Raw genomic sequence first — 144,179 nt, 5'->3', positions numbered from 1 at the left:
AATCTCTGAGTCTACAGTGCTTGCACCTTGACTGTGGTAACGCACACAGTAAGACTGAAGACAGAATTAACATTTTTAGAGCAGTGGAACTGTTCTAGAAGCATCCTCCTTGTGTTCAATTCAAATGTACCTATTCTTCTCCAAGGTCGAGCTCTGAGAAAACTGGTTCTGCAACCCTGAAGCAGAAACCAGGCCTGCATAGTGCCAATTGGCTGGCACCTGTGATGTTACAGAAAAATAAACACCTTTCCTCACACCCTGAAACAGTTTTGCACTGTTATTAAAAAGAAGTTTACTTAAATAAATAAATAAATAAATAAATACATACATACATACATACATCATAAGGTGATGATTGAATTGATAAATGCATGATTGTTTGTATGGCATTAAACAAATATTAAAAGGCAAATTACCTGCCTGAAGCAAGGTGGGAGGGCTGAGCCAGGGTTTGGAAAGCTGGAAGGAAGCTGTGCTCCGTCACACTGTGGTTGAGGGATGTGCTATGAGCTGTTTTTATATTATGTCTGTCTTTACTCAAAGGCTTCACCTACTTTTCCGTAATATTTTGTATTACATCTGAATGTACTCAAAGGCATCACCCAGTGCCCAGGTTCTCACACTGTGGTCCATGGGCTGGTTGTGGAGCAATGCCGAATATCTGTGCTTGGCCCTGCACTTGATTTTTTTCCCTTTCTGATGATGAAAGGACTTTGTCCTTGTTGTAGGGACAAAGTTGTAGGACTTTTTTTCTGTCTAAACATGTACAGGATTGCACCCTTAGTGGTCCATTGAGATCCCCAGCAATTTTCAAGCGCTGTGCAGGAAAGAAAGAAAGAAAAAGTTTGAGAACCGCTGACCTGGTGCACACACTTCAGCTGGGAGGGCTCATTTCCAATGGTACAGAGATAAACCCATTATAAGACAATTGGTGACTGTCCCCATGCTGTGGATTAGCTGATCTTTTCTTGGCTAGCTAAACGCTAAAGGCTAATATCATGCTAATAAGAAGGCACGGTCTGAAGGCACATGAGGCAGACACCTTGCTGAAGCCAAGCAGGTCTGGGTCTGGTCAGTGGTTGGAGGGGAGACCACCTGGGAACCACATGTAGCCACTATGGATGGTGCAGGTGCCGGTCGGATTCTGTCCGGGAAATTGGCGGAAACCCTGCTGCCCGCACCCCTGAGCCCCACTCGCTGAGCCCCTGCCCTTGCTCGCCCCCACCCACAAACAACCCACACTTCAACAGCCCACGCTCAACTACGGACTGTGGGTTAGTGTGCTGTGTGAACAGCCCCATAGCCATACTCATGATGACCCATGCACTTCAAAATGTACCCCTACACCACTGAACCTGACTGTGGAAAACCTCCCCATTATATTCTTTTCAGCACCAGATCCAAACCTCTTTGTTTATCCAGGCATTTTAAGCTGGGTTATTAAGTTGCTTGATGTGAGCTTCCATTTTATGTATTTCCTGCTTTTTTGTTGCTGTGGTCAATTCCGCTGTTCTGTTTTTTAAATTTTATATCGTGTTAGGATTGTTCATTAGACGGTGAAGGGAGGTATACAAATATCGCTAATAAATGAAATAAATCAATAATACATATAGAGTTGAGGGGGCAGGGGGGTGTACTCAGGCAGTGAATATGAGAGCAAGGGTGTCCTTATTTTCACCAGAAAAACACGGAGGGGGGGGGGGTCAGAGTTTGCACAGGTGCACCCATGTGCCTTTATGTATGATACATTTTACTCTGAGTATTTTAAGGAACACTTTTTCTTCTGTGTTCCTTTTTGTGTGTGCTTTAAGAACTTGGGGGGGGTCTGCTTCAGATAGCTCCCCCCCTCCGAGGTTTTGGGGACCATTAAATAAACCATTATTTACTTTCTGGCCATGCCATAGAGCTGCCAGAAAAAGTACTCCACACCCACTCTGTGGTATGAATTCCTGGCAATTTTAAAAATACGCCGTACGTCTGCACGCACACCATCTAATTAAAGTGATTGTTTTATTACTTTAATCAATGCAAGCTGCCTCTAGCACATGGAGAGCTGGGGTGCAACATTTTTAAATAAGCATATTAATCATCATTTGTTTGCTCTATAACTGGTCCAGGGGAGGCTGGTGGCTCCATTTCAGTCAGAACCAGTCAGAACTCCAAAGGTGCTATCCAAGGTGCTCTGTCTTTCTAAAAAAATTCCATCAGCCTGTACAAACACCCAATAAGATACGGGTATTGTCCTTTATGATGCCCCAGAGCCAATATTCTCCAGTCACCTCCAGGACACTGCAGCGATCTCAGCATAATGTAATACAGTAATTCCAACTTACAGCAGCATCACCTTGTTCTTGTTATGCAATAAATTCCTGCTTCCTCCTCTATGCAGACAGCTTTTGTCAAAAATAAATACAGTATGGCCTGCGAAGGCAACAAGGCAACTCATTCTGGCTTTAATTATGGGATTGGTTTTAATTAAGTTGTTTATTAATCGCTGCACTTTCTTTAGCTCCCTCGTGCTGCCTGGTCGGGCAGCAACCAGATAGCCTCAGGTCTGCCTCAGTCCTATCTGCTGACTATGACTGGCTAATAACAGGCTGGGGCCAGTGTGTTTTGGCTCACTCTCCTTTGACCTTATTTACAGCCCTTTGACTTCACATTAAAGAAAAGCTGTTCTCTCTTGGCTACCAACGGATGAGACCGGCAGGACAACCAGACCTGATTTCACAGACTATGTGGCAAGGGGCATCCGTCTTACACACAAGGTGCTGAATTTGACTTGTAGCAGGATAGACCTTGAGCGGAAAAAGACACGCTGCTTCCCACGAAGTCTTGTGGATGGACATTACAGAGTTTTGCAAACCACGATGATGACGATGATGGTTTTACTTTCGTAAAACATGTCTATCCCACCTCTTCAGATGTTCCATGTGGCTTCTGTTGTTTTAAAAAACCAACAGTTAAAAGTTTTACAGAATCCAAGAGAAGCTAGCCATGTGTCAGGATTCTTGAAGAGTCCCTTCCCTGCCACTGCTGTTGGTAGCCCTTCAAGATAATCCACCAAAATATTGCCAGACAGATGGTTAAACAGATGGTCTTTACAGAGGTTGCTAAAGACCCAGCATGAGCTACATAACTGAATGTCCTCAGGGAGATTGTTCTATAACCTCAGGGCAACCATTGTAAAATTGGTGGAGACAGATGTCTTTCCTTTTTGTACTGAACAGCAGTGCCAGCTCCAGGTTTTGGAGGGCCCTTGGGCAAGTCACCCTCCATGGGTCCTCTCCCTCAGTGAGTCTACCATCTCGCCACCATTGTCACCAGCTGCTCTTTCTCCTCATCCTCTTTCTCGTCATTGCTACCTCTTGCCTGACTGGCAGGCAGAGAGCCACTGAGCAAGTCGCCCATGGCATCTACTGCCAGGACCAGCCCTACCATTAGGCAAAGTGAGGCAGTTGCCTCAGGTGGCGAATGCTGAGAGGCAGCAGCTGCAAGACATTTGAGGAGAGAAGTGTGTGCCACACGGACTTCCCGACACCCCTTAAGCTAGCCTGCTGCCTTCAGGTGTGGTGTCCCATCGCTGGTGTTGAAGAAAGACATTCAGCCTTGAAGAAAGGCTTTTGTACATGAAATGGGACTGGGTGTCATCTTGTTCTTCACCTCAGGTGGCAAAATGTCTTGGGCCTGCCTTGGATACTGTTCCTCCTTTTCACCATCACTGCTGTTCAGGCCAGAGCAAGAACCAGGTGAAGAAGCAGGTTGTAATGGTGAAGAGGAGGAGTAAGTCCAAGGGACTCTTGTCGGAGGGCCTCTGCTGGGGTGTAAGCCCTTGGCAGATGCCTGACCATGCCTATTCATGATGCTGGCCCCACTGAAGGGGCAAGCACCAGGGCCTTTGAAGGTCTTAGCACTGGGAGAGGAGGTTCTCTGTCAGGGCTGCAGCCAGAGTGGAGCCAATGGGTGCACTCTCAACGAGTGTGCTACCCCACTTGGAACCCTAATTTGCACACACACACACACACACACACACCCTTCCCTATAGACTTTTTACTCAAATTCATCCATGTCTGCCTAGAAGCATCTCCCACTGACTTACTCCCAGGTATAGGGAGTATAGGATCGTGTGTAGTATTTCAGCCTCAATTTGTGATAGGACAACTCCCATTTAAAGAACAAGAGCTTCTTTCTAGTATAAGAAAATATCTGGTTTAAAATGCCCAAAGTAGTGGGGCTCCCCAAAGTCATACAGCCCTCAAAGTCCACCGGTCTGACCCTCCCAGGTCTACTCAACCCAGGGTAGCCAAAAAAGAGGACAAAAGAGGACACCAGGATGCAGATGTTAATGTATATGTATAGATGAAAACTTACAAATGCTTATTATACTTTAAAGAAAAATACAGTCCATCTCACCATAGCGTGGAAGACTGTGCCCAGATAACCAGGTGTGCCTGCCTGTTCAGTCTGTTGTCCAGGTGCTACTAACTGTGGAAGGCCAACAGGTCAGATGGTTCTTGATCTTTAAACTAGAATTGGACAGGACAGCCCTTCAGAGGATGCCTCCAGACAGAGGTTGGCCCTGTGTCAAAGAGCACACGTGGCCACGCTAAGCCCCAATGCTCCCTGCCAGGGCAGATTGTTCAAGATCACTATCACCCTTATGCTGAAGTGACCCTGAAACTGATCTCCCATTAGCAACGGTGACCCTAAGCCCTGCTTCAAGAGGGCAACTAAAGGAAGTTATTATTTATTTAAGGAATGTGCTTATTATAAGCAGATTAAAACTTCTGAACTTTCAAGTAGCTGTTCTTATCTAATGTTCTAATCCAATGCTAACAATTCATGGGCACTAAAATGCACATTCACATTTGGGCTGGGGGACAGGGTTCTAGGCGGTTTTCTGTTCCTGTGAGGAATGTACAGATTCTCCATTTATTTCTTTGGAGCCCCACCTGGAAACTTTGCAGTCCGAGGTAGTCAGGAAGACGGGCATATTGGATTTGGTTTTGGAAGAATGGCGAGAAGTCAGGTGTGAACTTACACAGAGTCATATGCAGTGTGAAACAGCATATGTATACTTACTTGGTCGAGCAGTTGGCAACTATTATGAAGTGAGAGTTGGTTTTTGCAGCTGTATAGTGAAGGTCAGCGCATTTTGCTACTAACACAAATTAGACAATGCACAGTAGGTACTTTTCTTGCTGATAAGAATGTTCCTTTCTCTTCTGTGAGAAACTCTTTCGTACCAAAAAGGAAAGACACCCCCCATTCCCCCCTTAGTAAAGGGAGGTGTGTGTGTGTGTGTCTGTGTGTGTGTGTGTGTGTGTGTATTTTGTGACAGTCTTCAACTTAGTGCGACAAGCCCTAGACATTCCTGGGCAGATGAGCCTGTCACTCGTTCTCACTTTGGGAGGAGGGGGGTGTCTGCCTGCCCAGAGACTCAGACTCTTGGGATGACACCCAGGGAACCAGTGCAACACCAACTGAGGCAATTGTGATCTACCAATTTTATTATCTGCATCCATTTTCTATCAATAAACTATATCATTCTTTCACACAAGTGGAGTTGAGAGTCATATTGGTACCTTCAAATCTGTTTAGCGTGGGTCCTGGCTACATCAGGCCCCAGGCTGAAGACAATGGACTACAGCACTGCCCACTGTAAGGCATCTTTCTCCAGCCTGGTGCTGTCCAGATGTGTTGGACTACAACTCCCGGTGTGCTCAGTCAGCATTGGGTAAATGTAAGGTCCCTGACCCATGGATCTTACACATCCTTAGGTTTCTTCTTAGTTGGAAAAACAGGTTGGGCTGAAGGTGGTATGATGCTCAAGGTGTGTTCGCATTTATTCTTTCTATCTCATGATCCTTTCTGGTTGAACAGTTTTTCTGTCTGGCTTTTTTGAGTACTACTTAACCCCCCCTCCCAAACCCGTCTGATTGCAGACAGTAGTGGGACAACAACAAAGAATGTATACAACATCACTGTATCATACTACCTTCAACTCTCTTTAAGAGTGCAATCCTATGCATGTTTAGACAGGAAAACGTCCTACAACTCCCAGCATTCCCTAGCCAGCATGGCTAGCTGGGGAATGCTGGGAGTTGTAGGACTTTTTTTCCTGTCTAAACATGCATAGGATTGTGCCCTAAAACATGAACACACACACACACGCACACATTTTAAAAGGCTAAATGGAAAAGATGCATTTAACACCCTTTCTAAAGGCCAAGAGAGTGCGTTGCAATCATAGTTCTTGAGGGAGCGCATTCCATAGTCCGGGGGCAACACAGGAGAAAGCCTGTTTACATGTGCCCAACAAATGGGCCTCTGCAGGTAATAGTGCCCTCAAAGGGGCTTCTCCTCTTAAGAACAAAGGATTTGGCCTTACTTCAGGTCAGCTTATGTTCCTATGTGCTTAAGCTATTTGGCCGTCCAGCCTGGGGTCTCCAATGTGCCCTGCAGACACCTCTCTTGCCGCCTGCCAGGCTCCCTGCTCCTCCTGATTCTTATTTATTTCTTAAGAATGTTTAATGACTTTTTAAAAAAAAAATGGGAGACTGGCATGTGCAAAGTGCAGCCCTCCAGCGCCATCTTTCTTTGGGTTCAAAAGTGTGGTTTTGTATTTCAGAGTTCAGGCCCCACCTCTGCCTTGTGCTTAGGTTCTTCACCAAGTCAGTTTTCTTTCAGTGTCTCCAATTTACCTTCTGGGAAATGAGTGTTCTATGACCAGCCACGTCCACCATGGCAGCCATTTTATGAATGGGCAAGCCCCCGCCCCATGGCAGCCATTTTGTGAGAGTGACACCCCAAATTCCAAATATGCCCACCAACCCAAACATGTTGGGGATGGTGCCTATGTTTTAAAACTGTATTTTTTGTATTGTATTAAGACATATTTGTAAGTATTCTTGATGTGGGCCGCTCTGAGTACCATTGTAGAAAAGCGGGATATAAATTTCTTTCATAGAATCATAGAAATTAAGGTTGGAAGGGGCCTACAAGACCATTGAGTCCAACCCCCTGCTCAATGCAGGAATCCAAGTCAGAGCATCCCCAACAGATGGCTGTCCAGCCTCATCTTGAATGCCTCCGGTGTGGGAGAGCTGTGGTAAAAGTCCAAACTGGACTTGGAGCTGCCCTCCAATTAAGCTCTGGACACACGGGTAAGATTCAACTCGAGTTTATTCGTGTACAACGAAGGCAGCTCTGTCAACCCAGAGGCAGCTCAGATCAACACTCACCGGTTACTTTTATAATCATAATGTGACTAAATAAGTGACATCAGCCAAGCCTAGCGTGCATGTCTGCTCATTATCAACTGAGCTTTTACTGAACCCCACCCCCCTGCAGCTTCTTCTCTCAGATCTCTGCAACTTTTTGCAAGGACGATGATTCTTAGGTCTGGGGTGAGTTGCTGTGGAGACAAGATAACTGATCTCTACTGTCCTAACAGTTTCTTCTTTTGTACGAAAGAAACAAAGACAACAGTTATAGGCTTTTGAGAAATCTGCCACATAGGCACAAAAAAGCCAAGACAACATGGCCTTGCCGTAGTTATTTTCCACAGAGCCCACCACCTCCCTAGCGAATGGGTTCCATTGTCGTATTGCTCTAACAGTCGGGAAGTTTCTCCTGATGTTCAGCCGGAATCTGGCTTCCTGTAACTTGAGCCCATTATTCCATGTCCTGCATTCTGGAATGATCGAGAAGAGATCCTGGCCTTCCTCTCTGTGACAACCTTTCAAGTACTTTCCTTCGTCCTTCCTTTATAAAGTACTTACTCTGACTGGCAGAGGTTCTCTAAGGCAAGGGTGGGCAACTTGGGCCCTCCAGATGTTTTTGTCCTACAGCTCCCATCAGCCGTCAGCATTGGCAATCCTAGCTAGGGCTAATGGGAGTTGTAGGCCAAAATATCTGGAAGGCCACAAGCTGTCCACTGCTAACCCTTTCAACTGGTGATGCCAGACATCAAAGCTGGGGCCTTCCCCATGCCAAGCACATGTTTCTACCCATGTTGACCTTCCAACATTGCCTCAGCGGTGCTGAGCCTGCTACAGCATGACTCCCTCACCCGCATCTGAGAAGGCGCCCCTACTGGATTCCTTGTCACCCAACACTTGGCTTGCAACATCAGCCATCGCCATACCTGAGGTGGTGTTAGTGACGAAGGTTAAATCCTGTCAGAATCCACTCAGGCGGTTGAGCAACAGCTGGGCACGGGTGAAGCATTCTTTTGTGTGCCTGTAGGCTGCCAGTACATGCCCCATGGCAGGAGCTTACGTTGCCTACTTTAGTTCTTAACCTAGCCTTTGATCTCTTATACAAGTGTTGTTTTGCGGTTGTAAAAATTTTCCAGCCCATTTTGTAAAACTTGAGACATGTTTCTTGTTTCTCTCTCTCTCTGTCTCTCTCTCTCTCTTTGTGGTGACTCTCCTGCGGCTGTGAATTCCACAGGTTGACACGGATGAACTCCACATGTGCCAATGTTCTTTATCTCCCCCACCCCCCATGCCCCGCTCTGTAACCCCCTTCCTTCGGGTCTCTTTCAGGCACTATTGTGCAAAAAAGCCAACAATCCCTCATGTTCTTGTGTGATGCTGGTGGCAGATAATGGATATTTCTTGCATCCTTACAAAACAAGGTCCCCATTTAGAAATTTGATAGGGGAAAGGGTGATCCTAAGAAAGTTGTGGCCTGTTGTTGCATTTTCCAGTTCAGAGAACCTTAGACGAAAGAATGACTTGGTTCACACAACACAATAGCCTACACTCAGTGGTTGAGTGTGGGTTGTTGTTGAACCATGGGTTATTGTTGAACCGTGGGTTATCATGTTGTCGGAATGCAGCGTGTTTTCTGCAGTGTGGCTTGTTAACCACCCTGAACAACCCAACAAGAAACCATGGGTTCTCAAGGTGGCTTGTTCGAGAAAAATTAGCCACACTACATGGTTAACAAGACACCCTGTGGAAAACACGCTGCGTTCAGACAACACGATAACCTATGGTACAACAGCAACCCACAGTTCCACAACAACCTACACTCAACCACTGAGTGTGGGTTAGTGTGCTGTATGAATTCAGGCTATAAATTTCACCACCAAGAAGTCTCTCTCCTTTGTTGCCATTCTCTGAGCCTTGCTCAGAGGTGGGCCTGAGATGGTAAACATAGTGTACAGGTAGGTTTGTATTAGGAGAGGCTAGGGATGTCGTGGGTGCCCGACTGGGTCCGGGAATTTGTCGGGGTCCCTCCACCCGTGACCCCTAGACTGCGCCCACTGAGACACTGTCCTTGCTCTCCCCCCACTCACGCCCGCTCGTGCCCACTCGCGCTCTCCAGGACTCACCGCGATCCCATTTGGTGAGTGCCCACCATTTTCGTGCCTTTGATTTCTACGTAAAACGGGAAGTTAAAAAAAATGCAGATATTTAAATATGCACAGTTTGGAGCTGGGAAAGCTAAATAAGTGTAATATTAGAGGGATTACACCTCTAATATTGCGCTTATTTAGCTTTCCCAGCTCCAAACTGTGCATATTTAAATATCTGCATTTTTTTTAACTTCCTGTTTTACGTAGAAATCAAAGATGTGAAAATGGCGGGCACTCACCAAACAGGACTGTGGTGAGCCCGGGGAACTCACTGAGCGCGTGGGCGGCCCGAGCATGGGTCCGGGGGGTTGCGAGTGGGGGCGCCGCTTCGGCGAGTGCCCGGAGAAACTGAGCTAGGGTGAGTTTTTACATCCCTAGGGGAGGCACTCCATTAAGTATTGCATGATGGAGGTGCATAAAGGTTTGTAGGTCAAAACCCAGCCCCTTGACCTGGGCTCGGAAATGTACAGGCTGCCAGTGCAAGCAAGCCCGAATAGGTGTTATATACGCAGACCTTCTAATTCCCACTACCAATCTGGCTGCTGCATTTTTCATATGCTGCAGCTTCCAAACCTCCATATATTAGTCAGGATTGCATACAAAAAATGCATGTAATGCGCACAAAAATGCATACGAATGTTCATGCAAACTCTAAAAACAAAATTCTCAAAGTTCCGAACGAATCAAATTCAGGATTGAAAAAATGAGAAATTGAGAGAAACCACAACTGATAGATTCGTCTGTCCCTATACTAGAATAGCCAAGACCAAGTCAGGCATGGCCTCACTCGCTTCAAGGCAAACTCTTGCCACTGCTATAGTCCAGAGGTGGGCAGACATCGGGTTTGTGAGATCTGCTCTGTTTTTTTACCAGAAGCCAGAGAATCGCCAAACAGAACCAGCAGTCCCACAATGGCTGGAAGGAGAGGCCAGGTGCAAAATGGTGGTTTGGGGGTGGAGGTAAATACCTAATGGACCCCATGAGGTTTCAACTGAGATAACTTGTAAATAAAATAACTGATCAGGGATTCTAACATAATCGGCCAGCAGACCTAGTTAAAGGCAACTAATTAATGCTCTTATTTTACAGGTCAAAGATAAACGATTAGTACAAGGCCACCCGATTTGTTGTTGTTGTTGTTGTTGTTGTTCTCCTCCTCCTCCTCCATCATCATTGTCAGCAGCAGCAGCAGTAGCCATTGATCAAATACTGAGAGTCAGAAACCCTTGCCAACCTACTGCAAATCATCCAGACATCAGCCAGTAGATCCAGATCACCTTCTTCCCACCTCCACCTAGGGACGTCGGAGAAATCTGCAATGGATTCAAATGTTCGGATTTCTGTGAATCCGACCTGCGGTTTCTGCAGCAGACCAGCTTTTTCCGAGTTGTGCAAATGCCACAGATGCGCGGACCATTTTTTAAACTTTTGCAGGGGATTTATGCAATTTTGTTCATTTTGAAATGCACACTTGTGCTAATGCACATTAGCACAAGTGTGCATTAGCCCAAATGCACATTTGCAGATGAATGAAATTCTCATCCAAAAAATCCAGTTCTGTCAATGAGTAGATGACAGAACGAAAGATGCCTGACAATCTGCAAAACACAGACAGAACAGGTTAAACAAAACCTGTAACCGCCTGCCTCTACATATGTGATTTATATGGGTCCCACATCAAGGAATGATCCCATCCTTTCCCACAATGCATTCATACCTCCCCAAGAACAAAAAGTCCTAAAGGAAGAATGGAGGACATGATGCTGTTTGTTGGGGTGACAAGAAAGGCAGAAAGCAATAGGCAAAGGACACCTATACCACAGTTAGTGGTTGGGTGAGACTGGGCCAGCCCTACCATTAGGCAAAGTGGGGCAGCCTCCTCATAAAGCAGATTCTGGGCGCGGGGGGGGGGTGCGTGCAAAGAGAGTGACTGAGAGGTGTTGGAGGACAGAACTGTGTACCCTGCATCCCCTAAGCAGAGTGGCCAGCTACACATCACCAAATATGAGGAAATGCATCATCAAAAAAGAGGACAAGAGATACAATTTTGCATAAAATTGTACATGCTAATTTCTAGCTATAGATGCAAATTTGCAATCATTTCAATTAAAATAAAATACATCTCACCCTAGTGGTGATACCTGTGTGCCTTGCTTGGTCTGCTGTCCAGGTGCTTTCGATGAGCAGCTTCAAAGGCCCCTGATCTGCTCTCCCTCCTTACGGGTCTGTACCTTTCAGCCAGACTTGGACTGGACAACCCTTCAAACAGAGGACTGTTCTCTGTAAAGTAGGTCACATGGCCACCCTACCCCTAAGCAAGCTTGATGCCTTCAGGTGCAATGGAGGATGCTATCCTGTTGGTAAGATTCAACTGCCAGTCCAGTTGGCTTCTCCGCATGGAACTGGGGGGACAGGGCCTGTCCTTCACCTCAGGGAGCAAAACATCTTGGGATGGCCCTGTCGACTGGGTCCAGTAAAATGGAGCAGCTGTTTGCAATGGGAGGGGGATGTGTCCTACTTTAAAGAGTCCTCTATTTGAAGGGCTATTAGAGGACAGTCTTCAGTTTGAAGGCATCCTGTATTTGAAGTCCAAATCCAGTATAAACCAAGTCTGGTTTAAAGATAAGGAACCATGAAAGAGGGAAACAGGGCTTGTGAAGTTCCCCATCCAGAGTGAGCGCCTAGACTGCTGATGAACACACACACAGGTTACCTGGTCACAGTCTTCCAAACTATGGCGAGATATATTGTATGGTATTTCTATGTAAATTATAGCCATTATTTCTAAATCTGAACCTATACCGTGCAAATTTCATGCAAATCTGTGTTCTCTTTTCTCCTCAACATCAGGCCTTAGTGGCGGAGACCATGGACATTTCTGGAGCACAGAGGGCAGGCTTGCAGGGCAGAGGCTGAAGCTCCCGGTCATTTTTGCAGTCCCTGGCTAAGGTGGCCACTTCCGCATCACCAAAAAAGAAGAAATGCATCACCCAAAAAGAGGACAAAGGAGGACGCTAATTTATATGTGTAGATGCAAACGTAGAAATAATGATTATCATTTAAACAGAAATAAAATATCTCTTGCCATAATGGGGATGACTGTGACCAGGTGACTTGGGTGTCTCTGCTCAGTTTACTGCTATCCAGGTGTTCACTACTTCTGAGCAACGTCAAGGCCCCTGCCTCTCTCCCTTCTTAGGGTTCTGTATCTTTAGAGAAGGATACAGCCTTCCAAACAGAGCAGGGCTGGGCAACTTGTGACCCATCCAGATGCCATTGGACTACAACTCCCATCAACCCTCACAATTGGCTATGCTGGCTAGGCTGATGGGAGCTGCAATCCAGCCACTTCTGGAGGGCTACACGTTCCTCACCCCTGAAATAGAGCTGGCCGGCATCAAACCCAGAATGTTTTTGCAGAGTCCCTGGTGGACTGGATTTGGCTGAATAACACAAGTTGTACATAGGGATGTTGGAGAAATCCATTTGGGGAGTGGAGTTTGATGAGTTTTCTTAGGTTTCCCACCGCCCGGACTTTGTTTCAGTTCTCAGTGTGGTGCCTGATGTGGCCCCTAACATTTTTTTTTTATTTTTTTTTACTAACTTTTTTTCATTTATTTGTCTTGTAACACACACTTCCACACCAGTGGGACTCTGCTTTTAACCTCTACTGAGGAGAGGAGCAGGCACAGGCTAGTCTAGAACAATCACAAAGCTAGACACAAAAAGGGAAAAGAGGCTATGGAAGGACAAGACTCTCCAGTGATGGTGACCTGCAAGGTGTGTGCAATGTTTGTTTTCTTGCCTGAGAACAACATGGCCTACACCTGCAACAAGTGCAAGTTGATCACGCTGCTGGAGGAAAAAGTAAGTGGACTGGAGCGGCGACTGTCAACCCTCCGGGGAATAAGAGAACACGAAGAGTTCTTGGACAGAATGGGGGAACTACAGCAGCAAAGGGCAGACCAGAAGCTTGAAGAGCAACAGCAAGATGAGGCAATGGGAAATGCTGAGGTGAAGAAAAATGGAGTAGAGGATACTCCTTGGAAAACGGTGACAGTTAGGAGAAGAAGAACTAGACGCCACTCTGCACCAGTGGAAGCGGTGGAGCTGTGGAACCGATTCCAGGTACTTGCAGATGAGACTGGAGGACAGCCTGCAGAGGAAGAATCACGGGGGAACCTGCATGAGAGTGAGCAAGAGGCTAAAGGTCAGTCAAACAGAGGCGATGAAACCCAGGCCTACAAGAAGAAGAAGAGAAGAGTGGTAGTAGTGGGAGACTCCTTGCTGCGTGGGATCGAGACCCAAGTATGTCGCAAAGACCCGTGGACTCGCCAGGTATGTTGTCTCCCGGGAGGACAGATTAGAGACGTGACTGAAAGGTTGCCTGCACTCATAAAGCCCACTGACAGGTATCCCTTTCTTCTCATCCATGTGGGAACAAATGATACCGCCAAGCGGAGCTACGAAGAGATCACATCAGACTTTGAAGCTTTGGGAAGGAAACTCAAGAACTTTGGGGCCCAGATAGTTTTCTCATCCATCCTTCCAGTAGTTAGAAGAGGGATAGAAAGGGAACGAAAAATACTCCGGGTGAATGACTGGCTACGAAGGTGGTGCCGACGAGAGAGATTTGGATTCTGGGACCACGGGCTATACTTCCTGGAAGATGGGCTGTTGGCTAGGGATGGGTTGCACCTCACAAAGGCTGGGAAGAATGTGTTTGGCCACAGCATGAAGAACTTCATCAGGAGGGCTTTAAACTGAATCCTACGGGGAAGGGAGATGTAATGTTGGGGGTAACAATGGACGTAGGCGCATGCACTGCAATGGAGAGAACAGCTCTGATAGCGCCCAATAATAGTCTTCAGACACATGTAGGAAGAAAGCCAGACTATGAAGCACATGGTCTTCGATGTCTATATACTAATGCCCAGAGTATGGGAAACAAACAGAACGAACTTGAACTCTTAATACAGGAGGGAAATTATGACTTGATAGGTATAACTGAGACTTGGTGGGATGACTCTCATGACTGGAATACAGCAGTTGAAGGATATAACTTGTTCAAAAAGAACAGGAGGAACAGAAAGGGAGGCGGGGTTGCACTGTATGTGAAAAATACATATCTCTGCACAGAAATACAGGAGGAGGAGTTTGGTAGCCCCATCGAGAGCATCTGGGTTGAAATAAATGGAGCAAAGAATAAAAGGAACCTGGTGGTCGGAGTCTACTACCGGTCACCCAATCAAGGAGAAGACAAGGATGAAACTTTTGAAAAGCAAATAGCCAATGTTTTAAGGAAGCATGATGTAGTAGTAATGGGGGACTTCAATTTCCCCGATATTTGTTGGGAGACAAATTCTGCAAAACATGGCCCCTCCAGGAAATTCCTGACTTGTGTGGCGGATAACTTCCTCCTACAGAAAGTAGAGGAAGGAACTAGAGGATCGGCTATCCTTGACTTGATCCTAACCAACAGAGATGACTTAGTGGATAAAGTAGCAGTTACAGGAACTCTGGGGGAAAGCGACCATGTTGTACTTGAGTTCTTGGTTCTAAGGGAAGCAAAAGCCGAGTGTACTCAAACGCGTACCCTGGATTTTAGGAAAGCTGATTTTAATAAACTCAGAACAATGATCAGTAAGGTCCCATGGCAAGCAATGCTAGCGAGAAAAGGAGTCCAAGATGGGTGGGAACTTTTAAAAAAGGAAATTCTCAAGGCACAATCACAAACAATTCCAACAAGAAGAAAAGGTGGAAGACAACAGAAGAAGCCAATGTGGCTTCACAAAAAGCTTAGGGATGACCTGAAAACAAAAAAGGACACATATAGGAAGTGGAAAGAAGGCCAAGTAACAAAGGAAGAGTACAGGCAGGTAGCACAGAATTGCAGGGATGGCGTCAGGAAGGCTAAAGCGGAGAATGAGGTGAGGTTAGCGAGGGATGCTAAAAACAACAAAAAGGCTTTCTTCAGCTACGTGCATTGTAAAAGGCAGAGGAAAGAAATGGTTGTTCAGCTATTAAATAAGGATGGCAAAATGATAACAGAGGACAAAGAAAAGGCAGAGGTGCTCAATTCCTACTTTGGCTCAGTCTTCTCCCAAAAGAGGGTCTATGACCCCCCTGGCAAAGGCGAAGTACAGGCTGAAGGGGCAGGATTGCAGCTTGAGATCGACAGGCATATGGTCAAGGAACACCTCATTACTTTGAATGAGTTCAGATCTCCAGGGCCAGATGAACTGCATCCTAGAGTCATAAAGGAACTGGCAGAAGAACTCTCAGAACCGCTGTCTATTCTCTTTGAGAAATCATGGAGGACCGGGGAAGTGCCAGATGACTGGAGGAGGGCTAACGTTGTCCCTATCTTCAAAAAGGGTAAAAAGGAGGAACCTGGGAACTACAGACCAGTCAGTCTGACATCAATCCCTGGGAAAATTCTGGAGCAGATCATAAAGCAATCCATCTGGAAGCACCTTGACAACAATGCCGTGATTACTCGAAGCCAACATGGATTTGTCAAAAACAAGTCCTGCCAGACAAATCTGATCTCATTTTTTGATCAAGTCACCTCCCTTGTAGACCGTGGGAATGCTGTAGACATCATATACCTCGACTTCAGCAAAGCTTTCGACAAAGTGCCCCATGATATCCTGATGAGCAAACTAGCTCGAAGTGGGCTAGATGAAACAACGATCCGGTGGATCCACAGTTGGCTACAGAATCGGACTCAAAGAGTGCTTATCAATGGGACCTTCTCAAGCTGGGGAGAGGTAACGAGTGGGGTACCGCAGGGCTCAGTCCTGGGCCCAGTGCTCTTCAATATTTTTATTAATGACTTGGAGGAGGAGGTGCAGGGAATGCTGATCAAATTTGCAGATGACACAAAATTGGGAGGGATAGCTAATACTTTGGAAGACAGAAACAAAATTCAAAGTGATCTGGATAGACTGGAGTGCTGGGCAGAAAACAACAGAATGGCATTTAATAGGGACAAATGCCAAGTTCTGCACCTAGGAAAAAGAAACCAAATGCACAGTTACAAGATGGGGGATACGTGGCTCAACCACACTACGAGCGAGAAGGATCTTGGAATTGTCGTCGATCACAAGCTGAATATGAGCCAACAATGTGATGTGGCTGCAAAAAAGGCAAATGCTATTTTGGGCTGCATTCATAGAAGCATCGCTTCCAAATCCCGGGAAGTACTAGTTCCCCTCTACTCAGCACTGGTTAGGCCTCATCTGGAGTACTGTGTCCAGTTCTGGGCACCACACTTTAAGAAGGATGCAGACAAGCTGGAGAGGGTTCAAAGGAGGGCAACAAAGATGATCAGGGGACTGGAAACAAAGCCCTATGAAGAGAGACTGAAAGAACTGGGCATGTTTAGCCTTGAGAAGAGAAGACTGAGGGGAGATATGATAGCGCTCTTCAAGTACTTGAAAGGTTGTCACAGAGAAGAAGGCCAGGATCTCTTCTTGATCATCCCAGAGTGCAGGACACGGAATAATGGGCTCAAGTTACAGGAAGCCAGATTCCGACTGAACATCAGGAAAAACTTCCTGAGTGTCAGAGCAATACGGCAATGGAACCAATTACCTGGGGAGGTGGTGGGCTCTCCCACACTGGAGGCCTTCAAGACGAGGCTGGACAGCCATTTGTCAGGGATGCTCTGACTTGGATTCCTGCATTGAGCAGGGGGTTGGACTCGATGGCCTTGTAGGCCCCTTCCAACCCTACTATTCTATGATTCTATGATTCTATCTGCAGTGAGTCTGGCCAGTCCGCAGACTTTCCAGGGACTTTGTGGGGGAGTTTTCCCGTGCAGGTTCCATAATTTGTGCAAATTTCTGGGCAATTTGTGGAGATTTCTGGGCAATTTGTGGAGATTTCTGGGCAATTTGTGCAAATTTGCCATAATGTGTGCAAATTCACCTGTAATTTATGCAGATTGCTCAGAAATGTGCACAGATTGCAGAACCTGCGAAATAAAACATGCAAAAAAAGTTCCTGGAGTTTGGGGAAAAGCCCACACCTTGGCTCACAAACACAGATCCAGTCATACATGCCACTCAACCCTGTCGAATTAAAAAAGAACCAGGTTTCTCAGCAACTGACATCCCTAGTTGTGCAGGCCTTAATGAAGCAGCAGTGGTGGCAGGTAAGCCAAGGAAGGAAAGGCTAGATGTAGTGTGTGTGTGTGTGTGTATGTGTGTGTGTGTGTGTGGCGGGGGGTGTTTCTTAGTGAGGCATTGCTGACCAAGGACATTTAAAGTGTTTATAGGACTACCAACTTTTTTCTATTTTATTCATTTATAGCATTTAAACCTGGACTTTGGCTGCAAACGCCTCAAGGCAGCTTACAACAATTAAAAGCAATCAAATACAATAAAACACAGTCCTAAAACGTCGAAGCCACAGAAATGAAAAGCCGCAAAATCAGCAGATAAGAACGTTATTGGGCTGTCTTGGTGCTGCGGTGCCTTTAGCAGCTCTAGGTGATCTCGCTTATCTTGCTGTCGTGAAAAGCTTTACCTGCTGACTTCTGCAGATCAAGCTGCTGCTAAAGGCACAGGAACAAACCACGCCAAGCATTTTTCCTGGTCAGCTGGCAATCCTCAAGTACTTCACATCTGGTGATCAGAAGCAGAATTTATTTATTTATTTATTTATTGCATTTATATCCCGCCTTTTTTCCTCTTGCAAGGAACCCAAGGCGGCTTACATGATCCTCCTCCTCTCCCTTTTATCCTTAATTACTTACCCACTCTGTTCCTGTGCTTTGAACAGCAGCCCGAGATGCTTAAATTTAGGTGGTTAAACATTTCCCCCCCTGGCATAATGATGAAGTGATGGCAAAACCATTTTTCTCTGAATGTCAGGCTGCTGCTGCTCTTAATGGCACAGGAGAAGGCCCCGTGAAAAGTTGGCGACCATGTGGCTAAATAAATAAGGCCTCTAAACTCACAGAACAGTACTTCATGTGAACCTCACTCAAACCAATCCGTTTCAACACTGTATGTTATTATTCTGGTGGAGTTCCTCAGTCATCACATTTCCTGTAGAAGCTACCAGGGCCTTTGAACCTAGGGTGAACCTTTTACAGAGGACCATCCTCGCTTTGAAGGCATCCTTGATTTGAAGGGCTGTCCTGTACAAAGATAAAGAACCATCAGAAGGAAGAGCTGGGCCTTGGAGTTGCCCATCAACAGCACCTGGACAGCACACTGAGCAAGGCGCATAGCTCACCTGGTCACAGTCTTCCACACTATGGCAAGATGTACTGTATATCTATTTAAATTATAATAATAATGTCTACATTTGCATCTATACATATGCATCAGGATATGCACTTTTAATGCAAATACATATCCTCTTTTGTCCTCTTTTTGATGATGCTTGTCCTTTTGGGGGGGTGATTCACAAGTGGCCACCCTACATGGCAGCTTGCACAAGAAATCCTGTTTATATCCGTTCTTCTTTACAGTGCACATTACCCTGTTGTTTCATGAAGCCTGATCCTGGCTGCCTGTGCAGCATTCAGCAATCTGCTCCTTGTTGTTGTTGTTCAGTCGTTCAGTCGTGTCCGACTCTTCGGGACCCCATGGACCACAGCACGCCAGGCCTTCCTGTCCTCCGCTCTCTCCCAGAGTGTGCTTTTTAGCCTTGTGATACGTTCCATGGGGTTTTCTTGGCAAGAATACTGGAGTGGGTTGCCATTTCCTTCTCCAGTGGACCACATTTTGTCAGAACTCTCCGCCATGACCTGTCCGTCTTGGGTGGCCCTGCACGGCATAGCTTATGGCTTCACTGAGTTACGCAAGCCCCTTCGCCACGACAAGGCAGTGATCCATGAAGGGGGATCTGCTCCTAGTGTGTTGGAATTAACTTTGTTAGGCTCTGTTGGCCTTAATTGGTCTCAGTCTGACATGACACAACATTTGCACAGTTTTGAAAAGTGAGGCAGAAGCAGCCCCACCCAGAACAAGCACCGGCCTGCCCAGCTACCTGCGCCTGCGGAAGTCCACCTGTCGTTGATCACAGCAGGTACTATGATGTGTCATGTTTTGGCCCAAGTTTCAGGACTGGTCACAGTTCATGAGGCAGGCAAGGGAAGGTCATTTAAAAGAGTAAAATTTCTTCTGGAACCAGATTCATTTGTACACACCCCTTATGTTTCTTTGATCGTATCGGCTGATCTTTTCCCATTTGCCTCCTGCTCTTAGAACCATAGGAAAACAGTTCCTATATTTTTAAGAGACTAGGGGTGATGCCTCCACTCCAGAGGTCAGGATATTTTCTTAACTTCCACATTTCATTAGTAGTTGATTTCTTTAAAAAATAAAAGCCGAGGCACTGGAAACCCTGACCTCCAAGTCCCAGATGTATGGAGAATGTTGTGATTTTACACATTCTGGAGAAAATACATTCTGGATACACTCAGGAGTACTCTCTTCAATATGACTTCAAATATCCCAGGAATTTAGCACTGAGGTAAGTTCTGGATGAAAACCAGCGGCAATAAAAAAGTGCTCTGCAAAAGGAGGAAATGAAGTGGCAATAGCCTTCAGTGGTTTGATGTTCAAGGGGACATACTGATATTATTTATTATGTATTTATTTAAAGTATTTCTATCCTGCTCCTCAGCCCAAAAGAAGTTTCCTGGAGCAGCTTACATGCAATCAGTAAAAAAAGACCATCTCTGCCGGCAGGCTTACAGTCTTAAAAGACACGACACACAAGACGACAAGGATGGGGAGGGAAGAGGAAAAAAATAAGAAGTCTTTCAGCAAAGCTGATGGAATGGCCCTGCTTCCGCTCTAATTTCCTTCAGTACAACCTGTTGGAATGGCTGTTGGTTGTGACAGTTGAGGGAGGAGGAGCTTTCATGGGGGAGGTCTTTCAGAAGGGCTGAAAATAACCCTATTATATAATCATATAACATTGGCCCTGAACAAGTTCCTGTATCTCTAGGCCATGGCAGCCTGGAAGCTGCCTGATATACTCAAATTCTGTATGATTATTGATTGCATTTTTACCCCACCATAAGTCCCATGAGCTCACGGTGGCATGCAAGGTGTTCCTCCATTTTATCTCACAACAACCCTGCAAGGTAGGTTAGGCTGAGAGTTAGTGAGAGGCCTAAGGTCACCCTGTGGGGAGTTGAGCTTGATCTCCCTGCCTTAAATCCAACACTCTATCCAATATGCCACACAGGCTCTCACTATGTGAACTCTGACATGTCCTGAGATTTCTTTGTGTTCTGCCACCTTTTAGCCACCTTGATGATTATGATAAAAAGTTGGGATATTAATGCTTGAAATAAATTGTTGTTGTTATAAAATAAATACAATATATATACATATACAAATCATTATATTCAAGGTAACAAGGTATAGAACGCAACCGGCCTGTTTGCATGTCACAACAGCCCACTGTGGCTTAATTTACCCACAGGGCCTGTTGTGTTGCGCCTAAAAACAAGCCATGGGTTATTTGAGGGTTGCCTAACCCTCAAACAATCCTGCCGCCTGGGTTCGCATGACATGGCAAGGCGGGCACCCATGGGGACCATGCAAAAATAGTACCCTCAGGCACCCAGCACAACGGAACAGCCCCATGGGTACATGAAGCCACAGTGGGCTGCTGTGTCATGCGAACCAGGTCAATATATCAAATGATTTGCTGCAAACTGCCCACAAGGGCCTGTAATAGGCTTTGTAAAGTATTTGTGGTGGCTCTTCACTCCTCTGGATTGACCGTGAACTATAGAACAACACCCTAAACACACACCCACTTTCTCTAAAAAAAAATTCACAGGATTTTGCACAAACGTGCCTCCATGTATGTGTCATTTTGGGAGAGAAAGGACAGAACTTCGCATTACATACGCATAAATCCATCCTGTCTCACTCTCGGAGGTTTGTAATATTTGCAGTCTTTATTTCCATGAAGAGATGGGGGAAGGGAGGCCATTGGTAGCAGAGAAGGGCGTCGCCAGCTGCCCTACATACAGCCTCCGTGATCAACAGATTCATGCAGGTGCCTGAGGCAATAGAGGAGAATTTTTCATCTCAGAAAGCCACAAGGATGTGGTTCGCGATAAATAAGGGCTGGTGTTTATTGCCCCCTCTTACTCCATTCTCCTGGGAACTATAGATGATGGGGAAAGATGATCAAAGATACACAACATGCTTTAGGCACCTGCCTACAAGCCATGAAGGGAGAGAATGCAGAAGCTGATCTCTAATTTTCGTGCCTTTGAAAAAATCCCATTTCTTATATGTTGATCATGTCTCTTGTCATCACAGCCTACACCCACCACACAAGCCGAAAAAACATGTTACATACAAAGACCAGCGGTGTGAGGGAGTTACTATGCAATTTTTTCCCCTTCTTGTTAGCGACATGACTAGTTGCAGAGCAATTAGCTTTGCTTTCACAAGGTGTGTGTGTTATAGTTCCTGGGTTTATTAAGCACTATTGGTTGTAACTTTACATATAAATGTAACCAGGGCCGTGCTGGATCAGACCCAAAGGTCTATCAAGTCCAGCACTGTGTTCACACAGTGGCCAACCGGATGCTCCAATGGGAAGCCCACAAGTACGGCATGAGCGCAAAAGAAACCCCCCCCCACACACACACTCATGTTCCCCAACTATTGGTATTCAGATTAAAAAAAAAAAAGGTGTCCCCAGCCAGTCGTGTCCGAATCTAGGGTGCGGTGCTCATCCCCGTTTCTAAGCCGAAGAGCCAGCGCTGTCCGAAGACGCTTCCGTGGCCATGTGGCCGGCATGACTGAACACCGAGGTGCACGGAACGCTGTTACCTTTCCCGCCGAAGTGGTACCTATTTATCTACTTGCAATTTCTTGCTTTTGAACTGCTAGGTTGGCAGGAGCTGGGACTGAAGACAGGAGCTCACTCCGTCACGCAGCACTCGGGTCTCGAACTGCTGTCCTGCCAATACCAGAGTTAATATATAGCCACCATGATTAGTAGCCACTGATAACCTTCTCCTCCATGAATTTGTCTAATCCCCTTTTAAGGCCATCCAAGTTGGTGGCCATCACTACATCTTGTGGTAGTGAATTCCATAGTTTAAGTGCTGTGTGAAGAGAAGTACTTCCTTTTGTGTATCCTGAATCTCCCACCAATCAGCTTTGTTGGACAATGCCACGTTCTAGTATTATCTCATATTACTAATTTTTAGAGCTCAAGTGAATTCAACTATTTGCATTGTGCCAAAAATTCAATTTTGCCATTCACGTTTTGAAGCGGGGAACCGAATTTTCATTTTGAATGTGAAATTTTACCTGACAATGTGAGTGAAATGGGAATTTTTGAAACTCAGGGTTCATGTGCACAAAACCCAGGTCAATTCTTTTAAAACACTTGCGTTGCAGGATTTTTTTTATTGGGGACACAAGACTGATTTTTAACACATCCAAATATATTCATTTCAGCTATAGGCTGGAGTCATGACGCATGAGGAAATGCTGAAGGGTATATGTAAGGATGGAGAGAAGATTAATGTATGTGGGTTGGGGGTGAGGGGGGAAGGTGACAGCTGTTTGACATATCTAAGAGGCTAAGTACTGCTGTTTACCAGAACCATAGAGGGAAGGGCCAAAGGTAATTGGGTTCATGTTGCAACAACTTTCTTGGCAATTAGGAAATGCTTTGTAACACACCAAGGATGGTTGAAACGGAGTCATAGGGAAAGAGTTGTCCAGGGGAACGGTGGAATTACCTCCTCCGGGTCTTCCTAAGGGGCCAGTTCACATGCGCCTTGTCAGGGCCCTAAGTATGGTAGAGCAACAAGTGTAGCTGCCCTAGGCAGGGGGCCTCCTTCAGGGATCGGGGTGTGTGAGCGGACATTAGGGGGAGAGGAACTAAAGTTGCTGATGCTTTTGATTGAGAAACATGTTTACATATTGATCAGAATCGAGCTGTAAAGTGTTTCCTGGACTGAATGACTTCTGGCTGCAGTAGAGGAGAAGGAGAACGAAAGAAACCCTCTCTGCACATTAAGAATCCAGCATGTCAAGGAGAAGGATCCAGTGTGGCCATCTCTCTGAAGCTGGGGTCTCCAATGTGGTGCCCATGGGCATGCATGTGCCACAGACCCCTCTGCTGGCATCCGCCAGGCTCCCTGCCCCTCCTGATCTTTATTTTATTTCTTAAGTTTTTTTGTATTTAGAAATTTATTTTGTATTTAGAAATAAATTAACTGGGAGGCTGGCATGCTGCAAAGCAAAGTGCTGCCCTCCAGCGCCATCTTTCTTTGGGTTCAAAAGTGTGGTTGTCGTGTTTTGGAGCTCAGACGGTATCTTTTCCTTTTACCAAGGTTCTTGGGCAGGTTGCTTACTTTTCTTTCAGTCTCAACAATTTGCCTTCTGGGAAGTGAGTGTTCTGTTGACTGGCTGTACCCATCATGGCAGCCATTTTATGAATGCGCACAGGAAGAGCAAAACAAGCAGTGAGGCAGCAGGTCCTTTTTTCTGGTGGATGGATGGAGCCTGGTCAGTCTCCCCCTAGCCATGATGTTCCTCCTGGGAGACAGGGGGTGCAGCCTCCTTGGTCCCCTGGCTGATGGCACTCTGGGCCTGAGTCCTCTTCCCTTCTGCTCTCCAGTCCCAGGGCAACATGATGTGGCAAACTTGCTGAGGTTACGCAGGCCTAGGTCTGATCACTGTATGATGGGGAACTGCTGGGGCCATGTACGCCTTCTTACTTTCTCTCTGAAAGAAAGGAAGGATTTCAATGTAATAAATAAATGTGTGTGAGTGTGTGTGTGTGTGCGCGCGTGTGTGTGTACATCAGTGGAGGCTGGTGGCTCTGATGTCAGTAGGACAGTGAATCTGCTCCAGGTTTCAGTCAGAACTCTACACGAGCTCTCCAAGGTGCTGGCGTGTATGTGTGTGTATTGCTCATCATTCTGTCATGTAAGATGTGTGTGTAAAGAAGTTTTAATGGCAGAGATTGCTGGTAGGGTGCAAAGTCCCCCTTCGTCTTCTTTGCCCATTGCCACCACAGGGGCCCTTTCACTAGAGGAGGGTGAGATACCATGTTGGAGAAGTGAGTCTGTTTTTCCTCCCACTGCAAAGCCATGACAAGTTACTATCTTCCAGATGTTGGTAGACTGCAACTTCCCTCATCCCTCACCATTGGCTGTGTTGGCTAGGGCCCAAGGGAGATGTAGATGGAACAACATCTGGAGGGCCACACAGTTCCCCAGCCCTGATATAAATGAATGGGTGCCATTCAGTCCTATGGGGAGGGGGGAGGGTGTGCTCAGGAACACCATTGGAATGGGTCTGGACCTGTCCCCGCCCTCTGGCATACCCAGTAGTTGGACTGGGGGGCAAGCTTGGCCCTGTGTTCCAGCCCTCTTTTTCAGGGGACCATCCCCTATTTGAAGGGTATCCAGTTCAATTCTAGTTTGAAGAAAAAGCACCTTAAAGACTGTTGTCCATCAGTAAATAAAAATAAAATAAACAGTTAATACTTGGATAGCAGACCGATCAGGTTCCCCACTATAGTGCACACTATTTGGCCCCCTGGCCTCTCCTGTGGCCGAACTCCCAGTGCTAACACCACACAGAATTCTGGTTCGCAAGCTACATTGACCTATTTCCTACTCCGTAGTAGTAAATGGGCAATTTTTTGCCACCGCTGCAGCAAATTTCAGCAGGGGGGATCAGGGGTCAGCAGGGGCCATGCTGGGTGTGTGTGTGTGTGTGGTATGTTGCCCACCCCTGCTATAGTGGGATGTATTGTATTTCTATTTACATTATAATAATTATTTCTAATTAATTAGAAATAATTAATTTCTATAGTTCATTTCTATATATAAATTAGTACCTGCAAACGTTATGCAAATTGGTGTCCTCTTTTTTGCTGATTCATAAGTGGACACCCTACGGCTCAAGACCTTGAATAAAGTGTTTTCAGCCGCACTGGAGCTATTTGGCATAATTTCGTGACCGGGAACTGTACATTTGGAATAAAAAAAATAATTGAAGCACCAAGATGTTCCTATTTATACTCAGCTTTGTGCTAGACGTTTGCAAAGCAGAACAACAACTCTCCATGATGGATGCAATGCAGGATAAAAATTGCAAGCAGGAGCAACAGGACTTTCTGTAGCTGTGAATATGCCCTGGGTCGTTATATAATCCTCTAGGGTCATTCCTATGAGCCTTGTTGGATTTTAAGGAGCTGGTGATGTAGTGTGCAGATTTTAAGTCCTGTAATTTACATCAAAAGACACAGCTGTGCTGGGAAGTGACCACACCTCGGCTTGGAGTTGGCATGCTTTGCTCCGTCCTGCTTCGAGGTTCTTCTGTCAACGCTAAATTAATTGTTTTATTTAAAAGGCACATGGGAACAGTTCCTTCTCCTGAGGTTTCTTTCCTAAGTGTTTTGGGACAGAGATGACCCAGAAGCTCACTCACAATCCAATGCAATGCGTGTCTACTCAGAAGTAAGCCCCACTGAGTACACATGCACCTAAGATTCCACTGATAGTTGCCATGGGCCCGTCATGCCTTCTTAGCCTAACCGACCTCATTGTGCAAATGTTGTGCAGATAAAATGGGAACTGTGTATGCTCTCCTGAACTCCTCGGAGGAAGGGTGGGATTTTAAAACAAAACGAAACAATAAAAAATAATGTTTAGAGATTTTGTGGTGGGCTTAAGGAAAGGTTCAAAGTGGATGTAATGTGAGCCTAAGGAAAGGGCCAGTTTAATTTCAAGAAAAGGCTGGTCTCTGGACTGAAGCCTAAGGAAAGGGCCAGTTTAATTTTAATAAAGAGTTGGTCTCTGGACTGAAGCCTAAGGAAAGGGCCAGTTTAATTTTAATAAAGAGTTGGTCTCTGGACTGAAGCCTAAGGAAAGGGCCAGTTTAATTTCAAGAAAAGGTTGGTCTCTGGACTGAAGCCTAAGGAAAGGGCCAGTTTAATTTTAATAAAGGGTTGGTCTCTGGACTGAAGCCTAAGGAAAGGGCCAGTTTAATTTTAATAAAGGGTTGGTCTCTGGACTGAAGCCTAAGGAAAGGGCCAGTTTAATTTTAATAAAGGGTTGGTCTCTGGACTGAGTTCATATTCCCTCTCAGCCGTGAAACTCACAAGCGGGACATTGGGAGTGGGAACTAGAGCTGTGGGGAGGGGAACGCCAGAGATCTCCAACAGAACATTCCCAGCGCCCTCACCAAACTATAATTCCCAGGATCTTACGGGGAAAGCTATGGCTATTAAATGGCATAAAACTGATTAGGACAGTCCTCTGTTTGAAGGGTTGCCAGAGGACCTCTATTTTAAGGGCTGCCCTGTCCAATTCGGGTTTAAAGATAAGGAACCCTAAGAACTGTTGCCCATCCACAGTTAGTAGCACCTGGACAGCAGACTCATGGGGCAAGCACACCGGTCACCTGTTCACAGCCTTCCAGACTATGTTGAGATGGACTGCATTTGTATTTAAAGTCTAATAACAATTTCCAAATGTATAAATACCTATAAATTAGCAGGTGCAAATCGGTGTTCCTCTTTTGTCCTCTTCTTTGGTGGTACATTTCCTCCTTTGAAGCATTTCATAAGCGGCCATCCTACCTTGGAGTCCCAAAATGTATTCTCTAGCCCAGACTTTCCCAATCTGGCTCCTTCCAGATGTGTTGGACTACAACTCCCAGCATTCTTGGCCATTGGCCATGCTGGCTGGAGCTGATGGGAGTTGAAATCCAAAACATCTGGAAGGTGCCAGGATGGGGAAGAATGCTCTAGCCTTAACTATAAAAGGGGGGAAATTCCTTTTCCCCTTTGTACACCTACACTGTATTCCTTTTGGTGCCAGGTGAAGACCGTTTTATTTTCCCAGGCATTTTAGCATTTTAGCTTTCTAGACTTTTAGCTTTGCTGTTTTAAATCTGTATTTTAAATTCCTGCACTGCTGCTAGGTTTTATTGTGGTTGTATTGTTATATTGTGGTTTTAATGTTCTATATATTTTAAATTGTTTTATTGTGTGCCGTTTGGTTTTAATTTTTGTGAACCGCCCAGAGAGCTTCGGCTATTGGGTGGTATAGAAATGAAATTAAAAAAAAGAATAAAAAAATACAATCCTGTGAGGAAAATGGGCAGCAGAACGTGTGCATTTCCCAACAATAGAGAAAAAGACAGGATCCCTGTTTAGCTATTTCACATTCCAGGGGAGTGTTTCCATCAGCGATTTACTCCGAGCCAGCTGCGTGTTGAGGTCATTAGGGATAGATGCCGTCGTGGCCATCCAGCAGCCACCCCGGAGTTTATCACAGAAAAACTGGATTTCCTGAGACTGCTTAAAGTCCAGTTCTTTTCCTCAAGTCTGGTTCTCTGCATTATAGTTGCTGTGTGCTCCAACCCCCACATTGACCTCGAGTATGCTAGCCCTGCCCGGGTATATGCCTTTCACCATGACCCTGATCAAGGGGTGTTTCCTCCCATTGTGGTCAATGAGGCTTGCCCTCTGAATGCCCACAGGACTTACAGAGATCCCCCTCAACTGACAGGGCACAGCATGACCTCGAGGCTCCGATTCTCCTTTGTTTGTATTGCCTTAGGAAGAAGCTACTTCGACCCTTCCTTATAGAGATCCTGCAGGTTAAAATGGGGCTGGTTTCCATCTTTGTGTTTACTGCTCTTTTTCCCACAACAAACCCATTAGTATCTCCTCAGAAGTAACTCCCATTGTGGTCAATGAGGCTTGCCCTCTGAATGCCCACAGAATTTACAGAGATCCCCCTCAACTGACATGGCACAGTTTCAAGCCCATTTCCCTAAGTGTGGTAAAGCGCGATTTTGAGGCTCCGATTCTCCTTTGTTCGGTTTATTGCATTAAGAAGAAATTACTTCCACCCTTCATTATAGATATCCTGTGGGATAAAACGGAGGCTGGCTTCTGTCTTTGTGTACTCCCCACCCCCCTTTCCCAACACAAGTGTCTGTGTGTCTACTTGGAAGTAACTCCCATTGTGCTCAATGAGGCTTGCTCCTGATTCCTTTTTAAAAAATCCAGTACTCCTCCATTTGCTTCTCCTTCCATTGTCATGGAAACACGGCTCAGGTCCATAAGGCCATGGTGGCTTCAATGTCAATGGAGCAGTGAATCCAGATTTCAGTCAGGACCAGTCAAAACCCTAAAGGTGCTTCACAAGGCACCTCGCTGACATCGGAGCCACCAGCCTCCACTGCCACGAGGCCTGGAGACTCGAAGGGTTGTTCTCTGACAAGCGTTGCAGTAGCTGATTGTTGTTGCTGTGCTGATGGCGCAAATTCCACACAGAGCTGGGAGCTCCTCTGATGACCCTGCGGATTAATTGCCAGCCCTTCCAGAGAGGAAGTTCTGCTTGTGAACTCAGTCGAGGCAAATTGCTGCTCTTGCCAAAAAAAGGAAGAAAGACGCCCTAATTGCATTGGTGAGTTCAGCGCAGCCCTGTGGCACGCCACGCCGGAAATGCACACGCCCTCTTGCCTTGTTTCAAAACAACCCCAGATGTTTAGTCACTGGGCCCAATAACATGTTTATGTTTCTCCCTGGAAATCTCTGTAATACAAAATTACATATGAGGGTGAGGGTGAATTAGGGTATGGGCAGAGCACTCCGAAATAGGGTGGGAGCGGGGAGAAGGAAGCAGTGCCACCTCCAGGTTTTGTGGGCCCTTGGGCAAGACACTCTCCTTGGGTCCCGTCCCTCAGTGAGCCTGCCTTCTCACTGCCACTGTCACCAGCTGCTTTTGCGCCTCATTCCCTTCCTCATCATTGCCACCCCTTGCTTGCCTGGCAGGCAGAGAGCCAGGGAGCCAGTAGGCCCAGGCATCTCCTGCTCCTCCTCCTCACCACCACCGTTGTCTGGGCCAGAGCGAGAGGCAGGGGAACAAGCAGGTTGCCATGGCGAAGAGGAGGAACAACTCCAGGGGGCACTTGTCAGTGGACCCCTGCCAGGGTGTGGGCCCTCAGCAGGTGCCCGACCATGCCTACCCTTGATGCCGGCTCTGGAGCAAAATGGCGGGCATCTGTCATTTCCAAAGCTTTGCTCATTTATGACAACCAGGGCAAGAGGCAAGGTTTTTTCCCCCTTGCAAAAATCTTTGGTTTGCTGAAAATCTCCTGTCAGGTCCAGGCTGGCGTAGTTGATGAGCCCAGTCTGTGGGCCTCTCAGGGGAACAACAGAACTTGGGATCCAGCAGATCCAAGCCTGCTTCTGATCTGCCCCAGAATGCCCTGGTACAGGGCCTACTGCTATCTGCAGAGCTTTCTGTAGGTGCGGGGGCTGGGGGGGTGTTTTGGGCAGATGTGCCCTAAGGTGGCCACTTTCTCATCAAAGAAGAAATAGATCACACACACAAAAGAAAAAGAGGACATAGAGGTGCATAAAATTCGCATATGCTAATGTATAGCTACAGTCAGGGCCAGAAATATCGGAACAAGGATAACTGTTCTGGCAGTTGGCCTCTGTACACCACCACATTGAAGTTGAAAGGAAACACACCCAGATGGGAGTGAAGTCAGGACTTTCAGGTGTAATTCGAGGGGTTTGACAAAAGTGGGGCACTAACCATTCAGGAAGGACAGCCAGTGGCATACACACACACCCATCGTTGGTGGCTCATAAGTAATGGAACGAATGGCTGACAAGCAGCTGCATGGCCCGGTGTGGCCTGTTTCCTGGGTACCCCATGACCAATCAAGCAGATGAAAAGCCTGGAGGTGGTTCTGAGTGTTACATTTGCATTTGGTAGCTGTTCACTGGAACTCCCAACATGAGCTCCAAAGATGTGTCCATGTGAGTGAAGGAGGCAATCATTAGGCTGAGGAAAAAACATAAACCCATCAGAGAGATAGCAAAAACGGTGGGAGTGGCCAACACAACAGTTTGGAACATCCTGAAAAAGAAGGAATTAACTGGCAAGCTCAGCAACAGCAAAAGGCGTGGAAGACCACAGAAGACAACTAAAGTGAATGACCGCAGAATTCTGCTCATGGTGAAGAGGAACCTTTTCACAACATCTAGCCAGGTCCAGAACGCTCTTGCGGAGGTAGGCATGTCTTGTCAACATCTACAGTCAAGAGACGGCTTTATGAATGTAAATACAGAGGCTTGACTACAAGGTGCAAACCACTGGTAATGCTCAAGAACAGAAACGCCAGATTATTAGCCTTTGCCAGCAAACACCTAAAAAAGCCTGCCCAGTTCTGGAATAAGATTCTTTGGACTGATGAAACCAAGATTAACTTGTACCAGAATGATGGGATCTCTACCCAAGAGTTTCTGAAGGCAAAGAAGTGGGATGTTCTTCGATGGCCAAGTCAGTCACCTGATCTCAACCCAATAGAGCATGCTTTTCACTTACTGAAGACAAGACTGAGGGCAAAAAGACCCACAAACAAGCAGCAGCTGAAGGCAGCTGCAGTAAAGGCATCTCGAGGGAGGAAACTCAACTAGGGATGTACGAATCCCTTACCTGGCTCTGTGCCAGGGCATCTGCGGTGGGAGGGAGGTGCTCGGTCCCTCCCCCCAGAATCCTCCCTGGCCGACTCCACTCCACGGTGGCTCCAGAGAGCCGCAGGCCGTGCCGTTTGCAGCAAGAGTTCTGGCTGCGGCCGGGCTGCTGTGGCCACAAATGGCAGCCTTCATAGCGGCCGCCATTTGCGTCCTTACAAGAAGCCGTGATAGGCTACGTAAGTATTTACGTAGCCTATCATGGCAAAGAGCAGGGACGCAGATGGCGGCCATTTGCATGGCTGCCTTTACTGTGATAGGCTACGTAAATACCTACGTAGCCTATCACGGCAAAGAGCAGGGGCACAAATGGCGTAGCGGCTGCCATTTGCGTCCTTGCTCTTTGCCGTGATAGGCTACGTAAATAGTTACGCAGCCTATCATGGCTGCAAAGTCGCAAATGGTGGCCGCAGCATCCGCCCCAGGTAATTTCCGTCATGGGGGGTTTCGCGGGGTGGCGGGGGGCAGGAGGCCATTCCGCCATGGATTCCGGGGGGCCCGATTCTAATGAAACCGGCCTCACTGGACTCCGTGGCGGAATTCTCTGACATCCCTAAACTCAGCATTTGGTCATGTCCATGGGTTCCAGACTTCAGGCAGTCATTGACTGCAAAGGATTTTCATCCAGGTATTAAAGGCGATCCTTAAGTTTGAAATGATGTTGGTTTCTTCCATCACTTATGAGCCACCAACGATTGGGGGGCGGTATGCCACTGGCTGTACTTCCTGAATGGTTAGTGCCCCACTTTTGTCAAACCCCTTGAATAACAGCTGAAATTCCTGACTTCGCTCCCATCTGGGTGTGTTTCCTTTCAACTTCAGTGTGGTGGTGTACAGAGGCCAACTGCCAAAACAGTTATCCTTGTTCCAATATTTCTGGCCCTGACTGTATATCAAAGAATTACTGTCATTTAAACAGAAAGAAAATATGTCTCAACATAGTGGGGAAACCTGTGAACAGGTGAGCACTGTGCCTGCTGCTCACCCAGCTGTCCAGGTGCGAAGAGTGGAAGGGCAACTTCAAGGCCTCTTCTCTGCTTTCTCTTCTTAGGGTTCTTTATCTTTAAACCAGAGTTGGACTGGCTCTTCATGAAGAGGCTATCTTCAAACAGGATGCCTTCAAATCGAGGACAGTCCACTGGCAGCCCTTCGAATCGAGGACGGACCTCTGTAAAAGAGGGCATGGGGCCACCCTTCCCCCCAACAGAGCTCCTCTCTGCCAGCAGAGGGATTTCTTCTGCCCCACTCTGCCACTTCTTAGGGAACATGTCTCTTTATTATCTTTGCCTTTCCCCATTGGCACTATGAAGATTTTACAATAAAATCAGTAATGCTGGAATCAAATGATACAAAGCAATACAGATCTAAAAAAGAGAGCAGATAAAACCAGGCCAATAAAACAGGGCAACTGCCGCCATTTTATTTCCCTAGGGCAAATGGCAGGACTCCCCTACATAGGCCTGACCTCCAATATCTCTTTCAGGTACTGCTGCACTGCCTTGTGTCAGGGGGCCCTAGCCGGCCTCTTTCAGTCTACTCCAGTAGCCAACTCCAGACACAGACAAAGGATTCTTTTCAAGGCTTTATTCCTTTTACAACTTAATAACTCTATCACCAGCAACTAAGCTATGAACAGCAGAGTAACCTATGCCCCAGGTTAGAAACAGTTGGTCCCCGTTTGAACGAGAATCACTTAAAGACCCTGAACTTATGAGCTAGGGAGAGTCCCTACCCTTTTCCCTTGGGTCCTCTGGACGCGACCGTTGCTTGTGCGCCAAATGGGTGCTATGCCTCCTTTCCGCACCCTCCATAGCTCGTCGCTCTTTGCGTCTGCGTCGAGCATCTAGCAAGCCCTCCTCCCGCGTTCTTTCACTCCCAGGACCGCTATCTATCTCTGGAATGTCGGCAGGAGGAATCTCTGACACCTGCAGGGCCTGGGAGGGATGAGCGCGCTCCTCTCCCATGGATGGCTGTTCCTCCTCAGAATCAGAACTGCTCTGAGGTTCTATGGGCTCAGTGTCCACCCTGACACCTTGGTCAGTAGTGGGAGAACACAGACCATTTCCCTGGGAACATGTGAAGACGCAAGCTTTTTCTGGCATCATACCAACACTTCATGGCTGTACCTGGCCACTCCCCCCCTCCTCACTGCAGCCAAGAGGAATGTTGTGGACTGTGGAACGGGGTGTGTGTGTGTGTGTGTGTGTGTGTGGTTTAGTTCCTAGAACAGAATACAGTATTAACAAGCAGAATACAGCAGCCGCCCCCTCCAGATGTTGTCATCCCATGGAGCTGATTGGTGGGAGATTCAGGACAGATAAAAGGAACAGGAAGTCCTTCTTCACAAAGCACATAGTTAAAATATGGAATTTGCTACCACAAGACGTAGTGATGGCCGCCAATATAGATGGCTTTAAAAGGGGGTTAGACAACCCCCTTTTAAAGCCATCCAAAGACTATTAATGGCTACTAGTCCTGATGGCCACATGCTACCTTTTCAGCCTAGAGGCTGGATTCTATTTCTGGGAATCTCTCAGGGGCTGCATTTCAGTGGTGGGAGGGGCCAAAGGCAAAAGGGGCAAGACCAAAGTCAAGGGGACAGGACCAAAATACCAAAAATGCCAGGATGTTTTAGCTGAAAGCTCTTCCTGCCCAGTAACTAAGCCTTAGGAGAGGAATTTCAGGCTTTGAGAAGGTGGGGAAAATCTGTGCAAAAGCCAGGAGACCACCCAATGACTGATGGTTGGGGGAAAGTTTTTTTGCCAGGAGCATCACTCCCCCCTGCATATAGAGGTGGCCAGATGCAAAGCAAGATGGGGCTCCTGCAGCTTTAATAGTTATGTAGAAAAGGTAATTTTAGCAGGTGGTATGCATTGATGCTTTCTAACTGTGGTGCTGGAGAAGACTCTTAGGAATCCCCTGGACTGCAAGGAGGTCAAATCAGTCAATCCTAAAGGAAATCAACCCTGAGTGCTCATTGGAAGGACAGATACTGAAGCTGAAGCTCCAATATTTTGGCCACCTAACGCGAAGAGAAAACTCCCTGGAAAAGACCCTGATGCTGGGAAAGACTGAAGGCAAAAGGAGAAGGGGACGACAGAGGATGAGATGGCTAGATAGCATCACCGATGCAATGAATATGGACTTGAGCACACTCTGGGAGAGAGCGCAGGACAGGAAGGCCTGACGTGCTATGGTCCATGGGGTCACGAAGAGTCGGACACGACTGAACAACTGAACAACAACAACAATGCATGACATACCAAGCTGCAGTTAGGGATGAATGAAATCCCTCTTACCTGGCTCTGCCGGGTTCCGCTGGGGGGGGGGGAGGCGCTCCGTCCCTCCCCCCAGAATCCTGGCCGGACGGCTCCGCTCCACGGAGATTCCGCGGAGCCGCTGGCCGGCTCCGCCAGCAGCCGGACATCCGGCCACTGGCTAGCAGGGACGCAAATGGCGGCGGCTGTAGCCGCTGCCATTTGCGTCCCTGTAGTCAGCCGTGATAGGCTACGTAAAGACTTACGTAGCCTATCATGTCTGGCTTTAAAAAAAAACAAAAAACACGAGTATGCAAATGGAGGCGGCTATGGCCGCCGCCATTTGCGTTCCTTATTTTTGGCCGTCTTAGTCTATGTAAATATTTAAGTAGACTAAGACGGCAAAAATAAGGGGGAATGCAAATAGTGTCCGCTACGCTATTTGCGTTCCCCTTATTTTCGCCGTCTTAGTCTACGTAAATATTTACGTAGACTAAGACGGCCAAAAATAAGGAAAACAAATGGCGGTGGCCATAGCCGCCGCCATTTGCGTACACTTTTTTTTTTAGTTTTAAACCCAGCCGTGATAGGCTACGTAAATCTTTATGTAGCCTATCATGTCGTCGTTGTTGTTTTTAACAAGACTGGAAATGGTGGCGGCGGCCAGTCGGAAGACCAACCGCCGCAGCTGCTGCCGCCAAAGCCACCGCCGGAGCTGCCGCTGCCCGGAAGATCTACCCCAGGTAAGTCTCATTCCAGGGGGATCCGTGGGGGGGCGGGGGGGCAGGCCGTTCCTCCACAGATTTCGGGGGGCCGAATGCACTGGCATTCGGCCTCACCGAGATCCATGGCGGAATTCTCTGCCATCCCTAGCTGCAGTGACAGGAGAAACCTAGGCTTGCTTTTTTCTTTTTCCGGCTAGTGGGCATCCCTGGAAGCACTAATATGAGCAAGCAAGTTGGTTCCCTGCGAACATAGTTCACAGAGAAAAATCAAATGTAACAAAAGGTTTAACTTAACTGAAGTTGTAGAGACTTTTCAATGTTATTTTGTTAAATTTAACAGCTGGAGACTTCCTTTCTGAGCAATAATTATACTTTGACTGGGTTACTTTTAACTGTAGGTGTCTCTTAATCCCTTCATGATTTGTTTACAGGCCTTATGTTACTGGCATAGCATTGTTCTTTGGTTGCAGCTGCGTTTATAAAGGTTTACAGAGACTTTTTGTGCGTTCGTATTTCATTTTGCGCCAATTTGCAATTAATTATGTTTGTTTAATTATACTTGACTTTTTTGATATTAAAAATAAAACGTTATAGTACATTGTTATAGAAGATAGCCTAATTCTTTTTTTTTTAAGCTTTAAGGACATAAGTAAACTCCTGTTTTTGAATTATAGGAAAAACTGTTGTTGTTTGTGGAATCTGCGTGTCAAGAGCTTTCCAATGAAGTGTGTTTCATGAGAATTGGTCAACGGGAAGGCAGTCAAAAAGGGGTGACCAACTAACTCGCAACTTTGAATATATAAGATACAATTACAGGCACTTCAGTTTCATGGTGGTTGTGGGGATAGACCACAAGCACAATTTGATATTTCTCAAATTAAACTTCACCCCCAACTCAAATGGCGGTAATTAAAGTTTACAACAAATTCCCCCCTCCCCTAAAGGTGATGCATAAAAGGGTTAGGGAAAGGTTTGCAGGTGTCCAGGCTGAGGGGGTTAGGCTGCGTGTGGTCGCATGTGTGGTTGCTTTTGTTACAAGCTGAATAGAAAGGTTAGTCCCCTAAATTAGCACTAATGTGAGGTCATTTCATTTAACTTCAATAGGAGGTCTTTTGGAGGGGGAGGAAAATAAAAATCAGAATAGAGCAATAGGGGAGCAAGGCCCAGCCAAAGATGGGCATGCTGGAGAGGTGTTTTCTGTGTCTGTCTTCAGCAAGGGCAAAATTAAGTGACTGCTTGTCACAGAAGTAAAAAAAAATAAAATGAAGCTACGTAAAGCAACTGTGGACACACCTAGATTCACCTGCTGGGATTATTGTTCTTCTAAGCGGATGCAAGGACACCTACTGCTTACCTTATCACTTGTTTTAATATAATTTTATTATCAATTGCAAACTGCCCTGGGTGTTTTATACCGAAGGGTTTCACAGAAGTGCGTGCATGCGTGATACTGCATTCCAGCCTTCCCCATGCCCTCCAGATGTATATGTGACAAACCGCAAAAAGCTTCTATATTTCTAATAAAGCATTTGGCAAAAAAGGGATACATGTATATTATTTAATTTTTATCAAATGCTTCGGCTTCCAGCTTCATCAGTGACAGGGTGGAAGCTGAAACGTTGGATAAAAATTAAATAATATACATTTTATTCCTATTTGTTTTTTAAAATAATTTCTTAATGGTTGTATACAACTTACTGTACACTGTGTTTAGTACTAATTCAATGTATTATGTGCAACTGATACGAATAATAAGAATCGTAGTGTCACCTAGTAGCATTACGTTCCACTTACACATTGGGGAGGAGGACTAAGTGGAGAATGTGTAACAGGTGCCCATTCAAAGATGGCGCCCACCCACTCTGTAGTAGTTGGGACTGCCGCTGATGCCACTGAAGCTGTCTCCTCCCCCAGCTTCCAGCGGCCAATCAGGGGCCAGGGTATCAGGACTTGTGGCTCATGATGGACGGAAGTTCTGCCTGCTGGCCCCTGAACTACAATTCCCAAACAGCATTGTTGAAATGCGCATGCCCCAAAACACTGGGGGAGCTATATTTTTTTTCCTGTCATTCACAGAGAAAGTTTGTAATTAGAGGCCCAAATGTGATTCAAGCAGAAGGGGGGGTGTTATTGCACTATTTCTCCATCCTCTCCATCTGTCCCCCCCCCCGTTTAAACAGGGGTAGGCAACTTGTGGCCCTCCAGATGTTTTGGCTTACATTTCCCATCAGCCCTAGCCAGCATAGCCAATGGTGAGGGATCCTGGGAGTTGTACTTCAAAACATCTAGAGGGTCGCTAGTTGCCTGCTACTGAACTATAGATTGTAACCCCTTGGGTCAGGGACCTGTCTCGTTTTTTGGTTTGGCTTGTGCTGTATAGAGTCATTTGTGCAGATGCCGTATAAATAGAATATAAGTGTATTTACACTTACCCTCCGTTTTTTATTGACAATAAAGCAAATCGGGTACAAAGTGGATGACACAAGTGTTTGCGTTGAATATTTAACAGTGGTTCAATATTTCCCAGTAGCTTCCGATTCTGCAATGGCATTGCGGGGGCGTGGGGGGGGGTGTTCCTGGCCTTTAACAGCAGCACTGCAACACAAGTTTAACAGATGAAAACGCTTTATCCAGCAGATGCTGATGAAGGGCTTGGGGAAAGCTTCGCCTGGTGATTTTCCCCCTGTTGTGCTGCAGTTAAAGTCAGAAGAGTTCCACCAGGAAAAAGTGGACAACCATATTATAAAAGATGGTATGTAGCTCCTTCCCTGTCCACTTGCTTTTTCACATTTTTAAAAGTGTGTTATTAAAGTACAGGGTACTTTAATAGCACGTTCCTGCAAATATCTGCAAGCTGATTCATTTCCTTCCTAGCTGATGCAGTACTGTAACCAGGGTTGGGTGATAGGGGCACCTGCCTCAGGTACAGCGTGGACAAAGGTGCAGAATTGGGCCCAAAGGTCATGCGGCACTATCGACGTGTGTTAAAATACTGTTTTCTTTTCCAGCTTGAAATAATTAGACAGGTTTTTGTTCTGAGGTAGTAGATGAAAAGCTAGTAGATTTTGGTGGCTTAGTGGGGGGCACAACCTGCTTGTTGGCTCTGTGTCTGCAGCCTAACACAGTCAAGCACATTTGACTTAACTGGAATGCAGTACCTCCCAGAATACCGCTGGCAGAAGAATGTCAGAAACTTGTGACCCTGGCCAGTGAAAACGTACGATTTCATCAGGAGCATCCCTTAAATGTCCTCAAAAGAAGAAAAAGGACACATTATTATTATTATTATTATTATTATTATTATTATTAAATTTATTAATCGCCCATCTGGCTGGTCACCCAGCCACTCTGGGCGATGTACAACATACAATAAAACAGTTTAAAACAATAAAATTCTACAGTAAAAACATTTTCTAAAATACCCTAACCCAGCCTGCCTGAACAACCACGTTTTTAACGCATGACGGAAGCTCATTACCACCCGGCTTGTTAACTTCCAAGAAGCGCCTGGTTGGCTGCTTTTGAAAACAGGATGCTGGACTCAGTGGAGTCCTTGGCCGCCTACCCCAGCCTTCTCCAACACGGCGCCCTCCATGTTTTGGACTACAACCCCCAGCATTCCTGACCATTGGCCATGCTGGCTGGGACTGATGGGAGCTGGGAGTCCAAAACATCTGGAGGACACCAGGTTGGGGAAGGATGGTCAACGCTGATGGACGAGCAGCAGTTCTCTAAGGCAGTGGTAGGGAGGTGGGGAACCTGTGACCCTCCAGATGTTGCTGGACTCCAACTCCTAGCACCCCTGATGCTGTCTGAGGCTGATGGGAGCTGGAGTCCAACAACACTTGGGGATCCATAGGTTTCCCTCCTCTGCCCAGGTGGTAACTTTCCCGGGGACCTTCCCAACCCTATGTGGAGAAGCCGGGGATCGGACTTGGGACCTTTTGCATGCAAAGCAGGTGTTCTGCCACTGAAGCTACGGCCCTTGCCCATGAAGTGCCCGCAAAAGCTCCACATAGGAAACTGCCTTTCGCCAAGCCAGAGTTTTGGTCCATCTAGCTCACCCCTGACTGCACCGAATGGCAGTGGCTCTCCAGAGTTTCAGACGGGGGTATTTCCCAGGCCTAACTGGTGATGCTGGGATTGAACCTGGGAATGTTTGCAAGGAAAGTATGTGCTGTTCCCTGCCACCATGAGAACTACAGAGTTGCTGCTTCTTTTTTTTAACTTTGAGAAACGGGGAAAGCAGGCAGAGCCAGAGAAGAGGTGGGGGAACAGACAAAAACAGGAGCTATGCTGCGCTCTCCGTAAGACTGAAACTTTCAGCGAGCTGATAGCAATTGACGGATGCGATGCAACTTAACAGCTTCCATGCAGTAGGATACAGCTGTTACCCAAATCCTTTTCTTTATGGAGCTGTTCTCTTGCAAATGCTGCTATCGCAGACTGTACTTGCTTATTACATCAGCTGTTCATCTAAGAAGGAGAGGCCAGCTGGGATGGCGTAAGAAAGAATGAACTGTGATCATGAAAACATGATAATAGGTTCACATTTTTAGTATCACATGATGGCTGCAGGACATTGGGCAGATGACAGTAAGATGAGCTATTTCATCATAGTGCCTTGTCGTGTCACTTTGCCTTTTGTCTCCTTCATATTTGTGAGTGTGCAGTTCAGTCTGTTTTGAAGGCATAAAAAAGGGTCTGAGTAGGGCCTCCAGGAGTAGGGCCTTTGGTGTAGTGGCCCCTACTCTGTAGAATACCCTTCCAGCTGAGATCAGGCATGCACCTACCGTTACTTTGTTTTCAGCATTTGCTGAAGACTTTTCTTCTCAGGCCACCATTTCCTGACTGATGAGTAAATTTCAGCCACTGTTTTATTGATCTATTTGCTTTTACTGGAGCATAGGCTATTGGGCAGTATAGAGATGTAATAAATAAATAAACAAACCTTTTATATTTTTTTGTTTCTGATTTATTATACACCACTCCAATATCTCTCGATGTGGAGCAGTTTATACATTTTATAATGAGTAAATGAATAATAGACCCAGGTCCATTTAGTGCAGCAGCTAGCCAGACAGCTCTGACAATCCCATAAGCAAAGCGTGACTGTGATGGACACCCCCTGCAGTTCCCAGCATCTCCATCTCAGTACATGGAGATTCCATTTAGCTGTCATGACTAATAGTGATTGGTGGACCTTTCCTCTTCCATGTCCTACATTTCAGTACAAAAAACAATCAAAGGCACATGTATAGGATAAGGAACACCTGGCTTAACAGCAGAAAGGATGTAGGTGCCTTAGGGCCCAATCCTATGTATGTTTAGACAGGAAAAAGTCCTACAACACCCAGCATTCCTCAACCAGCCTTGTAGGACTTTTTTTCTGTCTAAACACGCATAGGATTGCACCCTTGGTGGATGATCACAGCATGAACATGAGCCAGCAGTGTGATGTGACTGCAAAAAAAGCGAATGCAGTCTTTGGCAGCATTATAACAAAAGCATAGTGTCCAGATCATGAGATGTAATCGTTCCACTCTGTTCTGCACTGGTCAGGCTGTGTCCAGAGTGCCATTCCAGGTGCCACACTTTGAGAAGGACAAAGACAAACTGGAGGGTGTCCAGAGACAGACAACTAGAGATATGGGGCAGGGGGGGACTAGATAAAAATCCCAGAAAAAGTCAGGAAAAAATATCCATGCACACACAATTTTCTAAAAATCCCTGGGGGAAAATGGAAAAAAAAATGGGGGGAGGGAGGAGCTTTGAATGTTTCTGTTTATCGCCATTGTTCTGCTCCCCCCCCCCCAGGGCTTCACATCTCTAAGGGCAACCAGGATGGTGAGGGGTCTGGAAACCAAGTCCTAAAGGGCTGGGTAGCTTTTGTGCAGTTTTTCCCCATTTGAAAGGTTGAAACGCCTCTCCTAGGGCTGAGTTACTGGCAATAACAGCTTTAAGCCAAAGTATGCTGGCCTTTTGGTCCTGCTCCTTCACCTTTGACCTTTTACCTCTGGCCCCACCCACCACTGGAATGCGGCCCCTGAGAGCTTCCCTGAAACAGAATTTGGCCCTTGGGCTGCACCCCTAGTATAGACTACACTGGGGGGGGGGCTCACTTGAGATTTGGTCCCCTTATGCATGTGTGCTGCACCGATCAGGATCATGCGGTTAACCCATGGAAACTTCACCTCCCGAGGAAGCCTGCTCTGAATACCAGATGCTGCAGGAGACACTTCTTTCACACCCTGCCTATGAGCTTCTCAGGAGTAACAGGTGACTGCTTTCAGAAGCAAGCTGCTGGACTCAGTGGACCACCTTGATCTGATCCAGTGAAGCAGTTCTTCGATGAACATTTATTTATTTAAAATATTTCTATAGGAACATAGGAAGCTGGCTTAAACTAAGTCATACCATTGCTCAGCCCAGCATTGCCTACACTGACTGGTGTGTCCAGGTTTTCAGGCAGGATTCTTTTCCAGGGGCAGCCTGCCCATAGAGGCACACTAGGTAGCCACCTAGGATGCCAAGATAAGCAGGGCGCCAAATCCAAGGGGAAAAATACATGCGCATACAGAGGAAATATGACTGAGGCTGTGGAGGTGAGCGAGGCAACACGAGATATCCTCCTGTTCCGCTGCTGCTCCCAGTTGGAGGCAGGGAGTGAGAGGCTCCCCTGAGAGAAGCCGCCTCCTTTGCCCTCGGAGGGCCGAGCCTGGGGGCTGGTGGCTTGTTGGCTGTGTCGCCCTGAGGAGGATGGGACCGGGACCCTTCTTCCAGGGACCTCCCGGGGGTGATGTAAATTCTGGAGCAGGTTATAAAGCAATCCATCTGTAAGCACCTTGAAAACAATGCAGTGATTACTCGAAGCCAACATGGATTTGTCAAAAATAAATCCTGCCAGACGAATCTGATCTCATTTTTTGATCAAGTAACCTCCCTTGTGGAGTGTGGGAATTAGGGATATCAGAGAATTCTGCCACGGATCTCGGTGAGGCCGAATGCCAGTGCATTCGGCCCCCCGAAATCCATGGTGGAACAAAGCCCCCCTGCCCCCCACCCCGCGAAAGGCGTGCAAAACGGGACACCTACCTGCAGCCGTTCGCACTGACTTGCGAATGGTGGCCACGGCCGTGGCTGCCATTCGCTTCATCACTGTAGCCATGATAGGCTACGTAAATACTTATGTAGCCTATCACGGCTAACGCAGGGACGCCATTTGCATCCCTGCAGTAGCCGTGATAGGCTGCGTAAGTATTTACGTAGCCTATCACGGCAAAAAAAAGGGAACACAAATGGCGGCGGCTACAGCGGCCACCATTTGCGTCCCCTTTTTTTTGGCCGTGATAGCCTACGTAAATATTTACATAGCCTATTACGGCAAAAGAGACAGGTGCAAATGGTGGCGGCTATGGCTGCCGCCATTTGCGTCCCTGCAGGCTGCCCAGCGGCCGGATGTCCGGCTGCGGGCGGCCCCGGCCAGTGGCTCTGCGGAATCTCCGCAGAGCGGAGCCGGCCAGAGAGAATTTCGGGGGGACGGACGGAGCGCCTCCCCCCCACCGCAAATGTCACCCTTCGAAAAGGTAACTGACTTTCATACTTCCCTAGTGGGAATGCTGTGGACATAATATACCTCGATTTCAGCAAAGCCTTCAACAAAGTGCCCCATGATATCCTGATTACCAAACTAACTCAAAGTGGGCTAGATGAAACAACGATACGGTGGATCCACAGTTAGCTACAGAATCGGAATCAAAGAGTGCTTATCAATGGGATCTTCTCAAACAGGGGAGAGGTAACAAGCAAGGTACCACAGGGCTCAGTCCTGGGCCCAGTGCTCTTCAACATTTTTATTAATGACTTGGAGGAGGAGGAGCAGGGAATGCTGGCCAAATTTACAGATGACACAAAACTAGGTGGGATAGCTAATACTTTGAAAGACAGAAACAAAATTCAAAGTGATCTTGATAGACTGGAGTGCTGGGCAGAAAATAACAGAATGAAATTTAATAGATATAAATGCCAAGTTCTGCACCTAGGACAAAGAAACTAAATGGATAGTTACAAGATCGGGGATACGTGGCTCAACCACACTACAAGCGAGAAGGATCTTGGAATTGTTGTAGATCACAAGCTAAATATGAGCCAACAATGTGATGTGGCTGCAAAAAAGGCAAATGCTCTTTTGGGCTGCATTAATAGAAGCATAGCTTCCGAATCCTGTAAAGTACTAGTTCCCCTCTACTCAGCACTGGTTAGGCCTCACCTTGAGTACTGTGTCCAGTTCTGGGCACCACACTTTAAGAAAGATGGAGACAAACTGGAGAGGGTCCAGAGGAGGGCAACGAGGATGATCAGGGGACTGGAAACAAAGCCCTACGAGGAGAGACTGAAAGAACTGGGCATGTTGAGCCTTGAGAAGGGAAGACTGAGGGGAGATAGGATAGTGCTCTTCAAGTACTTGAAAGGTTGTCACAGAGAAGAAGGCCAGGATCTCTTCTCGATCATTCCAGAATGCAGGACATGGAATAATGGGCTCAAGTTACAGGAAGCCAAATTCCGGCTGAACATCAGGAGAAACTTCCTGACCATTAGAGCAATACGACAATGGAACACCCTTCCCTAGGGCGGTGGTGGGCTGTCCCACACTGGAGGCGTTCAAGGACACCTCCAGTGGACAGCCATCTGTCAGGGATGCTCTGACTTGGATTCCTGCATTGAGCAGGGGGTTGGACTCGATGGTCTTGTAGGCCCCTTCCAACCCTACTATTCTATGATTCTATGTGGAGGGGCTTCTCTTCCTTCACAGAGTGGACAGCCAAGCTCGTCTCCTCTGTTGTTCTATTAGACCCTCTGTGCTGACACAGAGTTTAGTAAAAAATAAATAAATTGGGGTGCCTTTTATTATAAATAATATTTCTGCTTCCGAAGATGCAGGGGAGGGTGCCTCTTCATTAAACAGAAAATAGGTGCAAAATGCTTCCGAGTTTACCAAAAACCTCAGCCTAGATCTGCCCTTGGGGCTGGGAGGTTGGGGTGCCGGTTGCGTGTTTCGCCTAGGGCACCCATTGCCGGCAGCTTATCTAGGGCTGCCCCTGTTCCTTCCTCACCCTACCCAGAGATGCCAGCGATCAGACCCGGGACCTCCTGCAAGTAAAGCATGTGCTCTACCCACTGAGCTACGGTTCCTCCCTCTATACCATCCTTCATTATCAGGGCGTTGTACAAAATGCATTAAGACACCAATTAAAACGAAATGTACAGATAAAAGCAATGACAAAGAAAATCTACCAAGCTAGGTATTAAAAGCAGCTAATGCCTGGGTGTACAGATAAGTATAGTGGAAGCCTTGCCAGCTGTTCTGATTTCCAAACTTTCTCCAGATATGACTCCCAAGCTGTTCCATGTCACCATGAGGAGTAGAAACTTGGTGTGTGTGTTTTACGGAGGGGCAGGAAATGAAAGTATTGAACTCGTGCCTAATAACACACGTGTGGCCCATGAATGGCTCTCTCACCAGCTGTGTCATTTCTCAGCTGCAAAGACAGAATATAGTTCCACAAATTCTTCCCCTGCTGCCTAATGCGTTAACAACAGAGGGGATGAATGATGTCACACTGAACAACACCGATGCAAATGAATTAATCCTGACTCTGGATGTGTAAAGGAAGCTGAAACCGAGGTCTTCCTGGATTGATTCCTAGTATCACAGTTAGGGAAATGTCAGCTTGCCAGCGTCTCAGACAGGCTGGAACCTCAAGATGCCTTTGGCATCGGGAAGGGGATTTCACAGCTACCCAGCAGTAGGTTGAACATATAAATCCGCTACCTATCAGGTCAGATGAGCATGGTAATGGCTGTTCCAGGAGGTAAAGCTGCGATCACCACTATGTATTTATTTGCAGCATTTTAACCCCACTCTTCAGCCAAGAAAAGAAAGGTTCTCAGCGGTGGAGGCTGGTGGCTCTGATGTCAGTGGATTCAGTGACTCCATTCCGGGTTTCAGCCAGAACCATTCAGAACTCTAAAGGAGCTACCCAAGGGAGCGAAAAAGAGGAAGAGGAGGAAGAAGAAGAAGAGGAGGAAGATCTAGGTGCCCAGGCCTAGAGGTATCTTGCAGTGGAGGCTAGTGGCTTCTGCACCTTGGATCACTCCTTTAGAGTTCTGACTGGTTCTGACTGAAACCTCGAGCAGATTCACCACCCCACTGGCATCAGAGCCACCAGCCTCCAATGGCTCTCAAAGCGTCTTACACAGATTCATAAAACACTCCCTGCCCTCAGGCTTCCAATCTGAAAGACATGACACAAACGGAAGAGACTGGGAAGGAGAAGGCGGGTGGGGAGCAAAACTCAGGCAACAGCTCTTGGTTTCAAACCTCTTATCTCTGTTCTCTTTTTAATTTCTTCCCAATTAGTCCCAGGGCTGAATTTCCCAAGTGAAAGGTGCCAAGGCTCCTTCCTGCCAAGAAAACTTCCCCTCTGGACCAGAAGGTCCTGAGCTCCGCTGCGGTATTGTGCTTGTGTGGTTTACTCAGCAGCAATGGGGAAAGCACTTTGTGTGCTCTCAGAGGTCCTCTTGTCTCACTTACGTCACACATTCCAGCAGCGGTCTCTTGCACCGAAGATAAACCAATCCCTATGAATTATGTTTCAGTCAAAACCGGACTTGATTCCCATGGCAGGGACACATAATTTATTCTGCCTGGAATCAGGGAGGCATGCGTCACAGCAGAAGGTGGAACATATAAATCTGTCTTAGTATCAGGTCAGATTAGCATGGTAGCGTCTACTCCATTGTCTACCTGAGCTGGTGGCACCCTCCAGATGTGTTGGACTACAACTCCCATCATGCCAGTCAGCATGTCCGTTGACAGAGGATTCATGTGATCACCTGTACACATTTGAGCCATCATGCATTAAAGCGTTGTGCAATCAGAGAACAGGGCACCAGTGGTACAACAAGGAGATTTTGGACCCTGAACTTAATGGTCTGGGGGGGGGGGGGCCGGGGGTTGTGCTTTAGATGGCCACGTGTCTTACATGTCTTGCTTCATTTGTGAAGCACACGCCTAACTTTCCTTCCCTGCATTCTGTGCTTTACAACTGCTTCTATGGTCCTGATACGTTAGAGCAACCCGCCCCCCCCCCCACAAAAACCCCTGTTCACCAACCCTGATTTTAAAACTAAAGAAATACTCGGAGCATGTGCAGTTTGCAGTTCAATATAATTTAAGCCATTGTGACTGCAGGAGGAAAATAGACGTTGCTTCTGTTGCCCTGCAGCTAAACACATTCACTTGGGAATAAACGCCATTTTGTTGCAGGAATGGATAATATAGTTTAAAAGTAAAAGTAATAAAAATGAGTGTCTGTAACCGTGGCCCTCCTCCTCTGCATTCCATCCTCACGGGATGTATTGATTGATTTGTTACATTTGTCTCCTGCCTTTCTTCCAAGAAGCCCAAGGTGCGGTACATGATCCTCCTCTCTATGCTACCCTCACAACAACCCTGTCAGGTAGGTTACGCTGAAAGTCGGTGATTGGCCCAAAGTCACCTGGTGAGTTCCATGGCCCTCGGGAGACTAGAACCCTGATCTCCCTCGCCTCAGTCCAATGCTCCAACTGCTTTACCGCACTGGCTGCTGAAGCCTGCAATGGGGTGGCGCAGGCATGGCCCGTGGCAGGACATGGATTCAGGGAGAGTCGCTCTCTTGCATCTGCATCCTTATTTATTTATTTTATTTATTGCATTTATACCCCGCCTTTTTTCCTCTTTAAGGAACCCAAGGCGGCTTACATTATCCTCCTCCTCTCCATTTTATCCTCACAACAACCACCCTGTGAGGTGGGTTGGGCTGAGAGTCTGTGACTGGCCCAAAGTCACCCAGTGAGCTTCCGTGGCCGAGTGGGGACTAGAACCCGGATCTCCCGGCTCCCAGTCCAACACTCTCACCACTATGCCACACTGGCTCCTTGGGTTTTTGTGACCCACATAAGGATGGGAGAGAGTTCTCTGGGGACCAGGAGGATTGATTGCTCTGAATTCCTCCCCTCTGCATCTCAGTGCATGTCTCCTGCAGGCAAGAAATGCCCCGCCATCCTCTTTCCCCTTGCCCTTTTGCTGAACCAATGCAAGCAGACAGAAAGGCAGATAAGGGCAGCGGTGTGACCCCTCTGGTCACCAGCCTTTCTGTCTCCTATTGAGAGATCAAACAAAGTGAGTAGACATCAACATCACCATAACCATATAGCCAGACCCTTCCGTTGCCCTCTGGTATCTCCCATCCCATCTCCAAACCCTCTCATCCCAGTGTCCACACTGTCCCTGGAGGCTGTGAATAGCCATCCAAGGCACTGTGCAAGAGCCTAAGCATAGCTGGCTGGGGATGCTGGTAGTTGTAGTCCATCACATCTGGAGAGCACCAGGTTGGGGAAAGCTAAACTGGGTGTTCCCTGTCTAGTTACTTGCAAATTGCCAGATACACCCTTGGCAGTATAGCTAAAGTAGTAACAGAATCAGGGAGGCAGGTAATTAACTCACATAATATTAAGGAAACAGAACGGGCACTGGGTGAAGGATTAAGAGCAACATAGAAAACCCACACTGCCTAAAAAGAAGATTATGACCCAGTTCACATGATATGGAAGGTTATCTGGGTAAACGAATCCACAATTAGCTGAAGTGCAAGTGGGGCGCATGCAGCCACAATTTTGAATATGCGATGCCCAATCAGGGAGATTCAGGGTTGCGCCGTGTTGTGCAAACCCAGCCATCTGGGTTAATCAATCCACACTTAAACCTCGGTAGTAGTAGGGTTAAGTGTGGGTTGTTTAACCCTCAATTAACCCATGATGGATGGGTTTGCACGACTCACAGCAACCCTCCATCACCTGGTTGGAGATCGCATACTCAAAGCACACACCACAGCTAATAATTCGTTAACCCATGATAAGCCACTATGTTGTGCAAACCAGCCCAACATCCTTTATTCCTAACACATTTCAAGGGCAGCTAAAGAGTCATATTTTCCCCTGCTGTGGTGAGATGTGTTGTATTTCTGTTTAGATGATAGTATTTCTAAGTCTGCATCTATACATATAAATTAGCACATGCAAATTTTACACAAGTTTGTGCTCTCTTGTGTGGTGGTGAATGTGGCCAAACTAAATATTCCTGACACCTCCCTCTGCCATGTCCAGTATCCTGAACCCTGAATACTAAGTCCTGTGTAGGGATTACATTGTAGGCACATTTCATTCTGTGTACACACATACAACAGGCCATTAGTATGAGTGGATATTCTTGGGAGCACATTTAGGAGTGGGGAAATTGCAGAATATTGTTATGTCAATTGTATTAGATATTACACAGAGGGGAAGGGTGGATTCAATTGTGGGTTTCTACTTTTGATGTGAGCCACACATTTATCTCAGAATCTAGTTTGGTCCTAGATTGTGTAGACACACAAAAGAAAAAAATATATATAGAAAGAAAGAGACATTGCAAGCAACCCTGAGCTAAGTTCACACCAAAATAGCTGTTTATCTGGCAGAATTCAAAAAGACAACATTCTTTTAGTAACATTTGTAGACACAAAAGGAAGAAAACATTACAGAAAGAGCAACCCTGAGCTAAGTTCACATTAAAACACCTGTTTATCCCACAGAATGTAAAAGGAAAAGAAAACATTCCTTGTGCAATATTTGGAAGACAGGGGAACTAAAAAAAAACAGCACAGGTCGCCTTTAGCAAGTGTTACTGCTGGCCCTAAGGGGGTGGGGATTTTCCCTCCTGGTGGAAAATGCCTATTACAGGACAACACAACTGTGATTACAAAACAAGATGCTGCTGCAGCAGCATGACAAGAAAGCAACTGGCATTCATTACCTCTATTTTTTCCCCCCAAGGGAAGCATCCTATCCTGTTGATGAACATGTTAAGCATTACCTTTCTGACCAAAGCCCCAAAGCAAATGTCCTTGAGGAGAAGCCCAGAAACGTTGTGTGAAGGGATATCCTTCCCTTGTAGCTTGTTCTGATATTCAGACTATACTGCTTCTGGACCTGGAGGTAGAGTGGCTATGTCTCCTCTTTTACAGAGGACTGTCCTCTATTTGAAGGGCTATCTTTTCCAAGTCTGGGGTTTGGAGATAAACAACCCTAAGAACTGTTGCCTGTTATCTGGACAGCAGACTGAACAGGCAGGCACACAGGTCACCTGGTCACAGTCATCTGCACTATGCTGAAATGGACTGTATTTCTTTTTAAATTATAACTAGTGTAAAGCCCTTGTCGCCATGGACACTAGGAGTCCTGCTCCTTTCCTGCTTTTTTGCCCCTTAGTCCCCTCACCACAGAGGGGCTCATGAAGAATGCAAATGTGGCTTATGCATAGTGAATCCTCTGTGTTAAATTTGCATATGGTGCAGCCCCACCCACTCCCTCGTATGCAATGATTGGCTGCTGCCATCTCCTTCCCCTTCCCAGCCAGGGGCAACAGCCTAACCACACAGCTGAACCTGAGCCCTGCTTTCATTCCACACTGATTGGCTGAGCAGGGCTGTCTGTCATCCTCACTGGCAGAGGGGCTGCCCTTGCTTGTTTGGTGTGGAGGAAATTAATTGATATTAAAGCTTGAGCTTTGAACTTTTTCTAACTTTCAAAATTTTCTGCACATTTAAAATGCTCAAGCTTCAATTTAAAACAAAAATAAGCAAAGTCAGTCTGGTAGATCTTGAATAATAAGCCTTACACTTCTATATACTTCTATAATAAGTATTTCTAAATGTGCCTCTGTATCTATAAATTAGCATATGCACACTGTATGCAAATCGCTGTCATGTTTGGGTCTCTCTTTTGGTGATGGATTTCCTCTTTGGGGGCGATTCTTATGTGGCCACTCTACTTGGTGTTTCCATTCCACGACCATAGCCTTATCGTCCGTGGATCCATCTGGCCATCACCTCATCTAGTAGCAGTTAAGTTAATTGTGCACTGTATGAAGAAATTCTTTTGACAAATATGGGATAATCCCATCTGTGTCACCCTGAGATCCTTGAAGGAAGGGTGGGATACAAATCTAATCAGTAAACCAAAAAAGGATAGTGATGCCTGCCATCCAGGTACTAAATATTGATGGGGAGCAGTTCTTATAGTTCTTTATCTTTAAACTGGACTGAACAGCCTTCAAGTAGAACAGCGGTGGACAGAAACTAGATCTCCAGATGTTTTGGACTTCAGCTCCCGAAGTCCAAAATGTCTGGAGATCTACCTTCTGCCCACCCCTGAGACAGAGGACTTTCCTCTGACAGCTGTTGAAACAGAGGACTGTGTTCTGTAAAGTATTACACATGTCCACCCTATTCTTGGTACCATAGGCCCCAAACCTAGATGGTAAGTGGTTTAGACTTATTTGGGATAAGGAAAGCAGCACAGCATCAGCAGAAGACACCACAATAAGAGATTTTTTGTGGAGGAAAGTTCAGGGGAGTGGGATTCAGCAACTCAGAGGTCAGTAGCCAGTTCATTAAGAAATCAATTAAAAAGTAAAAGGGTTAAAAGACAGCATCATCAGACACCTCTGGTGGTAAAAATCAGGTCTGAGAACTCCCCCCCCACACACACACACGGCTAATTTTGCTAGACATTTGGCTATACAAGCAGCTAATGAGAAGTAATAAACGTTGGTCCGTAAATGTTTTATTTAATTTGGACCATAGCATTTCCCTTGGAACAAACTCAAAAGCTGACTTAAGACCAATGAAAGCGCAGAAAAGCTCACCACCAAGAACTGAGGTATATTTATCTCCTCCAGGTGAACTAATAGACGGCAACAGCCAAGAATGGAGTGACCTGTTCTGAAGCCGAACTGTTATTTCCCGATTATATTGTTGTCCTCGATCCAAGTCAGTTTTCAAGCTTTTAGAAACCTGGCATAGGCTAACAAATAGGTCAATAATGAGTTGTCCTATCTTCTTTCTTTCTTTCTTTCTTTCTTTCTTTCTTTCTTTCTTTCTTTCTATAGTAGCTTTGCTCCAAATATCAGGGATACATTCCGCTCTATTAATAAAAGTAAAAACAACCAAAAGTAAAAGTGGCCAACATCTTGGGTTAGATTCTAACAAATCAGTTGGTATAGAACCAGGGTCTGGGGTGTTAGCAAATTTGCATCCAGCAATTAATAGTGCAATCCTACATGTGTTTACTCAGAAGTAAGTCTCAATGAATTCAATGGGATTTACTCCTAGGTAAGTGTGTATAGGTTTGCAGCCTAAATCAATAATTTATTCAAAAGTTACTGGTTACCATTCTGAAGCATTAATAGATGGTTGGGTGTTGGTGTGTAAAAAAAAAGTTGGCAGAGGACAAATGTCAGGAAAATGGCTTTTCCTAACCTGTGTAAGATAGAGGTACAACAGGCAACCTAAACTATGGCCTTCCTGACTATGGGAGATCCATTTAGCCCCCTCTTTCTTGACATTTGTTGTTGTTCAGTCATTCAGTCGTGTCTGACTCTTTGTGACCCCATGGACCATAGCACGCCAGGCCTTCCTGTCCTCCGCTCTCTCCCGGAGTGTGCTCAAGTCCATATTCATTGCATTGGTAATGCTGTCTAGCCATCTCATCCTCTGCTGTCCCCTTCTCCTTTTGCTTTCAATCTTCCCCTGCATCAGGGTCTTTTCCAGGGAGTTTTCTCTTTGCATTAGGTGGCCAAAATATCTGAGCTTCAGCTTCAGTATCTGTCCTTCCAATGAGCACTCAGGGTTGATTTCCTTTAGGATTGACTGATTTGACCTCCATGCAGTCCAGGGGACTCGTAAGAGTCTTCTCCAGCACCACAGTTCGAAAGCATCAATTCTTCGGCGCTCAGCCTTCCTTATAGTCCAGCTCTCACAGCCATACATTACTACTGGGAAAACCATAGCTTTGATTAGACGGACCTTTGTCGGCAAGGTGATGTCTCTGCTTCTTACTATGCTGTCTAGGTTGGCCATAGCTTTCCTCCCAAGGAGCAAGCGTCTTTTAATTTCATGGCTACAGCCACCGTCTGCGGTGATCTTGGAGCCCAAGAAAGTAAAATCTGTCACTGCTTCCATTTCTTCCCCTTCTATATGCCAGGAAGTGATGGGGCCAGATGCCATGATTTTAGTTTTTTTAATGTTGAGTTTCAAACCAGCTTTTGCACTCTCCTCTTTCACCCTCAACAAGAGGCTCTTTAGATCCTCTTAGGGATGTACGAAAGGTACTTACCTTTTCCGAATTATGTTTATGGTTGGGGGGGAGGCGTTCCGTCCCTCCCCCCGGAATCCTCGCCGGGGGGGGAGGCACTCCGTTCCTCCCCCGCCCCGGAATCCTGGCCGGCCGGCTGTGCTCCGCAGTGATTCTGCGGAGCCGCCGGCCGGCTCCGCCAGCAGCCGGACATCCAGCCACTGGCTAGCAGGGACTCAAATGGCGGCGGCCATAGCCGCTGCCATTTGCGTCCCTGCAGTCAGCCGTGATAGGCTACGTAAATGTTTACGTAGCCTATCACAGCTGACTTAAAAATAAAATAAAATGCGCATACGCAAATGGCGGCGGCCATGGGCGCCACCATTTGCATTCCTTATTTTGGCACGTCTTAGTCTACGTAAACATTTGCTACGTAAACACTATTTGCGTTCCCCTTATTTTCGCCGTCTTAGTCTACATAAATGTTTACGTAGAATAGGACGTGCCAAAATAAGGAACACAAATGGTGGCGCCCATGGCCGCCGCCATTTGCGTATGCGCATTTTATTTTTTAAAAAATAAAAATTAAAAAAAATTTTTTACGTACGCCATTTGCATACGCGCGCTTTTTTTTTTTTTAAGTCAGCCGTGATAGGCTATGTAAAGATTTACATAGCCTATCATGGGTTTTTTTCAAAACCTAGCCATGATAGGCTACGTAAATCTTTACGTAGCCTATCACGTGTTTTTTTTTTTTTTTTTAATGGAAATGGCGGCGGCGTCAGCCAGTCAGAAGACCGGCCGCTGCAGCTGCCACTGCCGAACCGCCACCGGAGCCGCTGCTGGAGCCGCCGCCGATAGGAAGATCCACCCAAGGTAAGTCTCGTCCCGGGGGGGCGGGCAGCGGGCCGTTCCGCCACCAATTTCGGGGGGCCGAATGCGCTGGCATTCGGCCTCCCCGAGATCTGTGGCGGAACTTTCGTACATCCCTAGATCCTCTTCGCTTTCTCCCATTAGGGTGGTATCGTCTGCATATCTGAGGTTGTTGATAATTCTCCCAGCAGTCTTAATTCCGACCTGTGATTCATCCAACCCAGTGTTTCTCATGATGTACTCTGCATATAAATTAAATAAGCAGGGCGACAATATACAGCCTTGTCGTACTCCTTTCCCAATTTGGAACTAATCGGTTGTTCCATGTCCGGTTCTTACTGTTGCTTCTTGACCCTCGTACAGGTTTCTCAGGAGACAGGTAAGGTGGTCTGGTACTTTAAGAATTTAAAGTTCTTTAAGAACTTCATCACTTTAAGAATTTGCCACAGTTTGTTATGATCCACACAATCAAAGGCTTTAGCGTAGTCAATGAAGCATAAATAGATGTTTTTCTGGAATTCTCTTGCTTTCTCCATGATCCAGCGAATGTTGGCAATTTGATCTCTAGTTCCTCTGCCTCTTCGAAACCCCGCTTGTACTTCCGGTAGTTCTCGGTTCACATACTGCTGAAGCCTAGCTTGTAGGATTTTGAGCATCACCTTGCTGGCATGTGAAATGAGCGCAATTGTACGGTAGTTTGAACACTCTTTGGCGTTGCCCTTCTTTGGAATTGGAATGTAAACTGACCTTTTCCAGTCTTGTGGCCATTGTTGAGTGTTCCAAATGTGTTGGCATATTGAGTGCAGCACTTTAACAGCATCACCTTTTAGGATCTTAAATAGCTCAGCTGGAATACTGTCATCTCCGCTAGCTTTGTTGTTAGTAATGCTTCCTAAGGCCCACTTGACTTCACTCTCGAGGATGTCCGGCTCAAGTTCAGTGACCGCACTATCATGGCTATCAGGGACATTCAGGTCTTTCCTGTATAGTTCTTCTGTGTATTCTTTCCACCTCTTCTTAATCTCATCTGCTTCTGTTAGGTCCTTGCCTTCTTTGTCCTTTATCATGCCCGTCTTTGCACAAAACGTTCCCTTGAGATCTCCGATTTTCTTGAAGAGATCTCTAGTCTTTCCCATTCTATTGTTTTCTTCGATTTCTTTTCATTGTTCATTTAAGAAGGCCTTCTTGTCGCTCCTTGCTATTCTCTGGAAATCTGCATTCAGTTGGGTATATCTTCCCCTTTCTCCCTTGTTTTTCGCTTCCCTTCTTTCCTCAGCTACTTGTAAAGCCTCATCAGACAGCCACTTTGCTTTCTTGCAGTTCTTTTTCTTTGAGATGGATTTAGTTGCTGCCTCCTGAACAATGTTATGGACCTCTGTCCATAGTTCCTTAGGCACTCTGTCTATCAGGTCTGATCCCTTAAATCTATCCCACACCTCCACTGTATATTCATAAGGTATATGATTTAGGTCATACCTGAACGGTTTAGTGGTTTTCCCGACGTTCTTCAATTTAAGCCGAAATTTTGCAATAAGAAGCTCATGATCTGAGCCACAGTCAGCTCCAGATCTTGTTTTTACTGACTGTATAGAGTTTCTCCATCTTTGGCTGCAAAGGACATAATCAATCTGATTTCAATATTGACCATCTGGTGATGTCCATGTGTAGAGTCGTCTCTTGTGCTGTTGGAAAAGAGTGTTTGCTATGATCAGCGTGTTCTCTTTGCAAAACTCTATTAGCCTTTGTCCTGCTTCATTTTGTACACCAAGGCCATGCTTGCCTGTTATCCCGGTGATTTCTTGACTTCCTACTTTAGCGTTCCAATCCCCTATGATGAAGAGGACATCTTTTTTTGGTGTTAGTTCTAGAATGTTTTATCTGGGCAGAAACCAGGTCCAGTTGTTTTAATGACTTGGTCTCTTGACTTGTTTCAACTTGCTGTAAACTATTTCTTCTTGTTGTGTTATTGCTGGGTTGATTTTGATGGATTATTTTTGTATATTTTTAAATTGTTGTAAGATGTTCTAAGTATGGTCATGGCACTAGACGGGTGGCCTCTTTTACAGATGACAGTCCTCTGTCGGAAGGGCTGCCAGAGGTCTGTCCTCTATTTGAAGATAAAGTACCATCAGAACTGTTGCCCATCACAGTTACCAGCAGACTGAACAAGCAGACTGATCACAGTTGTCCACACTATGGTGAGTTTATATTTATGGTGAGTTAAATTTATACTTAAATTATAGTAATTATTTCAAAATTAGCATCTATAGTTAAATTAGCATATGCAAACTTTATGCAGATTAGTATCCTTTCTGGCATCTTTTTTGGTGATGCATTTCCTATTTTTTGGCAATTCATAAATGGTCACCCTAATAGAAGGGCAAAATATAAAATCATTATAATCGCCATCACATTTAACTCATTGAAATAAATGGGACAAAGTTTATCTAAAGGCTGGTCTATGACATGACAGAATCTTGAAGTAGGAGAGTGGATTGTATGACTTCATAGCAAAGGTTGGGAATACCAGTTTTGTAGCTCTCTACATTTTAAAAAGAAAAATCCTTGAAGGTAAAATCTAACCCATCAGGGAAGAAGGTTCTAATCTAGCGCCTGCTCCTGGCATGCTACTTTTCTACTTGCAGGAAGGGATTCTTACCCCCAAGGTACGGGAGCAATAAAAAATGTGACCCTCCATCTGCAGTCCAAAATGGTACCATGCATTTTAACAACTATGCCAATGAGATTTAAGGGCAACTCATTCTCTCTCGATTGAGCCCAGTGTAAAATACTTGCTTCTTGTAAAATGGCTCAAATGAGAAAGGCACTTGCTTAAGTTGGCCACTTATGAACTGCCAAAAAAGAGAACAAAAGAGGGCACTGATCTGCATAAAATTTGCATGTGCTTATTTATATGTATAGATGCACATTTAGAAATAATCATTGCAACTTATACATTCCATCTCACCCTAGTGCGGAAGACTGTGGCCAGGTGACTTGTGTGCCTGACTGTTCAGTCTGCTGTCCAGGTGCTACCTGTGGATGGGCAGCAGTTCTGATGGTTCTTTATCTTCAACCGGACTTGGACAGGGCAGCCCTTCAAATAGAGGACTGTCCTCTGTAACAAAGGACACATGGCCATCCTATGCTTGCCGCCCTACTGCCTTCCTATCTCATAGGCACAAAGTTAAAACCATTTCATTCTCTCCAGCTTTTGGAGAGTAAGCAATCCTGTCATCATGCTGTCATGTTTTGACTGCCTATTTTGCTGCTGGTTGCTGCTTTGTGTGTGTGGTTTGCTAAATCATATGGATATTATTTATTTTGTTTTACCTTGGATGGTTCACCACTTTGGAGACCCTGTGGGGTATAAAGGCAGGCTGCAAATGTTCAAAATGAACAGGAAGACATAAATATAATTACACTGACCCTGTGAATTTCTTCCAAATTGTCCGCCTGATTTTGATCTATTCTGTAATTACTGGCCTAAAACGAACCTGGAATGGACTTCCCAGTAATAAGTACACCCAGGCTATCCAGACATATTTCTGCTTGAGATGGGAGATCAGGGCAACGGCTTTGAATGTAAAGCACCCTCCAGCCAAACGCATTATGCCAGAATAAATATATTAGTCTTTAAGGTGCTTTTTTTTTATTTGCATTTGACAAATGTTGCATTTGTCAAAGAGTATTTCCACACACCCCTTTTTGATGGCTGGCACACAACAAAGGGAAGAAGGCATAAGGGTGCGAAGAAGGAATGGTCCCAATTTGCATGCTTGAGAAAGGTTTTGTAAGAAGCTCTTGGCTTCTTCTTCTCAGGAGTGGCTGAGATTTCAGCAACCTATTTTGTGTTTCCTGATCCACTCAAATAGTAACCATCCAGCTGATAAGCATTGATGATGAGTCAAATGAAAACTTTTGCAGGGATTCCCCAGTTGCCATCTTCCCTATGGGAGAGGTGGAAAAGATGATTCAGGGCCAATTCACAGGAGAATTCTGCATGTGACTAGATGCCCTTCCTTCCTTTCTTTCTTAACCCAACTGTACTGTGAATGTGGCTAATAACAAATCACTATAATTATTATCGTCATCAGTATTGCACACGGCTGTCAATGAACATGGCTCTTACAGAACTATAGCATATATACACACATACGTACAAATATATACCCAAACTGTCTGTCCCCAAGTTGCTTACAGTCTAAATGTTGACAATGGGGGAGACAGGGAAGAGGTAACAAGAAAGATAAATGTGAGCAAATGCGGTTGTATGGATTAAGGCTCATCTACACTACAAACTTAAGATAGCTCTTAAGTGAACCAAGATAGCTCTATGATTGTAAGATAGCTTAGGCTTTGCATACAGAAGGTCCCAGATTCAATCCCCAGCAACTCTGGGTAAGTGAAGTCTGGTAAAGAGACTCCTGCCTGAAACTCTAGAGAGCCACTGGTGGTCAGTACCGATCAGTCTTTCCAAACCTGGTGTCATCTAGACACATTGGGCTACAACTCCCATTATCCCCAGTCAGCATGCAGTCCAATATCTGTGGGGGACACTGGTTTGGGGCAGTCTGGTGTAGGCAATACTGTGTTAGGTGGGCCAAATCTAATGGCCCTTGGATGTGGTTGATGTGGCGCTGAGCTTACCTACTCAGCTTCCAGCCCACCCCTAGGCCTTACTCTCCAGGTAATGCACTTCCGACCTGGAGCTCTCACAACAATATGCTTCATTTTATATCGCAGGGCCGGCCCAACCATTAGGCAGAGTGAGGCAGTCGCCTGAGGCGGCAGATGCCGGAAGGTTGCAGAAAGGTGTTTGAGGAGAATGCTGTCTGCCACCCAGCCTGCCCTGTGCCCTTAAGATGGCCTCCTGCCTTCAGGTGCAGTGGAGGAAGCTGTCTCATAGCTAGTGTCAAAGAGCTTTTGTACATGGAACCTGAGCGAGTGCCATCTCGTTCTTTGCCTCAGGCAGCAAAATGGCTTGGGTCATCCCTGGTATATATATAACTCCTGAGGAGCAACACGCCAGACTGCTTTGGCTCCAAGGCCTGCAGGACGGGAGAGAGGCCCTGCCCTGCCCAGGCCTCCAAAAGGAAAGAGAAACTAATCCTTACAGGCTTCTTAAAGATATATACACATATACATAACTTATCACACTCAGTACAAGGCAGCCTCTTATGTGTGAAGGACATAGATATAGATCAAGGGTCCCCAACTTTTCGGGGCCCATGGGCACATTTGGGAATTTGTGACACTGGCTGTGGGTGACACCACAAAATGGCCCCCACGGTGGATGTGGCTAGGCACATAATGGCTGCTCTGGCGGCCTGGCTAGTCAAAAGTGAGCTGAAGAGGTGGTGGGGGAGAGAAAAAGCAAAGCTAGAGGCTGTGAGGGAGGGGGTAATAGCAAAGCAAAGGGATGGAGGGGAGAGAAAAAGCAATGCTACAGCTAGAAACGGAGAGAAAGAAGACTGCCGTGACATTTTCCAAGGTTCTCGTAAAACGTTTTCTTGGAAGGGCGCAGGGAGGGGGGAGCTTTGGGTGGGGGAGGGGATAGGCACCCTGTAGTTAAGGTGAGGGGAAATCCAAGCATCAGGAGACAGCAAAGGAGAAACAGCAGACTGCCATAGCCAGCCCAAGGTCCAAGGCAAAGCATGCATTATTAGTGCGACATCTGCCAATTTTGGGATCAGCGCTGATGGCCCTTAGAAGAACTTACTGATCCACCCAGGAGCGGGAAACGTGGAGACCTCCAGATGTTGCTGGACGATAACTCCCATCCGCTCTAGCCAGCATCGCCAGTGGTGAGGGACTTGCGGTCCATCAACATCTGGAATGCCACATGTTCCCCCATCCCTACTTTAGTCAGCCCTGAGAATTTGGGGCAGTGTTGCAAATATACATTCACATCCTGGGTGAATCAAGGACAGAATGGGCTGTTTAACTTATTCCTTACCAGCTCCATGTACTCATTTTGGGCAACTCCCCAGCCGGCCTGTGGCTGGGCTCGCCGCACTTTGAATGACAACTCTTAAAGTGAAAGACGTTTTGTTCTTCCCCAGAGTTCAGGAAGGGCATTTTCATATCATGGGCCACAATAAGCACCCAGAAGCTATTTGCACCATGCGAAAGGTACCCTTTTATGTCACTGAAGCCCAAGTGTGTGGCACTTTGCAGAGTAATGTCAGTAAAAACACAGGTCCCTGCCCCAAAGACCTTACAGGAAAGGATCCAGATTGGAGGAGATAGTCCAGTCCTGCGTATATGCTGCAGTTCCACATACTGGCTATACCATGTTCCTTCCCAGAAGCTAAAGAAATGGCTGAAAGGCAATGTCCATCTCCTTGTCCTATCCTATTGTGGAAGAAATTAGGTAAAATTAGCACATTTGCATGATATGCATATTAAGCAGAACAGCAAAGAAACAGTAAGGGTGCAATCTTATGCATGTTTAGACAGAAAAAGCTGGAGCATGCTGGGAGTTGTAGGACTTTTTTCTGTCTAAACATGCATAGGATTGCACCCTAAGCCTCTAGATCCGGAGTGTCCAACCTTTTCAGCCCAAGGGCTGAATTCAGTTTTGAAACGCTGAAGGCAGGATGCATACCAGTGGTGGGCGGGGCTTATGGCAAAAGGGGCAGGGCCAAAGGGGAAAGAGCCAGGTCCAAAATATCAGCACGTGGTAGCTAGTTCTGTGCCAAAAATTTCTCTCACATTTTTTTTTACCATTCTCATTCAATTTGATAGAAAAGAAATTGCTTTCGAAAAGAAATTCAACGGAGGAGAAATTTCGGAGAAATTCTCATGGGTTGGGTTTGGGGTTCTTGCGCTTGCCTTACTTATGAGGTGGCCAAGGAGCGTGCGTGAGTGTCCTGTCTGTCATTGTACAATAATCTCTGTGGCAGCCTGTAGCCTCCTTGGCTTCCCGCACTCAGTTAAAGCCATCATGAGGAAGGCGTCGTGAGGCAATTCCTCCCATGGGGCTTTTTCAGTTCAGAAAGTGCAGGGGGCCTGGGAGGCTGCGGAGCAATGGAAAGATGCATGGAAAGAGAGAGAAAAGACACACTGCACCCTCGGCCACCTCGCAGTGATTAGGTCAGCTCAAAACTACCACCAAAAGAAATTCAAAATTCCACTTCAAAAAGTGGAAGCCTCAACACAGCTGATGCTGCTGCCACTTACAGAAGCAGTACAATAAACCAAAAGCCCTTAAGCGGGGGGGGGGGGGGATCTGTGCTACATCCCTTGCCAACAGTGAGCCCTCTCTGTGAGAAACTGTTGGAGAATTTCTCCTCCCTGGCGAAATTCAGTGAAATTTCTCTGTCCACAAATAGTCGGGAGAATTTTGAGAGGCCATTCGTGCACAGCTCTAATTGTAGCTTAAAGATCTCACTGCCAGTAACTACGTCTTAGGAGAGGCAATTCAACCTTTCAGAATGGGGAAAAATATGTGCAAAAGCCAGGAAATCACCAAGCAATCGGGGTCAGGTGAAAGGTGGCACGGCCCTCTGGAGAAGCTGGATTGGTCCAGATTGGGACCCTGGGTGGGTCAGATTTGGCCCATGTGCCTGAGGTTCAACACACCTGCTCTAGGTTCAAAATAAAGAAGAAAACAATAAAATCCTACAACTTAAGCAAATCGTTCATCACGGGGCAAGTATAGGGAAAGTGTGTTTTATAGCGCGGTGCCACTGATGATGTTGTGGGCACTAGCCAATAGGTGCCAATTACAGTTGCATAAGCACATTCCACATAGCACCTGTGACAGCAATATGCATATTAGCTGGGGATAGGGAAGTGGGAAATATGATTTCCAGGGACAAATTTCAGGGTGAGGGGAGTGGAATGACGATTTCTTTCTTACAGAGGAAGCTGATTTCTTTCTGACAGAGGAAGGGGCAGGCACAAAACTACATTCAAAGGGTTAAATCCAGAGTTAGTCACAGGGTGGAGCCATTGAAGTCAACGGGATATAACTTAATCATCCCATTGGTTTCAATGGACAAAATGTAGGTATGAGTAACCCCGGATCCGGTCCCTTAGCTGCTCCAGCTGCTAAATACGTCAGATCTCTATTGTCTAGAAAGTGACAACATAGAACTCTTCCTTGAACTAGGTGAAGGGTGTATCTGAAAGTAACCTTAAACTGAAATGTGCTCTGTGTGTGTTATTTGTTTACATATTTAAACTGAAAGCAGTTGCCTCTAAGACACTTAAGCTGTTTACAATCCAAACCTTTTTGACTATGAAAACTGGTAGAACTAGCTGGGGAAAGAAAGAAAGAAAAAGGACACCAGGAATTTTCCTATTGCCAATCTTCTATCTCTAACCCTTGTTACACAGGAGAGTAACAAACTGGACATTTCTTTAGAGCAAAGCAAATGCGTATTGTGCGTATGTGCCGGGGCATGGGGAGGGGGAGGTCACCATGTTTGTTCCATCTCATAGCTTCTAGCTAGACACTGACCATTTCAAACAGCCAGGGCTGCTTCTTGGGTTACATTTTTCAGATGCCGGGTCATGCTGATGACTTGTGCTTGTGTGTGTACATCAGCTTTCTTCAACCCAGTGCCCTCCAGATGTGTTGAACCACAACTCCCACAATCCCAACCATCATGGTCAAAGGGAATGTTAATGACAGGAGATCCTGGGAATGACAGGAGTTGCAGGTAAGGATGTATGGATTTTGTGAAATCCATTCCGTCTGTGCTTCACAGCTTGTTCAGGTATCTTTTGTTCCATCATCCGCTCACTGATGGAATCAGACTGTTTTGACGGTGGTATGAGAATTTTGTTCCACTTGCGCACGTGCGCATTAGTGTTAATGCGGTAATGCGCCGGTGCAAACTTGCGCAAATCCCCCCAAGTTTAAAAAAAAAACAGTCCAGAAGTCCACAAAATCTACACAACTTGGAAAAAGATGTTGCAGAATCCACAGGTCGGATTCATAGAAATCCAAAGTCATTTGAATCCATTGCGCATTTATCTGACATCCTTAGGGCACAATCCTATGCACATTTAGACAGAAAAAAGTCCTACATCTCCCAGAATTCCCCAGTCAGCCATGCTGGGAGTGGTAGGACTTTTTCAGTCTAAACGTGCATAAGATTGTGCTCATAGTTGCAGGACAACACATCTGGAGAGCACCATATTAGAGAAGGATGGTATACATGTTGGAGCGAATTTCCTGGAGCTAGTGACCTGTTGACATTCTCATGCAAAAGTTGATGCCTCCAAATGTGAGTTTGAGATGCTGTTTTTTTCCCCCTTGTTTTTATCCTTGTGGGATTATTGCTCTTTGATATTGTAATTTTTATTGCATTTTACTCTTTGTACTATTGTTATAATATAAGTTCTTTTGGAGCCCTTGCAGTGAAAAGTGGTATACAAATAAATGCAATGAAATACCTAAATAAATTAGAAAACTCAAAAAACACATAAGGGAATGTTGACAGTCACCTAAATTCCAGAAGGATAGTTGTGGTAGTCTGTTGCAGAAAAAAAAAAGAGAGACCTGTGGCAGCTTAAAATGCTTAGGGCACCATCCTATGCATGTTTAAACAGAAAGACGTCCTACAACTCCCAGCATTCCCCAACCAGCCATTTACTCTGGCATAAGCTTTCGTGGATAAAACTTACTTCAACAGATGCATTGAATTTTATCCCAAGTTGGCAGGCATATAGATATATGGAGATATAGAGGGGGGAAGAAATTAAACAGATGGCCAAATGACCAGGAAATGCAACTGGCATAGTAAGTTGTGATATTTCTCTGCAAAGTCCATATATGTACAAGATAAGCATGATGATGATTATTAATTACATTTCTATACCACCCCATAGCCAAAGCTCTCTGAGCGGTTTACAAAGATTAAAAACATTAAAAATACAGTATAAAGAGGTTAAAAGCCATTTACATAAAAAAACACAAACAGATAATATATGCAAAGACAACATATATCTAAAAACAACTTCAAGCAATCAACCATAATCATAAGACAAATCCAGGATCGATCAAAACTCATCATATGCTGCCAAATGCCTGAGAGAAGAGGCATTGACCTGGTGCCGATAAGATAACGATGTTGGCGCCAGGCAGGCCTCATTGGGGAGATCGTTCCACAATTGGGGGGCCACCACCGAGAAGGCCCTCTCCCTTGTTGCTGTCCGCCAAGCTTCCCTCGGCATAGGCAGCCAGAGGAAGACCTTAGATGTTGAGCGTCATGCATGGGTAGGTTTGTGACCCTCCTTCCCTCTATTTCACCCTGACCGTTCACCTTCCTTCCCTCTATTTCTGATATTCAGGTGTGAGTGCCAACGCTTATGTAGTCACAACAGCATCACCCATGCACAAGAGGAAGGTATCAGCAAGCTTGTGGGAACCCTGAGGTTTGCAGAAGTATCCCCCCCTCAAAAAAGGAAGAAAACACCTAAGGGGGGGGGAACCACCAAAACAGCCCAATGAAGACTACATGTGTTCAGCAGCCAAAGAATGCTTACTCACAGTGGGGGAGTGGGGAAGCAGAATTGGAAATGGAGTGGAAGGTGGGATAGAATAGTTTTGTTGTAGGTCCTGCTTGTCACCTCCCTGTAACTGGTCCCAGTCAGCAGCCTGGCCGCAGCATTCTGGACCAGCTGAAGTTTCCAGACTCTTTTGAAGGTCAGCCCAGTGTAGCGCACATTCTAGTAGTGCAAGGCATGTGTCCCCGTGGCCAGGTGTGACATCTCCAGTGACACCCCGTGGCCAGGTGTGACACCGTGGCCAGGTGTGACATCTCCAGGAACAGAGAGATGTCAATGCACCAGCCAATGCACTCTTGGCCACTGCTGAAACCCAGACCTTCAGTGTCACGGCTGAATCCAGGAGTATACCCAAACTCTGGACCTGTACCTTTGAGGGGGAATGTAACCCCATCCAACACATGTTGAATCCCTATTTCCTGATCTATTTCCTATTTCCTGATCTGCCTTTCAACTAAACAGGTACACCACTGTCTTTTCTGCATTAAACTTCAATTCATTCACCCTCATCTAGTCTCACCCTCAGAAATAGACTCATCTAGTCTATTTCTGCTTCATTGACTACGCTAAAGCCTTTGATTGTGTGGATCACAACAAACTGTGGCAAATTCTTAAAGTGATGGGAGTACCAGACCACCTTACCCGTCTCCTGAGAAACCTGTACGAGGGTCAAGAAGCAACAGTAAGAACCAGACATGGAACAACCGATTGGTTCCAAATTGGGAAAGGAGTACGACAAGGCTGCATATTGTCACCCTGCTTATTTAACTTATATGCAGAGTACATCATGAGAAATGCCGGGTTGGATGAATCAGAGGTCGGAATTAAGATTGCTGGGAGAATTATCAACAACCTCCGATATGCAGACGATACCACCCTAATGGCAGAAAGCGAAGAGGATGTAAAGAGCCTCTTGTTGAGGGTGAAAGAGGAGAGTGCAAAAGCTGGTTTGAAACTCCACATTAAAAAAACTAAAATCATGGCATCTGGCCCCATCACTTCCTGGCATATAGAAGGGGAAGAAATGGAAGCAGTGACAGATTTTACTTTCTTGGGCTCCAAGATCACCGCAGACGGTGACTGTAGCCATGAAATTAAAAGACGCTTGCTCCTTGGGAGGAAAGCTATGGCCAACCTAGACAGCATAGTAAGAAGCAGAGACATCACCTTGCCGACAAAGGTCCGTCTAATCAAAGCTATGGTTTTCCCGGTAGTAATGTATGGCTGTGAGAGCTGGACTATAAGGAAGGCTGAGTGCCGAAGAATTGATGCTTTCGAACTGTGGTGCTGGAGAAGACTCTTACGAGTCCCCTGGACTGCGAGGAGGTCAATCAGTCAATCCTAAAGGAAACCAACCCTGAGTGCTCATTGGAAGGACAGATACTGAAGCTGAAGCTCAAATATTTTGGCCACCTAATGCGAAGAGAAAACTCTCTGGAAAAGACCCTGATGCTGGGAAAGACTGAAGGCAAAAGGAGAAGGGGACGGCAGAGGATGAGATGGCTACATAGCATCACTGATGCAATGAATATGGACTTGAGCACGCTCTGGGAGAGAGCACAGGACAGGAAGGCCTGGCGTGCTATGGTCCATGGGGTCACGAAGAGTCGGACACGACTGAACGACTGAACAACAACAACATCTAGTCCACTACCTACTTCAGACACTGATACAGAACAAGAACAAAATGGTTGCCACATTTCCTTTTCTTGCTAAGTGAATTCTTAGCCACAACATGGACTTGCCTATTATTCCAACTGGCTTAATCAGACTCCAATAACCACTGCTGTTTCAACTGTCACAGCGCTACCACCATCACCACTTGTCCTGAATCTGGCTTGTGCATAGGTGGTCATCACACAGGTATGTGATGACTCGCATGTGTGAATAGTTGTCACAGACATTAATACTGCAGACAGAATTTTCAGATCCTCTCACCTCCATGGAATACGTGACACTTTTCAATGGAGTGAGTTCTCTCATTTAGTTGCCAGTCATTCAGGGCACAGTACCCAAGCAAATTACACATGATGGGCACCAATTTGGATGGCTTTAAGAGGGGGTTAGACAAATTCATGGAGGAGAAGGCTATCAATGGCTACTAGTCCTGATGGCTATAAGCTACCTCCAGTATCAGGAGCAGTATGCCTATGTACACTATTTGCTGGGGAACATGGGTGGGAGGGTGCTGTTGCACTCATGTCCTGCTGGTGGGTTTTCTGTGGGCAGCTTGTTGGCCACTGTGTGAACAGAATGCTGGACTAGATGGACCCTTGGTCTGATCCAGCAGGGCTCTTCTTATGTTCTATGTTCTTGTCTGTGAACCAGCCCATACCTACTCCTGGAACTAGAGTAATTAATTAATTAATTAATTAATTACATTTATACCCCACTTTTCTTCCTTTGTGAAACTCAAGGTGTCTACATGTGGTTCCCAGTGGTCTCCCCTCCAAGCACTGACCAGACCCAGACCCGCTTAGCTTCAGCAAGGTGGCTGTCTCATGTGCCTTCAGACCATGTCTTGGGACCAGTGAGTTGTCCAGAAGTCCAGCTCCACCAACTGCCAGTGTATTTGCCACTTAATTAGGCCAGTTGTTGACTTAAGTGATGAGCTGCCACTTTTTGGACCAGTACAGTTATCACAACCCTGCCACCATCACAGCCTGAACTTCGCAGCTGCTCCTGCAACTAAGGGTTCCCAGTCCACCCTCGCTGACCCACCCTCTCTCGTCCTCATGTATGAAAGGGACACATCAGCCGGTTGTGAACCGTCCGTGCTGCAATTTGACACGCTCTTAACTAAGTGCTCTGCTGTGTTCTGTAGACTTGGGATTTGTTACGAAATGTACCAGAGTGTTTCATTTCTGTTGAGATTTCCTTTGTAACGCCAGCTCTGCCCTCCTGCAGTTCAGCTTAACTGCCGGTCTCACTTTTATTTTTAGAATATCATAAAGGGCCTTTGTCCCAAGGTATATTTAGCAGGGGAGTGGAAGGGGAGCGGGTCAGCCATGGGCATGGAGAATGCCTCCCTTGCGCAGTCTTCTTCTTCCCACCCATTCCCTCAAACTCTCCCAGAAGGTGGAGTATCCGTTGCTGATTTTTTTTAAAGGAGAGAAAATACTAATTTAAAATACCAAAATCAAAGAGAAAGGAGGAGGAAGAAGGGGATATCTTGCAGTGGAGGCTGGTGGCTCCGTTGTCAGTGGGGCCGTGAATCCGCTCCAGGTTTCAGTCAGAACTCTACAGTTGCAGAGGATGCTGGAGAGCTCCTTTAGAGTTCTGACTGGTTCTCACCGAAACCTGGAGGGCATGCACCGCCCCACTGACATCGGAGCCACCAGCCTCCACTGGGATCTTGGCAGCATTTAACAGAAGTGATGCCAACACGATCCAGTCATGGCAGGAGTGGGAGCAGGAGTGCCTGAGGGATTCTTTGGCTAACAGTGATTGCAAATTGCTACCTGGGTCCCGTTTTTTCCTGGTGAAAGGTCTGCGTTTCGAAGAGCTGCAGTGTGCGCGCGCGCGCGCGCAGGAGAAATTCAACAAGTGTGGCTTCCCTGGTCATGGTGGTCCTGTGCAGGGGGGACTTCTCCTATTCAGTTTCTGCCAGACGTGCATCAGGACAGAGGCAGTACCGGCTCCAATTTTTGGAGGACCCTTGGACAAGGCCCCCTCAATGGGCCTGCTCTCCCAGTGAGCCTGCCTTCTCACCGCCACTCTCACCAGCTGCCCTCATCCCCTTCCTCATCATTCCTATCCCTTGCTTGCGTGACAGGCAGAGAGCCAGCAGGCCGAAGCATCTCCTGTTCCTCCTCACCACCACCACTGTCTGTTCCCCCTGTTCCCCCTGTTCACTGTTCCGCCTGTTCACTGGCAGGGGAACAAGCAGGTTGCAGTGGTGAAGAGGAGGAGCAACTCCAGGGGGGTCTGGTCAGTGGGCCCCTGCTGGAGTGTGGGCCCTCGGAGGGTGCCTGTCAGGACCGCCCTTGCTGCCTTCTGAAATCCTCAAGTAGCCAGAATCAACACGCAGACAATAGGGCTCTTTTCCAAGGCTTTATTTCCATTCAACCTAATGACGCTTACAGATGCTAATTGCCTGAGCCTAAGAGGGAAACTTAAGAGAGCTGCCTACCAGGGGGTTCTAGCCTTAGGGAATCAGTTGGTCTCCATTGGGAGTGAAAGGGCGGGAAGCCTCTAAGCTCAAGGGCTAGGAGGAGAGAGTCCACCCCTTTCCTGTGGGGCATTGGGGCGCAGCTGTTGTCATCATGCCAGGCGGGCTGAGCACCTCCTCGCAGCGCCCACCATCTCCCGCTTGTCTCTGCACTGGCACCTCACATCCTGCAGCTCCAGTTGTCCCTCCCTCTCCCTGCCAGGGTCACTGTCACTCTCAGGAATGTGAGCAGGGAGGGGCTCCCCCTCCGGCTGTGCCTCTGAACAGCGCATGGGTTCCTCTCCCACGGTTTCTATCTCTTCCTCAGAATCAGAACTGCTCTGGGGCTCTATGGGCTCCGATCCAACCCTGACAGTGCTCAACCATGCCTACCCTTGACATCGGCCCTGGACGTAAGAATCCCCTTTCTGGAACAGACTCCTAACAGAAGCCAGCTGCATACATCCCAGTGCTCTTAAGCAGGGCAAGAGGAAATGGCCTCTCAGTGTTGTTTGTCCCCAGCATCTGGCATTCAGAGATATACTGCATCTTTACAGGGAGGCTCGTGCAAGCTGTGAAAGCCACAGGGGCCATATCAAAGGAAAGTAGCTGGCATCCCACAGCCATAGAAGAGGAAGAAGCAGCATGTTGGGACACATTCCATCTCTCTATGACTGCGGGAAGAAACACAGATGTCGGGCCTGTGAACTACTGGCTGGCTGTGTGAAGTAGGTTAGACTAAGAGACAGTGACTGGTCCAAAGTCGCCCAGTGAGCTTCATGACTGAGTGGGGACTAGAACCCAGATCTCCCGAGTCCCAGTCCAACACTCTAACCATTACATCACACTGGCTCTGAAATATTATTTCAGATGTACGCTAGCAACTGGGCCGGCCCTACCATTAGGCACAGCAGGTGACCAAAACTCTTAAGCCGCCCTGGCCACTCAGGGCTTTTTGAGGTACCCGAGGCAAATTCACTTCACACAGTGACCGGAAGGGCAAGGGGGAACAAACAACCCTGAATATGCCTTGCGGAAGGGAAGTGCAAGACCCAAAGAATCAGAGCTCTGTAGTTCCCCCTTGGGCTACACATTGCCCAATGCCTTTTGAGCTGTGCACCCATCTCACAGGTTCCTGACCAAGGAGCGGAGCTTTCCAAACACACCCAGCCCCCTCCCACTGCTCAGAACTCTGTTCCGTCAACAACATCACCTCCCTGCCCGCTGCTGCTGCAGCCTGCTCCTTGGCCTCTGAAGAAATACGTTTTCTCCTCTTTTCCTTCCCCTTCTTCTCTGATCTACCCATGTTCCCACACCCCTGTAGCTAGCATCTGTAGCTTTCTCCTCAATTCCTGGAGTGGAAGACGAACATCGGGCCTGAGGTTTCAGGCTGTGAACTGCAGGTCCATCACACAATCTCCCCCTGCTCCATTCCGTCGTTTGCACCCCATGTAGGGACACAGGGATTTTGTTAAATCCATTCCATCTGTGTTTCACAGATTGTCAGGTGCCTTTCATTCCATTACCCACTCATTGATGGAATAAGTATTATTTTACAAGAATTTCATTCTACTTGTGCTAATTCGCATTAGCGCTAATGAGCATTAGTGTAAGTGTGCATTAGCGCTAATGTGCATTAGTGTAAGTGTGCATTAGCGCTAATGTGCATTAGTGTAAGTGTGCATTAGCGCTAATGTGCATTAGTGTAAGTATGCATTCCTGCTAATGTGCATTAGCATAAGTGCACTTGCAGGCTAATGTGCACTTGCACAAATGCCCTAATGCAAATTACCACTGATGCAAATTAGTGCAAATCCCCCCAGTCCATGGGAAAACCCACCCACGGAATCCACACGGCTCAGAAAAAGCTGGTCTGCTCTGGAATCCGCAGGTCGGATTCATAGAAATCCAAATTCATTTGACTCTGTTATGGATTTCTTCGACATCCCTAACCCCACGTTCCAGTACGTGTAAGAAGGGCTGAAGAAAGTGCTGAGACAGAGTGGTTTTCTGGGAGCTAGGCTTGGACGAAGGCAGAGACCGGGGCTGAAACACACTGGAGGGCAGAGGGGTCCTAGGAACATCAGAAGCTGCCTTATCCTAAGCCACACTGTTGTCCGCCTGGCTCACTATTGCCTGCACCAGGGGTGCGCAACCTGTGGTCCTCCAGATGTTTTGGCCTATAACTCCCATGATCTTCCACCATTGGCTATGCTGGCTAAGGCTGATGGGACCTGTAGGCCAAAGCATCTGGAGGGCCCATGTTGCCCACCCCTGGTCAACATGGACTGGCAGAAGCTCTCCAGGGTTTCAAGCAGGGATTCTTTTTCATTTAACAGGTTTCTCCCTACCCTCAACTTTACATGTAAAGATATGGGTGGGATCCATTGAATGTGGAGGCTGCTGGATCCTATTTCAGTGGGGCAGTGAATCCCCTCCGGGTTCATTTATTTTATTTTATTTATTCATTTATTACATTTATATCCCGCCTTTTTTCCTCCAAGGAACTCACGGCGGCGGACATAATCCTCCTCCTCTCCATTTTATCCTCACAACAACAACCCTGTGAGGTAGGTTGGGCTGAGAGTCTGTGACTGGCCCAAAGTCACCCAGTGAGCTTCCGTGGCCGAGTGGGGACTAGAACCCGGATCTCCCGGCTCCCAGTCCAGCACTCTAGCCGCTACACCACGCTGGCTCCCAACCCGTCAGACCTCAAAGGGTGAATGCTACCCCCAAAACGGGCTCCACAGCTTGGAGAGCTCCTTTAGAGTGCAGACTGGCTCTGTCTGAAACCCAGAGCGGATGCAGAGCCCCACTGACATCGAAGCCACCAGCTCCCACGGCCTGGACCTGTTCTCACTGGTGCATTGTGGTCTCCCTTCACTGCTGCCTGAATTGGGAGGCTCCAGCCTGCCTGGAATTCATGGGCCGGCTCGGACTCTGCAACCCGCCTGCCAGTCTGTCACTAGCTTCTCCCAGCCACCGGGCCTTTCGCTTCCCTTCCTCTGAGAGAGTCCACTTGTCCTGCCAGCAGGTTCTCATCGCCCTTTTGTATCAGCGTGTTCTTTAAAGCAGGGCTGGGGTCCCAATCCAGCTCTCCAGTGTCCCCCAGGGGGCCACTCTCCCTTCTTCCAGCTCCAGGCCCTTTCCCCCAACCACCAAAGGTTTGGTGATGGCCTAACTTTTGTGCAGTTTTCCCCCCTTTCTAAAAGGCTGAAATGCCTCTCCTGTCAGGAATGAATCTGGGCGTGTGAAGAGATGTCTCGCAGCTCAGGTTCAGAATGAGAACAGCCAGAACGGGGGGAGGCACACTCCCCAGTAGAAATGTCATGAGTGTCCGTTGGGGGCTCGAGCTCAGCGTGTTGCTGCCAGTGTGGCCCCCCGGACACCAGTCCGTGACCTCTTGCTCTTGCCTGATTCAGCACATGCTGAGTTGGGCAAGTGCGGCAGCCTCCACGCCTTGCCTGAGTGTCGCTCTGGGTGGCACCGCTTCCCTGTCGCTTCCCATCCTGCTGCCGAGAGCAAGTGCTCCCCTTCTGCCAGTGGTCAGCAGAGAGGGGTGCAGTTGCTCTGGGCGGCGGCGGCAACAGCGCTCACCGGGCTCCTGCGAGCCAGGTCCGGCAGCGGGTGGGGATCCAGTGAGCAGGTCAAGGGGTAGACTCGAGTGAGATGGAACAACCCTACTCCCTAGTGAGCTCAGATACGGCAAGACTTTTTTCCCAAGACCTTGACACACAGATGGCCCAGCCTGAACAGCTCCCCCATTCCTCCGGCATGAGAACCCAGGTTTTGGAGGAGGAGGAGTTGGAGGAGGAGGAGAGTGAGGGGCATGACTTGAGGGGGTGCTGGGGCCTGTCGCAGAGCAAAGCACAAAAAGTTTGGGGCAGGGCTCAGACTCTCCACCAGGTTGGCCTGGTGGAAGCCAGAGTAGGAAGGAGCCACCCTAAGGGAGGGGCATCCATGAAAAGCTAGTCCAGCCGAGAAGTTCAGGCCCAGACTGCTGGCTGGCAACGTCTCTTACTTCCACTTCGGCTCCTCTGTTGATATGCGTAGACGTGTGGATTTGCTGTTCATTGCAGTCTGACAGTTTCTTAGACTGCAATTGTAAAGAAGCTAGTCATTAACTAATAAAGTAGTGAGCCTGAAGCCTTGTTGCCTGGAATGTGTTGACTGCGAAGGGGGAGGATGAAGGAACATGGCATTTCCTGAGGCTTGGTTGCTGGCAGTAAGAGCTTTATGCTAAGATATGCTGGTATCTTTGGCCCTGCCCCCTTTGCCATTGGCCCCGCCCACCGCTGGAACGTGGCCCTCGAGAGCTTCTCTGAAATGGAATTCGGCCCTTCAGCTGAAAGCGGTTCAGCACCTCTGATTTCAATTATAGTTGCTTCCCAGTATCTTAAAAAGAAAAAAAAAACAGTTTTATTATAAATCCCCTTTGTAATTTTACTATTAATTTCATTTGTAACCTGTGCCTCTTCTGGGCAGCTCTGAACACAGCAGAACTAGTTCTCCACTCACAACAACCCTGTGAGTTAGGTGAGGCTGAGAGATGGTGACTGGCCCAAGGTCACCTCATGAACTTCAAGGAGTGGTTTGAAACAAGGCCTTCCCAGTCTAGTAAGATACTCTAGCCACTACACCACACTACCACTCAATCACCACAGTCCTACAACTACCAGCATTCCCCAGCCAGCCATGCTGCCGGGGGATGCTTGGAGTTGTAGGACATTTTTCCTGTCTTAACATGCATAGGATTGTGCCCTTACAGTGCATTCCTATGCATGTCTATTCAACTTAATGGGGCTTACTCTCAGGTAAATGCACATAGGATTGTAGCATTAGACTAGTTTTAAAAAAACCCATTAAAAAAAACCCATTAAATAGGTGCAGCTGGAGGGCAAGTCCATCTGTTTAATACAGGGGCGTCAACCCCCCTTTCAGCCTGAGGGCAGAATTCCATTTCAGACAAGCTCTCAGGGGCTGCATTCCAAGGGTGGGTGTGGCCAAATGCAAAAGGGGTATGGTCCAAGGCAAAAGGGGTGGGGCCAAAAATACCGGCAGGTTTTAGCTTAAAGCTTTTACTGCCGGTAACAAAGCTTAGGAGAGGCATTTCAAAGTTTTGTAATGGGGAAAGAGCTGCATAAAAGCCGGAAGAGCTCCAAACTCTCAGTGGTCAGGGGGAAAAGGGGTAGGGCTAGGGAAGGGTGTGACCATACGGAGAATCCTGGAGTTCTAAATTGGGATTTCCTTTGGGCCGGATTTGGCCCCCAGGTCTGATGTTCTGCACCCCTGCTTAAGTAGATGCGGTATCCCGTTCCCGTTCAAATTGTATTGTTTATAGCCCACGGCCATTACAATATAAGCACAAGAAAACATTTATAAAACATTGAACAATCAATCCAATAAAACGCAAATAGGGCCTCGGAAATACAAATAAAAGGTTTTAAGCATGTGTTTGAAAAACGAAACCCCCCTTAGCTTTTGTCACTGATGTGATTCAGAAAGGCCACTCTTAACTTGGTTGCAGCTAGCAGGAACAGAGCTACTCTGTAACTGACAGATTTGTCTATCTTTTGTCAGGCCTTCTAGAGAGGTCTGAAAAGGGAGAATGAACTTAGCCCGAGGTGAATTATATATAAAGCAGTATAAAATATAATGCACTGCATCTTCAATTTGTCCTAATACACATACACAGAAACAATCTTTTGCTGGCTTTTTAGAAAAGCTGCCAGCCAGGTAGGTATTCAGTGGGCATCAGCTGAAATGTAAGCTAGCGAGTAAAAGCCCGCCTTACAGGGAAGAACGTTAATTCCTGCAGATAGGAGGTCCTTTTATGGTCTAGCCTGATTTTGGCATACCAGATACCAGACTTACAATTCAGAATTTCTGTAATTTAGATGCAGTATCTTTTCTTCTCACTAGACATGTCTGTCTGATGCCTGTACGGTAAAAAAAGAAAAAGAAAAGGGTACTAGATTTGCACGTCCTTTACCTGTTGGCTATGATACTGCACTCTCTTCCTTTGCCTAGTTCTCACCCAGGTGACAAGCCTGTGTCTGCTGGTGGGGCGGGGTGGGAGGGGCTCACACAGCTGAATCCAAAATGTTCCCTCTATACAGAAAACATGCTAAAAGCAGTGGAGGCTGGTGGCTCAACTTCAGGCAGAACCAGTTGGAACTCTCAAGGAGCTATCCAAGGTGCTGGTTCCAGCTGGTTCTGACTGAAACCCAGAATGGATTCACGGCCCCACTGAAATCAGAGCCACCAGACTCCACTGGTTAAAAGAGCATGTTTTCTAGACTAGTCTCCTCTCACTGCCTCGGAGAGCTCTTTTAGAGTCCTGGCTGGTTCTGACTGAACCCCTGGAGTGGATTCACTGCCCCACTGACATCAGAGCCACCAGCCTCCATTGGTTATAATAGGGAGGAGCATTCCATCGTGTGAGTCCCTACCTACAATCTGATGTGGTACAGTCCAGGCACAGGACAGGTACTCTGTGGCAAGCTAGCCAGCATCGCTCCAATCCCATCCTCCGCTCCAATCCCATCCTCCCATCCAGTGGCATCGTCAGCTGGGCGGCCATTTACACATCACCAAAGCAGGGGCCCAAAGAGGAGAGTGACTGGCATAAAATGTGCACGCACATTTATATGTATAGTTGCAAATTTAGGAACCGGGGGTTGGACCCAGACCTCGCCCCACATAGAGAAGACCCAGTGACATCAATGGGGCTTAAGTGAGTAATAAGCACCCCAAGTCCCATTGATTTCAATAGGTCTACTCTAAATATCAGTAAGTTTGGAACCAACCCAATGCACAATTGAAATGGAAATATAATATATAATAGTGGGGAAGATGGAGACCAGGTGAGCTGAATGCCTGATCAGTCTGCTATCCAGGTACTAACTTTGGATTGGCCCCTAAAAACCCTCTGCTTTTTAGGGTTCTTTATCTCTGTCAGACAGTCATTCCGATAGAGGACACTTTCAGAAGGAGGGCAGTTCTACAAATAGAGGACTATCCTCTGTAACATAGGACACATGGCCACCCCAGCTGTCAGGGCAGGGCTGCCTGAAGTGGTAGGAAAAAAGGAAGTGGGAAGGTTTGGACTTTGGGTGGTCAGCCAGGGCCCCCAAACACAAAAGAATGAGCAGCCTCCACCCCACCCAACGCAGCAGGGCTAGCTTGCCATGTTTTGATGTTAGTGAAGGCGTACACATCACCCTCTGAGGAGACCCCAACCCCCTCTCATAAGACCATTAATCCCAGAGTCTAAAATTACCTAATTGCACCACTCTCCTGTCTCTGTGCCCTCAAGACTGAAACACTTTTGCCCCTTGGTTGTCCTTACCCGTTGAGTGGCGGAAGTGAGCAGTGGAGGCTGGTGGCTCCGATGTCAGTGGGGCGGTGAATCTGCTCTGGGTTTCAGTCAGAACCAGTCAGAACTCTAAAGGAGCTATCCAAGGTGCAGAGCAGTCAGATAGTACTGGCTGGCTCTGACTGAAACCCGGAGCGGATTCGCAACCCCACTGACATTGGAGCCACCAGCCTCCATTGGAGGTGAGTTAGGGCTGATTAAACATCTGGAGGAGGAAGACAGAGAGAGAGAGAGAGAGAGAGAGAGAGAGATGAACTTTTTTCTTCCTTTACTGGTGGGCTTGTTCTGACACGTCTCTTGGAATCTTACTCTGCCTTCCATCCCCAACCAAAGTGAGTCACACGCCAAGCCCATCAGTTCTTGGCTGGCTCTCCTTGCAACGTGTGGGTGACAGAAACTCTCCAGCAAGATAGGAAGTGTTGGAATATTCAATGAGTTTTGTTTCGGTTGCATAAATCTGGCTTCTCAATAATTGAGTTTGCTGATGCAAAGCTGCTTCTGGGTGAAGACCCCACAAGGCAAAGAAATCCATACACTGTCGCAGAAGAGGGCGATTTACTTAATTGGCTAAGCCAATGAGTTTTTAATGGATACACATTTAATCCATTATTGATCCATGGATGAACTAGTTGAACTAAAACAATAGTTCAATGGGGGAGGGGACACGTGCTTTTTGGCGTTTAGATAGTGTATGCCTGCTTTTTCCAAGCAGGCGCCCTCCAAGTATGTTGGACTACAAATCCCATCATCCCCATTGGTCATGCTGGGTGTGAATGATGAGAACTGTAGTCCAACACATCTGGAGAGTGCCAGGTTGGGGAAAGCTGATGTATGTCTCTGTTGCAGCAGACATCACCTTGGAAGAGGCCTTTCTTCTCTGTGAGGAAAGGGGAAGGCCTCTTCTAAGAGGTTGCCTCCTGTCCTGCAGTTTTAATAAGTAACTATATAAAAATACCTTTAAAAATGATATTGTAGAGGTGGAAAAGGTGCTTAAAAGGGCAAACCAAACTATCAAGGGGCTGGATCAATTTTCCTATGAGGAAAGGGGCTCTGTTTGGGGCTCTTTAGCTTTAAAAAAAGGCAAGTAAGGGGGCAGGGACATTAGAGGGGTATAATATTATGCATGGTTTGGAAAGAGTAGATAAACATTCTTCTCCCTCTCTCATAAGACTGGAACCCAGGGCAATCCAAAGAAGCTGAATGTTGGGAGATTCAGGACAGAGAAAAGAAAGTACTTCTTCACACAGTGCATTGTTAAACTGTGGAATTCGCTATCACAAGAGGGTGGCCAACTTGGATGGTTTTAAAAGGGGATTGGACACATTCATGGAGGAGCATGCTATCAATGGCTACTAGTCATGATGGCTATATGCTGCCTCCAGTACCAGAGGCTGTATGCTGGGGGATACAATCAGGATGGTGCTATTGCACTCATGTCTTATTTGTGGCCTTCCAAGAGGCATCTGGTTGACCACAGTGGGAAAGAATGCTGGACTAGTCAGCCTTTGGTCTGATCCAGCAGAGTATTCTTTATGTTCGAATGTTCTTGTGTTGCTCGCTTAATCAGTGGTGTCTTTTTTAGTTAAGTTCTTCACACAGTGCATAGTTAATCTGTGGAATTCACTTCCACAAGACGTAGTGATGGCCACCAGTTTGGATGGCTTTAAAAGGGAATTGGACAAATTCCTGGAGGGGAAGGCTAACAATGGCTACCAGTCCAGTTGGCTATGTGCTACGTCCAGTATCAGAGGCAGTATGTACACCAGTTGCTGTGGAATATGGGCGGGAGACTGCTGGGACACTCATGTCCTGCTTGTGGGTTTCCCATGGGCAGCTGGTTGGCCATTGTGTGAACAGAATGCTGGACTACATGGACCTTGGTCTGATCCAGCAGGGCTCTTCTTAACTGCAGATTTTTAATCAGTCAATCCAGGGGTAGACTACCTGGTGCTGCCCAGATGTTTTGGAGTACAACTCCATAATCCCTAACCATTGACCATGCTGGCTGGGCCTGGTGGGAATTGTACTCCAAAACATCTGCAGAGCACCAGGTAGCCTACCCCTGGTCTGACAGATTCGTCAGTTAAGGCCAAGAACCTAAACTCACTTACTAGGAAGTAAACACCCTTGAATTTAGTGGGGCTCACCGCTGCTGAGCAAATAAGTATAGGACTTCACTGCACATATTCCAGCCCTGTTTTGTTTTATTTGGTGTTATTTTACTTAAAACATTTGCACCCAGCCTTTCCACTACCACACCTTCAAAGCTGCTTAGAAACCAGAATAGAACCATGAACACTTAAACCGAAAATAACACAATCTAAAAAACCAACCAAACATAAGAATGGAATGACAAGAAATAGTAGCTCTGATTAGGTAGTCAGTCATGAAGGGGGAAATGCTTGGGAAACCCACTAAATGCTTGGGAGAACACCAAAGTGTTGACTTGGTGCCTAAAAGATGGAAGGGCAATTGCCTAACAAATATTCCACAGTTAGGGTGCTCCCATCAAACAGGCCCTGTTTGTGGTCACCACCACCCGCCTAATCCCAGAAAGACACCTGGAGCAAAGCATCAGATGGGGATGTGAAGGGATGGGCAGGTCCATGCAGGAAAAGCCAGTCCTTCAAACACTCTGGTTCCAGACCCCTTCAAGTTTTATATTGTAGATGTGCTTAGACTTCCACCACCGAAAGCATGGTAGGATAACTCCCACTAGGTGTGCCAGAAAACAGTATTGAATGCACAAGGATGTTTGTCATCCAGAAGGAAATCCTCATAAACTTTCTCCCTGAACCAGTGGATTCCATAACCAAATGTGTGTTCGGAAACTGCTAAGACTCAAGGCTCTTCTGATTAAGAGGGGGCTGACCCATGGAATCCTATATTTGCCTGTAACACACACATTTGTTCTGATTTCTGCCCCAGAAACGGACGTCGCTTTAGCTGAGCCTTCTCTAACCTAGTGCCCCTCTAAATGTCTTGGACTGGCAACTCCCATCATCTCTAGCCAGCATGGCCAAGAAATGATGGGAGTTGCCATTCAAAACATCTGGAGGGCACCAGGTTGGGAAAGGCTGCTTTACCCCCATGTGTCGGATATTCTTTAACACGGGTTTTGGAGGGCCATTGTCAGCAGCTGCTACTGCTCCTCATCCTCTTTCTCATCTTTGCTGCCCCTTGCTTGCTGGACAGGCAGAGAGCCAGTGAGCACATGGGCCATGGCATCTTCTGCTCCTCCTCCTCACCACCACCGTTGTCTGGGCCAGAGGGAGATGCAGGTGAACAAGCAGGAGCAACTCCAGGGGACTCTGGTTAAGGGGCCCTGCTGGGCTGTGGGCCCTTGGCAGGTACCCAACTATGCCTACCCTTGGCACTGGCCCTGGATCTCTGGGTGTGCGATCACGCATGCTCTGGTGAACCACCCTGGTTCAGACAAGACACGAGGCAGTGCACCTTTGAACAGGGAAGCTCTGGCTTGCCTAGAACGATGTCTGAACTGGGCCATGGAAGAAGAGGAGTAAGACACAGCAGGTGCTTCCAGACAAGGCTTTTATTGTGCAGTCGGCCCGCCGCCTTCATGGAATTTTACAGGGGCGTGTGGTGTCCGTTTGTCCCATGTTTTCCCACTGCGTTGTCCGTCTTTTTTCTAACCATAAAAACTCCGTTAAAGAAGAAAAGAAGGAACAGCTCACAGTGCCTTTTTGGCCCTCCCCAAAGGGTATGCCCGGTGGGAAAAAGAGGAGGGAGTACCCCCAAAGGGTACGCCCGGTGGGAAAAAGAGGAGGGGCTGGAAGGAGACTGGGTGGAGCACGTGAAAAAAGCTCCCAGGTGCAATTCCTGCTGTCTTCAGGTACAACTGGCAGATGACACCTATCCAAACCCCTGGAGAGCTGCAGCCCAGTAGAGACTGGTGGCTCCAAGGTCAGTGGGGTGGTGAATCTGCTCCAGGTTTCAGTCTGAACTCTAAAGGAGCTATCCAAGAACCTTGGCTAGCTCCTTTAGAGCTCTGTCCGGTTCTGATTGAAACCTGGAGTGGGTTCACCGCCCACTGACATCAGAGCTACCAGCCTCCGCTGCTGCAGCCAGTCCATGTAAACCAGCCCTTCTCCAATCTGGTGCCTTCCAGATGTGTCGGAGTACAGTTTCCATTATTCCCAGGCAGCCTGCCCATCATGGGAATTGTAGTCCAATAGGGCACCAGGTTGGGGAATACTGAGGCAGGTGGATGAATGGTCTGACGAGGGAAGACGCTGATGACATCTCATGGGAGTCAGCACCATCGCTCTGCAGACTGAGCAGACACAATCCGAAGCACGTGTGGGGCAGGAGATGGTTGTGTGCAGAAAAGGGAATTTTGGCTGGTGCAGCTTCTCCGGTCATAGCGCAGCAGAGGTGAGAAAAGCTGCTCCTGCTAAAATCCCCTCTTCCGCATAATGGCAAAAGGCTCCAGGGACTTGTCTCACACTGTGTCATCTTTACTCTACACATAGTCCCTCCCCACCACTGCACATATCGCAGAATGCACATGGCAAATAGATCGGGCAGCTGGTTTGTTGCAGGCCAAAGAAGGTGTTGTGGACACTTTCTGCATGGCATTGTCTAGAATCCCTTATCCCGAAACTTATTGTTTCATACGAGAATCCACTCCTCTCCTCCTTCTCCTCCTTTCTTTCTCCCGCGAGGAATTTTCCTTTGTGTTCTCCTTCTCCCCCTCCCCATTTAGAAATGGTCGAACCTTCTAGCTGCCCAGTTTGCAAGGGGTTAAGTGCTGCACCTGCTGAGGTGTACCTGTCTTCTGGCACCTGTCTCCTCCAGCCAATCAGAAGCGAGCCTCTCAGAGAACCTGCCTGTCAGCAGAATGCCTTGCCCAACATAAACCTCTAACTTGAATCAAGCTCTTCACTTTGCAGGTGATGTCTCTGTTTAGAAGGTACTAGGAGAGATTAGAAGAGAAAGTCGGAAGATCTTATTGCTGGCAAAGGGTTGGAAAACTTTGGTGGAACATGTCTAATGAGATTGAGTGAGTTGACTGCTTTTTATTACTCTGAGTAATGTAATTCCCTAAAAGGTATGCAGAGGATTTCCACGGAGACAGATCTTAAGGCTTGTGCTCTTTCTTACGATTTAAGACAGCCGCTTCTCTAACGAACGGTAAAGAAGGAGGATTAGGAAAAACAGTCTTTCTGCATTGGTTGGCATTCTTTGTTATCCTTAATAACAGCAAACATTTAGGAGGTATGCTGTTTTAATACCCTGTTTCTTTGTTTTAAATACGCAGTGTCAGTATTTTCTGGGCAAAATCCAGTTGAAGCTAAGCACTTTTTTTGCAGCTTGTTATATGGGTGAAATATCAAGCAAAAGTCTTAACTTTTTTTCACACTGCAACCCATTGAATTTTAAAGTCATGGCTTGCACTAAATCATGCCCCAAACTGCTTAAATTTTGAGCAACAACAGATGAAGGGGATGTTGTTGTCACTTTCCACCCTCTTCCCCCTTGTCTCTGAAGTGAAATCTTAGTAGATGGTTATTTCTCCATAAGAATCCTGATGGATGGATGGATGTAATTTTGGATATGATGCTTATTTCTCACTTGGACTTTTCCCTGGATGTAGAGTTAGATGGGATTCTTCTGGATTTTTTCCAATACACATGAAATTACAGTGGCATTCCTGGAAAGTGGTTCTGACTGATTTTTGTACATGTCTGTGTGTGGAGGACTATTTTGGGAATAAATGCTCTCAGAAGGTCCATCACAAGGAAACTCTGTATTAGATTTGAAACTTCCTAAAGTTTTAGATCCCATATATAGCTGAAAACATGGATTTGGGGAACTCTTGAGTTCCACTGCCAGTTAGCCACTGTGGAGCAAATTAGGCTGCAATCTTATCCTGACTCACCTGGGGGTAAGCCCCATTGAACTCAGGGGTACTTTCCTCTGAGCAGACATATAGGATTGTGCTGTTAGAGATGCAGGCTTGTTGCAGAGTTGCCCCCAATGTCTTTAATAGATCTACTTTGCAGTAGGTGGTTCATGGATTATATTGATGGGTACTTTGAATCATAGAATCATAGAATAGTAGGGTTGGAAGGGTCCTACAAGACCATCAAGTCCAACCCCCTGCTCAATGCAGAAATCCAAGTCAGAGCACCCCTGACAGATGGAACTAATATATATATATATATATATATATATATGAATGGCACATTATAGATTAAGGCTAGAAGAGTAGCTGTGGGACAAGGCGATCCTATGCATGTTTACTCTACTGAGGTTAATGGGACTTAATTCCATGTAAATGGTTATAGGGCTGCCGCCTTGGTTTTGTTGCAGCCCATACAACAAAGATCCTTGCAGCACCTTAAGGACTAACCCATTTCTTGTGGCTTGACTGTTTGTAGGCAAGAGTCCTACTTGATCAGATGCCTATGGAATATTGCACTGCCAGAAATGCGGAAGCAAGGGCCGCCCTGCATTTCTGTTGACTCAGATAATAACATCATCTGAAATCAAAGGGAGATGTGCTGGCAGGTTGGAAGCTGGCTGGCATGTGATTCACCCAAAAATACTTCCTTGGTAGTAGAACTGGGTTATGAAAAATAGGTGTTTGATTGCTGGCCAGATCTACTACAGTATGTGTATATGTGGTATAATATTAGCCATTTTTATAGCACTTTGGAAAGCTGTAGGTGAAACTTTTTGTGTGAATATCTGTCTAATTTACACATGCATTTGGTATCAGGGTTCCCAGATCTGAATGTCAGTATTAAAGAACGTGGGTGTATTATTTCTTTGTTATATTTATAGCCCACCTTTTCCTCCAAAAAGCCCAAGGTGGCATACGTGATCCCCCTCCTCTCCATTTTATCCTCAAAATAACCCTGTGAGGTGGGTTAGGCTGCGAGTTAGTGGCCCAAAGTCACCCAGTGAGCTTCATGGACAAGTGGGGACTTGAACTCGGATCTTCCCAGTACAGCACTCTAACCACTACACCACATTAGCTCCATATTATATGCTGTGGAATTCTTCATTAAGTATGCTGCTCTTTCAGATAAGGGGTATCTGAATATTTTACTTTGTATACAAGGTGATTAAACCTAAAGAATAAGAGATATCTTCTTATTGGACTAAATCTTTGTGTACTAATATGCAAGTTTCTAGTTTATGCAGAAACTCTTTGGGAGGCTGAGTGGAACTTAGCCAGCTTACAGCAATGTGCGAAGCACAATTGATTCCCCTACCAAAAATGCAATCGTTGCTTCAGGTCCAGTGTGACCAAATACAGCACTGCAAATGTGCAATGCAGAACATGTAGCCTTTCAGGCACAGAATACAGTGGCCACCAGGGGGTGAGAGACTTCCTCAAGCTCTCAATGACTATCTCGCAAGGTTACACATTCAGATTCGCAGCTGACATCTTGCAGTGCCTTTTTCTTTTCAAATGCACATATCTTGAATTAGCTTATTTGTTATTTTGAAAGACGAATAGTGTAGCTGGTTGCCCGTTCTTAGATACACATAAACACCCTTAGGTTAGGGCTGCCCATTTTTTCTGTTAACTCTGCTTCTGTGTCTTGATTAACAGCAGCCTGCTTTAAGCAAGTGAAGATTTTCCTTGCATGGCGATCAAGTCACAGAAACTGCTTTGCTTCTTTAATTTTAGAGGCCAGGGAACAAATTGGCAACCCTGCTTTAGGGCTGCCATATATGTTGCACCTTGGGCCTTTTTATGAGGCTACTTTTTTATTTGTGAAATTGCAGAGAATTACAGATATCCCTTACTGCAGAGCTCCCCAACTGTATAATGCTCATCAGCCTAACAACGCCTCTTAAAGATTAATACAGCTTTTTCCCCCTCACGTGCCCCAATTGTCTCACGTATGTTATCTTGGCAATCTTACAGGAACTCCTTAAGACTTATGAATCTGTTATTATGACACTCCATGTTTCTCACCTTCTCTGGCCTAAAACAAGGCTGTTGCCTGTTTCCATGTATTCTGTATGTGAACAAACTGGCCATTGTGCCACAAAGAGAGACAGTAGCAGTCGTTGCCTCCTTACACCTCCACGTCTGTAGATTTGATGCAGTGCTCCTTCCATTTTGCTGATGCCTCAGGCCACAGCAACCAAGCATTTGCTGCACCTTCCTCCTATGAGGTTCTAACCTACCTCTAAGGGCCAAAACAGACAGTACTTTAAATCTGTGTCTAGCAGCTATGTCTCTTTTTGTTTTTACTCTAGAGGGCAGGGGGCCAGATCCGGGTCTTAAAAGGCCCCTACCCCCCATGCTAGGATCCTGATTTGGATTGGACCCCCTACACCTACTTTAGAGTAAAAATGAATAAAAGATGCAGCTGCAAGACAGGGATTTAAAGTAATGGCTGTTTTGGCCCTGAGCAGCAGCTAGAGCAAATTTTCTAGATCAGGAGTAACTTCAGCCTTTGTCTGTTGTGGCATAGGGGCCAACAGAAGGGATCTGGCTGCAAAATGCTAGGTTGTTTTTCAGCTGTAAGATGTGTGCGTATGCACACCACAAGTATTATTATTAATCTAGTGTAGCTGGTGAACAGGACACCTTACAGAGCAACAGAAGCAAAAGACTGGGTTGGATACAGGATCGTCTTCCACTGATGGATAGGTGACTCTGCCTGTTTTTTTGGCAATTCCCCCTCCCTCACCCCACCCCACTGCTCACCCCATTCATCAGGGTCCCCTGATCCCATGTGTGGTGCAGCAGTAGGCAACCTGGTACCCTCCAGGTGTTTAGAAATCCAACTCCCATAAGCTGCAGCCAACACGGTGAATCATAAAGGATGGTGAAAATTCTAGGCTAAAAAACATCAGAAGAGCACTGGATTGCCTACTCCTGGTATAGTATCTTCAGAGGGCTTGAGGAGCTGCCATGGGGGTGAGGCTGAGCAGGGAAGTCTGCTTCCACAGCCCAGCTGCATGCACCTAAATCTGGATCCATCCAGCACACAATCTTCTCCTGAAGATCTACCAATCGATCGAGGCCTCTGGAATGAGCGAGTGTTTTACGATGTTTTCCCTTGCGCGGTCTTTGCATTGAAAGACTTTGGCTTTCCTTCTGTGCAAGGTCTTTCCACAAATGGGTGGGGGGGATGTGCATTTAGTTGTGGTTCTGGGGTTTGGTTTTGTCTTAAGCGAAAATTCAGACCAAGAAGATGGTGTGATTCAAGGACCCAGCAGTTCATACCTTCTCTAAAAAGAATCAACTGCTTTATTACTCCCATGTTTTCTTCAAAGCAAGTTGGCAGGTAGCCTTGTCCTTTTGTGATGCTGATCTCTGATGGCAGACTTGAAAAAAGGAAAGGAAAGAAAGATAAACAGTTGCTGCCTCCTCTCTGGTCTGTAGAGATGGGGACTCTGGCTTTATGCCTTCAGCTATAGGAATGCAAGTGGACGTTTCTGCCCCTGCTGTTGGCTTTTGCATATGCTGGCACGAGCCTTTTCAGAATGATGGGTCAAGAAGATGATGAATGGCGCAGCTTATTATGGCTTTGACTTGAAGGCGGGGACAGCCCAGCTTTGCAATAACTGCAGATGCCTTCACACAGAGAAAGGATGTTCTGACAACCATCCCAGTGATGTCCCCTCAAGGGCCAAACTGCGGGAGGCAGTGGGGTGGAGGAAAGTTATATGAAAGCTGAGAGTGTTGTTGGCAGCAGTGTTCAATAAGCATTTCCAGAACAGTCAGACGGACTTTGGTGACTGGCTTCCTTCAGTTGAGATGAGAGGAAAACTTGGGGCGAATACAGATGGAGCCCTTTACAAGATTGTGAACTTACTAAAGCATTCCTGTAACCACCTGGTAAGCCAGCATGGTGTCAGGGTTAGAACACCCTTCTCCAACCTGGTGCCTAAATATGTGTTGGAGTACAACTCCCATCATCCCCAGCCATTGACCATGCTGATTGGGGGAATGTGGAGTTGCCCTTCAGTGTGTCGGAGTACATCTGGCTGGAGAAGTCTGGTTAGAGTGTCAGATTAGGACTGGAGTTCAAATCCCCACTTGGTTGCAAAGGCCACTGGGTGCCCTTGGGCCTGTCTCTGTCTCTCAGCCTAACCTACTTCACAGGGCTGTTGTGAGGATGTATATGAGTTCCGGTTCTGGTACTGAAAGCAAATTTCTGGGCTTAGCATATGTTCAGAGGTGCCTTGTTCCACAACTTTATTTCCCACGTCCTGAGCTGCTATTTCGCATCTGGTTCTGGTTGGTGGTCCTTGGGGTTCTAGTGAAAAACAAGTAGATCCTGCAAGCCTTAAGTCTGCCGAACCCTGCACTTGTCACTACACCACACAGAGGAAAGATGAGAGTTCAGCAGCCTTCTGGAAATGGGGGCATAATACCACTGGATCTTCTCTCTACAAACACGTATAGCTAGAGCTGAAACAAAACTTGAGCAATTTGTTTAGAATGAAAATGGATGTGTACATTTCTTTAGATAACTCAGTGGATTTTTAAAAATGGACCTAAGATATTTTGCATGGACTTGAGTGAGCCCACACCACAGGGTATGTGGAGCCATATCTGGGAAGGATTGATTTCACCATGATCCCAGGGGACTAATCATTGCAAATGAATCTATCCCAGATTTTATAGTGAACAAGGAGATGTGTGTAGAGCTGGAAGAAATAGCTGGGAGCTGGCTGGATCTACAGCAGGGGTGGGCAACTTGTGGCATAAAATGCCCATCAGCGTTCAAATTGGCTCTGCTGGCTAGAGCTGATGGGAGTTGTAGTCCAATACATCTGGATGGTGCCAGTATGGGGAAGGCCTATCTACAGGTTTGGACTGTGAGTGGATATATTAAAGTTCCACAATTATTTGGGCCATTAAGCATCCAGGCCCCATGCATTTCGTTCCTAGTATGTCAGAACACCAGAATGAGGCCCATTTGCACATTATGTTTTGTACAGGGTACCCCCAAAGACGGGAAGTCCAAACAACGGGTGGAGACAAACTTTTACTTGCAGATGCATGTCTGGTCTAGCATTCACACATGCATGTTCATCCTTTGATTGCTGCAAGATCCTGGCTTGCTTGTATGAATGAATCATCTTAGATGCACCGCCATAGATAGAACGTTCATCCGGCCTACGTACATTTAGAAAAATGAGGCAGTGGCTGTACCACCACAGGCGGGGGTGGGGCACTGTTTTTCAATGCTCCTCTACATTTTCCATTCTCCTTGCATGCAAAAAACTAGCGCATGAAGAAAAGTTCTAAACCACCCCACAACCTGCTGTGCTACTTTTCTACCTGCAAGGTGTTTCTTTTTTCCCCAGGAGGAGAAGATTAAACAATGCAGTTTTTTCCCTTCCACACCTCCAGTCTGAAGTACAGTTCTCCCACCTTCTTCCCACGTCCTTCCGCTACATGTATAGATGAGGCTTCTCATATCACATCAAATGCCAGTTCTCTCTCTCTCTCTCTCTCTCTCTCTGCAGCCAGTCTGGTAAGCCTATAGTAAGCCAGTGGTTATATCATGTGCTTGTGTGTGTGTTCATGCATATGTGAACCAACCTAAAATCACCAGGGCAGGCTTCCCCAACCTGGTGCCCTCCAGATGTGCTGGGACTACAACTCCCATCACCCCTGCCATTTGCCCTGCATGATGTGTAAAAAGTCCCTGAGATTCTAGGTGACAGCAAAAGCAAAATGGGAGCTGGTACCCACTGGATCTGGTAGGATTATGACTCCCATCATCCCCAGACAGCAGTTAGCCCTACATAATGTGTGAATATCCCTCAGAGGCTGGGAGACAGCAATAGTAAAATGTGTCACGAGACCTTTTAACTTCCTTTAGTCACATTCCATTCCTCAGAAGGGAAAAGGAGAAAGGGGGCGGGGGATGCCTCCACACATGACCCAGATCAGGCCCAACTTCTAACCAGATGTGCATCATGGCAGCAGGCAGGCCTGAAAGAGTTAACCAAGAGCTACTCCCTGCTGTGGTTTTGTGGTCGAAACCATGATTGCCAGGAGCAAATTTTTGTCATGCAACAAGGCGTGCTATTAAAATGTTGAGTTATGCTTTTGGTGAATGAAAAGGTTAAAGCCCTTTATTAGCGCGCACAAGGGCTTGTCCTGCCGACAGAAAGGGATCTATTTCCAGTCAAGCTGTTTGGTTTTTTTTTTTTCTTTCCCTCCCACTCTCCCTTGTTTCTTTTTTCTTTCTTTTTCTTTTTTTTTTTTAAAGAAAAGTATACACAATTCTGTTTTGGAAAAGATATTAAACGACAAATTGATGCTAGAAGAATTTGCTTGAGAATTTCCCCTCAACATTCGTTTCAGCTCTACTGACGAATTTTAGCCTGTCATGCAACTCAGTTTTGGACTATGTGAAATAGTTGCCTCTGAGTATGTATAGAGTGTCACACACCGCACCCACACCTCTGGGATTTGGATTTTAGGGTTTCAAGGTCTAGGTCACAAGTTGGAGACTTCAGAGAGGTTTGAGTTTCTTAAAGGATTTGGTTTAGTAGTCTTCCATTTGCTTGTGTGTATTAATTAACTTGCACTTGTCTAAGCCTTTAGCCTGGATGTCTCTCCTGTGGTCAGTAAAATATAAAGCAACCTCAAAGACAATGAGAAGCATGGAGAAGTTCGGTTTTTAATAACTCTTCATGTTACATAGTCTGGTTTTTGTTGCTATTACATCCTGCAGCAGTAACCTAAGAAGTGTGAACCACATATGCAGCTTTTAAGTTTTGAAATGGTCCACTTTGTGAGACTAACAGTGCAATCTTGTGTGTGTTTATTCAGGAGTAACTCCCACAGCGTTCAGTGGGTCTACTGTTAAACTGTACTTGTCCACCCTAATATAAGTCTTTCTGCCTCCGGTTTTCCCTAGGGAGTTGTAATAACAAGTAGCTGAAATTTTGAAGCTGTCTGGTATATGTGAGAATAGCAGCGTGATACCTTGCATGTAGTAAATCAGCAAATCAGGGAAGAAGAGCTATGTTCAAACTGTCTGCCTGATGTGCTAGTTTACTAGATGCAGTGTATTTTAGAGGCTGAAGCATTAAAAAATATGACCCCCACCCCAATCCAAAGTGGAGCTGAACTGCTCTGAAATGGTGAAACACATGGCAAAGGGGGACATTCCTCTGGTCTTAAGTGAACATGCACCACTGAAGACCCAATATCTATCAAGAATGAAGGCACTGTTGCAAAAATGGAATCTGGGTTTGAAATATGTTGATTCAGATTAAAATTTCAGTGTGAACCTGTAGATATTTATTTCATGGGTTTCTGAAAGTGTGCTTATTTGTGTCTCTGCTAATAAGGGATTTCAGAGACAGCTAGCTTGATGTAGGTGTGGTGAGGATTATCAGATTCAATACAAGATATGGCTCCGCCTGCAGTGCCCTTTAATAATAGGATGGAAAGGAGTGGCTTATCCCATAAGTGCAACACTCTGGTGGGAGAACTTGCCTTTGCCAAACTTCTCCCTTACGCTCAACTCTTTCACAAACCACTGTTTCATCTAATAAAAGAGGGGCAGGGAACATGTGGTCCTCTGGATATCATTAGATTCCAAGTCCCATCAGCCCCGGCCAGCATGGGCAATGTTTGGGGATGATGGCAGCTTCAGCCCAGCAACACCTGGAGGGCCACAAGTTTCTCGCCCCTGGGAAAAAAGGTGGCACTTTCAACCTACACTCTTGTTCTTTATACAGTTCATTTATTTATTTCATTTCTATACCACCCAATAGCAGAAGCTCTCTGTATAATATATATATATATATATATATATAATAAGCTCTTGTACTCTAAAGTACTGTTAAAAGTTTTGTTTATGTGTTTAATGGAAAAATAATTTTAAAAACCAAAAAAAACCCCCACCAAACCCAGAAGCAATAAACCAAGGTTTGCAAAGAAGTGAAGGGGACACAACTACCCGTCCCTCTCCGTGAGCCTCTGCCAGAGGAAGTGACCCGGGTGGCTACTAGGAGGAGGGCCTCTTCTGCTGTGGCACCCCAGCTGTGGAATGAGCTCCCTAGTGAGGTTCGCCTGGCACCTACCTTGTATTCCTTCTGGTGCCAGGTGAAGACCTTTTTTATTTTCCCAGGCATTTTAGCTTTCTAGTCTTTTAAGTCTGCTGTTTTAAATCTGTAAATCTCTGCATTGCTGCTAGGTTTTATTCTGGTTGTATTGTGGTTTTAATGCTTTTATATTTTGTATTGTTTTACTGTGTGCTTTTTGGTTTTAATTTTTGTGAGCCATCCAGAGAGCTTCAGTTATTGGGCGGTATAGAGATGAAATAAATAAATAAACAAATAAACAAACAAACTTACCTGAACTGTGAAATCCGCCCCTTTCTTGCCGGGCTAAGCCCTTGGGACATCATTGGGAAATGATTCGTCCAGTGAGATTCAAGCTGTTTCCCTCAAGTCTCCCTGCTGAATTCTAGGTGGGGAGGTTGTCGGCGCAGGGAGTGTGAGAGGTGGCCCAGCCATTGGGCAGAACGGATATCTGTGCATCTAGCCTGTTGGTGGATAGATACCATAGGCGCATAGCCCGCCGCGAAGTGCATCCATGATTCCTGTTGCTGCTACCACGCTTGAGGCCCTGGCTGGCCATTTTGGGGGAGTGGAAGAGGAGGAAGAGGTGTGTTGCAGTTGCCGTGACAAGACAACTCTCTGACCATGTCTGAGTCAGCTAAGGGCCAAAACAGACATTACTTGAAATGTGTGTCTAACAGCTCTGTCTTCTTCTCATTTTTACTCTAGGGTAGGTGCAGGGCCCTCGATCTGGACTGGGCCCTTATTTGCGGGGCTAGGGGGGCTTTTAAGATCAGGATTGGAGGCCCTGCACCTACTCTAGAGTAAAAACGAAAAGGCAGCTGCTCTGTCTCCTCATTGCTACCTCTGGCTGGCCTGACAGGCAGAGAGCCGGCAGGCCGAGGCATCTCCTGCTCCGCCTTCTCACCACCTCCGCTGCCTGGGCCAGAGCGAGAGGCAGGGGAACACCAGGCTGCCATGGGGAAGAGGAGGAGCAGATCCAGGGGGCTCTTGTCAGTGAGCCCCTGCTGGGGTGTGGGCCCTCGGCAGATGCCCGACCAGGCCCAGCCTTGATGCCAAAATACACACCAAGAGGGAGATTGGAGAGGAAGCCAGTGGAGGCTGGTGGCTCCGATGTCAGTGGGGCAATGAATCCGCTCTGGGTTTCAGCCAGAACTCTAAAGGAGCTATCCAAGGTGCTTCACCAGGGAATGATATGTACTTCAAGTATAGGTATTCCTATTGAAAGTACCCTAGGTAATTTTAGTGTTCTGAGTGGTTCCGACTGAAACCCAGAGTGGATTCACCGCCCCACTGACGTCGGAGTCACCAGTATCCACTGGAGGAGGCAGGGATCATTTTTCTCCATATCCTTCCTTCTGTACCTTTTGCCTGGACCCTCTGTTTTGATTTGCCTGGTATACTCCAATTTGTGGCGATGGAACTGCCTGGGCAGCCCCAGACCTGAGGTTGGAATCCGCCGGCTCTTTTTCTGCATCTGCCCTTTGCGTTTACACAGTCTTGGAGCATCACCTCATTAAAGACTGCCTGCCTTTTTGTTGTTGTGTAGATTGGCTGGTGCTCATTTGAACAAATGCAGCTCAAATCCAGAAGTTGGAATCCACAGAGGTAATCCTTAAGGGAAGGCAGGTTTTCAGGTGTGCACTGGGGACAAACGCTTAAATTTTAAAGGATTTCTCTTTTGCCCTAGGAAAGATGCCAGGCCAGCGTTCTCCAGATGTTTTGGACTTCAACTCCCATCAGCCCCAGCCAGCATGGGCAAGGGTAGTCTAAAATATCTGGAGCGCACCAGGTTGGGGAAGGCTATACAAGGCAGTGTGTAAGTTTGTGTAAAATGCATGGATTCTGTGTGTCTTGGTTTCCTTTCTGGCCATGATAAGCAACCATGTGCTATTACCACTGGAACAGGATGTAAGGAAGAGACAGGAATATCAGCAAGACATCTGGGGGAGAAGAGATTGTTTGCAGACGTGTGCCTTTCCACACAAATAGGTGCAGAGTAGAAAAAGGGTAAACATTTTCCCTTGAGGTCTAGCCCCTTGACTGTCTCTCTAGCACAATGCTGAAGACGTGTCTAGAAGGCTATTATGAATCATATTTCTTGATAAGCAAGGGAACTGTTGGGTGAGGCATACATCTGCTCTTAGTGTTGGGTCTGGGGTTACAGGCAGTGTTGGAGTTCAATAGAGTGGAGCCAAGGCCCTCCAAAAAGCTAGAGCAGGGACAGGGAGACTTGGGCCCTACTGGGTCGTGGTCCCAATCCATCCCTCTGGGGTTCCCCGATGGCCACACCCTTTTTCTGGCCACATCTCTTTTTCTGCCATGCCCCATCCCCCCAACTGCTGGTCATTTGGTGGTTTTCTAGCTTTTGCCCATTCTCCCCCTCGTAAAGGTTGACATGCCTCTCCTAAGGATCACTTACTGGCAATAAGAAATTTAAGCTAAATGATGTTGGTGGGTTTGATCTTTTTTAGCCCTGCCCCTTTTTCCTTTGTCTCCACCCAGCACTGGCATGCCATTTCTCTGAAACTGAATTCAGCCCTAGGGCTGACCCTCTCTGAGGAGTTGTGTTGCATGGATGCATCCAACCATGACTCCCTATAACAGAAGCGGAAACTTCCGGCCCGTGGGCCAAATGCGGACTTCAAATGCGTAGTCTGACAACCCTTGGAGGGCCACCAAATGCGTAGTCTGACAACCCTTGGAGGGCCACAACTCCTGTCATCCCTGACCATTGTCCATGCTGGTTTAGATTCATGGGAATTGGAGTCCAGCAATATCTGGAGGGCCACGGGTTCCCTACTTCTGTAGTACTGCCTTCTTAAAGCCCTCTCAACTAGTGACCACCACTGTGCCTTGCAACAGTGAGCTCCATAAGTTAACGCTGTGTTTGTGTGAATAAATGCTGCTTTTTGACTGTCCTAAACCTGTAGGCCTTTCTGTATACAGGTTCTGATGACTGTGGGGCGGTTGGGGTGGGGCCAGTGCGTGGGGCAACCCCCTCCCCGTGCCCCATTTCCATTGACCCTTGACAGTCACCTGAAAGGGACTTTTCATTTTAGTTTTTGTTTTTTTAAATTAATATCCCACCCTTCCATTTGACAAAACCTCCAGTGCAGTTGTTGTTGTTGTCGTCGTCCTCCTCATTATCATCATAATCATGAATAATAAATTTAAAAGGAGAGACTGGCCCTGCCATCAGGCTTACAAACTAAAAAGACAAGGCACACAAGGGAAGGGGAGTAGAGGAAAAAGGAAGGCAATAAATTAAAACAGTATACACACTTTTAAAATAAACTTTAAAAATCCTACAGTAACCCAGCAGAGCAGCAATAAAACAATTCCACAAGCTAAAAAAAAAAAAGCTTAAAGATTGAAAAACCAAAAGGCCTGGGCAAATAAAATGGTTTTCATTGGGCCCTTTGCCTGGTCATCACTGGCTTGTCTTCTGATGGCATGGGACTCCAGAGAAGGGCCTCAAAGTTAAGATTCTTAACAGTCATGCAGGTTCTTTTGGTCCTGCTCCCCCCCCCCCTTCTTGCTGCTGTTGTTGTTCAAGAGGAGGTAGGCAGTGAAGGTGCCCTTAGGTAATTTTAGATTCTGGATGGAGTGACGGGGGGGGGGGGTGCGATTAGGATGCTAATGTGTATTATTTTATTGATTTGATTTGATTTGTACCCCACCTTTCTACCAAAAAATGGCACTCAAGGAGGCTTACAAGCATAATTAAAATGGATTAAAACAATAAAATACAGTAAAATACAGTAAAACCCTAACAATTGCAGAATACAAAATAAAAACAGCACCCAACCCGACAGGCCCACTTACAGGCTAAAAGCCTTCTTTGCCTGCCAGTGGAAGGACGGCAGAGGGGGAGCAAACCTAGCCTCCCTTGGGAGGGAGTTCCACAACCTGGGAGCGGCCACTGGAAAGGCCCTGTCTTGGGTCCTTTACTTCATATGTGATAAACCAGCCCTGCTGCATTTGGGGGCCCTCTTGTACATTCTTCTGAGCGGGGCCCTGGATGTCCTGGACCATAGTTCTGCTCTTGGTGCACCACTCACTGGCGGGTATCACTTTATACTTGACTTCAGATGGTGCATCTCTCTCTCCCCAAGCAGGAAGAAAGAAAGGCTGTCTTGTCTGGTGTCTGTGTTTACAACTTGTGGATTTCCCACCCCGCCCCACCTTCCCCCTGTTTCAGTCGCCCCTTTTAGTCTGACAGCTGCACAAAAGAGAACAAGCTTGTGAAAGAAAGAAAGTTTGTTTTCCCTAACAGAATTGCCCACAGACAGAGAAGGCAAGGTTAGCATGACAAATAGTGCCCAAGGGAGGTGAGATGGGAACCCTTCTTAAAGAGGATTTGGGGGCCTTACCTGGGGCTCATCCCTCCACTACCTGTTTCAGACTTGAAAGGGTTGAGATGCTAAATTGGGCAGTTGCTGGGTGGGTGGGTGGGTGGGTGGAATTGGAGGAAGAATCCCCTTGGTACTTAAATCATTTTATAACCCTTTGAATATTCAGCCCTTAACTGATTTGTCCCTGTCACAGAACTCTGGATTGTTTTTATTCACATTTTAAAGATTGGGAGGGGGTGTATTAATGCTTAGAGCCAAGGCCTCTGGGGGAGGTTTACAAACAACAAGTGAAGCCATATACATTTTATTCTGTATTAGCATTTTGCTGAAAAGCAGGAGATAGGTATTCTAAATGACAACATAAATAAAATAACCATTATGAAATTTGGGGTAGGCCTAGTACAGAGGCCAGCCTGACTGTGCAATATGCCTCCTTCAGGGATGATGAGGATCTTGTGGCTATGGGGGGTTTTATGCTTGCAGGGATGGCGGGGAGGCTGTGCCTTGGGGCACCTGAAAAGCCAACTGCTGCCAAAGTCCGGGGGTGGGGCGGGGAGGCTGAAGGAGATCCGACTACTGTTGCTTGAGCTGCTTTTCTCCTAAGAAGGAAGAGGCAAAGGAAACGGGGGCCTAGGAAAGGAGAAGGCAGAAGGGTGGGAAGGGAAAGTTATGGAAAGAGGGACTGGTCCAGAGGAGTGAGGGAAGGGGAAGAAGGCCTGAGAAGGGCAAACAAAACTGGGACAGAGAATGAGCCAAGAGGAAGGACGTTTGTGGCTGCAGGAGTTCACATATCGGTTTTAAGTAACCAATCTTTTGGCTGCAAGCTGTCAGTCTACTAATTTATAAAACTAACAGCTCAGTCCTATACATGGCTACTCATAAGGACATCAGACGAGCTGTGCTGGATCAAACCAAAGGCCCTTCTAGTCCAGCATTCTGTTCTCACAGTGGCTGGTCAGAAGCCCCAATGGGAAGCCCATGAGCAGGACGTGAGGCGAGAGCACCCTGCTGCTCAGGTTCCCCAGCCACTGGCACACAGAGGCACCCTGCCTCCGATACTGGATGTAACACAGAGCCATCCTGGCGGGCAGTCAGAAGTAAGCCTTCAGTGGGACTTACTTTCAGGCAAGGATTGCAGCCGAAGTTCATAACTTGTATGTTATAGATAAGATTTCCTCCCTTCAACACCGCAGCTCTGCTCTGCTTGAACGAACAGGATACATTCTATAGTGTAAAAACTATCTTGCCATATCTTTATACTGAAGGGTTTCAGAGCAAACCTGACAGCTTTACCTCTTTTGGGTGCTAGTCTAGCATGCCAATTTATATATTTATTTCCAAGGAACTAAGGGCACAGATATGAGGTTCCCCCTTCCTTTTATCCTTGCAACAACCCTGTGAGGTAGGTTTTGGCTTTGTGAGAGGGAGTGGGCTTATTCAACCAGTGAACTTCATGGCTGAGTGGGGATTTGAACCTGGGTCTCCTGGTCCTAGTCCAACACTCACTGCATTACTTCACACTTAAAGGCTGATTTAGGTCCCAGACCCTACCATTCTCAAATCATATTTACCACCTTGGAAAATGGCTTTTTCTCTGGCCTTTAAAAAATAATTGGGGGTGTTCACACAACACACTAACCCACACTCAGGGGTTGAGTGTGGGTTGTTGTTGAACCATGGGTTAGCATGTTGTCTGAACCCAGGACATTTTGCACAGGTTGGCTTGTTAACCACACTGTGTGTCTTATGTGTCTCGTTAACCACCCTGAACAGCGCAACAACAAACCATGAGTTCTCAAGTTGGCTTGTTCAAGGAAAAATAAGCCACTCTGCATGGTTAATAAGCCACCCTGCAGAAAATGTACTGGGTTCAGACAACACACTAACCCACAGTTCAACAAACAATCCATAGTTCAACAACAACCCACACTCAAGGGCTGTTCACATAACACGCTAAACCACACTCAGTGGTTGAGTGTGGGTTGTTTGTTGAACCGTGGGTTAGTGTGTTGTCTGAACACAGCCAGAGTGGCTTGTTAACTATGCAGTACGGCTTATTTTCTCCAACAAGCCACCTTGAGAACCAATGGTTTGTTGGTGGGTTGTTCAGGGTGGTTAACAAGCCCCCCGGCTGCATTCAGACAACATGATAACCCACGCTGCAGAAAACGTGCTGTGTTCAGACAACACACTAACCTATGGTTCAGCAAACAACGCACGGTTCAAAACAACCCACATAGGTATTTATGTGATATACAAGATTCACTGACCACACAATCTTGGTGCATTGCTGAAGGCTACCAACCTTCCTTCTGCATGCTGTATTTATTTACTTAAAATATGACTGGGTTCACACAACTCGCTAACCCACATGCTGAGGCTGTTCACACAACACAAACCCACACTGTGAGGGTTAGTGTGTTGTGTGAACAGCCTCAGCATGTGGGTTAGCGAGTTGTGTGAACCCAGTCATATTTTAAGTAAATAAATACAGCATGCAGAAGGAAGGTTGGTAGCCTTCAGCAATGTGCCAAGATTGTGTGGTCAATGAATCTTGTATATCACATAAATACCTATAATCACATGTATGCCTCTGTTTTCAGCTGTGAAGTGTTGGAGGGTGTGACCTTCATCCGCTGTTAGGTCAGGACTTTGGGGCAGATGTCCAGGGTCCCACACAGCCAAAGGAGGACTCCCCAACTCAGCTGGGCTGGCTAAACACATTTTGAAGTCCTACATATTACCATCTAAAGAAGGGGGCACCCATCCAACCATTAAGTCCAGAGTCTGAAATTATCTATGGCACGGTCTGAAGGCCCAAGAGGCAGCCCCCTTGCTGAAGCTAAGTAGGTCTAGGTCAGGTCGGTGCTTGGAGGGGAAACCGCCTGGGAATCCCATGTAGCCATCTCGAGTTCCAGAGAGGTGGGATACAAATGCAATAATAAATAAATAAAATAAAGAACTGCGCTGCTGGAAGCTCTTAAGACCCAAACGTTCTTAAATAAGACTTCGTAGGAGCAACAGGGCCTGCTGAGGATCACTTAGTGCAGATTAGTTATGCTATGTCTGTTGAGAGATGCTATGTGCTCTCAGCGTTGGCAATGAAAAGACACACCAGTAGACCACTGGGGGTCTAATTAAAGAAATAAGAGGCAGGGGAAAGAGTAGACCACGCATGGCTGAAGCGAGCCCATGCCTGGGGTGAACGGCCCAGTGCCGGCTCTTCTCCCCATTCCCTGCTTCTTTTCATGTGAATGTTTTGGATTCAGTCTGGCTGAAGGTTCTTGTCTGAACAGGATTAAACAGCGTCGACAGTGGTGAAACCTGAGTCATCCTAACGTGTGCTTCTTGGAGACAGTCGGGGCGGCACTGACAGGGAGGGAGGGCTGCGTGAGAAAATTTTAAAGACAACGAAACTCGCACCCAAAAAAAAGGACCAAAAAAAAGCACAAAAAACCCACCTGTTAAAGAGTTTTTACGCAGAGAGTGAAACTAACTAGCATTAGTGCCATGTCCCAGGGGGAGAGGCGGTGGGGTGTGGGGGCAGATTGTGTGTGTGCAAGGAGATAAAAGGAGCAAACCGAACTCTGGAACTTTTTGCCCTTGGAAAGCCGGGTTGGATTTTTCCTCCTTTCTTCTGATGGCCACAGTTAGGGCAGGGGAAGAACTGTTGGGTGAATTCTTAACGGAATTTTGTCTTTGGAAAGACAGAAGATCAGATGTTTTGCTTTCGTGGTCAAGAGTATAACAGCAAATGACCATTAAAAAAAAAACGTTTAAAGCCTTTTTTGATGAAGCCTCCATGTGCAATTTGGGGGTGGGGGTTGTCGTGGTTGCTGTAGGATTGCTAACTTTGTTGTGTTTTTTTTACAGGTCCTGCCTCCTGTGCTTTTAACAACAGCTTCATTTGCAGACATTAGTTGCTGCAAAAGAAGTGCTGGCTGCTGATTTCTGCAGATTGAGCTGCTCTTAAAGGCATAGGATCATGTCAGGCAGTTTTTTTCCTGGTCAGCTGGCAGCTCTTGGGGTCCTTGTTGATTAGAGGCACTTTCAGAAATAGGTGGTTCTGCTGAGGTCTGAAGCCTTCGTGGCAGAGGAAACTTGGGGTGGATCTGGTGTTGCGTACGAGGAAATGGCCGGTGCCTGGCTAGGTTACTTGAGCCATCTGGATTGCGGCGCGGGTGTATGGACGGTTTCTGGCTTGGTGCCCCCTGGCTGTCTCTGCTGTTGCAGTCAACATGGCTTCATGGGATATTGTAAAGGCCTGACTAGATCTGCCACTCATAGCGCAGGGCAAGGCAGGTGAGCTGGCTTTCCCCCCATGTTCTGCGCATGCCCAGATAGGGCTCATTTATTAATGGAAGCTATTCGAGTTGAAGCATCTGCATTTATTTCAACTCGAGCACTTTGCTGCTCACTGTTCGGGCTGTATGAGGTTCCTACTGTTGTCGGTACGCTGATCACTTGACACGCCAATGGAGAGCTGAGCACTGAGATGCTCCTTGTCCCCAAAAAACCACACTAGCCACAAATGGCTTCTTGGATGCTCATGGGGGCCACTGCTGTAGGGTGACCACTTGTGAATCACCAAAAAAAGAGGAAATGCATTATTCCCCCTTCAAAAAAGAGGACCATAATAAAGTTTGCATATGCTAACTTATAGATATCGATGCACATATAGAAATGTATGTGACGTCTTTAACAGAGGACTGTCCTCTATTACAAGGGCTCTCCTGTTCAATTCTGGTTTAAAGATAGAGCCACAAGACCTGTTGCCCGTCCACAGGTAGCACCCAGACAGCAGGCTGAAGAGGCAGGCACACAGGTCACCTGGTCACAGTCTTCCCCACTATGGTGAGATGGAGTGCATTTCTATTTAAATTATTATTTCTAAATTTTCATGTATACATATTAATTAACATATGCAAACTTTATTGTGGTCCTCTTGGGAGGGAGAGGTGATGCATATCCCCTTTTATCTCCAGTATCTACAGAGCCAGGGTGGTGTAGTGGTTAGAGTGCTGGACTGGGACTCAGGAGATCCAGGTTCAAGCCCCCACTCGGCCATGAAGCTCACTGGGTGGCTTCGGGCCAGTCACTGACTCTCAGCCTAACCTGCCTCAAAGGGCTGTTGTGAGGATAAAATGGAGAGGAGCACGACCATGTAATCCGCCCTGGGTTCCTTGCAAGAAGAAAAAAGCCGGATGTAAATGTAATAAATACATAAATAATTTGTACCAATGGTGTCCCTCGCAATCATGCCTCATTTGGGGGGGTTTCTGCAAGCTCATATAAAAAGATGGCTGGGGGGTGGGCAGTGGGAATCGTCCCAGCCCATATAATCAAACTAGACTTATTAAAATGCCTGTTCCTTAGTTCATGACTGTTATTAGCAAATAATCATAGCTGCCCTTTGATTCCTGGATGGCGGAGTCGACAATGATCTGAGAAAAACTCTTGCCCCTGAGGCCATGGTGCCGCTTAAAGAGTGCACAAGTACCCAAGGGTAAGGCTTGGCAAGGATATATTTGTCTCTGTCCCCTCTGGCAACGTAGCTCTGTATTTGTTCTGCAGCTCTGTCCTCTTCCTCATCAGCTGCACTGAAAATACAAGCTCCACGGCGTCTCCCCCCCCCCCCCCGCCGCCGCCTTTATCATCACAAAAAAACCATGAAGTAAGCTAGGCGGGGAGAGTATCTGTTGGCCCAGAACACCCAGTGAATTTCATGGCTCCATAGGGTGTCTGGGGATTGCCCAAATCCAACACTATAGACTCTTCACTGTTTCAGCCACAAACTGGCTCTGGTTTGTTTGGCACAAGGTCTGTGAGGGAGGACAGAAGCAAAAACTCAATCGTAGGTCGCACAGGTCTCTGCAGAACCGAAGTATTATAGCCATAGTTATTCTATTTGAAAAAGGAGTTGTGGGTAAGATTGCCTAAGATGATTTTGCAGGCCCTAATAACACACTAAAAACAAGTAACAGTTGTTTTTTGTTTTGTTTTTAAGAAAGCGACTTCTGGGTGGATCGACTTGGGTTGAGTTTGTGATCAGCAGACCTCCCCACCTGCTTCTCTATTCCACATTGACCCCTCCCAAAGTGGTTTGGGAACACTGGTATCTGCATGAAACATGAAGTTAGCCCCTCAGCAACTGTCCCATAGGGAATGCTTTGTTTTATTTTTATATTAAAATATTTCTATGCTGCCTGTCTGTTTAAAAAAAAAAAATTGACTATAACATAGTTATCTGGGAGATGTACAGTATTCAGACCTTAATATCCATAAATACAATCAAAACGTCACACTAAAATCCAAAGCTAAAATCAGAACAGGGAGTAAAAAATAGTACCAACGAGTCACATTAAGAACTAAGAGCTAAAAACAATCTCATAAGGCTCAGACAATACAACTACCACAAAAGCAGAGGCAGAATTGTTAATGACAAGCTTGTGTGATGTTCAGTAACAATAAAAGGTGTTTAAGAGGCCTGAAAGAACAGAGACATCTTTGCCTGGCAGCGAAAGAATGTTAATGTGGGTGCCAGGTGGTCCTCTCTAGAAAAGTGTTCTGCTATCAGGGGCCACCACTAAAAAAAGCTGTCGTACTTATGGCCATCCTCCATGCTTCAAACTGAAGGGGCATTCAGAAAGGGCCTCTGTTGATCTTAAAGAATGGGTAGGTACATATGGGAACAGGAGTTCTTTAAATACTGAGACCCCCAAAGACCCCAAGCTTTACAGGTCAAAACCAGCACGTTGAATTGGGCCCAGAAACTAATCTTAAACCAGTGAAGGGGAGAGAGAACTGGTGTTATATGGCCATAACGCCTCATCCCATTTAAAACTTGCGTTGCCATATTCTGCACCAGCTGACATTTCCAGACCATCTTCAGAGGCAGCCCCACAAATGACATATTGTAGTAGTCCAAACAGGAGGTTATCAGACCACACACTGCTGAAGGCAGGTTATCTATTCAGTGTATTTCTTCTTGTTAAAGGCTTTTTCAAAGCTTGAATATATGTGTTGTTCAAATTGTTCAAATACAAATTGTATTTGAACAAATATTTTATACCTTCTGGGGGTTTTTGATTCACTACAGTTGTATCCCACACCTTTGGGGTGGGATACGGTGTAAATCCCAGAAGCCAAATAATCAGCTGAACATTCGGCAAACAAAAGGCAAGGGGGAAACAAGCCCAGATGTGTTAGCTTACTCAGTTCTCATAGATTCCCCACCCCCTCTCTTGCATTTCATAATATTTTTGAGGAGCTGTTCCAAGGTTTTATTCATATCTAAGATTAACAACTGCATGATGAGGCTGTTGTGATTATACAGATTGTACCTTATAACTACGATGCAAATAAGTTAGAGAGAGAGTCAGTGCTGAGCCATAGCTACTTACTGAGTGGGAGTCAGAAACCAAGTAGGGTGTCCATGTGCCCTCTTTTACAGAGGGCAGTCCTCACTTTTAAGGGCTGACCTGTCCAATTCCGGTTTAATGATAAAGAACCATAAGAACTGTAGCCCATCCACAGTGAGCACCCAAACAGGCAGGCACAGAGGTCACCTGGTCACAGTCTTCCACACTATGGTGAGACGTATTTCTGTTTAGATGCAAATTTAGACGTTATTAACATTTAAGTACCAACTAGCATATATTAATTTTATGCAAATTGCCATCCTCTTTTGTCCTCTTTTTGTGTGTGTGATGCATTTCTTCTTTTTTAGGGATTCATGGGTGGCCAGCTCACCAGGGGGTCAGAACTAGAGAACAAGCAAAGAGGCAGTAAAGTCTACATTGCACAGACAAAATCCAAGCCAGAACAGGAAGTCTTAGAGTCCTTTCCTGTTGAGGGGAGCCAATGGCCAGCTGGGATGGGCAGAGTCACTCTAGAACCTGGAAACCTTTTACTGCCTAGCGACATGCTCCAAAATGTAGCTCCAGTGGCACGCCACACAAGGCAGTTGTGCACAGACCTCTGAGTTTCTCATTCCAGTCCTGCCAAGAGCCAATCACATATACAAAGAGCTGGATTTGGGGGGCCTCCAGGCAAGGCACCCTCAGTGTGTCCCCCAAACTCAGAAGAGGTGGTTTGTGCAAACTGAGGCTTCTTTCCTGCTGACTCTGATGGCCTGTTTGGGTATTCCATAAAAAGGGTGCTTCCAAATGAGGCTTTCATTGTGTTACTGCCCTGCCTCATTCACTGTATTTTATGGGGGGTCCAGACATCGTCGCCATCCATTCGTAACCTTCCCATGTGTTCGCATCACTTCTTTTGTCTTACTGCAGACAAAGGCATTACAGCGAAAAAGCTGGAATAGCTGCACAGTGCCCTCTAATTGATAGCACTGGGAACCCTCCCCCTGAAAGCTCCCAAAGTGAGAATAGCTGCTCTGTTAGTTGGGGACCCCTCTACCTGCCCACCCTCTGGAGCTTCTCACACACAGGCCTGGTTTGCATGTAATGACAACCCGAAGTATGGGTTGTCGTTACATGTGAACCCTGCACATTGGTTTAACAATGGGTTGTTAAATCACTGACAACCCAGGAAGAGAACCCATGGTTTGTTGTTGGGTTTTGAACTCTGGGCTATTTGTAGGTAACAACCCATAGTTAAACCATAGTGCAGGGTTTCCATATAACAACCCACGATTCAAGAACGCGCACCCCTGATTAAACTTCCCCTGGAAACGTCCTGGCAATCAACATTCCCCCTTCCTCTTTCCACTCAGTTTCAGGTCTGTGCGCCTTCTGAAGAACGATGGGATGGGCTTCCAGAAATACTCCTATATGAATGAAGATGAAGCTTGGAAGAGCTACCTAGAGAACCCCTTGACAGCAGCAACCAAGGCTATGATGAGGGTTAACGGAGATGACGACGGCGTGGCTGCCCTAAGTCTCCTCTATGACTATTACATGGTATGAAAAGCCGCCAGCATAACAACTTCAGGCCATAGAATGACTTAATATTTGCTGTCACCCTTCATGTTTTTCACAAATTAAGCATCCATGAATGTGACTGAATTACCTCAGGGCGAGTGTTCTTATCCCAAGGTCACGTGGTTGACCCTAACATCCTGCCTAAGGATAAAGACAACTTCACACCTCAGGTGAAGGTGACCTGGTTCGCACGTAACGACCACCCAGAGTATGAGTTGAGTATGGATTGTCATTGAATTGTGGGTTGTTGAATTGTGGGTTGTCATTACGTGCAAACCAAGCACTATGGTTTGACTATGGGTTATTAACCATGAACAACTCAGAGTTCACAACCCAACAACAAACCATGGGTTCTCTTCCTGAGTTGTTGTTGATTAACAATCCTTAGTTAAACAATAGTACAGGGTTCGCACATAATGACAACCCACAATTCAACAACAATCCATACTTAGGGTTGTTGTTAGCTGCAAACCAAGTCAATGCGTGGTTGTTTACAACAAGCCCCCTAATCTCATTGGGATGTAAGAACCCAGCTTGAGGGCTACCGCCCTTTCTTTAGACACCTTTTCTGGCATGGGAGTGGTGGGAGTTGCTCTGAGTATATGGGGGGGGTAGGGGGCAAATTAGTGAGTACTGGTAGTGAGAAGAAGGCAGAAATTAAAGCATAGTCCCTCCAACAAATGGATCAACAGATTTTGGCAGTTCAGGGCCAACCCAGAAGTATGGCCCCCTGTTATACAGGCTATGTTTCTTTCTCCCCCACCCTTGGCAGGTCCCAAAGGAAAAGAGGATCCTTCCATCTGGAACAACAGGGCGCAGTGAACTCGGGAAGAGGTGAGAAAGAGCGCTGTCCCTTTTTGTGCAGTAGCCTTCGAATGTTTTCAAGCGCAACAGGTCAGCTTGGCTTGAGTCGGAGCAACTTACAAGTACTATTTCTGTTAGCAAATGGGGGCCATGCATAAACCTACATTGCATAAGCTTTTGGTTTCTCTAGTAAAAGCTAGCAGAAGGATGGGGAATCCAGATTCAGTTATCAAATCTGAACAGACAGCAGACCATTTCTGGGAGAGAGCAGGACTGGATGACACGAAGGGTAATTTCATAATACTGGTGCAGCAGAAAGCCTTGTTGGTTTGTTTCATGCATTCACTGGATTTCTTTCCCACCCCAAAGGCTTGGGGGCAGGAAAAATATTTAAACTATTCTACCCTATCTGGGCCACCCAAAGCTAGACTGAATTTTTTTTAAAAAAAATCACACACTGCTTTTGGAAGAACACAGAAGCCCTGACTTTGGCAGTCCAGAGGAAGATAATTTAAGGGGGGGGGGGGAGAGGCATTGAGAATGCCTCTCAGCACCGCCTTGCAAATCTGATTTGGTGCATCGACTGTGTGATTAAGAGAATATTCCTGGTCAACCTTGAAGTTTGTGGAGGTGATTGTAGCAGTGAAAGTGGTCTCTGGTATGCTGGGCCCAGATTGTGACCAACCCCTTGGAATGGGGCTTGAAGAAAATAGAGCACTATCTCCAGAATATGGTTCAGTAGAGTCCCTTCCCCTATTTCCTTTATTCTGGCCTGGGGGGGGGGGTGAATTTCACCCCATGTCACCCTTGGTGGTGCTAGCAAAGTACAGTGAGAACTCAGAGGGATGGACGCCCTGTAGTCTTTCTGCACTTAATGTAAGGGTGATAAGCATGCTTCTGTTTCAACTGCTTCCAAAATGAGCCGTGTTCTCCCTTTCATCCTCCTTGGTTTCCATGCCTTTCAGATAACTCTCCCCTAAATAAGTTAACGGTCCATTGGTATCTCTCAGTTCAGTTCCAATTCTTGGACTCGGTGTACCCCTGAACTATGTGACAACATTTCTATTTCTGAACCACTGCCCCAGCAGTGGGATCATAAAGTGTTGGTGCTTTTGTGGGGTCGGAGTGGGAGGGTGGGGAGGGAAAGAGTTTAGATTAACTCTTTCCTTGCTTGTGATCGATGGAGTGACTTTTTTTTTCCTTTCTCAGAGGGTGTTGTAACATTTGGGTATACAGTTGTCCCTTGAGTATCTCTTAGAAATCTGGGTTCGCGTTCCTTAAAGATTATGTGGAATATTCTTCTATATAGAGGGAGAAGTTAAGAAATGACCAGCAGAGAGGCCAAGCCAGAGGCCTGGACAATGCAGCTGGAACTTTTGGATCAGGAGATAGACTCGATTTGTGGAAGAGGCATTGCTGTATAATGTCCTGGCTGGACATTGTAATGGGTACTGTGGCCTCCAGCAAGCCCAATTCAAGGGATACGGCAAGGACACTCAAAAACTCCTGCGGAGCACTCAGTTGGCACAGTGAACTGGCCATGCCAGAAACAATTGTAAGAACCTGAACTTGAATACTGCTTCCGTATGGCGGGCATTGGCTGAATTATGTTGCTTCAGGTGCCTGCCTCACCTGTCCTTTATGGCCACCCCCATGGTGGCCAGGTCTTCTCTTACAGAAGACAGTCTTTTATTTAAAGGGCTCCCAGAGGATGGTCCTCAAAGCATCCTCTCTTTGAAGGGCTGTCCTATTTAAAGATAAAGACCCATCAGAAGGAAGAGCTGGGCCTTGAAATTGCCCATCCACAGTTAGCACCTGGGCAGCAGACCGAACAGGCAGGTACACAGCTCACCTGGTCACAGTCTTCCACACACTATGGTGAGATGTACTGTATACCTATTTACATTATAATTATTTCTAAATTTGCATCTGTATACATATAAATTAACATATGCAGAGTAGTGTCCTCTTTTGTCCTCTCTCTGGCTGATGCGTTTCCTCTTTTTTGGCAATTCATAAGTGGCCACCTCACCCCACCTCCAGGGCAATCCTATGCTCCCAGCTAAAAACCAGCTATGCAAACTGCACAACCCATGTGACTGGCAGGGGAGCGGTATGGGCTGAAGCGGCCTGCATGCATGTACTACAAGGATCAGCTATACTGATCCTATCAGGAAGAGCTGTATGCCCTCAGAGTGGGACGTTCAGATGTGAGAGAGGGGGATTTTTTTTTCCGAAGTCTTATAGCCATTGGGTGTGGGTGCGTGCTGTTTTCATCCTGACGGTCGTTGGGGAGGAAAGGTATAAGCCTCCCTTCTTCTGTGCTGCAGTCCCAGTGATAATCGGAGTTGTGACGGGGAGCTGTGTTGGTGATTCATTCAGTGGAGGCTGGTGGCTCCGATGTTAGTGAGGCGGTGAATCTGTTCCGGGTGTCAGCCAGAACCAGTCAGAACTCTAAAGAAGCTATCCAAGGTGCTTCACTGGGGAATGTTATGTGCTTCAAGTATAGGTATTCCTATTGAAAGTACCCTAGATAACTTTAGAGCTCTGACTGGTTCTGCCTGAAACCCAGAGCGGCTTCATGGCCCCACTGACATCGGAGCCACCAGCCTCCACTGGATTCATTAAAGAAAAATGGAAGACTTTGCTGGATGCTGTACATTCAGCATAACGTGTAGTTTGGCCCTCAGAATGTGAACAGGACTTGTGAGGAGCAATTGCAGTGTCCTCTTACGTGGCTCAAATGTTCAGTTATGTGGGTCAGTGGGTGACATTTTAGTGGCCAAACGCAGTGTGGTCATTCAGGCCTTTACAAACTGGATTTGTAAGGCATTCAGTACTGTGGTTTCAGCAAGGCAGGGCCAAGTAAGGCCATGAGAAGTAAGTACTTCAGTGAGCAGAAGCAGGGAGAAAGACGGGAGGCAGGGAGAAGAAGGCGAGCAAGAGTCAGGTTCTGGGGAACAGCCGTGTGCCTCCTCTGGGTGAATTGTGGCATTGAGCAGCATCAGGCCCTGAGATTTATACAGGCAGAAGAGGGAGATGATTCGTTCTTTCTGATCACCTGACTCTCAGGCCAGAAGGGTTCTGCCCAGTGGTATGTGCCCACAGTCTTGAAGGGCCTGCAATTCCTGCTTCTGAGCCGTTGTCCTGATAGCACAGTTGGGACTGGTGCCTGATTCTCAAGCATCTGCTTTGAGGCCTGAGGCACCAGGAATTTTCTCCTATTAGGCTCCTGCCTTCTCTCTTTCCCTCTTTTGCAAAGACCCACCAGTTTATAAAACCTCTCAATCCCAGTAGCCCATGAAGCACATCTGTTGGGTTTCAACCATTTGCAGGAAGTCCCCTGTAAAAGATGCTGTTGGATGCAGGCTTCAGTCTTGTGCAGATATGTTATATGGAAGTTATGACCTGTATCAGCCTGCCAAATGCTGAGGAGAATCTTATTCTACTTCTGTCCCTGATCAGAAATCTGAGGAAGCAGGTGAGCTGTAAAATTCTCCTCAGTATTTGGCAGGCCAGTACAGATTACTGGGGTACCAAATGGTTACATGCACCATGTGGTAAGTTTCCACTTGGCAAAGGGTCTTTGGTATTCATTCCCTCATAGCACATCCTACCACATATTGGTAGTGGATATGTGGTAAAAATTCTCCTTGCTGTTCAGCAGGATAACGATGACCATGTTCCCCAGGGTAGTTTGCGTGATATGCTTACCAGCGGAGGCTGGTAGCTCCGATGTCAGTGGGGTGGTGAATCTGCTCCAGGTTTCAGTCAGAACCAGTCAGAACTCTAAATAATCTCTCCCAGGTGTAGAGCAGAGCACCTTGGATAGCTCCTTTAGAGTTCTGACTAAAGCCTGGAGCAGGTTCACCACCCCACTGACATCGGAGCCACCAGCCTCCACTGATGCTTACCATAGTAACCTACCACTCTGCAAAAAGTGGCTTCCTATATTCACCCCCTGCCTATCAGGTGGAGATGTATAGCAAAGATGCCTGTGTATCTTGCACTGATAAGTCCCTTTGCCTTGGCTCCTTCCTCTCTTCTAGGCACTGTCACGGGATGGAGTACGAACCAGAGATTTCCTCCTTTGAAAGTTCTGCTCACCTCATGAAGCTCCTGGCTGAAAATGTTTCCATGAATCAAGAATATTCCGACCTGCCCAAGAAGAATGGCTTAGGTTTGGAGGGCATCCCCTCTCCTCACAAGCCACCGGCCCTGCCTCCCGGCACCAGCAAGCTGGAGGCCAACCCTGAGAACTATATGATAACGTCAGGGGACATATATGACAACAGCTCGCTTAATTCCCTCTTTGATGCAATCCATGTAGCTCCACCGCAACAGAGATGGCAGCCAGACAGCACATTCAAAGAAGACCCGCAGGAGGTCAGAATTGCATGCAGATTTGCACAGTTTCTTCACCTGAGAGGTTACTCAATAAAGTGCCATCTGACATTGATGGTGCTGTATAAAGAAATGATTCTGGGCAGCAAGAAATCCAGTTCATTCTGGAATCCAATCTGGAAAGGTTTGGCAGAACCCGGACTTAGAAATCTGGGCCTTCCAATACCTTTCTAGAGCAAAACTGTGTGGCTCTGCCCATCTCTCTGCAGGATATGACATGTATGGTATAAATGGGAGCAGACGAAATTGCACTAATTAGGCGTGCAGAGGGAGTGCCCCTGACATGCCAAGTTAGCCGTCATGGAGACTCAGCAGAATTAAGTGATTTGCCTTGTTGGAAGGACTTCGTAACGTTCCCTCCTTCTGCTTCCTTAAATCATCTCTCCTTGTATGTAGGTTAGCCATGTGGTTCATCTGCTTGCCAAATGGCCCTTTCCCATCCCAGCAGGGCCAGCGCATCTGCTGGACAGATGCAAAGCAGGCAGTAGTTGAAAAATAAGAAAAGAGGGAGACTTATGCCATGTCCATCTCCCAGCAATCACTGGGCTTCATCACATGGAGCTTTTGTCCTGAGATTTGAGATTGCTCCTTCACAGAAGTTTGCGTGCTCTTTACATGACGCTGTGATCATTCAAGGCGTCTCCTGCACTAAATGCCCTTTGTTCCATTTTTAAATAGATCACGGATAATGAGCTATCAAATTACCCCCTTGTGTTCCGCTTCAGTTCCCTCTGTGAAAAGAGGAAAGGCAGCAAGAAGAGGAGCAAGATCAATGAAAGATCATGGAAGACTCAGATAGGGGGAGAAGGGGGGTGGAAGGAAGCAGAGTCAGTGGTGATCCTGCATTTAAAATGGAAGTAGAAAGCCCTGTTTTAAATGCAAGATTTTAGGCTGGTGTAGAAATGCCCACTGTCTCACCCACTATTCTCATCTGCCCCCAGTGGACACCACCATTTTGTGTGTTTGTGTGTGTATATAATGGTAGTATTGTGAAAAATATGGAATTACAAGAATAACAGGGGCCAAGGGGAGATCTACCCAAAGTGGTAGAGTTGGCACAGGTCCCTGGCCTTCTGGGGAGGGGTGTGTGTGCAGCCAGTTGCTCGGTCACCTTTCCCACACTTCGTTTGGCTCTCATTGCACATACATTTTGCTTTGTACACAAAGCAGGAAGAGGAAGCATGTTGTGGTTTCCGGTACACCCCCATGGTTATTGGGAAGCTGCTGACCAGGAAGAAATTTAGGATGTGGCAATGTTTATAAAATATTCTCCTTCATATAACGATCCATTGACACCTTGGCTTCCTCTGTTCCTTGGAGTTTGCACTGAAGGTCGCTTGAGAAAATACTACTGAAGAGCTGGGCTGTAGTGTTGTGTCTCCTATTCAAGGCCTGATTCTGTGGCCTTTACTAAAGTCAGTAAATAGAGAGTAGGGGATGGTTTCAGTTACAGATTCCTTTTTTTTTTTTTCTGACTCTGTTGGCATACTTGTTGAAAAGCAGCCTGGCACAGTTAAGCAAGGGAAGCTTTTTCTCAGCAGTTTTATCTCCATGCCAGCCAAAGCTTCACCTGCTATATTTATTTATTTATTTATTTATTTATTCATTTCATTTCATTTCATTTCTATACTGCCCAATAGCTGAAGCTCTCTGGGTGGTTCACAAAAATTAAATCCAAGCAACACACAATAAAACAATTTAAAATATACAGAACATTAAAACCACAATATAACAATACAACCACAATAAAACCTAGCAGCAGTGCAGGAGTTTAAAATACAGATTTAAAACAGCAAAGATAAAAATTTAGAAAGCTAAAATGCTAAAATGCCTGGGAAAATAAAAAGGTCTTCACCTGGCGCCGAAAGGAATACAATGTAGGCGCCAGGCGAACCTCACTAGGGAGCTCATTCCAGAGCCGGGGTGCCACAGCAGAAAAAGTCCTCCTCCTAGTAGCCACCCGCCTCACTTCCTTTGGCAGGGGCTCACGGAGAAGGGCCGCTGATGATGACCTTAAGGTCCGGGCAGGCACATATGGGAGGAGGCGATCCTTCAGGTAACCTGGCTCCAAGCCGTTAAGGGCTTTGAATGTTAACACCAGCACTTTGAATCGGGCCTGGAAATAGACTGGCAGCCAGTGCAGCTGGAAAATGCTAAATTTCTGCATGTTGATAAAATGCTGGTAAGACCGTCTAGTCTGAGCCCCTGCAAAATTCAGAATGATGGGGGGCGGGGGTTGGTTCCGAAAGGAGCCGGACAGGCCTTTGGGGTGTTGGGTGAGCCGTTTTATTTCCTGGGATGAGTTTGAATATAAAAGGATTAATATAGAGCTGTTCTGATTTTGTGTTTCTACAGTCACTGATCTTCACTGATATCTTGAAGTCCCAGACAGAAGCACCATGTTCAGAGAGCTATTCTGTCAATGATGCCAAGAGGTAATTGCTAAAGCTTTCTCCTGTGCTACTTAACTGCTGTATCACAGGCAAAAATCATTATTATATTATTTTTTTCGTCCCATACTTCCTCCCAGGACTTCAGCCTGTTGCACATCAGGGGTGCAGAACCTAAGCCCGGAGGCTAAATCCAGCCCACCTGGGATCCCAATCCAGTCTCCGGGTTTTCCCAGACGGCCGCACCTACTCCCTTTCCATTCTGAAAGGGTGAAATGCCTTTCCTAAGGCTTAGTTGCTGGCAATAAAGAGCTTTATGCTAAAGTAGGCTGGTGTTTTTTGTATTTTGGTCCTGCCTCTTTTGCCTTTAGCTCCGCCCAGCAATGCAGCCCCCCGAGAGCTTCTCCGTAACAAAATTTGGCCCTCAGACAGAAAGAGGTTCAATACGCCTGGTGTACAAGGTCCCCTTCTTTTTATCCTCGCCACAACCCTGTCAGGTGTGTTAGGCTGAGACGTGTTGACTGGCCGAAGCTTTGTGGCTGAGCAGCAATATATTCTGAGACCAGGGCCCTACTCACTACACCGCACCAGCTACTCCCAGCAGTGGTGAAGAGAGAATGTTTCACTTACTGAATTTCCCCTGGCCACACAGCTTTTAAAGCCATAGGAGTCCTGCCAGTGTAGAGGGAAAGCTAAATGCTTTCTTACCACATCCTCTCCACCCTTTGACACTTTGAAAATAAAGTGAATTAGAGCAGCCTTGAAATAGCTGGTTGTCCCTAGGCAGGGAAGCCGTACAAAATGTGGCTCCCCTTCACTATATCTGTGTGGCTATTAAGCTATTGAAGCACTACCTGCCCTTGTGTTACTGTTGTGCCTTACTAAAGGCAAAGCTGCTTGAGTTGCATCTCCCAAATAATTGTCTGTACACAGCCAAAGGGCCAAACAAGGTGTGAGTGGCCAGCCATGTGTGCTTTACTCACAAGTCTGCTCCATTCAGGTATAAAGTGGATGTGTCTGTGTCTATATGTGTTATATAAAATGGAGCACATGGGTGAGGAAGCTAAACCCTGCCCCTCAATCCCTTCCTTTGCTGGGTTCTGTTCCTTCAAGCAATCCCCACCCCACCCCAGCCCATTTCTAGTATTGGAGCAGGGCTGGGAGAAAATTGCTTGAAGCCACCAAGCGTCGTGTGGTAAGCACCAGAAAACATATATTGGGAGGGGAGCACAAAGGGTACAAAATACAATGTTCTGAAGAGAAGCCAGCTTCATCCCGCCTGTGAGAATTCTGAAGCAAAGAATAATATACTTCATATTAACTCTCACAACCTAACGGTGCCTTCTCTGAAATAAGCCCTATTGATTTTTGTGTTGTTAACATCCAAGCAAGCTTACTTAGGGATACAGTCTTATTTTAATTTCCAGTTTATGATTCAATGGTAATTTGTATGTGAAAAGTGCTTTCCCTTCCAGTAATCACCAGTGTCCGATATAGGGTCATGAGTGTGTGAGTTACTTGTCTGGGGGTGATACACTTGCCACCTTCTTCTAGTGCTCCCAATGGAGGTGAGGCAGGGGAATAAAAAATCACAAAAAATGTGCAAGCTTTTGAGATCTCCAGATCTCTTCATCAGGCATGATGTTACAAAAAGCAGATTGGTGGTGTGTGTGTTACAAAAAGCAGGTTGATGTTGTGGGTGGGTGGGTGGTAGAATAGGCGTGGGGGTGGGAAGGCTGACTGGACATTTAGTCCGGATGTCTACATAGCCAGAGTCTTTTCCCCCACTCTATTCCCTCCCCCTCTTGCCAACCTGCTTTTTGTAATTTATTTATTTATTTATTTATTAAATTTATTAATTGCCCATCTGGCTGGTCACCCAGCCACTCTGGGTGATGTACAATAATAGAAACAGTTTAAAACAATAAAATTCTACATTAAAAACATCATATTTCTACAAATACCCTAACATAACATCTTTCCTGATGAAGAGCTCTGGAGAACTCAAAGGCTTGCACATTTTTCTAGGATTTTGGTTGGTTGGTCCTAATAAAGATATTGCCCAACTGTGTGTTGATTTATTGTCTGTCTTTTTTCTTGATTGTTCCATTCAAGTGAGTTTGAATACACATTGGGATCCCCTAAAGCTATTCATATCAAATCAGGAGATTCACCCATGGCCTACCTCAACAAAGGACAGTTCTACCCGGTCACGCTGAGGACCATTGGAGACGCCAAATGTTTACACTTGACCTCAAATAAAGTGAAAGTAAGTGACATGCTAAGATAGTTACACCAAATGCATGATGACGAACAGGTGAGACAATGTCTACAGAGGCCTTGAGATGTGAAGGCCGGGGCAGGGCTCAGGACTGAAAAACGGGGAAAATTTTCCCTTTTTTTCCCAGGGATTTTTGGGAAATTTGGTCAGGGGAAAATCTCCCAGGGATTATTGGAAAATGTGTGTGTGGGGGGGAGTTCCCCCCCCCATGATCCCCCCCCGCGATTTCCAATCTAGCCCCTGCTCCCATTTTTCTATTTTGCCCCAAGCCTTCACAGTCTCATTTTTTGTTTAGGGATGGACAAATCTGTCAGTTTTGCTTTCTCACTCGATTTTTTAAAATTTCAAGTTTCTTCTTTTCCAAATATGAAGAACTTTTGTGAATTTTGGTAAATCCTTATCAAAAATGAACTGGAACAAAATTTTCACCCATCTTCACCAGCCAAAGAGAAGACCATGATATGCCTACCTTCCATGGAGTTGTTAAAGATGAGGAGCCTGTCAGAAAAATAAAAGAGGCAGCAACTCTGAGTACTAACATGATTGACTGCAAACCCAGACCTTTAAGGGCTAAGCACTCAAAGCCCTGGGCCTGGATGGACAAATCTGTCTGTTTCCGTTTCTCCCATATTCATTTTTTTTATCCCAAGTTCTTTTTGTCCCAAATATAGAGAACTTAGTGAGTTATTGTAAATTCTTATCAAAACTAAAGGGAAACTTAATTCTCCCCTATCCCGATTTTGATTTTCTGAAGCCAGAGCTATTTTATAACCAATAGTAATGACAGTTTCAGAAACTGTGGTAAATACTAAAGTGTTACCCAGAGCTGAATTTGATTTTGCACATGAATTTACCAATTAACACTGCATATCATTTAACTGGGTCTCATTTTTGTGTTTCTCCCCTTTCCCAGAGTGTTGTGATGGTGGTTTTTGACAATGAAAAGATTCCGATGGAGCAGCTCAAGTTCTGGAAGCACTGGCACTCACGCCAACCCACAGCCAAACAGAGAGTCATTGATGTTGGTATGGAATGGAGAAGTTCTGCAATTTCTTTTCTAGGAGGGAAAGAAAATTGATAGTGAACTCCCTTTCTTCTAGCACAGTGGTGCCAAACCTCAGGCTCGTGGGCCAAATCTGGCCTGCATGGGGTCCCAATCTGGCCCTTTTGGGTTCCCCATATGGCCATGCCCCCTTTCCCTGGCCCCACCCCCTTTTCTCCAACCGCCAATCATGTGGTAGTTTCCCAGGTTTTGCACAGTTTTTTCTCCATTCTAAAAAGCTGAAATACCTCTCTTAAGGCTTAGTTACTGGCAGTAAGGGCTTTAAGCTAAAATATTCGGGGGGGGGTGTTATATTTTGGGCCCTGCCCTTTTTGCCTTCGGCCCTGCCCACCGCAGGAATTCAGCCCCTGAGAGCTTCTCCAGAATGTAATACAGCCCTTGGGCTGAAAGAGGCTAACATCCCTGTTCTATGGGGTTTGTTGCAGTCCTTACTGGCACTTGCGATATTAAAGTGAGCTGATTGCCGCACCAATTTATAATGTCAAGTAATTTCCAAGAGGGCTTTCGCCACAGAGATTCCAGGGTGATGTCACTGGATATGCATAGACAATCATGGCAAATGGATGCTTTCATCTGCCCTCTCTTACCAGCAGCCTTCTACTAAAGACACTGACCCGGTTTGCACATAATGGCAGCAATCTAAGATTAGTTCTTAGATTAACTTTGGGTTGTTTAACCCCCAAATAACCCATAGTATCCGGGTTCGCACATCATGAAGCAACCTACGAGCAGGCCAATCAGAGGCTGCACATTCACATCGGAAGGGCCTCATGTGCAGTGCATGCAATTTAATTAACCCACAATTTGCCACCATTACGTGCGGGTAGGGCCACTTTGGAGAACATCTGCATGAAATCTGCAGGGCTGCAAGCAGAAGGGAAAATCAGCACGCACGCACACACACCCTCTCCTTTCCCCACTATGCATACAAAGCCAGGACCCTCTGGATCACACCTCTTCAAGATGATGGTAGTTACTTAACTCAACAAATTATAATTAGGCAATTGAAGAGTAACTGCCTGTTTCCTGCCTTCCAGCTGACTGTAAAGAGAATTTCAATACCGTGCAGCATATTGAGGAGGTGGCTTACAATGCCTTGTCCTTTGTCTGGAACATTGCTGAGGAAGCAAAGGTATGATCTGAACCATGCAAAGCATGTCATATCTATCTCTATATTACAGACCTATATCCATTTAACTGGCCTGGCATCCCCCAAAGCACTGTGGGAATTGTAGTTTGGAAAGGGTCCTGAGAAATCCTGTTAAGAGGTCCCTAACCTGCTACACAGAACTACAGTTCCTAGGGTTCTTTAAGGGAAAATAGAAGGGCTGAAATCACGCGGATGCACCCTTGCAAGTACAATACAATTCTATACAGGCCGACTCAGAAGTAAGTTCCACTGAGTTCAATGGAACATACTCCCAGGTAAGTGTGCATTCATTCAAAGCATTTTTATCCTACCCTTCATCCCAAAGGCTCCCAGAATGGTTTACAAAAGTCAGAAATCCTATGCATGTCTACTTGGAAGTCCCATTGCGCTGAATCAGAGTTACTCCCAAGTAACCGTGTACAGCTTGCAGCCCTAGTTATTTTTGTTCTGAGGTTTCAGCAGGCCCCTTTCTTCCTTTTTAGCTCAGTGGCAATCTTGGCCTTTTAAAAAAAAACTATGGAGAGGTTACAAAACATCATCAAGACATCTTCTCACTCTCCACGCCCCCTCCATAGAAATATTCCAGGCATGCATATTATCCTCTGGGCCACATAGGTGAGGTGTAAGTTACCAGAAAGGTTCTGACCTGGGGCTGCTGAAGGCTGAGGGTTCAGAGAGAGGAGGAGGGAGTTGCTGTCGGAGGGCATTTTCCAGCTCCTTCCACCTATCGCATCATGCCTCTAAACTCTGAGTAAGACTTGGGAGGATAAGGCTCTAATCCTCATGGAGGTTAAGGCTATTCATGGCTGCTAGCCATGATGGCTTGAGATTATCTCCAGGGTCAGAGGCAGTCTGCCTCTCAAAAGCAAGCAGCTGCTAGGGCACATGGGCTGGGGGGGGGGGGGTGTCTTGCATTCATGTCCTGCTTGTTTGTTTCCCATTGGGACCCTTGGTTGGCCACTGTGGGAAGAGAATGCTGGACTAGATGAGACTTTGGCCTGATCCCGCACAGCTGCTCTTATGTTCTTAAGGCCTCTATTCTAAATGCATGATGAAATAGTTTCCAGACTAGTGCTGCGTTCGTTGGGCAACTTGTGGCCCTCCGGCCATTTTGGTCTACAGCTCCCATCTTCCCTAGCCAACACAGCCAAGAGTGAGGGACTGCAGGAGTTGTAGGCCAAAACATCTGGAGGGCCACAATTTGCCCACCCCTGGTGAGTACTTCTCCCCCAACACCTGGTGGTCCAAGAAGCAAATGTTTTTAAGATTCTGTCAGTTGTGTAACCCCGCTCTCCTCCTCTAGTCATGCTCACTGAGCACCAACCCTCTTGTCTTTGGTCATGCTTCAGTTATATGTATTTATATATATTTATATATAATGTACACTCACATATACATATATGTTTATGGCAACATTTGTATAAAAAGACAGGCACCTCTGAGCATGTGCAGAGTGCATACCTTTCACTAGGAGCCAGTCCCCACACAGCAATGTAATTCAGCGATCAGGTTCCCTTCCACGTCTTCCTTCTTGAACTCTAGCACCCCTTTAAAAAATATGAATTAAACACTGCCTCCATTGCCTTTGACCATACCTGTTCACTGTCACCACTGTTGCTTCTATATTAACAATGCAGATGCTCCCCTGAGCATAGCTTATCCTATAATGACACCATCCTGATGGTCTTGAATCTGCTGGAATTCTGTATCTCTTTCAGACCAGTGCTATGACTGCCACTGAATCATGGCCCCCTCCGTTCTTCCTTGCAGGTGTTTATTGGAGTGAACTGCTTGAGCACAGATTTCTCCTCCCAGAAAGGTGTGAAGGGCGTCCCTTTGAATCTCCAGATAGACACCTATGACTACAGCACTGGGACAAACCGGCTTGTCCACCGAGCTGTCTGTCAGATCAAAATATTCTGCGATAAGGTAGAGTGAAGCCTTTTTAGCAAGCTTTCTGTGGAGGCTGGTAGGGGAAGACTTGGGGCTAGCAGATGAGTCACAACTGAAGCTTCTAGAACAAAGACATCGCCCTTTCAGGAGAGCTTTGCATGAGCTGAAGTGCTACATGAAGAGTGTGGCTCTGATGAAGGTTAAAGGTGAACTCAGCCAAGAGTGGGGAACCTCCAGCCTGCAGTGCCTTTGGATGTGACAGTGACAATCAAGCTTAGAAAAAAAAAAAGATCCCATTAGTGAGAATGGAACCTTTTTTCTAAGCATAATTGCTGCACAGGGTAGGATTTTTAGGGTGGGTGGGGGTGGCAGCTGGGGAAGGAAGGGTTAAGCTTACCCTTCTTGTGTATTACCACCCCTCAAAACTCACGCCCACCCCTCTATGGCAATTTAAGTTTAGGAAAAAAGGTCCCATTAACAGGAATGGGATCTTTTTCTAAGCCTAATTGCCATGTGGTAGAGGGAAAGCGAGAGAGAGAGAGAAGTGGGAAGTATGTGGATGTATGGATTCCTGTGGGTGTAGATGCGTGGTGTGGATGGGTGTGTGCAACTGGCTTTGACTCAACCCACTGCTGGCATGTGGGCCCCAGAAATTTGTCTACCCCTGACCTAAGCTGTGCAAGAGTTCAGATGCAATTTAGTGAAGACTGGGGAGCTCCCAATTTTCAAGTGCCAGGAGGCAAAATGCTCAGGTGGTAGCCTGTCCCGGCTGTGTGTTTCTGAGTAAAAATGTTCTGGAATCGCAACTTGATTTTAGCCTGGAGCGGCGTTCCTTGTACTGGAGCTTCTTGCTGAGAGCAAAACTAAATGTGACAGTGACGGTATGAATGCAATCCGTGTGCAGGTTTTTAAAAATGTAAATTGCAGGGGCCGGGGGAGTAGCAGGGACAACAGCAGCAGTGGGACTGCAGCAGGTGGAGAAAGGAGAGTTCTACCCAGGGGTATGCTGGCTATGCTGGCATCGGCTATGCTGGCTAGGGCTGATGGGAGTTGTAGTCCAGCAACATCTGGAAAGCCACATGTTCTCCTCCCCCCTTGCCGGCTGCGGTCCCAACAAAAGTCGCTCCCCCGAAGCTTCTATTTGCATCAGGAGGGAAGCTTCCATGCTATTTATATACATATATTTCATTTATTTATTACATTTCTATACTACACAATAGCCGAAGCTCTCTGGGCGGTTCACAACAATTACATGTGCACATCAATTGCATTCACAATTGGTGTCACATCTAACTTGGCCCTTCGCACTCATGGAACTTTCAGAAGTTTGAAATGGGAATCTCTGGCCTGAGACCACACCAGTGGGGAGGTGGGGTTGTTAGCAAGGGATGAGTTAATTGCATTCATATAATTAATGTCATATCTAGTTTGGCTCTAAGATCAATGCTTATATTTGGATTGGAAGCTTCTTGGGGCAGAGACCTCTCTGTTGTTGCTGATGCAAAGTGCCCTTGTACATATACAAGCCAGCTGCCAACATTCCTTCTCATTTCGGGTAACTGAGAAATGGTCAAAAGGGCTATGATTTGGAACTCAATGTGTGGAGGGGAGAAGGCTGAAAACCTAGTACTGAATCACCACATGCAGGTATAACCTCCAAGCCAAAGCATTCCTAAGTGCACTCCTTTATGTTCTCCTATATAAACTAACATTTGTCACTTGCTCCTTAGGAGAAAAGCAAGGCACAGCTCTTTATGGGGTAGAGTTGAGGATGTTGCAGTGGAAATAAAGTCTAATAGCATAGTTTCATCTGTGCAAGCTAAAAACATATATTAAAAACAACAGAGAAAGGTACAATATGATTGTGGTGTTATGTCCTACAATACCAGAAGTAACCAGTACTGCTTACTTCTGGTATTGTAGGACATAACAGCACAATCATATTGTACCTTCCTCTATTGTTCTTAATATGTGTTTTTAACTTGCACAGATGAAATCGTACTATTAGATATTCTTGTCTGTATTCTTTATTATCACCAGTTAGCCCACCCCAGCTGTTGCATCGTTACACTGTTCAGGGTTGGGATACATTCCCTGTTTTGTTTGCACTGGGAATAAAACCTGCTCGTGCCTTCTGCCCCCTGAACCTGGAAGGTGTTGCCTTCACAAACAAGGGATGCCCCAGAGGCGCCGTGTGTTTTCTGCATGGACTCCCAAGGGCTCCTGGCGTATATCTGCTCTTCTTCTTCCATATGTCCCCTGCCTGCCATAGGCTTGGGAGCTTTACTAGTGATACATAACAGGCGTGTTCAGGGGTGTGTGAACAGCAGCTGCAGGTAGCATGAGTGAGATTGTGGCTTACCGTCTCTTTCACTTCCCTCCCAGGGAGCAGAGAGGAAGATGCGAGATGATGAACGCAAGCAGTTCAGGAGGAAGGGGAAATGCTTGGATGCCAATAATAACGGTGTGTAGAAGGGACTGGGAGCTGGGTGTGCCATCCATAGGTACTGCCTTTGGGGAAAGGTGCTTAGGTCATGTGACCAGGGCCAGGGTGATCTGGTCCTATTCATTGGATGGGGGATCAAGGACTCCTGGGACGTTTGCGCTACCTTCACCCCGGCAAGACCCCCCAGGCCAGACCAGCTTGGCCCCAACTGGATTTAAAGACCTGCTTCAAACATGCATTTCTTCACTTATTTTATTTATTTACTTATTATGGGATTTATAGACATACAACCTCCAGGAAGCTTACAAAACAAATCCATATTTAAAGCATAATAAGTAACATGTCAAATAAAAACACCAATAAAAACTACAAAACGATAGCAGAGGGAATGTGCAGCAACATGTAAAAAGATAGCAGCTGAAACCAGTCACAAGATGGTCTAAATACCTTTGAAAGCTTATGAGGAAGGCACAGTGGACTTTTATTTATTTATTTGTTACGATTATGATCCGCCTTTTCCTCCAAGGAGCCTAAGGCGGTCTGCATGATCCACCTCTCCATTTTATCCTCACAACAACCCTGTGAGGTGGGTTAGGGTAAAAGTCAGTGATTGGCTCTCTTTGCCTGGTGTGGCCTAAAAGGTAGCAGTGAAGAGGCCGAGTGAACAAGCCTAGAGTGAGAGTTCCGCAGTTTGGGCACCACAATTGCAGAGGCTGCCTCTCCGGTCAGCACCTTCCGAACTTCCGAAAGCGGAGGGCGTGCAAAGAAGAGCCTCTGAAGGTGATCTCGCTGACAAGCAGCATGGAAGAATGTGGCCCTTTTTAGATGCCCCTTCAAACTGATCTCAGTCTTCTACTTTCTCACTCCACTCCTGTTCCCTTGTGTGTCTAATCGTGCGTGCCTGAGTGCAGGGCGTACATCTTAATTTTGATCTTTCCTAATTATTGAAAGCACTCTAGAAATTATGACGGTGATGTTGATGGGACAGATATGCTTATGGCCTATTCTAGACTTTTATTTAGTTGTCTACAGAGACATAAAATCATCCTTGTCTGAGACTGAGATCTGGCAAGTTATAGAAACTTGCTTCCTACACAAACTACCCAGCCCCCTCTCTGTTAAATAGTCTCCCAAAGCCTTTTTTTATTTCAGAAGACTTTAGGGGGAACTAATCAATTGGAGGAACTAATCAATTGGATTTCATCAGTCACTGCTGTATTAGGTCTGAGACTTCAGATGCAATCCTATGCATGTTTAGAGAGAGAGAAGTCCTACATTCCCCAGTTGGCTGGAGAATGCTGGGAGTTTGGGGACTTCTTCTGTCTAAACATGCATAGGATTGCACCCTTCTACTGTTTGGCCTTGTTTCTGTTTCACTGGTGGATTTTGGCACTAGCTTTCAATGTTTTCAGTTTTCTAAAAATTGTTTTCAAATTCTGTGATCTGCTCCAAATAGCAGGTTTGGAGGGCAGGAGTGGGGGAGAAAGATTTTGGTCAAGGAAATGGGGTGCAGGAAAGGTGATTAAAAACAACAACACCCTCCTCCAGAGCCATGGCCATGATCCAAATTCCCCTTTCACAATGCAGTGACTTTTAATCAAAGAAAAAGTTGGGAGCTTAGTCACAGATCTCCCATACCAACCTTCCCCATGCTGGCTGGAGGATGCTGGGAGTTGTAGTCCAACACATCTGGAGGGCAGCATGTTGGTGATGGCTGTCATATACAAGTCCTACATCATGTCTCTTTTGGCCCTTAATTGCACCAACTCCATGGGGCATGAATTACTTGGAGCCCCCTCTGCTGCTCCCCTCTTTGGCAAGCCTCCGGTAACAGGCATGGTGGGAAAAGAACTTTCACTTCTGCCTTCCAGGTCTGAAAAGCTGTTTGGTTTCAGGCTTCAGAGGCAACGAAATCACATACCTCAAGCCACAGGCTGACTTGGAAACCCAGCCTGTCCTGTTTATTCCAAACGTCCATTTCTCAAACCTCCAGAGATGTGGAACGGTAAGTCCCTTTATGGCACCACACCTCTATCAAAGTGTCTTTCCAGATAAGGGTCATCAGAAGCTGACCACATCTTGGTGCCACCAGAATGGAGCAAAGCTTCCAATGCCATTATCTGACCATTTGTAGACCCAGTCGGGGCTTGTTGCTAGGCACTTAAAAGGTTTGGGGGCCAGGCCTACAGCCACAAAGCTGCATAAAATTTGTATATTTATATCTATATAGGCAAATTCGGAAATAATTACTACGGTTTAGTTATTTGCATTTCACAGAAGGCAAACCCAACCAATTAATTCCTTATTCAAATCGTCTCGAATAAAATAAATTCTTCAATTAATTTGCACCCCACCACAGATCATTCCAAATCAGTAGAGTTCCTCTTCAGTTACAATTAGCTTGCAGTGGCATGAAATAAATGCAGAAAAAGAGAATGGCTGGTAGGTTTTTCATGAGCAATTCCCACATGCACATACCTTCCATTGGCAACAGTGGACATGCAGGGCGCTGAGGAATAGATCCGAGCAGTGGAGGCTGGTGGCCCCAATGTCAGTGGGGTGGAAAATCCGCTCCAGGTTTCAGTCAGAACCAGTCAGAACACTAAAGGAGCTTGGAGAGCTCCTTCAGAGTTCTGAATGGTTCCGACTGAAACCCGGAGTGGATTCATTGCCCCACTGACATTGGAGCCACCAGCCTCCACTGGATCCAAGGCCCTGGGAAGTAGATCTAGAAAAGTGGAAAAGGAAGTTTCAAAAGCTGCATGTTGAGTTTTGCGTGGAACAAAAAGAAATCTAGCGCGCAAGGCATAATATCAATTAGGTATAAGAAAGCAACTGACTAAAGGCACTTCAACCGCACAGATTTCAGTTGGTTTAATATTTATTTCCCTGGGAATTTTCATTCTGTGATGGGGATAGAGATCTCTGAGAGGATCCTCAGTAGCATCCTCAGACTAGAATTCCCAGGATTCTTTGGGTGAAGGTGTGAGCATTAAACTGGAATAAAACTAAATCTAAGCTGGTAGTAAAGGCATCTCCTGACGTTCGCTGCCAGGAGCGAAAAAGTTGGACTTTGAGCAAGAATTTAAAAATGGAAATGGAGAGTGTCCTATGAATTTTTGAGGGGAGTGGAGTTGAAAATAGAAGGATAAAACTGGGAGAAATGGATATGGTTATGAGTGTAGTGCCACAGTGACACCATTTCAGGTTTCAGTGGGGGAGGGAGAGGATTCAGAGATCCACATTTGGTTATGTTCAAGAATAAATTGCAGAAAAGAAGGGTGAATTTGTTGTGGGATTGCTGTTTAATTTTTGTGTAATTGTTTTAAACCTCATAATAACCATAGCAACGTTACCAGTACAAGTCAGTCACCTTTAAAAAAAAAAATGGAAAAGGATTTGTGCCTTTGACATGTGTATCTAATAAATACACACCTTGAATTGTTCATACCAGCCCTAGCTGGGAATTCTGGGAGCTGCAGTACAGCGTATTTGGAGAGCACCAAGTTGGGGAGAGTTGGAATAGTCACTCAGTGTTGATCAGTGATAGATGTGATCCTGTGGAACAATCATATGGGGTCTCCATACACACGAGCCTGCTCCTCAGGGGCCAGTTTTTGTGTGCCAAGGCCTGGAGCCATTTTTTATGTCAGAGGACTTTCTCTAAAGCATGGCTGTCTTGTCTCTTCTCCAACAGGTGTTACCTACTGCTGGTGTTCCACATGACCCTAGCAGGTACGGAGCGGGGGTGATTTCCTTTGGTACTCCTGCCCAAAATATTCGCAGAGGCTAAAGGCTTTTCTACAAGAGACATTTCTTGTGCACTCGTCATTCCCTACTCATGGTCGTTTATGGGTTCTTTAGATAACATCGTCTAACAGAGAATGCTCAGCACTAGAGATGTCCCTTCCATTAGGCAAGGCGAGGCACTGGGTTTAGGGTGCCATTAACGTTGTCACAGAAGGAAACAGATGGGTCATATCCATGGGGCACAATACACCCAAATGTTTTTTGGCATAAGTCCCATTGGAACATATGGAAGTGGTGGGTTTTTGATTTTTTTAAAGAGCACACCAGCCTGACTGACATTGGGGAACATCCGTTTTCTTCCTGATTTTCTGTCTGCTGTGGTATCTTCTGATCTCTCCTTTTCCTCACTCAGGTTGCCTTTAAAGCGGAGCTGCCCTTCATTCCCAGATGAATTTGATTCTTTAGCGTCAAAACAAGCTAAAGCAGAAGACCCTCAAAGAGGTAATATGGGTTTTGATGCTGGAAATTCTGCCCTCTTTCCCTCCCCCCCCCTCCACTCCGCCATGCAGAAAGGAGCTCAGTGATAGGCAATGAAGCAACAACCCCAGGGGAAAACAGATAAATAAAGGGCGCAGTGTGCTTATGATACATGAGGGAATAAATAGCAAGGGCCCATTAGAAGTGGGGCTCAAGGCAAGGACTGGAAAGGACTGGTTGACCTGGATATCTCGTCAAGAGGTTGCTGAGAAAAATGGTGGCATCAAGGAAGACCAGCTGGCCAGGGCTGGTGTCAGTGGTTGGCATGGTCAGGCACTCGCCAAGGGCCCATACTCCAGTCAGGGGCCCACTGACAAGAGCTCCTCCTCTTCACTTGCTTGTTCACCTGCCTCTCACTCTGGCCCAGACAACGGCGGTGGTGAGAAGGAGGAGCAGGAGATCGTAGAATAGAATCATAGGATAGTAGGGTTGGAAGGGGCCTACAAGGCCACTTGCTCACTGGCTCTCGGCCTGTCAAGCAAGCAAGTGGTAGCAACGATGAGGAAGAGGAGGAGGAGCTGGTGACAATGGTGGCGAGAAGGTGGACTCTGTGCGAGAGGGACCCATGGAGGGTGTCTTGCCCAAAGGCCCTCAGAGACCTGGAGCTGGTGCTTCCCAAGGCCCAGCGGAATGGGAGAAGAGGGGCTTCCACATTCTTCTCCTGGAAAGGGGCTTCATTTTGATTCTTGCGGTTAGACCTGTCCAAGCCTCGAAGGCCAAACCCAGGCATGACGGCAATCTTGTCTGCCTTCCAGTCTTGCTCTATGTGCGGAGGGAATCGGAGGAGGTTTTTGATGCACTCATGCTGAAGACGCCAGACCTCAAAGGCCTGAGGAATGCGGTGAGTTTCCTCTCAGTTACTCTGCTGCTGTATAAAATTGACTGTGCTACCTTGTGAAGCAACAGCAAATACTGTTAGGGCAGGGATGGCCAACTCACAGCCGCGGCGTGGGGGTAGGGGTGCTGGATCTGTCCTGCTTCCTCCCTTTCATCTGATCCTGAATGTCTCTGCCATATTTTTGTTGAAATATGGTAGGAGGGTTGCCCACAGTTTCACTCATAAGAAAGAAAAAGGGGCGATGATTTTAAAGTGGTAAGAAAAGAAGGGGCCACGGTGGCTTAGTGGTTAAGACGCTGAACTGCAGACCGGAAGGTCGGCAGGACAGCAGTTCGAGACCCGAGTGCCGCGTGACGGAGTGAGCTCCCGTCTTCAGTCCCAGCTCCTGCCAACCTAGCAGTTCGAAAGCAAGAAATTGCAAGTAGATAAATAGGTACCGCTTCGGCGGGAAAGGTGACAGCACTCCGTGCACCTCGGTGTTCAGTCATGCCGGCCACATGACCACGGAAGCGTCTTCGGACAGCGCTGGCTCTTCAGCTTAGAAACGGGGATGAGCACCGCACCCTAGAGTCGGACATGACTGGTTGGGGACACCTTTACCTTTTTAAGAAAAGAATATTACCATTGTATCTCTTTCTTTTTAAAAACTTCATATACAACAGACAGCAAGCCTATGCATATAATATCTCTGAAGTTGTATGCCTGAGTGGACGTGCTCCGTGGCTGTGCTGACAACTTGACCACAGAGCTCAGTTTGTGAGGCAAAATACACTTCAGGCACCCAGGTGGCTGTTTGGGAATATAGTGTCCCCCAGACCAAGGGTGCAGAACTCTTTCATCCTGAGGGCTGAATTCAATTTCAGAGAAGCTCTCGGGGGCCGCATTCCAGTGTTGGGTGAGGCCAATGACAAAGGGGGCGGGGCCAAAAATAGAAACAAATGCCAGCATATTTTAGCTTAAAGCTCTTCCTGCCAGTAGCTAAACCTTAGGAAAGGCATGTCAGCCTTTCAGAATAGGGGAAACATGCACAAAAGCTGGGAAACCGCCAAACAATAGGTGGTCAGGGAATGGTAGTGAGGCCAAGGGAAGGGGGCGTGGCTGTCTGAGAAACCCCAAGTGGGCTGGATTTGGCCCCCAAGCCTGAGGTCTTCAGGTTCCCCACCCCTGCCCCAGACAATCCTGAGGTTGGCCATCTCTACTTTAGGGGAAAGAGGCAAGGTTTTTCTTCCACATGAATCCGCTCAACTCCAAAAGTGACCCCCCACCACCACTTTTGTAGAATCTGTAGTGAACTTGATTTATTATTGTGTCCTTCTTTTCGTTGCCTTTATTTTTTTTAACTTTATTTTGAAATAAAATGAAATTTCAGGGGGGAGGGGGAAGAATCTGTAAATAACTCTGCCCTGTGCCAGCCTGAGGCACGTTTAGTGGCTGCCTGAGGTGACGGATCTATTGTGCCACTGGCCAGGGGAGGAGACAGATGCATTCAGCCCACAGGCCACAACATCCTGGGAAGTTCTTCTGCGTACGCTGCATCGGAAGGAACGGGAGCTACTTGAGGGCACACTAGGCCCCATGAGGCTTGCGCAAAAGTGCTTGCCATGTTAATTAATGGAAGAACGGAGAGTCAGCTGGCCAAATGTTGTGGACCAGCCCTGGTGCCAATGGTCCGGCAGACCACTTCTGGGCTGTGACTTTTGCATGCATTTTGTATATAAAAGGATTGTTAGATTATAACTACCATACTGACCCTTTTCCACAATAAACAAACTGTACACTCAATAAGAAGCTGCAGCCAGTCACACCTCTCTTTTGAGTGTGCCCGTGCTGTTGCTTTTTGGTAGTTTTTATGCTGATGGCTTTCATATTTCCCACCATCAAAGGTCCCTTCTTCAATCAGGTTCCCAGGCCTGTATCTCTGGAGAAAGTTTTTCTCTTCATTCCACATCTCACCTCCTTTCCCTTGGGCAGGCTGGAAACTCCCCCCCCCCTCCACACACACAGACACACCCCAATGTTTGAAGAGCACACAATGTCTAAGCATATTTCTGTGATGCCTATCAGCACAATTCCCGATAACCCTGGCTCTTCTTTGCTGAGGTGGGGAATAGAGCAAACAATCTTCTGAAATGATCTGATAGTCATTTTTATGGCTGTGCCTGTGTGTGTGTGTGTGTGTGTGTGTGTTTTGCACATTTTCAAATTGGAAAAGAGCAAACAGCTCTTGAGAACCAAATGCGAGTGGATAGAATTCCCCCCCCGCCCCCCGATCCTCTGCGCAGGCAGGGAAGTGGAAGTGGTTGGCAGGAGTGAAGCTTCTGCTAGACCCAAAGAAAGATGGCCAGGATCACAGAGCAAGTGTGGGGGCAGCACGGAGCGCAGGAGACTCAAGTGCGGCCCCCGCAGCCTCAAGTGCAGCCCCTGCTTCCCCTGCAGCCATCCCCATGACACCGAAATTTGGTGGCGGTGGCAAAAACTGCCAGTGGTTTGCCACCAAAATTCAGCAGTGAACCGCCAAATATTTTGCTGGTGATGTGGCAGCGGCAACAGGAGTGCAGCCACTGTTCTGCTGTGGAATCCGTGGGACTTCACACTATACATAGTTAAACTATGGTATTCACTACCACAAGATATAATAATGGCCACCAATCTGGATGGCTTTAAAACAAGATTGGACAAATGCATGGAGGAGAAGGCTATCAGTGGCTACTAGTCCTGATGAATTTATGCTACCTCCAGTATCAGAGGCTGTATGCCAGTTGCTTGGGAACATGAGTGGGAGGATGTGGTCCTGATTCTGGGCTTCCCACAGGCAGCTGGTTGGCCTGTGTGTGAACAGAATATTGGACTAGATGGGCCCTTGGTCTGATCCAGCATGGCTCTTTTTATGTTTTTAACAGAATACATTGGCTCCCGGCTGTTAGCTCACTGGTTGGCCTTGGGCAGGCCAGTCTATCTGAGCCTTCATTCCCCTTCTCTAAAATGAAAATAATAGTAAGGATCTACCTTGCAGGATTATTGTAAGGATTAAAGAAATAGGAATCATGTCACATTTAACACACTGTGATGGAAACACAGAGTTTCAGTAAGTGCAGGTGTCCCCATTCACTTGAAGCTTTGCCACCCTCTCCATTGAACTGAATCAGGAAGCTAGCTTACTTCTGTATGCACAGTTCTATAACACCATTTAACACCCTGGGATTCTTTAATTGGAAGTGTCAGAGACTGAACCTGGGTTCTTGCACATGCAAAGCATGTGCTTTGCCACTAAGGCATGCCTCCTTCCCATCTCCCCCTGGTCTCACGAGAGATTACTACATCTGAGGATTCAGGTGCTGGGGCTAAACTCACATTGGTCAATTCCTCCCTGCAAATGTGTGTGCGAATTCCCGATTGCAGGGGAAAAGATGCAGACAGGATTGTACAGACAGAGAGCTAATTTCCAGCGCTGAGCTCACTGCTGCTGCTGGGAAAAGTGTAGGCATGACATTGTGGAGGTGACTGCTGGCTCATCATGAGTATAGCCATGTTCACGCCAACCTTTTCACTTGTGCCAATGCACCTGTATAAATGATGATATAAAGAAGCTGCAGTTAACAACCATCCTAAGTTGGGACTTGTACAACTGATGCCTCGCCAGCATCTGCTTGGAAGCCTTTAAAGAAGGAGATTCCAGAACCTCCTTAGGCAATTGAGTCCATTGCTGAACTCCCTTTTTATGAAGTTGTTTGTTTCCTATTTAGGAAAGGTGCACAGTGGCTCAGTAATTCCAGCATTGCTTGTAGCATTCTCTGTTACCACTAGAACATCCCCCACCCCTGGGGCATGACTCCAGTTTGATATATTTTTACTTGCTTCTGTCTGAATCCATGTGATATATATTTAATCAACAGAACTTCCTTTGTCTCTTTCAGATTTCAGAAAAATACGGTCTGCCTGAAGAAAGCATTTATAAAGTCTACAAAAAATGCAAACGAGGGTAAGTGATGGCCCATCTTCATTTACTCTGTGTGATTCTTTTCCTGGTTCTTTGCCTTGTCTCAAAACAGTGCAGCAAAAACAGCAATTTCTGTGCTAGAGAACAGTAGGGGTGTATGAGAAATTCATTTTAGTTTGTTTTTGATCAGGATTTACCCTGTTCGCCCCCTCTGGACCAAACACTTGACTCGGATGCAATCTGCAGCCGAAGTTCGTACATTTCTGAGTTTGCAATGTGGTTTGCGGACCCCCAAAAATGCATTCCACAGCATGCATACGTTTTTTAAATGTTCATGGAAAAAAATCGCACTTTTGAAAAACGCCCACCAATATGCTTTAATCAGTGGGAGAAGAATGCACACATTTCAAAGATTCACACGATTGATGTGTAAATTTGGAAAAATACGCAAAAAATACACTTGGATTTTCACGCAAAAAGGAAAAAACAAAGCTTGCAATCTGATATGGACTTGAGTCAGAATGAGCTTCAAGATGGAATTCAAAGAACTTTGGCAAACTTAAGTTTTGCTGATTTGCACATCCCTAGAAAACAGGCATGGACGTTACAGTGTGTGAGTATGGGGGCTTTTGAAATGCATAGAGTGTTCAGTGGCCTTCAGTACTATTGTGTTACTGCCAGAGAAGAGTTCTGCACAGCTCTCATTCAGTACATCATAAGAAGAGCCGTGTTGGATCAGAGCAAAGAACCGTCTAGTTCCACGCACAGTGGCCAAGCAGAAGCTGATGGGAAGCACACAAGCAGGACATGAGAACAACAGCACCCTCCCACTCATGCTGTTGTGCCCGAGGAACTAGTACTCAGATCCTGGAGATAGCCTGGAGACCTCATGACTAGGGATGTACGGACTGTGTGAAATCCACTCTGTCTGTGTTTCACGGATTGTCAGGAGCTTTTTGCTCCATTGTCCGCTCACAGACGGATGCGGGAAAATACACAAATAATTACAAAAGAGGTTTAGTAAGAATTTACAAAATTTACCTCAGTACGTAACATTTAGCATATTGTCCCCCATTCTATTCAACTTTTCCTCAGCAGAAACTTGCATATTTTCCTATGAATAAATATGCGTAAATTTCGGGCAAGTAAAAAAAATATCCAAAAGTCCACGGACTCCATGCGGCCTGAGGGCGCCACTCCACAGTGGATTCCGCAGGTCGGATTCTTAGAAGTCCGAGCTCATTTTAGTCCGTCTCGAGTATCTCCAGCATTCCTACTCATGACTAGTGGTAACTATATTGTTCAGTTATGTAACCTCACTGGGGGGTTGTGGGGGGGCAATGGATGAGGGACCCTGAGGCGGAAGCCCCCACTTGGAGACAAACTAAACATAACATGGGAGATCCGTGATCAGATTTTCCAAACTGGATAGGGCCTGGAGTGCCAATGGAGGTTGACTGCTTCCTCCTCAATGCCATTTCCTTGATGGAAATCTCCTGCATCGCACCACCTCCCCCCGTCCTCTTAAAGCTGCTATTAGCCATGGAGAGGGGAAAAACAGGTACAGTATAGATACTTGTTCTTCTATCCTCCTGTAGCTAATAGTGAAGTTTGTATGTGTGATTTAAATCAGGGAAAAGGTTAAAGACTTCTTGCCTAGCACTATGGCCCAATCCAAATTGCATGCCAGAGCTGCTTTAACCAAAGTCAAATACACTGGGAGATCTGATCAGGTCTTGTTAGGCCCTTAGAACCAAACTTCACACTTTGCATGATGGCCGGGGCCCCTGCGTTGACCACTGTTCACGTGCAGAAGTCATGTGCCACAGGGCCATGAGCAATTGGGGCCTTGTCCTGCCATGCCTCCCCTTAACACTTGAGGGTGCTTTCAGATGGAGGGCTCCTAGCCAGTTGCGCTCAGAAGGCACTGTGCAGCCATTTCGCCTTTTTCTCCTTAGTGGATTTTCTGCATTAAGGAAAGAGATGGAAGAAGCGGTAAGCACATCTGGGAGGGTCATGGGTAGAAGATGATGACATCTGGACGCCCCCTCCTCTAAAATTCTGCAAATGGGGCAGGGAGATGGCATCATAAAATCCTTGTCTGGAAGCCCCCTTCACATGTTTGCTGCAGCAAAAGCTGACAAAATCCCAGTGTACTCTGGCTGCCACATGGAACATGATTGGAAGATACTTGCTCCTAAACCCTTTGAGACATGTGCTGGGGATTTATGCTTGGCTTTGGGGCCCTGCCATGTGTCCACTGCACATCGCTACGGGAAAAAAGGCTGGTGGAATGTGGCTTCCATGTAAAGCAGCCCTCCTTGATGAAGCTTGCTGCGTGAGGGGCTTGGGCAAGTCCCCGTGCATCAGGCTAACCTACCTCACAGGGTTCCAAACCACTGCTCCCGGCTTCTTGACGAAAGGGCAGTGAGTCACGAATTTGATATCTGCATGCCTTTATAACTAGAGAAATGTAGTCCGGTAAAGGACAGGGCTGTACCTGTCTTGAGCATGGTGGTGGCTGGCCCTTTTGCTGATCATGAGCAAGGTCTGGCTGATCACCATAGCAATGGCCATGCTGGCTGGGGATGATAGGGGTTGTACTCCAACACATTTGGAGGGCACCAGGTTAGAGAAGGCTGGCCTAGACCATTACAGTTGGAGTGCTTGGAAAAAGCCAAGGACAGAAGACTTCTCCTTGTTCAGGAGACCACAAAACCCAGCAAACCTTTTGGCGTATCACTAGGTACTGATTTTTCCTATGGAAAATGAATTAGCAAGAACTGTGCGTGTGTGTGTGTGTGCGCGCGCGCGTGCACACGCTGAATAGTCTGGGTAGTTTAATGGGTATTCTGTTATCTCCTAAGGCAGTTGCCTGAGGTCAGAACAGATTTAGCTTATCTCAGTCATCAGGCCACCAGTGTTTTTTTCTCAAAGCCAGCAGGGTCAGAGTAACCCTTTGGCTTATAGTGGCAGATGACACTGGAGCAATGCAGTCTTGGATGGAAAGTGTGTGTTGGATCTCACCGGCATGACTAATGTTGGGACAAATACAGCACTTCTTGGTTTTAGATGCTATCATCCAAGCCAGAACATGCTTGAGTTCAACTGACGTTGCCTGCAGTCTGGGCCGTTAACCTTCATGAGGTCTAGCACCATGACATTTTTACTTAAAGCAGAAATCCATGAGCCAAAGAGCTGAGCCATATGTTACATTCATCACAGGGATTGACCTCACCTCAATGAGTTTCCAACCACTCCATCCCTATAATGTTAGCCCCTCTTGCCTCATAATTCGTAGCCACTTCATCATAAATTCTCCCATCCCTACTTAACATCAGTGGTGGCTGCCAGCAGAGTGATTGCATGATACAGCCAGGGTGGCAGTGGTTAGTTTGTCCCAAGCAGGGATGTCGGAGAAATCTGCAATGGAACCAAATGAGTTTGGATTTTCATGAATCCAACCCACGGATTCTGCATGCATCGGCTTCTCCCATAGACTTGCGGACTGGTTTTCTAATTTTCCTGAATGTTGTGCAAATTTTGTTGTAGAAAAATACACACAGTTAAGAAAACCCAGCCAAAAATGTGCATTTCCCCCAGAGGCTAAAGCATGCAAATGCACATTTTGGGGAACTTTGCATTTTTGCACATGCAAATTTGCACGTGCAAATTTGCACAAACACATTTGCGCAAATTTGGGGGGGGGAACCTGAGTGTCTGGATTGGTAGACGGCGGAATTTAAAGCGCCTGACAATCTGCGAAACACAGATGGAACAGATTTTACACATCCCTAGTCCCGAGGACGTTAATCCTCATGGCAAATGTAACATGTCTTCGGTTTAAGTAAAAATGTCATGGCGCCAAATCTCATGAAGGTTAATGGCCCTGACTAGTGGTCACTCAGGTGATCCCATGGCAGAGGGGTTATGCAGGCTAACCTGAAGCAAGAGTATGGGCTCTGGAATGACCAGCTCTCAATGTGGCCTTGGCAGAGATGTGAATATGGTTCCTGAACTGCCTTATCCTCCACACCAGCTCTCTGCTTCAAGCCCCGCCGAAAGGCCAACTGGCCCTCTCCACCTCAGCCGTCTGTTCACTCAGGCTGACAGGTGTTTATGGTTTCTGCAGTCCAGGCCCCCAAGCTCCTGTTCAGCTGTCCTGCGCTTTGGGGGAATTAGTTGATGAACCTCCATCTCTCCGAGTCTCCTTCTCTCCATATACACGCAGCCACAAAGGCTAGAGGTTTGCTTTTGCTTTTTAAGTGAAAGTTAAGATTTTCCATGTGACACCCTGGGATCCCAGATTCCTGGCTTCCATTGTGATGCCACAGGTGCCCCCGACAGACCCAGCCCTGCATGGGGCCTCCAGAAAGTAAGAGTTTGGAAATGGGGAATTCAGGCCAGTTGCTGAGGCAACCCTTCCCTTTCTTGTTTGAACCCAGCAATTTCTAGCCAAAGTTTTCCCCCAGGCCTAACTACTGAGCAGCCTTCCTGCTGGGGCTTAAGGGTCTTTCACATTCCACCTTGCCATTTGAGTCTGGGGGGAAAGAAAAGAAGTGGGCCAGAGGGAGGGTGCTAGACGGGTGCTAATCTTTTCTCCCCCCGCCCCATTCCCATTCTGTTAGACAAGGAATATGTTTGGCATGGAGCAGACTACCCTTCCCTCCCCTAATCGTGTTGTGTCTGGTCTGGAAAACTGCAGTTCTTTGGCCCATTGTGGAGACTGGAGGTTTTTCTGTTATTGCCTGTAAGCGTATCACTCTCCAAAGCCCTCATGGGGCTTTGTAAGAACAGCTTTCCTTTTTCTTTTTTGCATGGAGCTGCATTGAATGGTTCCTGATGTCACCAGCTGCCTGATTTCCAAAACGGTAATCACATTAGTCTGTTGCAGCAAAAACCAACAGGGTCTCATGGCATGTTAAAAGACTAACATGTTTATTATGGCACATGCTTTTGTGGACTAAAGCCCACCACATCAGATGTATTAAGAGTTATCCCATAAGTTGGCAGGTACTTGGTTAAAAGTATGGGGCATGGGGTAGAGGCAGGGGGATCGAAAACAGTGCAGTCAGAGGGAAATGAAATGCAAAAAGTACGGATTGTGACAATTAGGTTGAGGCTTAAAGGCATGTAAAATCATTATAGGGACCAATCACAAAGTGGAAATGATAACACATCCTGGCATTGGTAAGCTAATAGGCACCCATAGTGGGATAAAATCCGTTATCTCAATTTAGGCCATAGGTGATAGAATTGAACTTCCTGATCAGTGTAAAATGGCCAGAGTAAAACTTGAGTTTCCCTTTGAAGTTCCTTTGTTAAAAAATGGCCACTCTTAAGGTCAGTAACTGAATGTTAAGGTCAGTAACTGAGTGTTAAGGTCAGTAACCGAGAGGTTGAAATGTCCACCCATTGATTTCTGAATACTTTCTGAGGTCATGATGGTTATTCTTTTACGTAGTGACTTGACTATAATCCTGTAATGATGTTGCGGCTGACTTGATTAGTTCCTATATGAGCGTTGCCAGAGTAGACCTGAGGACAGAGCTTGCATCTGAGTTTGTTGCAGGATCTGGTCCCTGTGTTTGGGCTTCTGTTCTATGGCCTGTGGTTGCTGGTGAGTAGCTATTTGAGGTCAGGGGGCTGTCTGTAAGCAAGGACAGGCCTGCTACCACCGCAGGCAGCCTTCTCCAACCTCAAGCCCTCCAGATATGATGGACTATAACTCCCATCCTCCCCAGGGATCTCAGGAGATGGAGAGCTGGAGGGCTCCAGGTTGGGGACGTCTAGCCCAAGGCCTGTGAGAGGGAAGCATCATTGTCCAGGGTAGGCTGTGGCTTACTGACAATATCTTGGAATGGTTTGAACTGGGAGCTCTGTTTCGCTGATGTCTGCTCATGGGTGGGGCTCCAGAGCGTCCCCGTACACTTTTCTCGGGGTTTTCTTGTTTGCATTCAGTGGAGGCTGGTGGCTCTGATGTCAGTGGGGTGGTGAATCCGCTCCAGGTTTCAGTCAGAACCAGTCAGAATGCTAAAGGAGCCCTTTAGAGTTCTGACTGAAACCGGAATAGATGCACTGCCCCACTGATATCAGAGCCATCAGCCCCCACTGATTCTTCATTAGGTTGCTTCATGAGACAACCTGGATTTGGGGTGCCATCGAAGGCTTGGTCTATTTGCTACACTGAGCAGCAGCAGCTGTCCCAAATCTCAAGCGTGTGTGTGTATGTGTTTGGGGGGCGTTATCCAGCCCTCCTGTCTGAGATCTTTCTAACTGAAAATGCCAGGGACAGCCTGGGGTTTCATGCATGCAAAGCAGATGCTTTCCCCCTCTTTCTCTGAAAGGCCCAGTGGTAGAGCGCATGCATTAACCTCTTTCACTAGCCAAAGCGTGTCTTTGGCCACTGCAGCTATGCAAACTAGCATTGGGGCATGATCCCAAACCAGTTACTTTGTCCCCAACCCCCAGTGGGAAAATGTCATGCACAGCCCCAGGAACATGGGAAGAACCTCTTGAGAAAGCACTCCTCCCATTCTCTTCCTTCTCCTGTTTGTCTGCACCCTGCCTCCCCCAAAGCGGAAGTCCAGAAATCCCAATGCAGTTGGATTTGTACTTCCAGGTTCCATTTGGATGGTAACCACTGCCAGGCAGAAAGCATTTGCCCTATAGAGATGTGACTACTCCTCTTGACATCATTTTCCTGCCGCCCAAATGGTAGCTTTCAAATGAGAACTGGAAACCAGGGGGTGTCAGTCTAGTGTTGTTGGTTTTTCTTGAGTCTGTGTAGTGAAAGGCAAAGCTGCAATGAATGCCCAGGCCTTCCAAGGCCTCTATTGGAGTCAGCTGAGAGGTGCAGAAAAAGCATGTGCTACAGCTCTTCCTGGACTGTACCATTACAGATTCCGAGTGGGGGAATGGCATGTCTGAATGCTCTCTCATGTGAAAACCCTTTCTGCGTGGAAAGGTAGCACATCAGTGAGAAGGCTTTGCTAAAACTCTTCTTCATGAGAAGTTTGTTTTCCATGTCTGTCAAGTTCTGCTTGAAATGGTACAGTCCAGGAAGGACTGTACCCACATGCTATTTCTGCCTGTTTGGGTGTTCTTGGACCAGAACCATATATCATGAAGCCAACATGGTGTGTGAGTGTTTGTAGGTGGCCTTTCTTGAGACTCTTCAAGATGGAATTGCACACTACTTTGGCCAACAGGTTAACTAGTGTTTGCCATTTAATGGGAGCATTTTCAGAGAAGAATTAGTGGCCAAAAAGGGATTAGTCCTTAAAGCAGGGGTGGGCAACTTGTGATGTTTTGGTTTAAAACTCCCTTCATCCCTCACAACTGGCTATGCTGGCTAGAGCTGATGGGAGTTGTAGGCCGAAACTTCTGGAGGTCCACAATTCACCCACCCTGGTCTTAATGAATTAACTTTTCCCTACCTGCTGATTTAACCCCTATTTACCATGGAAGCATTAAGCACTCCCTGACTGACTGCTGATTAACATCTGGAAAATCCGTACACACACATTAGTTAACAGGCAAACACACATTGGAGTTCCATGCTTGGAGTCCAAACAGAGGCTGAATTTTCCTCTTAGCTATTCTGTGCTCGAAACAGAAACTCCATAGAGCAAAAAAAAGTCCTCTGCAAAAGAGCAAGCTCAGCATACCAAACAAGGCTGAATTGTTAAAGTCTTTAATTTACAAACAAGTTCATTATCCCAATTGCTGTGCTATTAACTTAATCGCTTATATAAATGAAGCTAGGAAGAGGGAGAATTAAAAAACCTATACCCACCCAAATGCACACAAAACCCTGACCTGGTCGGCTGGACATTGAAATGGAAAAGACTTCATCTTGCATGAGGTCCTTGGACAACTGCAGCATTTTTTGTGAGGAAGGAAAGAAGGATCAGTACTTCCTTGTCCCAACTTGCCTTTAAGACCTAAAAAGAGCTTCCTCACCATTATGACACACATCCATCCCATCGTAAGTGCTAATATGGCGTAAAGCCTAAGAGTGAGGTGTGATCCTTGGTCCAACTGCCACCTGTTGGATAATTCCCTGGGATGTCATTGATGAGAGACCCATTTCCATGTCCATGAACCTTTTGGATTTGTAGTGATCATTTTTAAAAACGTGTAGTTTCCAGATACTGTTTGAGGGCTTCTGCAGCCCTTTAGGAGGACAAAAGAATGACAAACTCAAGCCAGGCTTCCCAATCACCTATAGCATTGCCCAGCTGTTTCAAAATGACTTCTCTTAAATTTTTAAATTATTTTTCCTTCAACTGATGTGTGTTCCTGTTTTGGGAGACAGCATGCACCTCCCTCTTCTTCATTTAAAGGGGAAATAAGTTTTCCCCTGCCCCCCTCCAATATGCTCCAAGTAGGACTGACAAATTATCAAAGAACTCTTAGCTGATAAATTTTCTGCCTATTAACTGAGTAATTGATTAAATTTAAACAAATTCCTCAAACATCAGTATAGGTGCCTTTTTCCAGCTAGCTAAATTTTAACACTCATTGTTGGAAAGGAAGGGCCATCTTTAATATTTTCCACTTTCATTCTCGATTTCACTGTAGTTGGTTATAATCTTTGCCATTAAACACATGGTACTGTACCTTTCAGGTAGCGTACATGGGGCTCACCCCACTTTGATCTTCACACTAATCCTGTGAGGTAGGTTAGGTCAAGAGAGAGAGTGTGTGTGGCTGGTCCAAAGTGAGTTTTGTGGCTGTGCAAGGATTGAACATGTCCTTTACATCACATTGGCTGTGTTTGTACATAACGGTAAGCTAGAATTCTGGAGAATCCTGGCTTATCGTCGTTGGGCACCAGTGTGCTGTTGCCCAGTAATTTCCGCTTGGCTCCTGCCATCAGTGGGAGCGGTTAAATAAGCAGAAACTCACCCTGAGGCGGAAGCTTAGTGTTACATCTGAACCAGGACCCCTGGTTTGTCACTCCCCTAACAAGCCGGAATCTGAAGCCAGGGTTTGTAGTGGGCTTCCAATTCCTGGCTTGTTTGGGTGCGACAAGCCAGGAGTCCCTATTCAGATGTAATGCTAAGCTTTTGCCTCCTGGTGATTATTTTAGGCGCTGGTGGGAGGAGTCGAGCAGGAGCCATTGGGCAGGGTGCACACAATGCCAGCTCCAGGTTTGGGGGTCCTTGAGCAAGGCACTCTCCGTGGGCCCCCTCCCTCAGGGAGTCTCCCCTCTCACCGCCACGGCCACCTGCTGCGATGGTGCCTGCACCACTTTCCCGTCGTGGCGGCTGCTTGCTTGTCTGCCAAGCAGAGAGCCAGTGAGCGAGTCGGCATGGGCGCCCGCTGCTCCCCTTCTCGCCACCACTGTTACCTGGGCCAGAGCAGGAGGCGAGAGGTAGCTGAATAGGAGGAGCGGGTCCGGGGGCCCTCGTCGGTGGGCCCCTGCTGGGGCGTGAGCCCCACTATGATGGCCTTGGGTGCACGAGCACACTGCCTATGAATGATAAGTCCGGATATCTCTTATTTATTTATTTATTTATTCTCTATACTACCCCATGGCTGACGTTCTCTGGGTGGTTTACAAAGGTTAAAAGCATTAAAAACGGAATATGCAAAATTTAGAAACATATGAAAACACACAAACCGACAGTATACACAGAGACAACGTATATCTAAAAATGACTTCTAGATTCTCTGGAATTCTGACTTATCGCTCCGTGGAGATGCCACCATTGGCTCTCAGCCAATTAAAGTTGGCAGCCCTGGCCTCTGCAGTTGTGCTGTCACACTGAGCTTGGGTCTCGATCGTGTGTAGCGCTAGAAGGGAAGTTGCTCCCATAGCTCCCCAAAATGAACATCTCTCCAAGCCTTGCGAGACGCTTTTTGTCCGTCTCCATCAAAGGCCCGCTGCCAAGCCTGGTTATCTTGCTGACATGAGTCTGTTTCCCCTGCAGAACAGGCCAAGAGGCCCTCCAGGTTTTTTCGGGGGGGGGGGGTAGCTATAATTCCATGGGAACGAGCTAGCTGAGGTTTTCCAGCGCCGCTTCTGAAAGCAACAGCTGTGTCTCCGAACTGCCCCAGGTCCTCCACCAAACCACAGGCTTCCCTCTCCCCTGGCCTGACAGTGGGGGAACGTCTCCTCCTCCTCCGCTGCCAAACACTCTCCTTCACTCTGCTTTCTCGAAGTCCTCCTTGCGGAGGGAGATACTATCCAGCGTCCAGAGTTCTCCCCTGCACCTCCCCATCCATGCTTAGCAGATGAGCTCATTGTTTTCACTGGCCCAAGCCCAGGGCTTTTTCTTAAAAGGAACGGCAGGCAGCCAAGTTAAGGATTGTGAGAGGGTGTGCCTGGTGCAGTGAACAGCTGAGCAGGGCTTGAGACAAGGGAAAGGGGTCCTCACTAAGGATGCGAGTGAGCGTTGGGGGGGCATCATGCTAGGTAGGGCAGAGGTCAGCCAGGGCTTGACAACCATCTTGTTTTTGCAGTCCCAGGAAAGGAGCAAAAGGACAAGGTGTAGTGAGGCACCTGGTGGGGTGCTGTGTGTGACTGGCACGCTGTGTCCCGCTTCTGCAGGCCTGGGATAGGAAGGAAATCCTGGGTTAGGAAGGGGAATGGATTCATGATTTTATGCACATGCTATACCGATGCAGATTTGCGGCAACTTAAAGGCTAACAGATTTATTCTGGCAAAAGCGCTCATAATGACTAACAAACATATTCCAGCATAAGCTTTCATGGACTATAAGATTATGCCAGAATAAATGTGTTAGTTTTTAAAGTGCTGCAAGATTCTTTGTTTTTGCTGCAATAAATAAATATATACATGCATACACGAATGTGGCTCCCCTCTGGAAATTGATATCGAATTGTATGTCTTACAGCAGGGAAGGGCAACTTGTGCCCCTCTAAGGGCCACGGTGGCTTAGTGGTTAAGACGCTGAACTGCAGACCAGAAGGTCGGCAGGACAGCAGTTCGAGACCCGAGTGCCGCGTGATGGAGTGAGCTCCCGTCGTCAGTCCCAGCTCCTGCCAACCTAGCAGTTCGAAAGCAAGAAATTGCAAGTAGATAAATAGGTACCGCCTCGGCGGGAAAGGCAACAGCATTCCATGCACCTCAGTGTTCAGTCATGCCGGCCACATGACCACGGAAGCGTCTTTGGACAGCGCTGGCTCTTCGGCCTAGAAATGGAGATGAGCACCACACCCTAGAGTCGGACACGACTGGTTGGGGACACCTTTTTTTTTTTTTTAACCGTTTTGGCCTACAACTCCCATCAGCCCTAGTCGGCATAGCCAGTGGTGAGGGATGATGGGAGTTTGGGGCCAAAACAGCTGGAAGACCACCAGTTGCCCCTCCCTGTCTTATCTTGGAAGCTGCTTTGCAAAGACTGCAGTCTTGAAAGCAGTGGAGGCTGGTGGCTTCGATGTCAGTGGGGTGGTGAATCCACTCCAAGTTTCAGTCAGAATTCTAAAGGAGCTACCCGAGGTGCAGAGCAAGGGTCCGACTCTGCAGAGTGCTGTGGAGACCTCCTTTAGAGCTCTGAGTGGTTCTGACTGAAACACAGAGCGTATGCTCTGCCCCACTGACATTGGAGCCACCAGCCTCCACTGCTTGAAAGGCAGCTAAGAAATGCACAAAATGAACTCGTTCTCTAGACCTTTATTGCACAAGCCATGCACGGTTGGGACCCCGGGCACGTGTCCCGATGGCAGAGCACCAATTCAGGAAGGACCTCGAGAAGGACATACTTCCTGGTGCGGGGGCTTGGCGTAGGGTTGGTTGGCTAGCTGCTACCTTTTGCTGCGCCAGACCACGCAGGCCACCCCATGTGGCTCGTGGCTGCGAAGCACAGAGACGGAGTGCACCTGACACTCGGGGTGCTTCCAGGCAGAAGGCTCCTAATGCAGGGGTGCACAACCGTTTTGGCACAGAGGGCCGCATGTGATGCTGGCTCAGTGGCCGCAGAGACACGCACACACATCCCAGTGATCCTGATCCAGATCACTCTTTCCAGTGAAGAAAGAGCAATCTGCATGAGGATTTCTGGGAGAGGGAGCGGAAAGCCTTCTCTCCACCCTGCAACGATCTGGATCCAGATTGCTCTTTCCATGCTGCTGCTGCTGCTGCTGCTGCCAGTGAGGAAAGAGCAGTCTGGATCAGGATTCAGATGGCCAACAGGGCACCCTTGGGGGCAGCAATTAAGGCCTCGGGGGTGCATACGGCCCCTGAGCTGCAGGTTGTGCACCCCAGTCCTTGGACGAGCAACGAGAAGGCGTTGTGCACCTTTTTTGCCGCCTCTTAATGGCTTTTCTGCGGTAAGAGAAAAGCTGGAAGACGTTGTGGGAAAACATGGGAGGGTTGCAAGTTGAAGACAATGTCATCTGGGTCCCTTTAACAATTCTGTGGGTGACGCAGGGGGACGGCACCACAAAAGCTTCGTCTGGAAGCACCTTCAAAGTATATCCCATCTCGGAGCTCGAGCTCGCTCTTTTGTAGCTTGCAAGCCAAACATCTTTCCTCAAGGCAGGAGTTTTGTGGTGTTGGAAACTGGGGCGGGGGGCGGGGGGAAGAGACAGAGAAAATACTTGTTGAGATGAGGGCCATTTTCTAAACTGTCATGGTTGAATGAAAGGATCTTCTTTTTAAAACAAAACAGGGAAATGTCACTGCACTATGAGAGAGCCCTGTAATTCTTCCATGGTGACCTGTCCATATAAAATGTCCCTCTGTGCACTAAAGAGAAAGAGACAACTGATCAATCAACAATGTGGCTGAGAAATGTCAAACATGACAATAATTTACCCAGTTCCTGGGTTTATGAGCCTGGGGTTTCCCCTCATCTATCTGAGGCTTGCTGACATTCCTTGAATTCTAGCATGAAGGGTGCAGTAACTTCTTTAAACCAAGAGCTAGTGTACAGTGGGGTATGGGCTAAGCCACATGTCACATCTGAGATTTGTGATCAATCTTCCAGTATATATGTGTGTGTGTGTGTGTGTGTGTGTGTGTAAGAGAGAGAGAGAGAGAGAGAGATTTGCTGAAATGCAGTTATTCAGGGCTGCAGATTTGACTGAAGCAACGGTGCTAGGGGTGAATGTGTTTTCTCTCCCATGCCGTTTTCCTGCTGAACACTGCTCACCCCAAGCTCCTATTTGCCCTGTGGAGGAAACCTGTATTTCCCCCACATGGGGCAAAGAGCAGCTGTGATATGTGTGATTTTAACTGGGGAAAATGGCACAGGAGGAAGGGTTAAATCCCTTTCTCCCAGCACTGCTACAACAAGCAAATTCAGGGCCCACCATGGGCTGTTCATTTCAGTAAAAAATAAAATACAATATATGGATCACCCTGCTTCGTTCGCAGGATTTTATTTGGGGGTGGGCATCAAGAAAATGTTGCTGGGTACTTCCAGGCGGAGGGCTCCGAGCACTAACAATCAAAAGGCTTTCTTCAGCTATTCCATCTTTTCTACCTTAAAAGGTCTTTTTCTGGTGAGAAAAAAGACAGGAGAAATGGTGGGTAAAAATAGGAGAGTTACAAATGAAAGACAGTGACATCTGGACCCCTCTCCCCATAAAACTTTGTAAATGAGCCATTGCAATTTTGCAATAAAAGCCTCGCCTGGAAACATCTGTCATCTGTTTGTAACCCCTCTGTGTTTTCCCACAGCTTCTTACCACAAAAACATCTGCTAAGGGGGGAAAGACAGGTAGCTTTTCTACACAAGGAAGCTTTCATTTTTGTGAACCACCCAGGGAGCTTCGGCTATTGGGTGGTATAGAAATGAAATTAAATAACTAACTAAATAAGAAGGCATGTATTGTGCACTCATCATTGCCTACTCACAGTTGTTTATGGGTTTGTAAACAGCACTTTTGGCGAGTTTTTTTAAACCAGGGAAATGGGATATTATTTGTGATGGCAAAAGAAAATACTTTTTCCACTTGTGTAATTGCACTATTCTGTTGTACCACAGTGCCACAGAGGTTATGTGGTGGAAAAGCAGGAAAGAAAACACTCCTTGGATCTCAGTTCTGTGATGAAACCAAAAGTAGATGCAGCATATTAACAGCCTCATGTAGAAGAGCCCAGAATGACTTTTGATTGGTGGCACTACAGCCATCTGTCTGGAACTACCTTATGGCTCCTGCACAAAAGGAAATGGTTTTTGGTCTTCACGCACAACTCCTCCCTTCCCTAAAAATGGCTGAATTCTCCCCTCTGAGGAATATCTGATGGTGAACCATAGAAGGATAGCTTTGAATTCACCAGCTCTTCTGTCACCTCTTTCAGTGGTGCAACAAGGGCTGGAGCTTGGGGCTGAAGCTCAGCCCACCCCCCAAATGACCACCTCGTATGGCAGGTAGCGGGGGCAGAAGTAAACAGGCCTAGCATGAGGGCAGACCTGCTTGGGCCCAAGGAGCAGAGTATTTTTTAAAGCATTTTATAGTCGGGGTGGCTGGCCAGGCATGTACATGGTTATAGATGCTGATTTTATTATTTTTATTCCAAAATATGTATATAGTTTTTCTATAGAAAACCTGCACATGCTCAGAGTATCTTTAAAAAAAAATCAGGGTTGGCAAACATGGTGGTGGTTGTTTTTTCTCTAACCTAAAAGGAATGTAGAAGCGGTTTTTAAAGCGCAGAAGGGCAGTGGGGAGGAAGAGAAATGTTGGTTGTGTGCTTCACGACTGAAATAACAAAAATGGCCCCCTTCGACGGTTAAGTCCAGGGCCTAAAAGTAGTGAGCTGCACCCTTGACCCCCCTGTTCTGCTTCTATTCCAGAATTCTGGTGAACATGGACAACAACATAATCCAGCACTACAGCAACCACATGGCTTTTTTGCTTGACGTGGTGGAAGCCGAGGAAAAATTCCAGGTGACCCTGAAGGAGCTCTGAACATTCAAAAAGGCTGCACTTCTGCTGGGATGTCGCTTGCGAAGCTGAGGACTTCGACCCCACTCCAAGCCAAAACCCATCGGCTCGGAGCATTTGACTTGGACGCAATCTCCTTCGGAGGGAAAGAGCGAGAGAGACAGAGAGATGGTCGCATAGCTCCACTTGTGAAGAGTGTACGGAAGACCCGTTCTCAGTGCGAATGTGGAACTTCTGTCTGTTGAGTTGTTGTTATAATATTATTATTAATATTTTATACTTTTATTATTATTATCCTCTGCCAGGCGAGGAATTATTTTTCACTGTTTCACACTCAGGAAAGCATTGAGTTCTGTCAGGGGAACGACCCAGTAATGGGGCTTTTTTTTGGTAAATTGTTTCTCTTCGTCCCTTGCGGCCTAGTAGGCAAAACCAAAGTAGTGGCCATGCAGAACTGCCAACCAGGCCTCAAAGAGATTGTCACAATCGTGTTTGAGGGTTGCCAAATGCGCCCCACCCCCTACACACCATCTTACACCCTCACACTGCCTTAGGACTTGCCTTCAGAACCCTGGATGTACTGTAAATACTCCCTGCTCCCCTCACCTCCCGAGAAGTACCTGGCAAGAGTGACTGTTTTATACATTTCCGGTTCCTTTTTATGAATAGATAACTGTGTGTGCGTGTGTGTGTGTGTGTGTGTGTGTGTGCGAGCGTGCGTGTGTGCATACGTACGCATGTATGTGTGTATAAATATATCTTGTTTTATATTGAACATGACGTGGAGAAAGGTAGAGCATTTCAAAACCAGGCTGCTTCACACTTCCCCAGGGTTGTCTGTCTTGTTTTTGTTTTTTGTTTCTCTTTTGTCTGCTTTGTTCATTTTTGTAACTTTTGTTTTGTATATTATCTGGTAATAAAGTTTCAAAGATGGAAAGCGAGACTGGTGCAGTGTAAAAATCAGGAAGTGTGGGGACTTCTTTCTGTCAAGGGCTGCGTTCCCTCAGGGGTAACCTGTTGGGGGTTTGGGGCCAACAATGGTCCACGCATTTTCTTTCTTTCTGTCACCCCCTTTTCTCTCCTTTTGCCACCCGTGGTATAAATATCAAAGGGATGGGGTGTTTTGTGCTTCTTTCATTTTTGGAAGCCATGAATACAAGGTAGACCTTGGCTATTAAAAGCAGCCTCCAGCAAAGAAAATTTGGTAGTAAAACTCAACTCCAAGCATGTGCCTAATCCAGGTCTCATCTAGGAAGTAGCTTCTTGTTCTCCCAGTTGTGCTGTAGGCTACTTTCCAGATAGTGCTAGCAACATAAGGTAGCACCAATTATTTATTACATTTATTAAATACCTCATAAAGCAAATTTCTCTAGGCGTTCTACAATTTAATTTCTCTTTTGTATTGCCACAGATAGACGAAAAAGTAAACGTATTCTG

General features: G+C 46.6%; 1 protein-coding gene across 1 annotated transcript; it reads left to right on the top strand.

Annotated features, from left to right (window-relative positions):
- Window positions 1–29,374: 29,374 nt before the first annotated feature.
- Window positions 29,375–143,682, top strand: GRHL3 (grainyhead like transcription factor 3). The gene is made up of 20 exons (XM_084816355.1): window positions 29,375–29,661; window positions 35,318–35,387; window positions 37,584–37,638; window positions 66,860–67,009; window positions 71,070–71,262; window positions 102,173–102,359; window positions 103,153–103,214; window positions 107,234–107,570; window positions 109,944–110,023; window positions 112,094–112,247; window positions 113,173–113,284; window positions 114,360–114,454; window positions 116,243–116,401; window positions 118,751–118,829; window positions 120,683–120,816; window positions 122,509–122,546; window positions 122,974–123,062; window positions 123,854–123,939; window positions 127,851–127,915; window positions 142,652–143,682. The coding sequence occupies exons 1-20, from the start codon at window positions 29,375–29,377 to the stop codon at window positions 142,764–142,766; spliced, it is 2,547 nt and encodes an 848-aa protein (XP_084672481.1). The 3' UTR covers window positions 142,767–143,682.
- Window positions 143,683–144,179: the final 497 nt, after the last annotated feature.

Source organism: Heloderma suspectum, chromosome 10 (genome assembly GCF_057233095.1).
Source record: "Heloderma suspectum isolate Gila_16-S chromosome 10, 16-S_ref, whole genome shotgun sequence".
NCBI classification, from domain to species: domain Eukaryota; kingdom Metazoa; phylum Chordata; class Lepidosauria; order Squamata; family Helodermatidae; genus Heloderma; species Heloderma suspectum.
The sequence above is the reverse complement of the archived record's forward strand: the minus strand, read 5'-3'. Positions and strand labels throughout refer to the sequence as shown.

Coding starts and splice junctions, on each gene's coding strand:
- GRHL3 (XM_084816355.1), top strand. CDS start 29,375: ATGCCTACCCTTGATGCCGGCTCTGGAGCAAAATGGCGGGCATCTGTC. Junction 113,285..114,359: donor ACAGAGAGTCATTGATGTTG/GTATGGAATGGA, acceptor CCTGCCTTCCAG/CTGACTGTAAAGAGAATTTC. Junction 122,547..122,973: donor GTTCCACATGACCCTAGCAG/GTACGGAGCGGG, acceptor TTCCTCACTCAG/GTTGCCTTTAAAGCGGAGCT.